This window comes from Pseudorca crassidens, chromosome 3 (genome assembly GCF_039906515.1).
Source record: "Pseudorca crassidens isolate mPseCra1 chromosome 3, mPseCra1.hap1, whole genome shotgun sequence".
Classification (NCBI taxonomy): domain Eukaryota; kingdom Metazoa; phylum Chordata; class Mammalia; order Artiodactyla; family Delphinidae; genus Pseudorca; species Pseudorca crassidens.
Genome location: NC_090298.1, coordinates 34389688 through 34502107, shown reverse-complemented (window position 1 = coordinate 34502107; position 112420 = coordinate 34389688). Strand labels below are relative to the sequence as shown.

At 38.1% G+C, this 112420-nt stretch overlaps 1 protein-coding gene across 2 annotated transcripts; it reads left to right on the top strand.

The window, feature by feature from the left end:
- The first annotated feature begins 18681 nt into the window (after window positions 1–18681).
- Window positions 18682–111355, top strand: C6 (complement C6). 2 transcript variants are annotated; one of them, XM_067730598.1, is made up of 18 exons: window positions 18682–18811; window positions 25215–25377; window positions 26848–27004; window positions 28286–28430; window positions 32871–33012; window positions 37713–37851; window positions 42533–42733; window positions 56465–56705; window positions 61522–61644; window positions 71254–71420; window positions 73827–74052; window positions 74958–75129; window positions 75469–75580; window positions 78726–78858; window positions 79760–79948; window positions 84661–84751; window positions 93726–93967; window positions 110631–111355. In XM_067730598.1, exons 2-18 carry the CDS (start codon window positions 25235–25237, stop codon window positions 110804–110806), a joined length of 2799 nt encoding a protein of 932 aa, XP_067586699.1. In that variant the 5' UTR covers window positions 18682–18811; window positions 25215–25234; the 3' UTR covers window positions 110807–111355. The 2 variants fall into 2 exon arrangements, with proteins under 2 accessions (XP_067586699.1, XP_067586698.1); XM_067730597.1 differs by lacking the exon at window positions 18682–18811 and adding an exon at window positions 19135–19270.
- The last annotated feature ends 1065 nt before the right edge of the window (window positions 111356–112420 follow it).

Genomic DNA, 112420 nt, shown 5'->3' with positions numbered 1-112420 from the left:
AATGGATGAATGGACAAATACAACATGGTGTATATATATAATGGAATATTATTTAGCCATGAGAAAGAAGGAAATCCCATCATTTGCACACATGGATGACCCTTGAAGGAAGGCATTATGCAAACGAAATAAGCCAGACAAAGAAAGACAGATACTATACAGTATCTTTTATATGTGGACTGTTTAAAAAAAAAAGTCAAACTCTTAGAAACAGAGAGTAGAAAAGTGGTTGCTAGGAGCTGGGGGTGTGGGGGAAATTAGGGAGAGGTCAGTAAAAGGGTACAAACTTTCAGCTGTAAGATGAATAAGGCCTGAGGATGTGGTCTAAAACATGGTGACTATAGTTGATAACACTGTATTATATGATTATAATTGAAATTTGCTAAGAGGGTAGAACTTAAATGTTCTTACCAAAAAAGAAAAAAAGAAATATATGAGGTGGTGGATTTGTTAATTAGCTAGATGGTGAGAATCCTTTTTTTTTTAAGGTCAGTGCTGACCATTCACAGAAATAGCGAAGCCAATGCAATGGTCTTTGGATTCTTTTTTTTTTTTTTAACTGAAGTATAGTTGATTTACAATATTGTGCTACTTTCAGGTGTACAGCAAAGTGATTCAGCTATATATATTTTTTCAGATTCTTTTCCATTATAGGTTATTATAAGATAGTGAATACAGTTCCCTGTGTCATGTAAATAGTAAATCCTTGTTGCTTATCTATTTTATGTGTATTAGTTTCTTTCTGTTAACCCCATATTTCTAATTTATCCTTTCCCCTTTGATAACTATGCGTTTATTTTCTATGTCTGTGAGTCTGTTTCTGTTTTGTATATAGATTCATGTATATTACTTTTTAGATTCCACATATAAGTGATATCATGTAATATTTGTCTTTCTCTGACTTACTTCACTTAGTATGATATTCTCTAGGTCTACCCATGTTGCTGCAAGTGTCAATATTTTATTCTTTTTTATGGCTGAGTAATATTCCATCATATATATATATCTCACATTTTCTTAAACCAATCATCTGTTGATGGCCACTTGGGTTACTTCCATGCCTTGGCTACTGTAAATGGGGCTGCTATGAACACTGGGGTTCATGTATGGTGGGAATCCTTTTACAATGTGTGTTTATATCATCAAATCCCCACAATATACACTTAAAATATCTTACAGTTTTGTCAATTATATCTCAATAAAGCTGGAGAAAAAAAAAAAGAGGGCTGTCACAGTGAAGCTTTCAACACCTTTTCTAGCTTGAAGAAACACCCATTTTTATCTGTCTCCCTCCATTTTACTTACTAAACCCTTATTCATCTAATACGTCTTAGCTCAAATTCATCCTCCATCCTTCCCTGGCCTCCATATCTAAATTCTGTACCATTTATACTTTCTCATAGCACACTATCATTTTTATGGTACTTTTCATATTTAATTGCATACTTTTAAAGTTATTACTTTAGAAAATTATATACTTTAAGTTGTTAAATACTTTGTGTGTGTGTGTCTATTTTTTTTTTTTAATATCAGTTTTGCCTAGTATACTATAAGTAAGCACATGAGAGCAATGTCTGTTTTAGTTACAATCATATTCAGGAGTGAACCCATTCCCTAACATGTAGGTGGCACTCCAGGAATATTTCCAAAATGAACCTGGAAACAGGCTTTCTGAAATACTTCCAGATTGAGGATGGGTTTGGAAATAATTTGACTTCATTATCAACCCTCTTAAAATCAAATTTTGATAGACTGGCAAGAAAAAGTGGCCTTTTATTGAGTCATAGAAAGAATAAACACAGCTAAATGATCAGTTTCACTTTCTCAAGTGTTTAAGAAACTTCTTTGTCTTTGTATCACATAGTATCCCATGTCAAAAGAAGTTGAGTTTTTTTGTCACTGTAAGACTGTCTTTTGTCATTATCTATTAAAAAAAAATACAAGTATTCATCAGAGTTCAGTTATTTTAAAAAGTGACCTCCTGTAGTGCAAACCCTGACAGTTGTGGGGGGTTTTTTGTTCATTTTTCTTCCTTTTTTGTAATGCAGGTGCCTGACTGAAGCTTTGATTGCCAAGGCATCCACCGCAAAAGTGGTGGACTTCAAAGACAGCTATCTTGAATAAACACATTGCCAGTCACATGACTAGATAAAGAGGCAGGTCACCTTCCCCACTGAGCTGCCTTTGTTTTGGGCCACTGTTTTTCCCTCCCCAAACTTTAAATTCCCGCTCTTATGTTTTAAATTTACCAATAAAGAGTGAGCCTATGTTTTAAATTCACCAATAAAGAGTGAGCCGGGGAAACCTTAGGCCCCTACCCTTGACCCCAATAAAAGAAGAACCCCAGGCGCTTGATCCCTCACACTTGCACTCTCTCTACCCGAGACCTCACTGTGTGGCTCCAGGTGTGGTGCTGTGAGATTTCCAGTTTCTGTAAGTAATAAACCTTTATTTTTTCAAAGTTTCCTGATGGTTATTGCTGAAGGGCATCTTGCAGTCATAATAAGATCAACAAGGTTGGTCCAGCCACAACATTGGTAACTGGACTCGGACACACAATAGCTCCCTAAGCACTTCAATTCATTCCATTTCTTTCATTTTCCTCTCTACCTTGGCCACAGACCTAGAGATATGTAGAAGGGCAATAAGGAACTGCCGTCTTGCACTGCTGGGGTAAAACACTGTGTGTGTCCTGTTAATGGCCTTGTTAGACTTCCAAGCACTTGATTAAAACAACTTCTCCCTTAAAGATCTTGAAGAAAATTGATATTTATTTGTGTGATCCAAATCGCAAAGAGAGGATGTGCTCTGTCTCTCATTGCCTTTTATCTTAGGTTGTTGTTAAAAATTGGAAATGTTTATACATGCCCCAGCACAATATTTCTTCCTTTGCCTCGCAGCCTCAAACTTAGACAAATGATCCCAGTGATCTCTTACCTGGACTTATTTCTTTCTTTGTTCCATGCTTCAGCTATTGCCCTATGCCCAGAGGATCACATCGATGATATCATTAGCTTTTCAGTAATTTTCCACAGCGTCAGTGTTCAGAATAAAAATATTCCCTCAAAGCGCTTTGTCAGAACTATCTCAAGGACCTCACGTCTTTCTTCATTATTATTGCCTTAATCATTAGCTACTCACAACCCTGAAGATAAACAGTGTTCAATACAGCCCACTCAGCTCTCTCAACAGCCATACCCGAATTTTGGATGGCCTTTCTTTCTTAGCCTCTTCCCTTCCATCTTGTAGGTTGAGCCTAGATGGCTCTACCTGAAGGAAGCTATCCAATTTCTAGCTTCCTCTTTCCACGCTACCCTAGGAAATAGAGTAAATCATTTTTAGTAAATATTTAACGGATTTATTAATTTCTACAATGCTGGTGGTTGTAGAAAGCAGGCAATATGCACCATTGACTTAATTGTGGACAGGGTTCAGGGTTGACATCAACTGGGATACATGGCTTGGATGAATTGGACAGGGTTCATTCTGATTGTGCAGTGTACATCATATAGTTGTTCAAATATCTTTTTTGAAATTGCTGGAAATTGCAATTGTTTGAAAATCACAAAATTTATCTTAGTTAAGGATCACTTGTTTGTAAGTAACAAAAGTATGTTCAAAGTATCATAAGCAAAAAAATATATAATTTATTGAAAGGAAGAGGAGTGCTTTATGGAATTCAAGGGAAGGAAGTGCTGAGCCTCGTGACAGACAACATTTACACTCCCTGGGCACACTTTTTCAAGTTCCCACTTCATTCTTCTTACTCTGCATCACTGCAGAAGGACATTCTTGCTTCTATTTGCATATGATTTAAGTAAGCTTCCCATTATATCTAACGAGAGTTTCTGAGTCTCAATCCCCAGGCTTGGTACGTGAAATCCAATTGACTCATGCCCAATCATAGCCCATCAGCCGTGTCTAAGAGGCAGAATTATGAGACCTGCAGCCAACTCAGCAGGCCCCAGAAAATTTGACATTCTGAGATAAGAATGGACAGATTTTCTCCAAGTAAGCATAGGAGAAGGAGAAAATAGTGGCAGAGAGAATGACCTGCATTTTTTGAAGTTACAATATTTTAATAAATATTAAATAAATACTTCTAAAAAGCTATATAATTTGCATATATATTTTGTTTTTTTCCTCTATCCTCTGCATAATAGATTGCAAATTTCATGAAGGCAGGGTATTTTTTTCTGATTTGTTCACTGTTCAAGTGCCTAGAATAATGCCTTGCAGTAAATTTTTGCTGAATGAGTGAATAAAAGGCTTTAGATAATAATAATGGTGGTAATTATAGTGTATATGACTTAAAGACAAGAGAAAAAGTGAATGCATATGCAAGGGGGATTATGAGTTCTCTGATTACAGGCTTCTTATAATCTTCCGTACTCCTCATATTCCTTTTTTTCTAACCAACTATCATTTTCTTTCAACTAAAGTTCTTGAAAGAATTAACCAAACTTATTTATCTTTTTAAGTCTCAACATAATGTCTGGTGTATAACAGGTGCCCACTATTTATGGATTGACTGGAATAAGCGGATAGATAATATTACTCTTATGGCACTTTGAAAAGTATCTTGCAAGACATAAAATGCTACTCAAATATTAGATTGTTATTTTCATCATAGTGGAGCTTTAGGAAAATGCTGTAGGTTGAATGTTTCGGTCCCCACAACATTCATATGTTGAAACCTAATCCCCAATGTGATGGTATTTGTAGGTGGAGCCTTTGGGAGGGGATTAGGTCACAAGAATAGAGCCCTCACGAATGGGATTAGTGCCTTTATGAGAGATCTCAGAGAGCTCTCTTGCCCTTTCTACTATGTGAGGTTATAGAGAGAAGATGGCGACCTATGAACCAGGAAGTGGGCTCTCATCAGACACTCAGTCTGCCAGCGCCTTGATTTTGGACTTCCCTCCAGGATTGTGAGGAATAAATTTCGGTTGTTGATAAGTCACCCAGCCCATGTATTTTTTTGTTTCAGCAGCCCAAACCGAATAAGACAGAAAATTATCTTGGTAACAGTGGTGAAGATGCATGGGGCAACTAGAGGTCAAGAAGAAAACTAGGAAGCTGACCCAAAAGCTTAGGCAAGACCTGCTTGATCTCAATCAGCTTTTTTTGTTGCCCTTTTCCAGAAGGCCCTGCATTGAAATCTAATCCAGGTTTCTCTATAATCCTAGAAGGGGCAAAAGCTTGCAGAGGTTTGAGTTGTTTTATCTTAAAATACATATCTATTACATAGATAACTGTATGTTAAACCAGTTTTTTAAAAATTCTTTTTCATATTCTTTTCCATTATGGTTTATTACAGGATATAGTATATAGCTCCGTGGGCTATGCAAGAGGACCTTGTTTTTTATCTATTCTACACATAAAAGTTTGTATCTGCTAATCCCAGACTCCCAATCCAACCCTCCCCCACCCCTTGGCAACAACAAGTCTGTTAAACCAGTTTTAGATTAGGAGCCTAACTAACATTTTTTTTTTTTTTTTACATTCCAAAGAATCACCAAAAGTTTTATTCAATTTAATATCATCATTATGCATCACTCAATAATTCAGCATGTAAATAAAAACAATTCTTGGAGCACTTTGCTGCAGGAAAGATTGTTGCTTCTTAGGCCAAAAGAGTGAGAACATACATGGTGAATTTTAGTTAAGGGCATGTATCTAAAGGCATAATGTAAAATTCAACAATTTTCTTGCAAACTCATTGTGTATAGACAACTTAACTCAATTAACAATTAACTTCTATGTTAATCAATTACAAAGATGAATATTATTCAGGTCCCATCATTAAGGAGCTTTGAATATATTGTATGGAGTAAGAGAGGCTAGGAGATAACATACAAATAATCATAATACCTGGCAATATCTGATGAGTTTCATATAAGAGGTTACAAAAAAGGATGAAGGAATCGTATAGCATCTGATCTTAAGGGCAAAAACGTCTATAAAATGTAGAAACATTTAAGAAGGAAACATATTTGGAATGGCCTTAGAAGAACGATGCACAATACACTAATATTTCAGAATTTGGAATTGAGGGAAAAAAGTTTCAAGAAAGAAATACAATGGTAGGAGAAACTGTATCCCATTTTGAAGGAAGAGCAAGTTATCCAATATAGCTGGATGATGGAGAATACGAATGAAAGGAGAGAAAATAAGTCTACAGAGGTAATGTAGGATCAAATTGCTCAGAGTTTTAAAAATTAGGTATTAGAACAGTCTTTTGAAAAGAGCAACATTGAGGTTTTGAGTCGTGTTGTGACACTGGGAGGTGAGCTATAGAATGACTAACCTGACAGAGAGTAGTTCAGAAGGAAATAGAGGAAGAGTCCTAAGGCTCAGAGACCAATTAAGCCACTGATGTTATCTTCAAGGTATGAGTTTATTGTTGCTCGAGGTGGAGCTGTAGCTGTAGACATGGTGAAGAGGTGGAAAAGATGGGAAATGCATAGACAAGAGACACTTCAGAGGTAAGAGTTACAGAAGTTAGCATCTAGTAGAATAGACGAAGCGGGGGAGAGAGAATGTCAATGTCACCATTGTGATAGGATGTTCTATTTGGATACTATTAGTGAACGAATATTAGAATACAGAGATTGATGGACAAGAACCAATCAACACAAAGTTGATAGGTAATGACATGGAAGCAGATAAAATGCCTTATGAAAGAAAAGAGGCTGAGGATATAGTTCCATGTGGGAGAATCATAAAGAGAGGAAAGAGAGAAATTTCCTGAGAAAAAGATGTATTGTACCATGTCCAGGAGCCAATAGAGGATTCAGAAGTGGTCATTCAGTTTGGCAATTAGGGGGTTACTGATGGTCATTGAGAGAATAGTTCTTTAGGCTGGTTGTATTTATAACCCAGATGGCAAGTAGTGAAATTAATAAGGAGTAGCTGATAAGAAATTAGATGCAGTTAATTTAGACTATTCTAATAATTTTAGTAGCAAAGGAAAAGAGAAAAAGATCGTGGCAGCCTGAGGTCCAAAGCAAACTTCTATTTTCTCCACTTGAGACTTTTGATCTATGATTCTCCGAGTGAAATAATTTAATTTGCAATTTTCACTTTATCGATGCACACATTGACTGACAAAGTACACCCTAAAGGACTTGTGAAATAGATGGGATCATTGGTCTTGGCTCTAATGAGAAATTATAGAATTTTTGCTATAATGAAAAGTTGGCATGTGACTATTTAGCATATGTAAAAGCCTTCAGAGAATCAGCAGCTTCCACTGATCGTAATCTTACGTTTGGGGTTATTTTCATGGCTGAAAATACCATTTGGATGTGAATCTGTCATCATTAGGACAGGCATAAATATTTTTAACAGAATACATATTCTCATTCTGGAAAAATGATAATTGCTCCATTTTAACTTTCCACGTCCTGGCTCCTCCTCCTGTGGGTCCTTCCCACATTCTTCTCTTCCTTTACAATTAAAGCCTTTTCTACCGATCAGTCTACCTTTAAGCTCACTAGCAAATTTCTACATTATGAAAATACGGATCATCTTGTACGAAAAGGTATTCCATGTCACCAGCCAACATTGCTTAAACAGCTCTGGAAAACTTCATAGTATGCTTTGTTTCTCAGCAACATGCATCCAAATATTGTTTAGAGAGCACTCATATTCTCACCCAGAGGCAGACCTGAACACAACTGGACACAAGCATTCAGTTCCTAGCTCTGGAACAGTCATCCATTGATCAGACCCAAGTAAGACTACTGCTTCCCAAAGCCAACTGGATATTGTGGTTGTATTGATCAGACCAGAAATCTCTCCCTTTTGGGCTGTAGGGTTCACTTTTTCTGTAAAGGGCCAGATAGTAAATATGTTTGGCTTTGCATGCTATATAGTCTCTGTTGGAACGACTCAACCCTTCTGCTGAAGTGCAAAAGCAGCCATAGACAATGACTAATTCTGTGACTTTATTCCAATAAAACTTTATTTACAAAACAGGCATCAGGCTAGATTAGCCTCACTGACTGTAGTTTGCCAATCCCTACTCTAGAAAAGGATCCTGAGTGGGATGTGTCATTTAACCATCCATGGGGACCCAAGATGGAGAATCCAAATACATCATTTGGATGTATTTGGATGCTAGATTCTCCTTTGATGCCAGGTCAGTTCTGGGTCACAGACATTTGCACTCCCTCTCAAGAAGTCCTCTATACGGCCTTCAGCTGTTTCCACCTGTGTTTTTCCTGTGCCATGACACACACCTTTTCACTTCTCTGTCTTTCTCATAGCCCAGGTTAATTAACAACCCTATTTAGCCTCATCCTATTGGCTCCTGACTCTTGCCTCTCCAGGGTCTGACTTTTAGCATTTTCCCTTAACTCCAAACACCCTGACCTGAGGGAAAATGTATTTAAATTTTAAAGAACCAACTGGAAGAAGTACACACATTTAAAGGATATATTTTCTTGCTCAGTCCTAAAATATTTTCTCTCATCTTTATTGTCTCAGATACTCATGGGTGCAATTGCTACACCAGCCCCAAGTGTCTTCAGCACAGGTCTGCAGCATACCACTCTTCCTTCCTAGCTTAAATTTTCAGTATTTAAAGTCTCAGTACAGTATAGGAGAAAGAAAACAGACCTGTATTCTCGGTCTGACTCGCTTTGGTCTTGGGTAAGTTACTACCATGCATGTTAAAGCATGTTATCTTGGAGTACTGGCTCCTTGCTGTGCTTCTACGAATCTTTATACCCACTGAAATAATCACTCCCCGCCACTTGGTGAAAGTTTAATTTTTCTGAAGAATATTTGTTTTAGCCATTTTTCATATTAAGGATATAATTAGTATTTTTAAAGAAATTTTCTACTATTTTGAAAAAAAGTTTGAAAAACATTTAATTTACAAATAAGGAAACAGTTACAATGAAGTAAAGTGACTTGTTGAAAGTCACCTAGCTGGTTATTGCAGAATCAAGAGTAAAATATGTCTCCACATTCTCAATCCCTAGTTTTCTTTTTTCCTTTTTTTTCTATTGCACTATTTTGTCTCACTTCACCTTAGCATAATTACCCATATTAGCAACTCTCAAGCTATACTGTGAACCTTTCATAGAATCATAATTGTCATTAGATGTAAAGAGCACATTTGACCATTGCTATTTTAAGTCTTTCCAGACTAAATATTTTATTTGGTTTTGCTGGGATACAGAAATAATTTTTTCTGTAATAAAGTTGTATCTAGTAATCTTATTAAATTCATTTGTTAATTCTAATATGTATCTGTAACTCTTTTTGGATTTTCTATGTACACAATCATTCTGTCTGTAAGTAATACCATTTTCTTTACTTTCTTTTCAGGATAATACCTTTTTTTCCCTTCCTTCTTGCACTGGATAAGATCTCCAGTACAGTATTGAATAAAAGTGGTGATAGGGGCTTCCCTGGTGGGGCAGTGGTTGAGAGTCCTCCAGCCGATGCAGGGGACACAAGTTCATGCCCCGGTCCAGGAAGATCCCACATGCCGCGGAGCGGCTAGGCCCGTGAGCCTTGGCCGCTGAGCCTGCGCGTCCGGAGCCTGTGCTCCAAAGTAGTGATAACGGGCATCTCTGTTCTGCCCTTAGGAAGAAAAGGTTCAATATTTTTCCACTAACTATGATATTAACTACAAGTGTTTTGGGTTTTGTTTCATTTACTTTATTCTACCTCATACCATTTATAAAATTACAGTGTAACTATAGAGAACTAAAGAGGATTTCTGAAACATAAAACTATAGGATTAACTGAAGAAAATTTAGGACTATATCTGTGACTTTAGATTTCTTAAACAAAATGATTTCTTAAGCGAAAGAAAAACTATCCAAAGCAAAAATTATTAGGGAAAAATAGACAAATTAAATTACATTAAAGTTAAGATTCTCTCATCAATCAAAGATACCACAGATAAAACTAACACATAGGTGACAGACTGAGAGAAGAGAGATCTGTAAAATCCAAATCTTACAAGACACTAATATCTAGAATGTATGGGGCACACCTGAAAATCAGGCAACAAAAGTATAAAGGAGCACAATAGGAAAATAATCAGAGAATATGAATTGTTAATTCACAGATAGCCAGAATGTCTGGTGAGCAATGGTTTACTGAAGTTCACTACTGATCAGAGACATGCTACTTAAACCATCCTGAGATACCACTTTACGTGCATCAGAGGTAATATCAGTAGGTTGGCTAACAAAACATGCTAGCAAGAAGTCCACATAGGCTGCTGGTAAGTGTGTAAACGTGTATAGTTTTTCTGAAGTGCAACCTGGAAGTCTTCAGGAATTTTCTCACAGGTTCACAAGGAAAGAGCAAATTGTGTTTATAACTGCAGAGAGTTGAAGCCAACAAAAATACCTGCTAAAAGAGTGGATAAATAAAATGTAGTTGATACAATGAATGTCTGTGTTCCAGTAGATTTACACTGAATAAGGCTCAGAAGCATAATGTTGAATGAAGGAAGTAAAAAACCAAATAAAACTTTTAGCAAAATACCATTTGTGTAAATTACAAAAATACACATGGAAAATAATCTTTGTATTTTTACGATATAAACACATATATATAAATAATCATATGTAACGACATACATGAAATACACTAACACATAACTAATCCGGGAAAAGAAATGAAACAAGATCATGGGGGAAATCAGTGAAATAAAGTAAAAGATCTGGGCTTCCCTGGTGGCGCGGTGGTTGAGAATCCACCTGCCGATGCAGGGGACACGGGTTTGTGCCCTGGTTCGGGAAGATCCCACATGCCACGGAGCGGCTGGGCCCGTGAGCCATGGCCGCTGAGCCTGCGCGTCCGGAGCCTGTGCTCCGCAACGGGAGAGGCCACAGCGGTGAGAGGCCCGCGTACAGAAAAAAAAAAAAAAGGTAAAAGATCTTGCACAGACCAATGACGATATGGTTCTATACACTGTGGAATGTGATAAATTCTGTGCAGTTAAATCTTTTTAAAAATATATGCTGTCAGACTTCCAGGAAGATGGCGAAAGAGTACGACGCGGAGATCACCTTCCTCCCCACAGATACACCAGAAATACATCTACACGTGGAACAACTCCTACAGAACACCTACTGAACGCTGGCAGAAGACCTCAGACCTCCCAAAAGGCAAGAAACCCCCCACGTACCTGGGTAGGGCAAAAGAAAAAATAAACAGAGACAAATGGATAGGGACGGGACCTGCACCACTGGGAGGGAGCTGTGAAGGAGGAAAGGTTACCACACACTAGGAAGCGGAGGCGGAAAGCTTCGAAGCCACGGAGGAGAAAAGCTTCGGAGCCGCGGAGGAGAGCGCAGCAACAGGGGTGCGGAGGGCAAAGCGGTAAGATTCCCGCACAGAGGATTGGCGCCGACCAGCACTCACCAGCCTGAGAGGCTTGTCTGCTCACCCGCTAGGGCGGGCGGGGCTGGGAACTGAGGCTCGGGCTTCGGTTGGAGCGCCGGGAAAGGACTGGGGTTGGTGGCGTGAACACAGCCTGCAGGGGGTTAGTGCGCCACGGTTACCCGGGAGGGAGTCCGGAGAAAAGTCTGGACCTGTCGAAGAGCAAGAGACTTTTTCTTACCTCTTTGTTTCCCGGTGCGCGAGGAGAGGGGATTGAGAGCGCCGCTTAAAGGAGCTCCAGAGACGGGCACAAGCCACGGCTAAAAGCACGGACCCCAGAGACGGGGATGAGACGCTAAGGCTGCTGCTGCCGCCACCAAGAAGCCTGTGTGCGAGCACAGGTCACTATCCACACCCCATTCCGGGGAGCCTGTGCAGCCCGCTACTGCCAGGGTCCCGGGATTCAGGGACAACTCCCCCCGAGAACGCACGGCGCGCCTCAGGCTGGTGCAACGTCACGCTGTCCTCTGCCGCCGCAGGCTCGCCCCGCACTACGTGCTGAGCCAGAGCTCCCAAATCAGCGGCTCCTTTAACCCGCGAAGAACAGACGCCCTCAGGCGACTTACACACAGAGGCGGGGCCAAATCCAAAGCTGAGCCCCTGGGAGCTGTGAGAACAAAGAAGAGAAAGGGATATCTCTCCCAGCAGCCTCAGAAGCAGCGGAGTAAAGCTCCACAATCAACTTGATGTACCCTGCACCTGTGGAATACATGAATAGACAATCAATCATCCCAAATTAAGGAGGTGGACTTTGAGAGCAAGATTTATGATTTTTTCCCCTTTTCCTCTTTTTGTGAGTGTGTATGTGTATGCTTTTGTCTGAGATTTTCTCTGTGTAGCTTTGCTTCCACCATTTGTCCTACGGTCCTATCCGTCCATTTTGGGGAGGGGGTTGTTTTCTTTTTATTATTTTTTTCTTTTTTCTCTTAATAATTATTTTTTTATTTTAATAACTTTATTATATTTTACCTTACTTTATTTTATTTTACTCTATCTCCTTTCTTTTTTTCCTTCCTTCCCTCCTTCCTTCCTTCCTCCCTCCCTACTAATTCTTTCTTTCTACTTTTTCTCCCTTTATTCTGAGCTGTGTAGATGAAAGGCTCTTGGTGCTGCAGCCAGGAGTCAGTACTATGCCTCTGAGGTGGGAGAGCCAACTTAAGGACACTGGTCCACAAGAGACCTCCCAGCTCCACATAATATCAAACGGTGAAAATCTCCCAGAGATCTCCATCTCAACACCAGCGCCCAGCTTCACTCAACGACCAGCAAGCTACAGTGCTGGACACCCTATGCCAAACAACTAGCAAGACAGGAACGCAACCCCGCCCATTAGCAGAGAGGCTGCCTAAAATCACAATAAGTCCACAGACACCCCAAAACACACCACCAGACATGGACCTGCTCAAGAGAAAGACGAGATCCAGCCTCATCCACCAGAACACAGGCACTAGTCGCCTCCACCAGGAAGCCTACACAACCCACTGAACCAACCTTAGCCACTGGGGACAGACACCAAAAACAACGGGAACTACGAACCTGCAGCCTGCAAAACGGATACCCCAAACACAGTAAGATAAGCAAAATGAGAAGACAGAAAAACACAGAACAGATGAAGGAGCAAGACAAAAACCCACCAGACCTAACAAATGAAGAGGAAATAGGCAGTCTACCTGAAAGAGAATTCAGAATAATGACAGTAAATATGATCCAAAATCTTGGAAATAGAATAGACAAAATTCAAGAAACGTTTAACAAGGACCTAGAAGAACTAAAGATGAAAAAAACAATGATGAACCACACAATAAATGAAATGAAAAATACTCTAGATGGGATCAATAGCAGAATAACTGAGGCAGAAGAACGGATAAGTGACCTGGAAGATAAAATAGTGGAAATAACTACTGCAGAACAGAATAAAGAAAAAAGAATGAAAAGACCTGAGGACAGTCTCAGAGACCTCTGGGACAACATTAAGTGCACCCACATTTGAATTATAGGAGTTTCAGAAGAAGAAGATAAAAAGAAAGGGACTGAGAAAATATATGAAGAGAGTATAGTTGAAAACTTCCCTAATATGGGAAAGGAAATAGTTAATCAAGTCCAGGAGCACAGAGAGTCCCATACAGGATTAATCCAAGGAGAAATATGCCAAGACACATATTAATCAAACTGTCAAAAATTAAATACAAAGAAAACATATTAAAAGCAGCAAGGGGAAAACAACAAATAACACACAAGGGAATCCCCATAAGGTTAACAGCTGATCTTTCAGCAGAAACTCTGCAAGCCAGAAGGGACTGGCAGGACATATTTAAAGTGATGAAGGAGAAAAACCTGCAATCAAGATTACTCTACCCAGCAAGAATCTCATTCAGATTTGATGGAGTAATTAAAACCTTTACAGACAAGCAAAAGCTGAGAGAGTTCAGCACCACCAAACCAGCTTTACAACAAATGCTAAAGGAACTTCTCTAGGCAAGAAAGACAAGAGAAGGAAAAGCCCTACAATAACAAACCTAAAACAATTTAGAAAATGGGAATAGGAACATACATATCGATAATTACCTTAAAAGTAAATGGACTAAATGCTCCCACCAAAAGACACAGATTGGCTGAATGGATACAAAACAAGACCCATATATTTGCCATCTACAAGAGACCCACTTCAGACCTAGACACACATACAGACTGAAAGTAAGGGGATGGAAAAACATATTTCATGCAAATGGAAACCAAAAGAAAGTTGGAGTAGCAATTCTCATATCAGACAAAATAGACTTTAAAATAAAGACTATTAGAAGAGACAAAGAAGGACACTACATAATGATCAAGGGATCGATCCAAGAAGAAGATATAACAATTGTAAATATTTATGCACCCAACATAGGAGCACCTCAATACATAAGGCAAATACTAACAGCCATAAAAGGGGAAATCGACAGTAACATGTTCATAGTAGGGGACTTTAACACCCCACTTTCACCAATGGACAGATCATCCAAAATGAAAATAAATAAGGAAACACAAGCTTTAAATGATACATTAAACAAGATGGATTTAACTGATATTTATAGGACATTCCATCCAAAAACAACAGAATACACATTTTTCTCAAGTGCTCATGGAACATTATCCAGGATAGATCATATCTTGGGTCACAAATCAAGCCTTGGTAAATTTAAGAAAATTGAAATTCTATCAAGTATCTTTTCTGACCACAATGGTATGAGACTAGATATCACTTACAGGAAAAGATCTGTAAAAAATACAAACACATGGAGGGTAAAGAATACACTACTTAATAACGAAGTGATCACTGAAGAAATCAAAGAGGAAACCAAAAAATACCTAGAAACAAATGACAATGGAGACACGATGACCCAAAATCTATGGGATGCAGCAAAAGCAGTTCTAAGAGGGAAGTTTATAGCAATACAATCCTACCTTAAAAAACAGGAAACATCTCGAATAAACAACCTAACATGGCACCTAAAGGAATTAGAGAAAAAAGAACAAAAAAAACCCAAAGTTAGTAGAAGGAAAGAAATCATAAAGATCAGATTAGAAATAAATGAAAAAGAAATGAAGGAAATGATAGCAAAGAGCAATAAAATTAAAAGCTGGTTCTTTGAGAAGATAATCAAAATTGATAAACTATTAGCCAGACTCATCAAGAAAAAAGGAGAAGACTCAAATCAATAGAATTAGAAATGAAAGAGAAGTAACAACTGACACTGCAGAAATAAAAAAGATCATGAGAGATTACTACAAGCAACTCTATGCCAATAAAATGGACAACCTGGAAGAAATTCTTAGAAATGGACAACCTGCTAAGACTGAATCAGGAGGAAATACAAAATATGAACAGACCAATCACAAGCACTGAAATTGAAACTGTGATTAAAAATCTTCCAACAAACAAAAGCCCAGGACCAGATGGCTTCACAGGTGAATTCTATCAAACATTTAGAGAAGAGCTAACACCTATCCTTCTCAAACTCTTCCAAAATATAGCAGAGAGAGGAACAGTCCTAAACTCATTCTACGAGGCCACTATCACCCTGATACCAAAACCAGACAAGGATGTCACAAAGAAATAAAACTGCAGGCCAATATCACTGATGAAAATAGGTGCAAAAATCCTCAACAAAATACTAGCAAACAGATTCCAACAGCACATTAAAAGGATCATACACCATGATCAAGTGGGGTTTATTCCAGGAATGCAAGGATTCTTCAATATACGCAAATCAATCAACATGATATACCATATTAACAAATTGAAGGAGAAAAACCATGTGATCATCTCAATAGATGCAGAGAAAGCTTTCGACAAAATTCAACACCCATTTATGATAAAAATCTTGCAGAAAGTAGGCATAGAGGGAACTTTCCTCAACATAATAAAGGCCATGTATGACAAACCCACAGCCAACATTTTCCTCAATGGTGAAAAACTGAAACCATTTCCACTAAGATCAGGAACAAGACAAGGTTGCCCACTCTCACCACTCTTATTCAACATAGTTTTGGAAGTTTTAGCCACAGCAATCAGAGAAGAAAAGGAAATAAAAGGAATCCAAATCGGAAAAGAAGAAGTAAAGCTGTCACTGTTTGCAGATGACATGATACTATACATAGAGAATCCTAAAGATTCTACCAGAAAACTACTAGAGCTAATCAATGAATTTGGTAAAGTAGCAGGATACAAAATTAATGCACAGAAATCTCTTGCATTCCTATACACTAATGATGAAAAGTCTGAAAGTGAAATCAAGAAAACGCTCCCATTTACCATTGCAACAAAAAGAATAAAATATCTAGGAATAACCCTACCTAAGGAGACAAACGACCTGTATGCAGAAAATTATAAGACACTGATGAAAGAAATTAAAGATGATACAAATAGATGGAGAGATATACCATGTTCTTGGATTGGAAGAATCAATACTGTGAAAATGACTCTACTACGCAAAGCAATCTACAGATTCAATGCAATCCCTATCAAACTACCACTGGCATTTTTCACAGAACTAGAACAAAAAATTTCACAATTTGTATGGAAACACAAAAGACCCTGAAGAGCCAAAGCAATCTTGAGAACAAAAGACGGAGCTAGAGGAATCAGGCTCCCTGACTTCAGACTATACTACAAAGCTACAGTAATCAAGACAGTATGGTACTGGCACAAAAACAGAAAGATAGATCAATAGAACAGGATAGAAAGCCCAGAGATAAACCCACACACATATGGTCACCTTATCTTTGATAAAGGAGGCAGGAATATACAGTGGAGAAAGGACAGCCTCTTCAATAAGTGGTGCTGGGAAAACTGGACAGGTACATGTAAAAGTATGAGATTAGATCACTCCCTAACACCGTACACAAAAATAAGCTCAAAATGGATTAAAGACCTAAATGTAAGGACAGACACTATCAAACTGTTAGAGGAAAACATAGGCAGAACACTCTAGGACATAAATCGCAGCAAGATCCTTTTTGACCCACCTCCTAGAGAAATGGAAATAAAAACAAAAATAAACAAATGGGACCTAATGAAACTTCAAAGCTTTTGCACAGCAAAGGAAACCATAAACAAGACCAAAAGACAACCCTCAGAATGGGAGAAAATATTTGCAAATGAAGGAACTGACAAAGGATTAATCTCCAAAATTTATAATCAGCTCATGCAGCTCAATAACAAAAAAACAAACAACCGAATCCAAAAATGGGCAGAAGACCTAAACAGACACTTCTCCAAAGAAGATATACAGACTGCCAACAAACACATGAAAGAATGCTCAACATCATTAATCATTAGAGAAATGCAAATCAAAACTACAATGAGATATCATCTCACATCAGTCAGAATGGCCATCATGAAAATATCTAGAAACAACAAATGCTGGAGAGGGTGTGGAGAAAAGGGAACCCTCTTGCACTGTTGGTGGGAATGTAAATTGATACAGTCACTATGGAGAACAGTATGGAGGTTCCTTAAAAAACTACAAATAGAACTACCATATGACCCAGCAATCCCACTACTGGGCACATACCCTGAGAAAACCATAATTCAAAAAGAGTCATGTACCAAAATATTCTTTGCAGCTCTATTTATAATAGCCCAGAGATGGAAACAACCTAGGTGTCCATCATCGGATGAATGGATAAAGAAGATGTGGCACATATATACAATGGAATATTACTCAGCCATAAAAAGAAACGACATTGAGCTCTTTGTAATGAGGTGGATAGACCTAGAGTCTGTCATACAGAGTGAAGTAAGTCAGAAAGAGAAAGACAAATACCGTATGCTAACCCATATATATGGAATTTAAGAAAAAAAAGTCATGAAGACCCTAGGGGTAAGACAGGAATAAAGACACAGACCTACTAGAGAATGGACTTGAGGATATGGGGAGGGGGAAGGGTATGCTGTGACAAAGCGAGAGAGAGGCATGGACATATATACACTACCAAACGTAAGGTAGATAGCTAGTGGGAAGCAGCCGCATAGCACAGGTGCTTTGTGCTTTGTGACTGCCTGGAGTGGTGGGATAGGGAGGGTGGGAGGGAGGGAGATTCAAGAGGGAAGAGATATGGGGGCAAATGTACATGTATAACTGATTCACTTTGTTATAAAGCAGAAACTAACACACCATTGTAAAGCAATTATACTCCAATAAAGATGTAAATATATATATGCTGTCACAAAATTATACATCGTTTTATATATATATATATATATATATATATATATATATATATATATATATATATACACACACACACACACATTCCTTTGAATGTGTATACTTACACAGAGAGACACATACATATTATATGACTGGAAGTATTTACTCCAAATATCAATAGTGGTTTTGTTTGTTTATAAAAAATGATTTTACTTTTCCTCTTCATACTTTTCCACATGTTCTAAATCTTTCTCAATAAATATTATATAATTAGAAAAAAATCTATATTTTTTAAATTAAATGGACAAATTCCTAAAGGGGGAAGGCAATTTTAAACAATTTATTCTAAAAGTTTTTGGAAATGAAGTCAGAAACTTTTCAGTAGCAATACCCATTACAATATTACTTGAATGGGAAAATCATTGAAAAATCAGGACCCTGTGCAATATCTCACTCTGAAGAGTTGCAGGGTTACTGCTGATTTAAGTGATCATTTGCAAAGTCCAGAGTTTCTAGGGAATGTTTATTTTAACAGCACTCTAGGTGTTGTTAGATCTCTGGGACATGACCTTGTGTTAGTTAGCAATGGGGAAAAAAGACTTGTTTGGATTGTCTTATAAACCCTTTTCACTGTGAGTACCTATTGTTTCCTTAGCCATTGCAGATTAGTTCCCTGGATACCACAAACTCTGTTTAAGGTGAGTGACATAATGATCTCCTTTGTATTCTTAATATTTCAAAATCGTATATAATGTTTCTAACAAACTTACCCTTTCATGCATGAAAAAACATAAGAGCTTACAGCCATTTGTCTTTCTTTTAATATAAGATATAATGATTTTGCTTAATTCTCACAAGAACCAAAATATTTATATTTCTTAAAGAAGTGTCCTTCCAGAGAGCTGCCTTGGTGAAATCAAGTTTTTCTATGAGCTAATCTACAGTTAAAAGTAAAACAAACATACCGTTTAGCCAAAGACTAGTCATGTGCCAGAACGCCCCAGCCTGCCCTAGCAGTGGTAAATATAATTTCTTGAGCTTCCAGGGCATGTGTGGAAGGAAAAAATAAGAAATAAGAGATTCAAGATATTTACAAGAAGATGGAAAGGAAGAACCTGCAGTTGGGGGCAAACTAGAGCATCCTCTGAACCTGTCGGGTAAGATGTGCTGAACTGCCTTAGGGACAAATCATTCATGGAAGTCAAGGACGTGGGAAGGTGACAGGTCAGAATAAAATGGATTTCATCCTGTGCTAGAATTCCCCAAGTGCTCACAAAAGCCATCTTCAATGGTTCAATGGGATCACTAATTTTTAGAGTTCAAGAGGGGATGACAATTATGAGAAAACTGCAGACTGCTGCTCTTCTACTATGTTACTGCAGTGGAAGATTTTTCATAACTATCTTCCTCTATTCACTGAACGTTCTTTTTGTTCCATGTTTATAAGAAAATTGTATGGTAATGGGTATAATGCCTGCATGAAATTTTGGATATCTCCAAAATGCCTAGAGATGTTGAAAATTAATAAATAAGGAAGCATTTGATACTAGATGCTGGGCTATGCTAATAAAAAAATAAGAGAAATAATTCTCTTTATTTGAATGAAAATTATCATTTTAACATAAAACAATTTTTCCTTATAACAATAAAATGTTATAAAAAGAGAACCAATTAGCTCTTTTATTAGCATCTCCTCAAATAAGAAGCTTTGGCATTACCATCTTCATTTTAGCATTTTCCAAATTGTCTCAGAATACTATAGCCAAAGAAGAGATCAGAATATTTTACATGAGTTCTGTTCTTGCAGTTTTTGATTATAATTGGAATAAAATCCACCTATATTTTTCAAGCTTTTGGAAGTTAAAACAGATAGCATTTGCTGAGAATTGAGAACTGGTAATCTCTTGTAATTCAACTTCTACCTATTGTTTACATGCTGATTCCAAAAAATACTTTAAGAATTTGTTTTCTCTACAATTGAATTATTCTGGAAAATATCTATCTGTTCAAAATTTAATAAGAAAAACAAACAACAACAAAAACCCCTCTTTTACGTTTCCTTGCTGAAGCAGTTTCTATATGAGAAGATCCCAATTTGGGGGTGGGGGGATGGGGTGGTGGTCTGTCTAGTGATTAACAGGGAAACTTCACATTGTTTAGGAGCCTAAGCTCCCAAGGGCCCTGAAGAGAGTTGAAAACCAATCTCAACTTGGGTCTGATGTATAGGGTATAGGACTCATACTATGTATTTGGTCTGATCACAGCCTAATTTCTGGACACTCTTGTCCCAAAGTCTATGGTTCTGTGCTGCTGAAGAAAACCAGAAAATGTGAGTTACATACCAGTGAAATAAAATTGGCAGGCAAGTGCAGTGGTCTTTAAAGGAGCCTCTCTTTTTTATGATTGAAATAGCTTAGGGCCGTAGCAGCTTATCTTATGAGTTGGATAAAAAAGCTTGGATAAAAATCATGGGGAGCATCTTCAGTTTCTCTCTACCCTCCCCAGACAATGATAATGAATTCTGTTTCTTTTTATCTCACTCAATGGATACTCAAATGTGTGTCAATTCCATTTTAAATTGAAGGGTATATTCAGCCATATGTCAGGGGATTTAGTTGCTTTTATTCTAGCAGTTTTCTCTGAGCTTGTAAGACAGTTTAAAAATGCTTACTGACTTACATACTAAGTGAAGTAAGTCAGAAAGAGAAAGACAAATACCCTATGATATCACTTATATGTGGAATCTAAAATATGATACAAATGAACTAATTTACAAAACAAAAACAAACTTACAGACATAGAAAACAAACTTATGGTTACCCAAGGGGAAAAAGGGTAGGTGAGGGATAAATTAGGAAATTGGGATTAGCAGATACAAACTACTATATATAAAGTAGATAAACAACAAGGTCATACTGTATAGCCCAGGCAACTATACTCAATATCCTGTAATAAACCATAATGGAAAAGAATCTGAAAAAGAGTAAATATATATATATATATTTTTTTTCAGTTTATGTATAACTGAATCACTTTGCTGTATGCCAGAAACTAACACAACACTGTAGTTCAACTATACTTCAATTAAAAATTTAAAAAAATTTTAAATGCTTACTGATTTATTATGAAGAAATGCTCTAACTTCTGAGCATATTGGAGAAAAAAATTTTTTTATGGGGAAACAATTCTTATATCTGATCTCAAACTCTTGGCTTGAATGAAGATTTATAAAATGAGGAGACTCATTTTTTTAACTGAAGTATCCTTTCATCCAAATAAAAAAACATAAAGTAAACATATTAAAATATAATTTTAACTCATCCTCTGAGACTTTTGAGGGAGCCATATTTCAGTAGGGCAATTTGGCAAAATCTATCAACATTTAAAAATTTACATCATTTGACTGAGTCATTCTACTGCTAGGAATATTTGTTGGTCCCATGGATATACTACAAAAGTATGCTAAAATATAAAGATGTTTATTGCATTATGTATGTATACTAAGAGTCTACAGTTAGAATAATGGTTAAGTTCAGTATAATACATCTATACAGTATAAAACTATGCAGTCATTAAAAATAATGAAGTAGGGCTTCCCTGGTGGCGCAGTGGTTGAGAGTCCGCCTGCCGATGTAGGGGACACGGGTTCATGCCCCGGTCCGGGAAGATCCCACATGCCGCAGAGCAAGCTGGACCTGCGCGTCCGGAGCCTGTGCTCCGCAACAGGAGAGGCCACAACAGTGAGAGGCCTGCGTATCACAAAAAATAATAATAATAATAATAATAATGAAGTAGATAGGACTTCCCTGGTGGCACAGTGGTTAAGAATATGCCTGCCAGAGCTTCCCTGGTGGCGCAGTGGTTGAGAATCTGCCTGCTAATGCAGGGGACATGGGTTCGAGCCCTGGTCGGGGAGGATCCCACATGCCGTGGAGCAACTAGGCCCGTGAGCCACAACTACTGAGCCTGCGTGTCTGGAGCCTATGCTCCGCAACAAGAGAGGCCGCGATAGTGAGAGGCCCATGCACCGCGATGAAGAGTGGCCCCCGCTTGCCACAACTAGAGAAAGCCCTTGCACAGAAACGAAGACCAAACACAGCAAAAATAAATTAATTAATAAACTCCTATCCCCAACATCTAAAAAAAAAAGAATCCGCCTGCCAATGCACGGTACACGGGTTCAATCCCTGGTCCAGGAAGATTCCCACATGCCACGGAGCAACTAAACCCCTGCACCACAACTACTGAGCCTGTGCTCTAGAGCCTGTGAGCCACCACTACTGAGCCCGTGTGCCACAACTACTGAGCGCACACACCGCAACTACTGAAGCCCGTGCACTCTAGGGCTCACCGGCAGCAACTATTGAAGCCCGCATGCCTAGAGCCCGTGCTCTGCAACAAGAGAAGCCACCGCAATGGGAAGACCATGCACTGAAACAAAGAGTAGCCCCTGTTCACCGCAACTAGAGAAAGCCCAAGTGCAGCAACAAAGACCCAATGCAGCCAAATAAATAAATAAAATTTTTAAAAAAAGAATGCTAGGGGGCTTCCCTGGTGGCGCAGTGGTTGAGAGTCCGCCTGCCGATGCAGGGGACACGGGTTCGTGCCCCGGTCCGGGAAGATTCCACATGCCGCGGAGCGGCTGGGCCCATGAGCCATGGCCGCTGAGCCTGCGCGTCCGGAGCCTGTGCTATGCAACGGGAGAGGCCACAACAGTGAGAGGCCCGCGTACCGCAAAAAAAAAAAAAAAAAAAAAAAAGAGAATGCTAAGGGAAAAAATTGAAGTAGATATACATCTATTAATATGGAAATATCTTTACAGTATACTGTGAAGTGAAAAACAAAGTACAGAGTAATATACATCATACTTCTTTTTTGTATATATATTTAAAGAACATGCATACATGTATATGTGTAAGGGAATGTGTGGAAGAATTTTCCCTCCATTTTCTACCTATAAAAAGAGAAAAGTGATTATGTGTAGGAAGAGGTTCTGGCTATAGGTAGAAGAGATCTCAGGTGTTACATTTTTCTTTCTGTTCTTTTTAAACTTTTCAAATGCAGGCATATATTATATGTATTTTTTAAATGTTAGCAGAATTTTTCTGGTTATATAATAAATCATCTTAATTTTCTTCTTCATGCATTTCTATATATTTTAGAACACAATAAATATTATCAAATAAATAAGAGGCAGACTAACTTAATATATTATGGTGTTCTAAAAATAAATTTGAATCTCAAGAGATCTAGTTTTTTATTTCAATCAACTATTACAACAAACTAGAAATAAACCAGTTATGCTACAAACTATCACTCTTGCTGAAACAATGGGTGACAACTGAACAGACAAATTCATTTCTAGTCTATGAAATATACTTAATCTGGCAGAAATTTTGAGAATAATATTACAGAAGTGGCTGTAATTATGGACTTAAATTACATTATTCAGATTTCATCAAAACCTGTTTCTAAACCGTTTCCTAGACTCAATTCTACAACATTTATTCTTTGCGTGGTATGCTTGCTCTCATTCTTCTAAATGCTGAAATGAAAAAACAGACAAAAAAGATCAACTGTCATGGTGTTCATATTTTAGTGAAGAAGGAGAAAGGAAAGAGGAGATATTTATTTAAATTACATAGTACTTTATATATTAGGAAGGTATGAATGACAGAGAAAAATAAAGCAGTGAAGGAGGATAGGAAACACTGGTGGGAAATTGTAATTTCAAAAAAGATGGTCAGGGATCTGATTTTATTTGTAAGCTGAAAAGTAACTAAAGCCGTATTTCTAAATCATGTTAAACATGAATAGTCTTATTTAACATCAAAACATATTTTCAATTTTCACAAGATTCTTGCTGTAATTTGAGGAGCCCATTATTTTGAAAAATTCATGACCGATAGCTACAATTAACTTTGAAACACTCAAGTGTTACTACTCTTTTGAAAAACTAATATTTATTGAGTGATGATTCTATACCAAGGATTGTTCTAAGCACTTTACATGAATTTTCTTCTTACTGAATCCTAACAAAAGTCTTATGAAGAAGGTAAAAGTATTATCCCTATTTTATGGATAATAAAACTGAGACACAGAGAAATTAGGTGAATGGCGTTCTATTAATATTTCTTTAAATGGAAGTTACTATACTAATTACAGCATCATTTTCTGTACATATTTAACCATGTTGTGTGTTTTGTTAGAGATACAAAAATCAAAATGGCAATATTGGGAGGGCAGATAACGGTTTTGCAATTTCCATCCAATAACACACAGATCCTCAAGGCTCCACAGCACATGAGGAACCACTGGTCCAAGTTTTCTCTGGCATTCAGCCACATCTGAATAAACCCTCTTGTGTTCTGGGTAGTGGAGTTCCAAGCATCTAGATGCTCCAGGAACACTAGTTAGCGTTATTAGAAATTCAATGAAGGAATGCATCTCATCCAAGAATGAGGAGTCTTGGGCTGTTACTTGTCATGTAGTCTCAACCTTACCGTTCCTGCTTAAGCCTCCGTCTCATCATCCATAAAATGAGGGAGTTTAATCTGAAGGTTTCAAAGATCCGTTCCAGCTCTAACTTCTATGACTCTAAAACTAGAGATAGTTGGACAGTGAACTCTCTTTAACAAGCTTCCAAGGTGCCAGAAAAGTAAATAGAGCTTCAAAAAGAAGGGTTCCAAAGTCCTTCCCCAGGCCCAGAAAAGTATGAAAAACAGAAAGGTAGTACTAGGTAGTACTTGAGGGCACTGTCCACACACAATAAGCAGTTATTTTGAAAAGTATAAGACTACATAAAAATTTCCATTTAGGAATGAAATGAGATACAAATATATACTACATAGTTTGTCTTGTAGCCTATCACTGACAGTTCAGAGAAACTTACTAGTACTGGGGTTTGTAACTATGGGAATGTCCAACCTAAAAATCTTTAGAAATAACATTTATACTCATAAGCATGTGAATTTACAGGTGTTACTTTGCCTTAAGGAAGGCAAGATGTTTTCTAAGATCATATTTGAGGTTGTAACTGAGAATGACCTATAAAGTTTTACCTCACAGATGTTTGGTATGTTTTATATCATTTCTTTTCAGGGTCTGGAGGCTCTCCAGGCATGGCCAGACACTCCATCTTATATTTCATCCTGCTGAGTGCTCTGATTGACAAGGGCCAAGCCTGTTTCTGTGATCATTACCCATGGACTCAGTGGTCCAGCTGCTCAAAAACCTGTAATTCTGGAACCCAGACCAGACAGAGGTGGGTGTGGACTTTGTAGCTTTTCTTTGTACCCTGTAAAACCTCAAGGACAGGGTTAGCAAAATCAAAAGTGCCACACTAAGTGATGGGGAAAAAATATATCTAAAAGTATAACTTTTACAGACTATAATCCAATTTTTTTTTAATTCTGAAAAGAATTCATGAATTTGGATGGAATTTGAGGTCTTTTCCACATAAGGTTGAAATGGAGTCTACTTTTGTTCTCCACGAAAATTGAGGTGTTTCAAAGAAATTTAATTAAGAATCTGTGCAATATTTTCAGTTGACTAACTTACTTAGAATCACTACTCAGGCTTTTTTTCAATCAGCACATAACTCTGCTTGCCTACAGTTAAAGAGTTAATTATAGAGAATTTTCTACTCATTCAACTGAGTCTAACAGGACCTCAATTGATCAGCACTGCTACCTATTAGCTTGATTGTTGTCATGGACCAGTAGGCAAGAAACTGTGTTTACTTGATAACATTTAATAATTCAGCCTTTTCATCAATTCAGACTACTCATCCCCCACAGTTTCTTTAAATCTGTTAGATATTTCTAGTCCATGAAGATGCACACATGACTTGGAGGAGAAAGGCATATATTTAATGTGTTTTAACTGTTATAGCACTTTTTTGAGATCTATGTTAGAAAACTATTTTTACATATGTAGTGTGAGTGTCATTAAATCACCAACTGACTGCCCCAATAAACCATCCACGAAGGATGTAAGAACAGATTTGTTTATAATACTTCTCTACTCAAGAGTCCCTCAGTAGCTCTCTACTGCCTACCAAATAAAGTACAATATATTCCATCCCTCTCAATTATGCACTTCTCAGGTCCGTCCCACAAGTCCCTTCACGGACGTGTCATACTCTCCACCTCTAATCTTTGCACATGATCTTCCTTCTGAATGCCCTTCCCTTTCTTGCCTGGGAAATTCACATGAATTTTTCAAAATGTATCTCTCATGTCACTTTCTCCCTTACTCTTTGGGCCCACGGCACTCTGGCTCTATCACAATCATTGTATTTATCACCCTGTGTTGTCATCTTTTAAGCAATTTGCAGAAACTTTCTTCTTCCTTTTCTTTCCCTTTCAGTCCCTTCCAGGAATTCAGTCAGGGCCAGCTTCATGGACGTGTGACCTGTGCAGTCACACAGGACCGCACACTGAGAAGGGCTCTGTGCTTGGCTTAATGCTCTGCAGTCATTTTCTTGAAATTCTTAATAAGCTTTGAACGTGAGGCACCCCCCGTTTCCATTTTGCACAGGGCCCAACAAATTATGGACCCAGTGCTGAGTTCCAGTAAGTGGTAAGAATTGCACATATGCCACACTGCCTGATTTTCCATGAAAACCTTCTTTCCTTGTATTCACTGTAATTGAGTCAATGATCTTTTTCTTATGGAGCTGGAGCCACAATGAATACACTCATTCTAAGCAGCTTTTTCCTCACTGTTACAGATACATCGTTGTGAATCAGTACTATCTGGAAAACTTTTGCGACCAGCTTTGCACCAAGCAGGAGACCAGAGAATGTAACTGGCAAACTTGTCCTATCAATTGCCTCCTGGGAGATTATGGACCGTGGTCAGACTGTGACCCTTGTGTTGAAAAACAGGTAGGTGATATGTGGGTGTATTCAGGAAGTCGGAATCACAGTAAAATTCTCGAATTCCCTGACAGACTCAACAGTCATAGAAATGCTGAATTTCTTCAATATTTGAAAATGAACTGTCCCAGCTTCCACTGAAGGAAAATTCCATTTAGCAACATGTTGTGGGGGGGAAGGAGGATTCATTTTGCATGGTTTATTGTCATGTGAACACCAAAAACAATGTTCTACCCCCCAGAATTGGTATTGCACTCGGCCAGCTCTGAATTCCACTGCCTGTGCCCTCTGAGAGCTCACAAAGCAAAAACAAGTGCTAAAAAATGGGGATTTCAGTCCAAGGTTTAAAATCAGACAGAAATGAGGGGCATTAATTAAAATGACTCCTTGCCTTTCCTCTAACATCCCTCTCCCCATGGGAAAGTCCCTCTATTTGTTTATTGTTCCCAGCTGCAATATTTACCCATCTCAAGCTCATTCCTGTAAGGACACTGGCCCATGTGAACCCCAGTCAGGTCAGGGGCTAAGCATTCAGACATTAGGGAAGTAGACAGAACTCATTATTGGAGCACCCGCTCTCTGAGAGAAATTGTTCTATGCCCTTTACATACATCACCTTATTCAAACTTCACATCACATTGTTTTTCTACCCATTTTATAGATGAGGAAGTGACAGCTCATTAGGGGTTAAGTAATTTGCCCAAGAATACACCACTAATGAATAGAAGACTACATTTCGAACTTGGATTTTTCTGACTTCAAAGTCAGTACTTTTTAATCCTGTCCTATTTCTTTCCCTCTCTGACTCTTTGTTTTACTACTGCCTGTTTAAAATCTTCTAAAGTGTGGAGAATGTGTCAGCCCTGGTTTCCATGGTGACTTCCTCATGCAAAAGAGCCCCCAAATCCTTTCACATTTATCACGTCACACTATCTTTGAGGAATAAAAGAGCTACTGTTATTACCTGGAAGATTTATTGCACTCAGGACACGCTCAGTAAATATGTGTGCATTTGATTTCTATTCAATTTAGAATCATATGATTTCAGAGTTAGAAATCTTAAGAAATCTTTTGTCCCAGTTCCTCATTTTACAGGTTGGAAAAGTGAGACCCAAAAAGTATTGACTTCCCTAAGGACACACAATAATAGAACTGGAAAAAGTCATTATTTAATTCAGCAAACGCCACTATAGGAAAAATCACTACTGTGATTGAGAAGCCCAGTTTTCTTAGATAGTTTTTGGCTTTGACCCAGCCTCAGTTACTCACCTTTCTCTCCTTTTCTTTCAGTTTAAAGTTAGGTCCATCTTGCGCCCCAGTCAGTTTGGAGGACAACCATGTACTGAGCCCCTCATGACCTTTCAACCATGCATCCCTTCTAAGCTCTGCAAAATTGAAGAGGTTGACTGCAAGAATAAGTTCCGCTGTGACAGTGGTAATGTACTTTTGGAAAATGTTCAGTCTTCATTAAAAATGACTAAATAAATTTATTCCAATTGACTCCCAGTGAAAGTCATGATAGAGAAGTCCCACCATATTTTAAGCCTGTGGGGACAGGGGTGTTATGCTACCAATTACATGCTATTCATGTGTAAAATTACAGCTTTCAAGCTATAATCATCTTGACCACTTATTTGATTCATTTGCTCATCAAGTACGACTCCCAGGTTCCTACACTGTGATACAGCAGTAAGAAGAGAATGAGGAGAAGGAAACGGAGGAAGAGGCAGATACTTTTAAAAATTGGCTAGGGCTTCCCTGGTGGCGCAGTGGTTGAGAGTCCGCCTGCAGATGCAGGGGACACGGGTTCGTGCCCCGGTCCGGGAGGATCCCACATGCCGCGGAGCGGCTGGGACCGTGAGCCATGGCCGCTGAGCCTGCGCGTCCGGAGCCTGTGCTCTGCGACGGGAGAGGCCGCAACAGCGAGAGGCCCGCGTGCCGCAAAAAAAAAAAAAAAATTGGTTATTAAGAAGCACAAATCTAGAATAAGCAATTGAAAAGGGGTGACAGAGTTTTAAAATTTTAATATAGTTTATTAAGATAAGAATATTAAAGCTAAGATAGTATGTCAATGGGATGACTAGAGATGATGTGACAAATTTTCTGGTGTGGTCCATTGAATGACTCCAAAGGTAATTGTCAGAAGAGGAGGTTGAAAATGATTTAAATGGTGGCAACCATTTCAAACTTCAAACTTTTTAAACTTCAAGTACAATTCTCATTCAGAAAATTGTAAATTTTTAAATTTAAGTATCATTAGATTATAATCAAATTTTGAATATACCACTTAATCTATGTATTCTCTTGCTAATTAATGGCTCTCCAAAGCTCAACAATTTGAACAGTCTAGATGAGATTTCTACACACTTTTTCAGGAAAGGTCCAGATGCCAAATATTTTAGGCTTTGCTGGCCATACAGTCTATGCAGCAGCTGTTCAACTCTGGCATCTTAGCATCAAAGCTGCCATAGACAGTAGATAAACAATTGAGCATGGCTGTGTTCCAACAGAATTTTATTTACAAGAGCAAGTGGCAGGTCAGTTTTCATCCATGGGCCATAGTTCACTGATTTCTTATATAAATAGTCACTTTAAAGTTAAAATTAGAGTTCAGATGAATAAAATCCCATCATTTCTGTGTACTCTGAGATACACTGAAAAGTATTTAGAACTAAATAGCAGATTTCAAATTCCTATAGAAAACTGACCCCAGACCTGGGTCTAATGTTTCTCTCTTCTTACTCCTTGCTTGCTGCCTTCAGCTTTGCCAATCTTTTCTGAATGTCAGGCAGGAATGCTGGTGTCAAGGTTTTCCCTCTGTACCTCATCCCCCAAACCTGAGATGTGAGGGTGGGACATGGGTCGGGAGATAGACATTATGCCTACAAAAATAAGGTCATGTCACATATTGACAAAAGAGGGAACATAAGAAAAATCTTGATGGCAATGGCTCAGGGGAATGCAGACCTTAACATTAGAACCAGAATATTAAGATAAAAATTTAGAACTGAAGCACAACTATTTGAACCATGAAGGGTAGTTTTTAGAACAGATTACCGGGAAGAACTCTTTTATTCAATAGATGATAAATCTATGAGATTTATTACAAAAGAGCTTTGTTTAGGCCAGAAATATCCACAAGGTTGAGAAGGCTTTAGATACATCCATGAGCTAACAATTCATAATGAGGGAGTTCAGGAAAGTTAGTGGTATAGGCACAGCTGGTCTCTAGTTCATCAGCAATATGTCCATAACTAGTGATAGAAACTGAACTGTTGAAATACATCTGTAATGGTGGGTAAGCAGCTGCTACCCTGAGGTCTCTTAGTGACCTCTGCCCTACTGTCCAGATCCCTTGACCAAGAATCTCTAGATCTTCCTAGGATCCAACCACTAACCAGCTAATCCCTGGCACAAATATGGTTGGAATCCATTCTGACTGAGTTGTACCATGGCCTATTGGTTGTTAAATATTCCACTGAAGATGATATACCACTGTGCTCTCCTAGAAACATCCACTAATGCCACTCTGAAAGGGAATACAGTGTTGAATGGACCATTATTTGTCTGACTCAGGATATTCAGAATGATGTTTGGCTCAATTAACAACACCATCAAAAAATGTCTATCTTTCCTTTCCTCTCTCATGATTGCATCTTCAGAGTCCCCCAAGACTGAATATATTACTTTAATGTGTACATGGATCTTTGAGAAGTACCCATGAGGATAATCCCCATGCACTATGCCAACTCCTCTCTCAAAGTTGTAACTTTAAGCATAAAGATGAGAATTTGCAACTAGTTATAAAAATAATATACCATTGTAGTAACACAAATCAGTTCAAGTAAATAGGAAAATCATGTACCATTCAAATGACTATATAGTTCCAGGTGTAAGTATATATATGCATGTGCTGGCTAAAGCATGCTGACTTCTACAAATCCTGTACTATCCAAATTTCCCTTCATTTTTCCCATTCCTTCTTTGGTATAGGATATATTTATGGCTTACAATCTCTCTCCCCTTGTGCTTCCTATTCCATTGTGTTTCCAAGGTCTGGAATCATTCTCAGCTCTGTCCCATCACAGACCTATATCACTCCTGCCACTCATTCCTAAACATCACTGAAGAGAATTCCTCTTGCTTTCATCCCTACCCTTGCTAATAAATCCTCTCTAATATCCCTGGAAGTACCAAATGAATAATTGAATTCCTAACATATCTGGTACCCTGCTCACAAACCTAGGTTAATGAGAACTGTACCTTACATGTGTACCCCTATCTCCACCTGATAAAATGGGATACTTTTTAATGTAACTGTATCAAAAATTAGCTTTTGTTCAAATTTGTGAGTGCTAGGTTCAAAACTTTTAAAAACTGTCATATTTGTCCTTTCTTTTTCTTTAGGAAAATCATCTCTATTGCATACTAAATTACCCATTCTGCTCTGCCCTAAGAAAAGCAAACAGAAAAACTAGAGATATGCTGTTTTAAAAACAGAGCGTCTTTCAGGTTATATCTTGGGAATGACAGGAATTCAATTCCCTCTGTATTTTCAGTCTTGTATGTTTATGATGCTCAGAACTATAATAATGGTCTCGATACAAGATTTTGAATAATCAAAGGAGGACTTAATTACTTTCATTACATTCTACCTTCTTACTGAATGTTATTAACCAAAAAACTAAGTACTTTCTGGGGAACTCCCTATTAGTACAAAAATTTAATTCAATAGAATACCCAATTTCCCCAAGCATTTCAGTTAGTCCAAATAGTCATGCATAGCTGTAGTGAGATGTTGATCACAATTTAAAATAGGTAACCAGATAATCCTGAGTAAAACATTTAATCATTGTCGTGAGACCTGTACGTAATGGTACAGATGCCAGCATCCCTGACTATAGGCAAGAGGCTGAGGGGCAGGAGGCGGGCTATCTGTCATTGTACATAAACCATTTCAAGTTCAGTAATATACAGGCACATACTGATTCCTAGGATCCTTATGAAATTCATCAAGTTTAAAAAGGAAGGGAATTGTCTGGGTACATGGAGTTGGTACTATTATCTAAATTCACTCAAACTGCTACCTAATACCGTAGTACCTAGGCATTTAATTTGTCCAAATAAAATAATTAGATATAGTAAATTATATGCAGTGAAACAATTATTAACAGTAATCATAAACAGTGAATATCTACATTAAAATATGTAATAATTATGTATAGTAAAATACACTGATAGTAAGTGTGCAATTTGATTTTGACAAATATATACACCCATGAAAACAATCCCCAATCAAGGTACAGAAAATCTCCATAAACCCAAAAAGTTCCTGCTTTCCTCTTTCCAGTTAATCTCCCTCCTTGTTGTTGAACATCAGATAAAGGATTCAAACGGCATGACTCTTCTGTGTCGGGCTTATTTCACCCAACATAAAATTTCAGACATTCAGCCACGTTGTTATGTGTACCAGTAGACGTGTGTGTGTGAAATTATAGTTTTTTTGGAAAAAACAGTGACCTTGAGTCTGTTATCCTGAATCAAAAAAAATTCTGAGCCTATTGTTAATTTTCTCCTACAGAAGATGATTTCTGCAGCAAGCTCACTGTAATGGTAATGGGATTCTAGAATTATTTCCCTTATTTAAGACAATGAGCTCAACAGTGACTAAATAATTATATCCTGACTCTTGTAATCCTAAAAAATAAGGGAAAACATCAGTTTGTCATTCCATTTCCATATTTCCTAATTTTTTATCAAAAATAATGAAAACTTGCCTTCAACCTTCCCTTGAAATTTAAAGTACTCATGTTTCAAATCAGCAAATACTTTCTTAAATGATCATTTGTTGTCAATGTTGCTGTTTCTTGACTAGGTCGCTGCATTGCGAGCAAGTTGGAATGCAATGGAGAAAATGATTGTGGAGACAATTCAGATGAAAGGGATTGTGGGAGAAAAAAATCAGTATGCTCACGGCAGTATAATCCCATCCCTAGTGTACAGCTGATGGGCACTGGGTATGTATCATCTTTTTATCATTTGGGAAGTAGGACCATCTCAGAACTAATGAGTTGGAAGCAACAATGAAGCAATGAGACCCACCATTGTCTACATTCCTCATGAATGTCTTACTCCTCTCACCAGCCCTGTCCCGGACACTAGGCTACCACGCTCAAGCAGCTCACGCAGGCCATAATCCTCATTCCTAAGGAATAAAAGAATTTAGCATTTTCATATTTAGTTCGTAGCGGACAATGCTGTGAGTACTTCATAAACATAGTTTGTTTTAATTCTTATATAGCCTTCTGACAGCTCTGGAGGGGATCGGGGGAAACTGGTGGGAGGGCAGCCAAGCTGGGAGGTACCAGGGTGGATTCCCGGGACTATATCTTGAAAGGGTGAGGACCCACTCAGAAATGTGCAGTCTCCACATCTGTATGTTGGAAGACTACAAACTGATTTGAGGTTAGGTCCAAAAATTTCCTAATTAGAGTTGATTTCAATGAGAGTGCTTCAACAGCATCTTCTTATCAATGTGCAGAAATCGTTTCCTTCTTCTCCATTCCCTGGAAGAAAACCTCAGCCAAAAACGCCTACTGACAATGGAGAAAAAGGGTATCAAAAAGTACGCCTGTGAGTGTACTGAAAGTGAAAACAGTAAAGAAGCAAAACCATTCTTCAAGCATGAGAGGGAAGCCCTGAGCCAATAGTGGAGATAGAGCCAGAAGGAAAGGAGTCAGGCAAACACAGAAAAAATAGGGTGATCAAAAAACAATGATGTGAAAAAGTAGGGGAGTAAGAGGAGATGTGAACATGGCGAGGGCATCCAAAACTTCCTCTTACATGGACTATGTGATGTATGGGTAGGTCAGTACAGTTTAAAGGCAGAAGGTCAGACCTGCATTACCATCTGGTTCTACTTGCCCAACTTACAAACCAGGAAAAGGAGCCTCAGAGAGATTAACTAACCTGTCCAAGTTTAACAACTAGTAAATGGAGGAACAGGATTCAAACCCAGCCTCCAAGACCTGGGTTATTTCTACCATTTCATTCTGATTTGGGACAATATCCACCTTAGAGATGAGAACGTAATGGAAGAAACCTCGGTGGGCCACGCAACCCTCCTCCTGATCTTTAAATAATGCTCAGAAATTCTAATGTTCCTCTTTTAGGTCATGAGGACATTGGAGGTTTGGCAAGGGATTCTAAATTCATTAGACTGAGACAGTGTCTGAGAAAACTTGAGGAAATACAAGAAAAATTGAAAACAAGAGCTAAGCCTTAGTTGGAAGCATAAGAAAACCCAGTAATCTCTTGTACTCTCCTTTTCTCATGGTAAAGAATTCTTTCAATTTTTGCCCAGAAAGCAAATAGTTTACTACAAACTTTTATTGCTTTGTAGTGGGGTTTTTTTTGTCTTTACTTGTATGGCCAGACTTGCATAAAATGAAACCTTGAGGCACCAAAGACAAACAACAGAAATTGCAAATACAACCTCATTTGATTAGAATAAAAACTAGAAACTATTGAAACAAACTCAAGGACAGCAGTACAATGGAACAGCCATTAGTCTGGAAATAAGGGGAGCCGTGTTCTAGACCTACTTCTGTATTAATTCACTAGATCATGACCAAGTAACTGAATATCTCTGGGCTGTAGTTCCCTCATCTGTATGTTGGATGACTACAAACTGATTTGAGGTTCTGTCCTAAGAACTCCTCATTAGAGTTGATTTCATCGAGAATGTTTCAACAGCATCTTATCAGGGTACAGAAATGGTTTCCTTTTTTCCTTTCTTTGGAAGAAGAACTCAGCCAGAAACTCCCACTGATCATCACATTTTCTAATGTTCTGATTGATTAGGGATGACATTACAAACTCACCTCTTGTTCAGTTGGTCGAGACTCTCGAGTTACAGCTGGGGAGGGCCACATGCTCTGTGTACTTTGGCAGAAGGACCGTGTGGGCCCCTGCCAACCAGAGCTGTTGTCCCAAGAGTTCTCAGAAATGAGCAAAACCTACTGGCTCAGGGACAGCCAGTCTTCTCCTCGCCTCCCCAGGGACTGAGAGCTTTGAGAGCTGCTTACTGGAATCTCTCTAACCTGCTGGCCTTAGAATCTCTGCCTCCCTCCAACACATTTCTACCCAAAATAAGAAGTTTCCGGGGTAGCTAACCCTCTTTTTAAATGGCATCTCTCCAAGAAGGAATTTAATAAGACATACCAACATTGCTACTTTGTCAACATCAGTCACAAGGTCTGAAATCTGAAGCAAGAATCAGGCGATAGTAGTATGCTGTTTGCTTTTTCTCAGGCTCATCCAAAGTACAAACGCGTACACAAACACACACACACACACACGTATAATACATGAACACACATGCATATTTATGTATCTGTATATATGAAAATTTTAACTAAATTCAAAAAGTTACAAAATATAACATTAAAGCCAAATTAGATAAAGCACTTTAGAAACCTAAAATATTAAAAGCCACAATGTAGTTGAAACACCAAAATATTTAAAGTCAACTTAAATGCCACAGAGGGGAGGAGAAAGAATAGAGCTCAAAATAGCTGCATAGTTGGCTTCACTCCTAAAAGTTTCCTCAGACGCACTCTGACAGAGTCACCTCCACAGAAATCCTACCTTCAGGCTCTCTGCCAGCAGCTGCTACCTTCATAGATTCCTCATGACCTGGGAACCGTTCTTCTCAAGCCCTTTCTTGTTTGTGACAAATTTATAGTACATGGTATAAGGCAGTTAAAGGTAAACAATTCTTTTTTCCTCATTGATCCCTCTTAATTCAGAAAATGAAAGAGTCTTAAATACATGTGTTTGTCATGCAAATTTAAGTACTTTGGAAAGTTCTTTCCAGACCAGCTCCTCTTATTTCCTCTCTCAAATACCCATTGGTACAAATTCAATAAGGGTGAGAATTTGACTAAGAGATACAAGTTACAGAACCCACAGGCATCACTCTTTTTTTAAAAAACAGCTTTACTGAGATCTGATTCACATATGGGTCCTCCTGCTGTGTACCTCATTTATTCTCACACGACTGCCACACTCACAACACTTCTGATGCCAGATGTGGGGTAGGTTTCCCCCAACCAAGCAATTCTCTGTGTCACCAGCCAGGAGCCCTACAGTTTAACTGAATTTTGACCCAATCTACTTGGAGATAGTGTCAGATCCCATAGGTTAGGGGCTCAGTCCTGGAAAACTGCCCCTGCCCCCTGCAATGTCAGATGCCAATTGCAAGTTCAGGTTCTCACCTGTGCCTCTGACACATCGAAGATTTCCAAGAACTCATCCTTGGGTTTGATTAATTTGCAAAAGCTGCTCACAGAAATCAGTAAAATAACTTACTTATATTTACCAGTTTACTATAAAAGGATATGATAAAGGATACAGATGAACATCCTACTGGGAGAGATGGGTAGGGCAAGGATGTGGGAAGGGGAAGGAGCTTCCATGCCCTTGTTAGGTACCACTCCCCCACACCTCCATATGCTCACCAAGCCAGAAGCTCTCTGAACCCCATACTTTGGGTATTTTTATGGCGGCTTCATTACATACGTGTGATAGATCATTACTCCTATTTCTAGCCTCTTTCCCCTCTTTGGAGAATGGAGGGTAGGGCAAAAAATTCCAAGCCTTGAATCATGGCATGATCTTTCTGGTGACCAGCCCCCACCCAGGAGCCCACCAAGAGTCACCTCATTGGAACAAAAGACACTGCTGTCACACAAGAAATTCCAAGGGATTTAGGAGCTCTGTGTCAAAAACTGGGGTCAAAGAACAAATACTAGAAGAAAAGATGCTGTTAGTGTTCTCATCATTCAGGAAATTGCAAGGGTTTTGAGAGCTCTGGTCCAGGAAATGGGGGGCAGAGACCAGTATATATATTTTCTATTATCTCATCTTATGTAATCCAGCATTATCAAATTTTTGACACAAAACTTTTTTTTTCACAGAATACATATTAATATCTATAAGAACTTGGAAAACAATTAGCATTCTGAAAAAGTTTTCATCTACCACAAAACAATTTCTTAAATACTTGATTTGTACTAAGCTAATTAATATCTCTATGCTTCAATTTCCTCATTTGTAAAATAGGTATAATAATTATATCTATATCACATGGTTATCATAAATATTAAGTAAATATAATAATATTAAATACAGATCAAACAGTACTAGACTTATAGTAAATATTATGTAAGCATTTGTTAAACAAATTTTAAATATCATTAGTTATTAATAAAAACAAACTAATATGATTACAATTCTATTAAAATATTGCTATTAATATTTCATTATTAGCTCTCTATAAGAATTCTTTTACTGTATCATACTGAAGGAAGTGAACCCAGATTGGCATTATGTAATAATTTATTTCATAATCTACTTCCAAAGTTTGTACTGGTTCTGTAACTCATGAAATAATCATAAACTCAAATTTTATGTCATGATGAAAGCCTAGAACAATTAAATAAATGGAATAGGGAGAACCTAACAGAGCCAGAGGGGCTGAGTTTGGCTTCCAGCCCTTTTTGGATACCTCACCATAAACTACAAAAAAATGGGCTTTCCTTCAAGCCATTTGTCATGAGTCAAAAACATCTAAGAGAATAATTTCTTTCATATACAGTAAATTTTAAAGATTGCTCTACATCTATTGAATTCTTAAAAATTACTTTGTTTATAGGTTTCATTTTCTGGCAGGAGAAGCCAGAGGAGAAGTCCTCGATAACTCTTTCACTGGAGGAATATGTAAAACTGTCAAAAGCAGTAGAGCAAGTAATCCATACCGTTTCCCTGCCAATCTGGAAAATGTCAACTTCGAGGTACGACAGCTTATCATGGGGCACTCCAAGTGCCAATGGTGATTATAAGCTAAATTTCCAATGAAAAATGAGTCATGAAGGAAGGGACAGAATAAAAAGGTAATGAATATTTTTCATCACCTTTTATGTGTTGGTGTTTAATCCTTCCACAACCCAGTAAGGTCAGTGTTATTATCATCAATTTACAGATGGAAAATAAGGAAACTAATTTGTTCAAAGTTAAACAGCTAGTAAGTAGTGGATTAGAGATTTAAGCACAACTTTTCCAAATTCCAGAGTTCATGCTTTCTCCCGTGAACAAATAGCTGTAACATGTCCCCACTCAGATAAATGACTTGGTTTATTCAGAATTTTCTTCTACCATAGTTAGTTCTCTCGGATAACCAAAAATTTAGACATAAAAGAGGGCCTGGCTTCCAAAAAAAAATTAAGATGAATTTAAGTGTAATAGGGGTACTTCTGCCTACCTTCCACCCCATTTTATTAGTTGGTTTGGTTTTCTGTTTGTTTTCCTGAGAGGTAACAAGCAGCATACTATATATTCTCAGAATCTAGCCCAGTGCCTTACACATGATAAGTACTCCATACTTGCTGAACTAAACAATTTGTTTCTTTTAATTTATAAGAGAAACAGGAAAGACATGACTTTAATGGCTACATCCATGCATACAAATTTGACATACTAGAGAGAATTTCAGAAAATCTAATGATTTCTGAGACCACTTTACAGATAGTATGTGTTCAGCAAAATTCATTCAATCTCTTCTAAAAAATTAAAAAAAATTTTTATATTCATATAAATACAGGCATTTGACAAACTCAATTTAAAAACCATCTAATATATGTTAATGGGTGTGGGGAAATGTCCTTGGGGTCCAACTGCCAAATTCAAACACCTTTGGGGAGACTTACCCTGAGAAGTCCCATCCCTGCCTGGAGGTAGATGCGACAAGAGTAACACGTGACTCTGACCTGGTGAAGAGAATACTCACTATCTCCCCACAGATCCAGAAGATGCTAACCCCAGAGGGTCCACCACTACCAAGGGAGGTAGAAAAGGTTTTGCTGGTATGCTGAATAGGAACTCAAAAGAGACCTTTTTCCAAAGAAAAAATAACATCAAAGTCTGTCAATGATGGAAGATGTATTCTATTCTTAACGATGTATTGAGTAGGCTTTGTAGACAGAGCTAAAACCCAGACATTTACATATAATATCATTATGTTGGAGGATGCTTTCTAATTCCTAAACAATCAATCCATAAGCTTACTTTCAAAATACAATAATTTCCAAAGAAACATACTGCCTATATTCTCTGCAAGCATCCCTTTTATACAGTTTTACAAGTGACAAATGTTAATTAAGCTCAGCACAAGAGAGCAAACACGGGCTTAGATAACACTTTACACTTATATGATTCTATGTCCTTGAGGTTACTTACATCTATTGTATCTTAAAAATACTATATAATAATTTGCAGGACAAAACACTTAACCATCAAAGCCAACTGTCAGTCCTTGCTAAACGTTATAAACCATTAGTTGTCCCACCAAAAAATTACTAATAATTTGCTACTGTGCCTCTCTTCCCAAGTTTGAATTCAGGGGCATCATGTAGGTAGCTTGAAATCAGCTATAGTAGGAATATTTATGGCACAAGAAAAGGCAAACGCTGTAGTAAATCACAGATTTTTTTTTTCCCTCTCAGAGAATTGGTTGTTAAACATTTACCAGCAGAATGTTGGATCCACCCATATAATTTAGTAACCCAAGCGTGTATGGCAAGTTATATCAGGAAATACAGCCTGAAAAATCCTCATTCAGAAGAAAGTAGATTCATTTTGTTATCCGTGTAGTTCTGAAACTTGTCCAACCTTAAGAAGCTGCCTGAGCTGATCTTTAACTATACGTCATTGAATTTTAGATAATATTCAATTGCTGAGGAAGGTCATGGTGATATTTCTTCAAACAAAGATTTGGAAAAGAACAGACCCAAGGTCACAGCTATTGGTTTACTTTCCACTGATCTCTTTATTACTTTGTTCATACCGTTAACAGGCAGCTGTGCAAATCTAAGCTATTCCTTATTGAAAACAGTAGAGGAAGAGAAATTCAGCAGGCATCTGACTTCCTTTCTTCTACAGTATCGGACCTTATTGAGACAGATGAAATCATGGGCTGGCTGGCACACAAAGATTAGAGGGGGCTCCTGAAAGGAAGGCAATTGGACAGGAAGTCAGAATGGAAGACCATAGGAAGAATTCTGCCCCTCAGGGATCTTCCAAACGCTAAATGCAGAGCTAAATACCATAAGATCCCTGCACCAGTCCCCAGAGTTGTATCAGTGTCTCAGGAATCCTCCTCTCATTTCTTTGGAGCTGCTGCTCGCTACTGGGTGTACACTGAAGCACTTGCTGTCACCAGCAAACTACAGAGTGCAGTTACCACTAGACTTTTGATTCTTACCAATATACTGACCTACCTAGACAAGGTCTCTTGCTATATCCCAAAGCCTCAAGCCTTCATAGATCTGCAATGCCCCCAAAGCCTCCCTAAATCCCTTGTGAAATTCACAACTTCAGGTTCTGTCTCTAACCCTCACACCACAGAAAGTAGATGTCACCCTGTCCCCTCCATTCCCCAAGTCTCTCTTAACTCTCTTCTGCCCCTCCCTACAAACCCAGCTCCTTTCTTCAAACACAAAAGTGAAAGTGTCAACACATATCGAGCCCCAGGAGGTCATCAGCCCACAAGATCCACAGGTAGTCAGGAGGGCTAAGAATAAGATATAAAATGAGGATTAAACCTTTTCCCCAGAGTTTGCTTAACATCTCTTCCTGGGAAAAGCTAGGAAGATGGAGCTAATCAGAGCCCACCAGCTGCTCCTTACACCTCAGGAAAAGAGCTCATCTTCCTCCTTTCAAATGTTGTCTTGGCTTTCCATATTCCCATTCATGAAACAGCATTCCCATTCATTCACTCATTCTCTCTCTCTCTCTCTCTCCCTCCCACACACACACACATACACATTTACTTGGTCAAAAACTTCTGTTGACTTACCTCCTAAATATCTGTCAAATCCACCACTTTCTCTCTACCCAACCAACCATTCCCCTATACCTGGCCATTCTCCTGAATCACTTGGCTGATTGCAACAGTTTTTTAAACTGCTCTCCTTGCCTCTACTTTAGTTATCTGTAGTTAACATGATCTTTGCAAAACAAATGTGATGACAACATTCTCAACTTTTCAGTCACTCAAATAATATTTTTAAAGAACTTATCAGATGCAAAATCTTGCATTTAGACGTCAATTCAAATGCTTTAGCAGGGCATACAAGGCCAGGCCCCAGTTTCCCAGTTCAATCTAATTTTCCAGCACTGCTCATCTATAAAACTGCCTTCCCACCAAGCCAATATAGGTGGTTAGATTTTCTCTGAGCTTCTGCCCAGGATACCCAATGCCCCTACCTTACGAGCAAATATTGTTTTCTTTAGGCTGACACATCTTTTCTTGTGTGAGAGTTAATTTATAAAATAAAATATTTGTAGTCTGAATTATTTTAGGCAAATGGTAAAGAGATGTCAGCAACTACATTTAAATATGGTTAACAGATGAGCCTCATTTGTGGACATTTTAAATGCTAACTAGCAGGCCCTGCAATGTCTCAAAGGAACACTGAACTTTTGACTGTATTTTACTGTTGAGCAAGATTCTCTTACAGCTGGGTTATTTCTTCCCTTGACTAATTGTGCAAGCTATTTCATTGTGACATGTGGTTTGCCTCACAGTGCATTTTAATATTGAATATTTTAAAACAAGGGATTTTTCCATTGCACACCAGACAAGCATTTTTTTAATTGGAATATAGTTGATTTATAATGTTGTGTTAGTTTCAGATGTACAGACAAGCATTTTTAACATAAAGAAGTACTCTTCAATCAATTTACTTTGCAACTTTAAAAAATTTGTCCATTGTTCTCCTCTTACCAGCATAATCATAACAAAGATTTACCTTGGACTTGGCAAATACCTGCTCCACTCATAATTCAAGTCCCCCTGGCTTTTTTTTTTCTTCTTCCCAGACCCAGTCAGGTGAAAACTGATAACCACCCACCAGGCAGAACCAATGGATTATTTGATTATTTGTCCTCTGTCTTGCAGACTTGGCCAGTGGAGTGCTAATGCCCAACATATGAATGAGACTAAAGGGTTGGTGATGGAGCCAGAGCAGGGTAGGACAGGATCTGCCCTCCCCTTTTCTAGGCCTCACTTTTCTGAAAGATACCTTCCATTAGCTTGCAAATGGCATCAAATTCACAGGCAGATTAAAAATAACTCTCTATTCCTGTCACCTCACTAAATCTCAGTTATGGAGTCATTTCCTTGACAGAGGTTTCCCTGGTATTGCCTCTCTGAGTTTTATAGTTATTTGTGGCACTCCCCTTGGCAACACAACACTACCCACATTGAATTAAGTGTCTGTGATTATCTTTCTTCCTCACTAAACTTTGACTCCCTGAAGACAGGGACTAATACTATACCTCGTTCTCTAGCAAGATGGGTCTTCAACAAACCATTTACTGAATGCATAAATGAATGAATGATCATTGCATTAAGTGTTCACAAGTAACTCCAATATTTCCTAAATTATGTCTTACTTCACATGGATTTTTCTCCAGGTACAAACTGAAGAAGATGATCTGGAAACAGATTTCTATGAGGATTTAATTTCTCTTGATGATAATAAAGATCAACAAAGTTTAGCTATGGGCCAAGAGGAGAGCTCTTTTCATGTACCAATTTTTTATTCCTCAAAGAGAAAGCGAAGCAGCACCCATAATTCTGCCTTCAAACAAGCCATTCAAGCCTCCTACAAAAAGGTAAAGAAATGGTTCCTGATCTTTTTATTCTTTCCTGAAAATTAACACCAATTCCAGCAATCATTCAAGGAGAAGGAGAGAGTTTTTAATATCAAATGAATAGGATTTCTAACACAGATTTAAATAGACTTACTTTTTTGTAAGTGAATAGACCCACTTCAAAAGTTATAGAGATAATATGTATAATAATGCTTCTTTTTTGCATGCATTTGGCTGTGTTTATGGTTATGTTCTCTTTAACATTTTTCTCATTATTTTAGGTGTATTTCTTATAAATCACATGCCACAAAATGTTCCTTTTTAAGTGTGATCTGACAGTCTAGGGTCTTTGCTAGAGAAATTCAGCCAACTTATATTTAGTATATTCCCTGAAATATTTGATCATATTTCTTCCATCTTTAATTTTTTGTACTCAACTTTATTGCTGGGTTCCTATTTCTTTACTTTTGTGTTGTCTGGTCACATTTCTGTTTACTCCTTTTTGTCCTTTTGGTTATTTTGGAAGTTCTACTAAACTTTTAAATTCTGCTGGTAGTTACCTTTCTCTAGTTAACAAGCATAATTAAACATATGTTTTGCTTTTATCCCTTGAAGTAATATCTGTAGCCTCCCAAAGGATGTTTTATTGACCTATTCCCCACATCCCATTCCAAAGATCTCCTTGAAAACATATTTGCTTGTCTTTTTCCCAACACTATAATAACAGGGCTCCAAAACCTCAGTTTTATTGAGGTAGTTCAAAATCTTTGTATTTCAAGTTATTCCTAGGATTCCTAGGGATTGTTTTGTATTCATTTATATATTATATATGTTCATTTGTAATTTATTCTGGTTCTTGTCTTCCCAATGAACAATTCCTCACATAACACTTATAAATTCCAAGTTCAGAATCTGTATTTTATATTTGCATTATATTTTATATATGTGTGTATATGCATGTGTGTGTATATATATATATATATATATATATATATATGTATATGTATATATCCATCCCATATACTCATTACTGTTTCCTCTTCTTTCATCTTCCCTTTCTTGAGATCCTGTTCTCAATCAATAGCCATATTTTTAGTATTTTCTTCAGGTAGGATACATGCAAAGTATACACCCTAAATCCTTATGTATCTACAAATGCCTACCTTTTCACTGAGCAATAAAGATAAAGAACATCATGGCTGGATGAAGGAATCTTGGAACATTGTCTTCTTTTCTTGATAGTTGGTGGATGTTATTCCACTATCTTCTAATTTCTATTGTTACATAGGAAAAATTACATGTAAGTTGATCTTTCTTTTGTTTTCTCTCTGGAAATTTACAATATTTTTGTACTCTAAGTATTGGACTTTTTCCACTAATCTTGCCAGAAACTAATGGAACTCTTTCAATATATAAAAATGCATCTTCATCCATTAATTTTTCCTCATCTGTTCCTATTTCTTTTATTATTTGCTTATAAAATCTCCTAGATATGTATTCCAACTCTTAAGTGATTTAGGGGATAGACATTTTCTATTAGACATTTTGAGACATTTACAAGTGTCTTTTAAAATGGTATCTGTTCCTCATTACAACCACCACTCTAAGTAGGATTTGTTCTTTTGAAAGAGACGAATGGGGAGACCAAGCCCTGAATCATAGAACCTGAGGGGAGAGGTGAAAAGAATAGACAGAGGTACCAACACCAGAACCAATGGCACCAACACTGGAGGGAACCATTTTATGGCTCCTCCTGTTTTTACCGTAGTGCCCCTCATATTTTTTATTTATTAATCCATACATTTATGTAAATATAAGAACTTATAGCACTACACAGATAATCTTTCCAAGCATTTCATTTATCTTCAAAAGAACCCTAAAAGGTAATAGTGAATTTTTTTTGCTTTATTTTTATAATTGAAGTATAGTTGATTTACAATATTGTGTTAGTTTCCGGTATACAGCAAAGTGATTCAGTTTTTTATATATATATATATATATATATATATACATACACATACACACACACATAGATATACACATGTATATATTCTTTTTTGGATTCTTTTCCATTATAGGTTACTACAACATATTGAATATAGTTCCTTGTGCTGTATGGTAGGACCTTGTTGATTGTCTATTTTATATATAGTAGTGTGTATCTCTTAATCACAAACTCCTAATTTATCCCTCCCCCTACCTTTCCCCTTTGGCAACCATAAGTTTGTTTTCGAAGTCTGTGAATCTGTTTCTGTTTTGTAAATAAGTTCATTTGTACTGTTGTTTTTTTTTAGATTCCACATATAAGCAACATCATATGATATTTGGCTTTTTCTGACTTACTTCTGTCTGACATACTTCACTTGGTATGATAATTTCTAGGTCCATCCATGTTTCTGGATAATAATTTTTTGATGTACTGTAGAGTCCAGTTGTGTCACTGGTGAAGTCAACTTGATACCAGTGTTCTTTGAATGGGAGACTGATCACTGTTTTGCTGAAATCCAAATGTACCACATCCATAGCAGAGGTTCAACCTCCAAGTGGAGGAATGCAGGACTTAGTTCCTGGCCTCTTCTCTCTAGCTGTCTCAGGCCTTGGAGTTCCTGGCCTCTTCTCTCTAGCTGTCTCAGGCCCTTGGAGATACCAACCAGACTCACAGCTTCAAATACTACCTATATGTTGATGAAGCTAATATTTATGTTTCCAGCACTGTCAGTTGAACTCTATTCCAACTGCTTCTTCAACATTTCAACTTGGATTTTAATAAGCAACTCAAAGACAGCATGTCCAAAACTGGGCTCTTGACTTTTCTTCCTGCTGTAACTTGTCCTTTTCCCAGTCTTCTCCATCTTGGGAAAGGCAATTCTAACTGTGCAAGTGGCTATGAGTAAAGACCTTGAGGACATGATTGATTCCTTTCTTTTCTTCACATCCCTATATACAATCGATCAGCAAATCCTACTGGCTCTGCCTTAAAAATACATCCAAATTCAGACCATGTTCTATCACCTCCACAGCTACCATCCATGGCTCAAGACACTATGGCCTGGATAATACCAATAGATATCCAAGGGGTCTTCTTCCTTCCTCTTTAACTGTCTTTCAGTCTATTTTCAACAGAGCAGCCAGAGTGATACTGACTGGATACTGGCTATAAATCATACCATTCCACTGCTCAAACCCTTGAAGATTAAAAGCTTAAGTCTGTCCACTGACCTACAAGACCCCTCATTATTTTTCTGCCTTCATCCCCCATTATTCTCCCCTGTCCTCATTCAATTCAGCTCATAATGCCTCCTCACTGTTCCTCAAACACAGGCTGGCCACACTCTTACCCCAGGACCTTTGCACAAGCTGTTCCATCTACAAGCTTTCCCCCAAGATTTCTGCTTGCCTTCCTTTCATTTTTTTTTTTTTTTGAACTGGAGTATAGTTGGTTTATGCTGCTGTGTCAGTTTCTGCTGTACAGCAAAGTGAATCAGCCATATGTATACATATATCCCCTCTTTTTTGGATTTCCTTCCCATTTAGGTCACACAGAGCACCAAATAGAGTTTCCTATGCTATACAGTAGGTTCCCATTAGTTATCTATTTTATGCATGGTAGTGTATATATGTCAATTCCAATCTGCCAATTCATCTCACCCCCCGTTTCCCCCTTGGTATCCATACCTTTGTTCTCTACATCTCTGTCTCTATTACTGCTTTGCAAATAAGATCATCATTACCATTTTTCTAGATTCCACAAATATGCATTAATATACCATATTTGTTTTCTCTTTCTGACTTACTTCATTCTGTATGACAGTCTCTGGGTCCATCCACATGGCTGGATGTAATATTTTATGGCTGAGTAATATTCCATTGTATATATGTACCATATCTTCTTTATCCATTGCTCTGTTGATGGACATTTAGGTTGCTTCCATGACCTGGCTATTGTAAATAGTGATGCAATGAACATTGGGGTGGATGTGTATTTTTAAATTATGGTTTTCTCTGGGTATATGCCCAGTAGTGGGATTGCTGTATCATATGGTAGTTCTATGTTTAGTTGTTTAAGGAACCATACTGTTCTCCACGGTGGCTATATCAATTTACATTCCCACCAACAGTGTAAGAGGGCTCCCTTTTCTCCACACCCTCTCCAACATTTGCTGTTTGTACGTATTTTTGATGATGGCCATCCTGACTGGCATGAGGTGATACCTCATTGTAGCTTTGATTTTCATTTCTCTAATGATTAGTGATGCTGAGCAACTTATCATGTATCTCTTGGCCATCTGTATGTCTTCTTTGGAGAAATGTCTATTTAGGTCTTCTGGCCATTTTTTGATTGGATTGTTTGTTTTTTTTGATATTGAGGTACATGAGCTTTTTCTATACATTGGAGATTAATCCCTTGTCAGTTGCTTCATTTGCAAATATTGTCTCCCATTCTGAGGGGTGTCTTTTCATCTTGCTTATGGTTTCCTTTGCTGTGCAAAAGATTTTAACTTTCATTAGGTCTCATTAGTTTATGTTTGTTTTTCATTTTCATTACTCTAGGAGGTGGTTCACAAAAGATCTTGCTGTGATTTACGTCAAAAAGTGCTCTATTTTTCATCTAAGAGTTTTACAGTGTCTGGCCTTACATTTAGGTCTTTAATCCATTTTGAGTTTATTTTTGTGTATGGTGTTGCATTCTTTTACATGTAGCTGTCCAGTTTTCCCAGCACCTCTTATTGAAGAGACTGTCTTTTCTCCATTGTATAGTCTTGCCTTGTTTTTCATAGATTGGGTGACCATAAGTGGTGGGTTCCACGGATATATATTTCTGTTTTTGTGCCAGTGCCATACTGTCTTGATTACAGTAGCTTTTTAGTATAGTCTGAAATCAGGGAGTCTTATTCCTCCAGCTCCATTTTTCTTTCTCAAGCTTGCTTTGGCTATTCAGGGTTTTTTGTGTTTCCAAACAAATAGTAAAATTTTTTGTTCTACTTCTGTGAAAAATGCCATTGGTAATTTGATAGGGATTGCACTGAACCTGTAGATTGCTTTGGGTAGTATAGTCATTTTCACAGTATTGATTCTTCCAATCCAAGAACATGGTATACCTCTCTATCTGTTTGTGTCATCTTTAATTTCTTTCATCAGTGTCTTATAGTTTTCTGCATACAGGTCTTTTGCCTCCTTAGGTAGGCTTATTCCTAGATATATTATTCTTTTTGTTGCAATGGTAAATGGGAGTGTTTCCTTAATTTCTTTTTCTGATCTTTCATTGTTAGTGTATAGGAATGCAAGGGATTACTGTGTATTAATTTTGTATCCTGCAACTTTACTAAATTCATTGATTAGCTCTAGTAGTTTTCTGGTGGCATCTTTAGCATTCTCTATGTATAGTATCATGTCATCTGCAAATGGTGACAGTTTTACTTCTTCTTTTCCAATTTGGATTCCTTTTATTTCTTTTTCTTCTCTGATTGCTGTGGCTAAAACTTCCAAAACTATGTTGAATAATAGTGGTAAGAGTGGACACCCTTGTTTGTTTCTGATCTTAGTGGAAATGGTTTCAGATTTTCACCATTGAGAACGATGTTTGCTGTGGGTTTGTTGTATATGGCCTTTATTATGTTGAGGTAGTTTCCCTCTATGCTCACTTTCTGGAGAGTTTTTATCATAAATGGGAGTTGAATTTTGTCAAAAGCTTTTTCTGCATTTATTGTGATGATCATATGGTTTTCATCCTTCAATTTGTTAATATGGTGTATCACATTGATTGATTTGCATATATTGAATCCTTGCATCCCTGGGATAAACCCCACTTGATCATGTTGTATGATCCTTTTAATGTGTTGTTGTATTCTGTTTGCTAGTATTTTGTTGAGGACTTTTGCTTCTATGTTCATCAGTGATATTGGCCTGTAATTTTCTTTTTTGTGATATCTTTGTCTGGTTTTGGTATCAGGGTGACGGCAGCCTTATAGAATGAGCTGAGGCGTGTTCCTCCCTCTGTGATTTTTTGGAAGAGTTTGAGAAGGATAGGTGTTAGCTCTTCTCTAAAAGTTTCATAGAATTTGCCTGTGAAGCCATCTGGTCCTGGACTTTTATTTGTTGGAAGATTTAACCACAGTTTCAATTTCATTACTTGTGATTGGTCTATTCATCTTTTCTATTTCTTCCTGGTTCAGTCTTGGAATGCTGTACTTTTCTAAGAATTTGTCCAATTTTTCCAGGTCGTCCATTTTATTGGCATATAGTTGCTTGTAGTAGTTTCTTATGATCCTTTGTATTTCTGCAGTGTCAGTTGTAACTTCTCCTTTTTCATTCCTAATTTTATGGATTTGAGTCCTCTCCCTTTTTTTCTTGATGAGTCTGGCTAAAGATTCAATTTTGTTTGTCTTCTCAATGAAGCAGCTTTTAGTTTTATTGATCTTTGCTATTGTTTCTTCATTTCTATTTCATTTATTTCTGCTCTGATCTTTATGATTTCTTTCCTTATACTAACTTTAGGGGTCTTTGTTGTTGTTGTTGTTCTTCTTCTTCTTTCCTTAGTTGCTTTAGGTGTAAGGTTAGGTTGTTTATTTGAGATATTTCTTGTTTCTTGAGGTAGGATTGTATTGCTATAAACTTCCCTCTTAGAGCTTCTCTTGCTGCATCCCATAGGTTTTGGATCATCTAGGTATTTTTTGATTTGCTCTTTGATTTCTTCAGTGATCTTTTGGTTAATTAGTAACGTATTGTTTAGCCTCCATGTGTTTGTGTGTTTTACAGTTTTTTCTGTAATTTATTTTAATTTCATAGTGTTGTGGTTGGAAAAGATGTTTGCTATGATTGCAATTTTCTTACACTTATTGAGGCTTCATTTGTGACCAACGATATGATGTATCCCGGAGAATGTTCCATGTTCACTTGAGAAGAAAGTGTATACTTTTGTTTTTGGATGGAATGTCCTGTAAATTTAAATTAAGTCCATCTGGGCTAATGTGTCATTTAAAGCTTGTGTTTCCTTATTAATTTTCTGTCTGGATGATCTGTCCATTGTTGCAAGTGGGGTGTTAAAGTCCCCTACTATAATAGTGTTACTGTCAATTTCCCCTTTTATGGCTGTTAACATTTGCCTTATGTATTGAGGTGCTCCTAAGTTAGGTGCATAAATATTTACAACTGTTATACCTTCTTCTTGTATTGATCCCTTGATCATTATGTAGTGTCCTTCCTTGTCTCTTGTAACATTCTTTATTTTAATGTCCATTTTATCTAATATGAGTATGGCTACTCCAGGTTTCTTTTGATTTCCATTTGCATGGAATATCTTTTTCCATCCCCTCACTTTCAGTCTATATGTGCCCCTAGGTCTGAAGTGGGTCTCTTGTAGACAGCATATATATGGGTCTTGTTTTTATATCCATTCAGCCAGTCTATGTCTTTTGGTTGGAGCACTTAATCCATTTACATTTAAGGTAATTATCAATATGTTTGTTCCTATTACCATTTTCTTAATTGTTTTGGGTTTGTTTTTGTGGGTCTTTTTCTTCTCTTGTGTTTTCCACAAGAGAAGTTCCACAAGAGAAGTTCCTTTAACATTTACTGTAAAGCTGGTTTGGTGGTGCTGAATTCTCATAGCTTTTGCTTGCCTGTAAAGCTTTTGATTTCTCTGTCAAATCTGAATGAGATCCTTGCTAGGTAGAGTAATCTTGATTGTAAGTTTTTCCTTTTCATCACTTTAAATATATCCTGCCATTCACTTCTGGCTTGCAGAGCTTCTGCTGAAAAATCTGCTGATAACCTTCTGGAGATTCTCTTGTATGTTATTTGTTGCTTTTCCCTTGCTGCTCTTAATATTTTTTCTTTGTATTTAATTTTTGTTTATTTGATTAATATGTGTCTAGGCGTTTTTCTTCTTGGGTTTATCTTGTATGGGACTTTCTTCACTTCCTGGACCTGGGTGACTATTTCCTCTCCCATATTACATAAGTTTTCAACTATAATGTCTTCAAATATTTTCTCAGACCCTTATCTTTCTCTTCTTCTGGAACCCCTATAATTCAAATGTTGGTGCATTTAATGTTGTCCCAGAGATCTCTGAGACTCTCCTCATTTCTTTTCATTCTTTTTTCTTTATTCTGCTCTGCAGCAGTGAATTTCACCATTCTGTCTTCCAGCTCACTTACCCATCTTCTGCCTCAGTTATTCTGCTACTGATTACTCTAATGTATTTTTCATTTCTGTTATTGTGTTCTTCATCACTGATTGTTCTTTAGTTCTTCTAGGTCCTTGTTAAACATTTCTTGTATCTTCTCAATCCATGCCTCCATTCTATTTCTGAGATCTTGGATCATATTTACTATCATTACTCTGAATTCTTTTTTAGGTAGATTGCCTATTTCCTCTTCATTTATTTGGTCTTGTGAGTTTTTACCTTGCTCCTTCGTCTGCAACATATTTCAATGTCATTTTGTTTTGTCTAACGTACTGTGTTTGTGGTCTCCTTTCAGCAGGCTACAGTGTTGTAGTTCCTCTTGCTTCTGTTGTCTGCTCCCTGGTGGATGAAGTTGGTCCAAGTGCTTGTGTAGGCTTCCTGGTGGGAGGGACTGGTGCCTGTGCTTTTGGTGAGTGGAGCTTAGTCTTTTCCTTCTGATAGACTGGACCACATCAGTTGGTGTGTTTTGGTGTTTCTGTGAGCTTAGTACTTTTGGCAGCCTGTCCACTGATAGGTGGGGTTGTGTTCCTGTCTTGCTGGTTGTTTGGTGTGAGGTGTCCAGCACTGGAGTCTGCATGCAGTTTGGCAGAGCTGGGTCTTGGTGTCAAGATGGTTATCTCCAGGAGAGCACACACCGATTAATATTTCCTGGTACTAGGAATTCTCTGGTGGTCCAGCATCCTGGACTTGGCACTCCCACCCTGGATGCCTAGGCCTGATCCCTGGCAGGAAACCAAGAGCCCACAAGCTGCACAGTGTGTCCAGAGAAAAAAGGAAAAAAAAGGAAAAGAAAGCAAACAGATAAACAAAACCCAATACAAATGACAAAAACAAACAACACAAAAAAAGGAAAAAAGAAAACAGACAAAACTCAAAACAAATGGTAAAAACAAACAAATAAAAAAAGACAAAGAAAACAAAAAAACAGGAGAACAAACAAAAGAGCTCAAAAATGAAAACCATCAAAGACTAATTTAACAAAAACAAAAAATAAAAACTAAACAAAAAAAGAAAGCAAACTAAATAAAAGGCAAAGAAACTATAAAACAAACACACAAAATGACCAAAAAAGAATAAAAACAGAAAAATAAACACAAAACAACAAAAACGTAAAGTAAAAATAGAAAAAATTTTTTTAATATAAAACATAATAAAAACAACAAAAACTGAACAAAATGAAACAAACAAAAAAGAATAATAGTGATAAGAATATTTTCCTGGGGACTCTGCTGTCAGTGTCCTTGCTCCCACAGTGAGCCACAGCCCAAATCCACCGCCCCAGGAGGCCCTCCAATACCTCTATGTAGGTCTCGACCCTCTGTGGACTCTGTAGAGGCAGCTCAGACTCCAACCTGGCCCGGCTTCCATGTGTACTTGCCCCCAAAGTCCACTGCTTTTAAAGCTAGACAGGTCTCTGTTGTGGGAACACTCACTGTCTATTCAGGTATTCCACAGATGCGGGATTTACCAAGCTGATAATGGGGGTTTAATGCATGGCTTGTACAGCTGCGTGGAGTGACTTCCTCCTCCTTAGTTACACCACCGCTGAGGCTCAGCTTTGGCTTTGGCCCCACCTCTGCATGTGTGCCCCCCTCCAGCATCTGTTCCCTGCCAAGGCAAGAGGGAGCAAAAGCCACACTTGATTGGAGCACACTTATTCTATCAGGCCAGGGAGAGGTATGGCAGCCACAACTGGGGTGTGTGTGAAGTGTCTGTGCCAGCAGAGACCAACAGGCAGTTGCAACAGACTGGGATGCACTCACTCTGGTGGGAGTCCTTCCCAGTGCCGCAGAGGCAGGGGCTGGCATGTGGGGGCAGTGGCGGCCCTGCCCCTTGAACACCACTCAAAGATGGCACTTTGTTTCCTAGGCAGACCACACTTCCTCTAGGGGCGTTCCTGGCCTCAGAGCCCCTCACTCCTGTCCCCTGTTGTATCCGTGCAGCCAACAGTGGTCCTTTCCCCAGATATGCTCTCTTAACCCCACACTTTAGCACTCAGCCCCTGCCAGCACTGGCAGATTCCCATCTCAGGCAGGGGCACCCAGGGCTGATTCCCAAGGAGGCTTTGGCATGGGCAACGCTCAGGAACCTGGAGCCTATGCAGGGAGAGGAGGCCTTGGATTGAGGGGCAGGTGAGCCTGCTCAGATGGGTGCTCCTCCCAGTGCCCATGGAGGCCAAAACAGTTGGGTGGGGAAGGAGGTTACAATGGTGGCCCCACCCCTTGTGTGCCACTCAACAATGATGTCTTGCTTCCATGGTGTCTCAGGCTTCTGCAAATTTTTCTGGTTGTGGATCTCCTTACTCCTGTCCCTTTCACAGCCAACAGCTGTCCCCTCCCTGGGTCCATGCTCCAAACCCCACTTTCCAGCACCCAGCCCCCCTCTGCACCAGGAGACACACGACTCAGGCTGGGATGTGCAGAGCTGTGTTGTAGACCATGCGCAGAGCTCTTACTTTGTCCTGCCTTCCACAGACGGTCTGCTGCATTCCCCGTTGATCTTCTGAAGGTCCCTTTCTGTCCCAGCTGATTTCCCCACCATGAGGGGGTTTTACTGAGTGCAGGAACCTCTCCTCACCTTTGGCTTCCTACCAGGGGTACTGGTCCCTTTTTTGATTCCTCTTTTCTTTTGTCTTACCCAGTCGTGAGGGGATTTTTCTTGTCCTTTTAGGTGTCCGAAGTCTTCCACTAATGTTCAGCAGGTGCTCTGTGAGAATTCTTCCATTTGTAGATGTATTCTTTTTTTTTTTTAATTGGGATATAGTTGCTTTACAATGTTGTGTTAGTTTCTGCTGTACAATAAAGTGAATCAACTATATGTATACATATATCCCCTCCCTCTTGATGTACTTGTGAGGAGAGATGAATTTAGCATCCTCCTATTCTGCCATCTTGACTCCTCCCCCTCAGTAGTAGATGTTTTTAACACCATTTTGCAGATGAGTAAATTGAAGTCCATATATTTATTTTTAATTCAACAGAATTCATCAAATACCTACCATGTGTCAGGCACTACACTAAAGTCCAAGAAGTCAAGTCACTCCCATGATCTTACTATGAGTAAATGCCAGAGTTGGGAATTAAAATCAATTGTCTAATTTTTGCCCACTATCACATCTACCACATTATATCTCAAGCTACTTGCTTATTCATTCATTCCTTTATTCATCATTTCACCAAACTCTGGAAAGAGTATAGTTCTGGTGATATGAGCATGTTGAAAAAGAATAAAATAAATTCCTTTTATAACACAGATTGTTAGTTCACTTTTGAATGGACTCTGGATCATATTATTCCCCTCACAATTACCAAATTATATTCTTAAGACAAGGTAGTGTCAGAATTACCAGGAGGTAAAAAGACACCTCCCCAGACCCTTCTTTTAATTTATTGATTCAGCGTGTCTGGGATTGGGCGTGTGAGTCTGGCTTTTTTTCAATAAGTCCCCCAGCTTGCTCTGAAGCAAATCTATTATTTATAAATATATACCAGCCTCAAAATTAAGGTTTGCTTCACAGAATTTGTTTATAAATGTTTCAAACATGCTAGAGAACACTTGTAAGACCCTTATCTGTAGGTAAACAGCTGTTATTTTATCTCTAATAGTCTGAGCCAAAGTGGAAACATTTCAGGCTATTCACAGTATCAGGGTCGAACATATGAAACTGCTGATATTCAACCATTTTTGACTTACAAGATTGTCAACTTTGTGTGGTTCAACCCAACATCTTTGATTAGATCTGAGCAGAATAAGGATATCTCAGGTTAAGTAGAAAATGCTACTGCAACCTCTCTTAATCTTCAAATAGATAAAATAACATCCCACAAACTTGAAAATCAATCCAAGCCCTTAAGTGGAGTTTAATGCTTTATTTATCTTGTCACTAAAAGATCTGACTAAACATTTGTTGGGCAGATAGTCTGTTTCAAGTCAAAATATCAGTTATCTCAGCAAGATTCAGTGCTTTTTTGAATTTTTTTACAAAATTGAACCAAAAAAAGATGGTTAAAATAAAGCAAGCTCTCACAGAATGTTGAAATAGACCACACATGGTTAATAACATACTGTCACATAATTTTTTAGTCCAGAATAGCCAGTTCTAGCCACCAGGCACTGACAAGTGGGGCACCAAGGAGGTGCTTGTGCTAAGTTGAGTTACCAAAATTTCACTTGTATTTTCCACAATTTCATTTTTTAAAGCAACCTGGAAATTTTTAACAACCCATTTCAATGCACATATCCAAACAGGCACGTTTCAGTTATTCAGGAAATTAAGTGTGCTTCTTTCTAAAAGCACAATGTCCCTCTACTTTTCCAAAGCCACACCTCTATGACAAAATTCAAGTATTAAACTTAGAATTAATGGACTCTTAAAATGTAAGCTCCATAAAGACCTGAATTTTTTCTTCCTTGTTCACATCTATGTCCACTGCATATGAGATAGCTGAGAGATAAATGTATTGAAGGTAAGCAGATAGGAAAGAGTAAGGAAAGGGACAGAAGGAGGGAGGAAGAGAGAGGAAAAGAGAGAGAGAGGTAGATGAATATTGACTCTTCCTCAAGCCTTGTGAGGTTTTTCTTCTTTTGTGTTAATAGTCATTTTGTTCCACAATTATAGCACACAGAAAGATAGCTGTTTAATAATTTACAGCTATAATAATTTAATTAATAAATTTAACAATTTAACTAATAAAGACCTTTGGCTAAAATATGCCCCTCTCTCTTTTTATTAAACTTTACAATTTGCTAAAATTGAGAAATCAGTTACAGTATATAAATTTTTTTTAAAAGAACCGTATACATGGATACACACATAAAACAGTGGCTATGGAGAAGGACAGTATAATGAAATGAAATTTGGGGCATAATACCAATCACCTAATCCTAAATTAATTTGACATAACAAAAGACAATTAAAGAAAAAAGAACCTCCAAACAAATATTTCTGTTTACGGATAGAGGAGAGAGAATACAAATAATTTTGTTTAATTTTACTCCTTACATAATTTTAAGTCATAACATTTTGGAGTTGAAAGGGGTGTGAAATGTCACAGATGAAGGCTGTGCAGCAGGTGACATTTCCCAGACAACTGAGGCCCAGAGAACTGACATGCTTTTCCTGAGTCTATGACAAAGTTATGACTTGAATCTCACTGGGTAACTTCCAGTTGAAAATTTACACAATCTTTGTTCAATTATTTGCATTAGCTAGGCTTTCTAAATAATAACGTGGTAGGGGTGCACCCACAATTGACCATCAAGAAAGAAAGATTTACTTTTTGATACTTGATCTCTTTTTGGTAGAGAGCACATGCCTCAGGCACACAGTTTACATGATTGAGGTCATCTTAATCTGTTTACCATTTTGAACATCTGAGGAAGAGGTACTGGAAAAAAATAAAATGAAAATTATCATTTTGTCTGTGGGAACATGCAATGGAGAGTTAACAACTGTTGTAATGCTGTGGTTAGAATGAAGCTGATGGTAAACATTTAATGCTTGATCCCTCAAGCTTTCATTACCTTTAATAATCTTTTTTTTTAATCCTTTCTCCTCTTCCATTTAGGATTCCAGTTTTATTAGGATCCATAAAGTGATAAAAGTCTTAAATTTCACAATGAAAACTAAAGATCTGCAGCTTTCTGATGTCTTTTTGAAAGCACTTAACCATCTGCCTCTAGAATACAACTCTGCTTTATACAGCCGGATATTTGATGACTTCGGGACTCACTATTTCACCTCTGGCTCCCTGGGAGGCGTGTATGATCTCCTGTATCAGTTTAGCAAGGAAGAACTAAAGAACTCAGGTTCGCTTTCTTCAACCTTCATTTTTAACTGATAAGATAGTGTGCAATACATTTTTCTCTTTCTCTATCCTTTTAGTTCTTCTTTATTGACTTTATTTCGACCCTGCTTTATTTCCAAAATGATATGAAGAAAAACCAAAAAGTACATACTCAAGGAAATAAAATAGAAATAGAAAATTCAGACAAATAGAAGAAGGAAAAATAAATAGGCTTCACCTCTTTGGGCATCAGATTTGACCCAGAATTTCCTGACATTAAGAATATCATAAGCTGCTTAGTAGTGGTAAACTAAAGAGAGATGCATGCCATCACCTCAAGGAAAACAAAATTTTTCTTGGAACTAAACTCTAAAAGATAATTTACTTATAGTAATTTTATAGGAGATAATAATTTTATAAAACTGTAATTACAGCAAATCCACTGGCAGTCTTTTTTCTTTCTTTCTTTCTTTTCTTTTTTTTTTCTTGGCCAAGCAGCTTTTGGAATCTTAGTTCCCTGACTAGGGATTGAACCCAGGCCCTCAATAGTGAAAGCGCAAAGTCCTAGGGAGAGGCCACAACAATGAGAGGCCCGCGTACCGCAAAAAAAAAAATTAAAAAAATTAAAAATAAATCTTGCTTTCTTATTATCCTAGATTGCCAATATTAATTACTATTACTTAAGTACCTTTGTATAAATTTTTCAGGCTCCTGTGTGAAATTTTTCAGGCTCCTGTGTGAAATGACACAGCATCCTTGTGATGCTTCTATCTTGAGAACATGGTTAGGAAATTGTATAATAACCAGAACCCAACTGACAGATTCCCCTAAATAAATCAGAATTCTTGATCATTTAACTTTTTTTTTTTTTTTGCAGTACGCGGGCCTCTCACTGTTGTGGCCTCTCGCGTTGCGGAGCACAGGCTCCGGACGTGCAGGCTCAGCGGCCATGGCTCACAGGCCCAGCCGCTCTGCGGCATGTGGGATCTTCCCGGACCAGGGCACGAACCCGTGTCCCCTGCATCGGCAGGCAGACTCTCAACCACTGTGCCACCAGGGAAGCCCTGATCATTTAACTTTTATACAAAAGAAATTAAGAATTTATTTTAAAAAACACCAAGCCAACTCTGAGGTCAATAGAGTTTCAATCCTTCTGTTCTTATATCTCATTATGACAAATGGTAATGTTTAATGGGGCTTCCCTGAGTCCTTCTAAACTTTAATTGATCAGATGTCCATCATGATCTGCTTTTTAAGAAAGGAGATGGGATAAATGTCTTTGAGAAAGATTTTCAGTAAGAAGGTCTTCAAAATTTTTTGCCTGACAGAGTTACTGAAATCCAAGACTTATGCTGTGATGGGCTTTCCACACTGCCTGCCTCTTATGTTTCCTTACAGTTATCCTTTCCACTGGAGCAATGTTTGCTTGATGAATTTAATCAACATTTATGATGAGTAAAAATCGTTTGGGGAAGTCTCTGGCCCTTGACTTGGCTTCATCTCACCCTTGGGATAAAATTATTCTGGTCACTGCTGCTGTAGCCAAGAATAATTTCTCACTTGATAAGCTATACTCATCATGCATTCACAGCAAAGCCTCTAAAGGCTTAGAGTTCAGGTCAGTTAAAGAACTATGTGAATCTTTAATCAACCATCCAGCATTTTAATAGTTGAAGCCCCATAACAAAAATGAAGAGTGATAAGCTATACTTCCTGAAATATTCTCACCTTCCATCTTTTTCTTTTTAAATAAAAATAGAGACTTCAGACACAGAGCCACACATAATAAGAGAAAGAAAGGGAGTTTGAGATATGATATAAAACTGGAAATATATAACCATACACACCTATGTGTACACACACACACACACACTATATATACATAGTATTTATAGTATGTGTATATATATTTAATATATTAAGATATATATCCTTATATTCAATATTTTTATATGTAATATATATTCTTATAGTCATTAAATATGTGCATTTCCATGTATATATATACTTCTCTGAGTCACAATAATAATATTGGAGCTCAATTTTAATTGTGGTTAAGATGAAGCTCACTCAGACAGAAACAAATCTCAATAAAATGGAATTCTCCGGTGGGTGTGCTTACCTGTTTTTGCCCACTCTTCAGATGAATACATATTCTGGCCTCCTCCCTTTTCCCTCTTTTAGTCCTTCTCCCCTTACTTCTCAATAATGTAGAGTTAGAGTTTAGGCTTAGTTTTTATTTGCTCTATTCAATAAGAATTATTTGCTTTATTCAATAAGAATTATATCCCTTGTCATTATTTTTTTAAATGACTTGAATACTTCATAGTACTTTCTCTAGTGCAAGAAGAATAAAACAAAATTAAATTGCTTTTTATTTGCATCCCTTGATTTATTCCTCTACTGCACAGTGTCCCATAGTCAATTTAAAATCTTGCATAAAAGTTGGAATTGCTTCAGCGTGCAAGGTAAAAAGAATTTCAGGAATACAGAGACAACATTAAACAATTAAAATATCATGTTATACAAGATGGTAATTTTAAAGTCCTTTGACTGGGAAGTCATTTTCTGCTCTGAATTAGAGGAGAAAAACTATACACCCCACTATTTATCAGTATGACTCTTTTTTTTTTTTGGTACGCGGGCCTCTCACCATTGTGGCCTTTCCCGCTGCAGAGCACAGGCTCCGGACGCGCAGGCTAAGCGGCCATGGCTCACAGGCCCAGCCGCTCCGTGGCATGTGGGATCTTCCCGAACCAGGGCACGAACCCGTGTCCCCTGCATCAGCAGGCGGACTCTCAACCACTGCGCCACCAGGGAAGCCCCTATCAGTATGACATTTTTGATTGACACTGTTGACCTTTGCCCAGTCAGAGTAGCTGAGGACATTTCTGAAATACTCATCTCTGTGTCACATCAGAGGGACACTCAGGCTTGAGAGGGCAAGTGCTTTAGCATCAAGAAACTCCTGTGTCAGTGTGGATATGGGTCAGGCACAAGCTATAGGACATCTTGTGAAGAAGAAAAGGCCGGCACAGAAATTCACTGATAAAGCCTTGATATTTTGATCACTGCATGACCAACACGATGACTCATAAGAGAGATTAATCATTCAAATCTTTAAGCATTCTCCTATAACCCTCAGCAAATGTAATTAACTTTACAGTTAATTATGTTATAATTAGTGAATTGGTCACATACAATTTAATTTTCACTTATAAATCATAGAAACCTAATGAAAGGATAAGAGTTGTGCACCACAGACGTATTAACTTCCTCACGTGCCCTAAACATTTGCCTGACCCACTTATAAGAACAATACTACCAGAAGAAAAATGAGTTGTGTTTATTCAGTCTGACCAAAACAGCCATCAAACCAAGAATTCTTTACTCCAACCTGTAATACATCTCTTTGAATGGGTCAAACTATTGAAAGAACGGTGAAGTAGGAAGCCCCATCCCCATCTACTCAGCCTCATTCCTCGTTGATCTGCGCCCTCAGGTTTAAATTTCAGCATCATACTCACATGACACATCCAGCTCTGAAAACATTCTTCCCTGCCTCTTGTAACCTGCAACCCTAAGAATCAGTATCTGATAAACTACTTTGCTTTAAGTTGCTTAAGAGCTCACGTAACAGCTCTATCTCTCATGAGCTTGTATTTTTCAAGGCAATTTTTAACTAAACATCAAAAAAACTGGATTCTAGTTTAGGTGTTTTGGGTACCAGGTCAGGTGACTTGGGGAAAAAAAAAAAAAAGGAAACATTTATTCTTCTCAATTACCCCAGATAAGCAGTACAACTTAGCCTCCAAACAGCCAGACCTGTTTCTCTGTGCTCTGTCCCACTCAATCCCTGACATCCCCATCGGTTTTGAAGTCATTAAGAATAATGGCTAGCATTGGGGTGGAAAAGACTGATTCAGATACCAAAATCTTTAACAAATGATGCTTTGAAGTTTGTTAAAAGATAAGAACAATGAAGACCAAAGGAATTAGAATTGGATGTCCTGAGCTTCAGAGCAACAAGACTTTTAGAAGAGTTATAAAACTGTGGAGTGTCATCCTATGAAAGCAGCACTGGGAAACTAGGAAGATATCAAGCCCAGCTCCAACTCCTAAAGAGGCTGGGAATGAGGCAGCATCAACCTCCCTTGGAGACAACGGTGGAAATATATCAAGTATAGGCTTGAATTAAGATGAGGAGAAAGAGTGAACAGTCATCGAGGACATAAAAGAAGAGTTCATGAGTCAGGAAGTCAGAATTTCTGATAGTAAAATGAAAGGGTTTTGGAGGTAGAAGTGGAGTGAGCAGCTAAGTCAGGGAGAGGAAGCATAGCCAAGTATGAGAATGAGCGTTCCGGGAAGGAGAGGTGACCAATGAGATCTACATTTTAGGTGGTGAACAGGGGAAGAAGTGATATGGACTCAGTTCTCACAGAATCAGCTGTGGTCCCAAAAGAAGGCCTGTCAGCGGGGCACCAAACAGAGCATGTGTTTATCTCTTGACTTGTGGGGCTATACAAGGTCAGTGGCCAGCAGGACAGAAAAGCTTAGAGATTTATTGTGTGTAGGCAACATGGAGACGCCAACATGATCCCCATGGGGGAGACGGCAGGGACTCATATATACCTCTTCTCTTCAGCACGTCCCAGGGCCTGTGAAGGACTGCCTCTGTAGTAAAAGCCATTAATCATTTGAGCTCACGGGAACTGGAGGAGTTGTGTGCTGATATGGAGTATCTGTAGCTCCCCCAAGTGCCCAGAGCCTCATGTTCCTCTTCCCTGAATTCTCCATGGTACATTCTCAGGGTTTTTTGCTTGTATTCCATTTCCTAGGTCTAACGAAGGCAGAAGCCCAAAACTGCATCCGGGTTGAAACAAAGAAACGCTTCCTTTTTTTTACGAAAACAAAAGTGGAAGACCGGTGCACCACTAACAAGCTGTCAGAGAAATATGGAGGTAACAATGCTTTCTCTTAGCAGCTTACCCAGTGCGTCCTGACTGGCCATAATTTAAGTACCATATTGCACATGATTGTGACTACACTATTTTTCACTTTTCATTAGTTTCATTTGTTTGCCTCAGAGCCCTATGTGTGGTGGGGGAAGGGAGCAAATCAAATATTAGTACTACTTAAAAGGGGACATGGTTAAGATTTTCTTTATCTCCTATTCAGTTTGTTTAACTGAATGCACATTTATTGATTCTTCCTATCGGCCAAACTCAGTATTAAGCATTGTAAAGTACAGATGGGCATGAACTAGGTCTTCCAGTCAAGGAACTTACAAAGTAAGGATACATATAGACAACCATTAAAAATACAGAAGATGTAGTACATATATACAATGGAATACTACTCAGCCATAAAAAAGAATGAAATAATGCCATTTGCATCAATGTGGATGGACCTAGACATTATTATACTAAGTGAAGTAAGTCAAAGACAAATACCATATGATATCACTTCTATGTGGAATCTAAAATATGATACAAGTGAACTTATTATAAAACAGAAACAGACTCATAGACATATTATAGAAAACAAATTTATGGTTATCAAATGAGAAGGGGGGTAGAGATAAATTAGGAGTTTTGGATTAGAAGATACAAACTACTATATATAAAATAGATAAGCAAGGTCTTATTCTATAGCACAGGGAACTATACTCAGTATCTTGTAATAAACCATAAAGGAAAAGAATATGAAAAAGAATTATATATGTGTGTGTGTATATATATCCATATATATGAAAAATTGAATCACTCTGCTGTACACCAGAGACTAACAAAACATTGTAAATCAACTATACTTCAATTTAAAAAAAGAAGACAAATAAGTTGTAAGAGAAGTACATTAAAAAAAGCTCAGGCAACAAAGCCAGAAACCTGAGTGCTCTCTTTGATTTCTCCCTCCCTCTTTCTAGCCTCTACATCCAATAAGTAGTCATTCCTCCTCCTTAATATTTCTCCCAGTTCTCCCCAGCTCTTCATTTCCATAGACATGCCTTCCATTCATCATTTCCAACCTGGATTACCACAGAGGCCTCCCAACTCATTCCCTTGCCTCTGGTCTTGCCTTCTTCCAATCTATTCTACACATTTTCTGTTAAAGGAATATTCTCCAAGGCAAATCTTACCATGAAACACCCATGCCTTAAACTTGTCATGGTTTCACACAGCCTTGAAGATAGGTTCCTGCCTCTCTCCCTGCCTAGCTAAACTTTATGCAGTCTCTTAAATAAGTCATGCTCTCTTCTGTGCCTTGCCATTATAAATAGCTCCTTCCTCTGTGTAAAATTTTCTTATTTCCTTATTCTTCCTGACTGATTGCTACTTCTGCTCAGAACAAAGGAAATCAGAACCACAAAAACTCCCAAAATATGAAATTTATATGGTCATGGGAGGACAGCCAAGGAACAGATAATAATATCATATTTACTATAATAATAAATAGGTAGTTTTAAATATCAGAGCCTATCAATGGTCTACATGTGGATGCCCATGTTGAGCATAAGCAAAATGAGAGCTGACATGACAACTACACATTTGTATTATACCCCCCAAAAAAGAACAGTATGCAAACAATCAACCTAGTAATATAAACCAAACAATGTACAGATTCTATACCAGTTTGTCTTGCGATAGAATAATTTAATAAGAATGTGAATTCAGTAAATCAAAAGCTCAGAGATGAAAACATTAAATATAAGAATTAATTGAAAAGGAGGATTTCAAAGCTAAGATACAAAGACAGCAAATATTGAAAAGTATTGCCATTATAGTTATAAATAGACACTGCAACTTCAAAATATAATTGTCTGAAGATAAAATTAATAAAGAAAAATCTAAAGTAATTCATAATGAATACAGAGAAAAAATCCAGATGTTAACCATTATTAAAGAATATCTAATGGAAATGGAATGACAAATGTAATTCTATAGATGGGAATTAGTGTTCCTGAAATAGAGAGCCCAAGAAATGAAACAGAAAAACTATTTTTAAAAATATATATAAATAAATATACATATATATATATATATATATATATATATATAGCCCCTGAAATAAAGGAAGAAATTTGTCTTCATTATTTGTATCAGAAATATTGTTCAAATATACAATTTCAAGACAAATTCTAGTTAATTAACTAAATACAAAGATTTTTAAAATGAATTCAAGTATCCTAGCTGAAAGAACAAGTTCCCTACAGAATAACAAGAAAATCTGGCTGGCGTCAGACTTCTTGACAAAATGCAAAGCTACAAGATGATAGAGGAATGTCCACAAATTTCTAAAAGAGAAAAGAAAATGTGTTCATATGTAGAGGTAACAGAAAGATGTCTCAAAACATGAGAGAATTCTGGTAATATTCATTCTTGAATACTTACTGAAAAAAAACTACTCGACTATAAAATCCATCCAACATAGAGATGAGAAAATGTCAAATATGAATTCTAGTTTTCAGCTTGTAGGGACACTGCAAAATCAGAGACTATTGCAATAGTCTCCAAATTGGTTAATCAACTATCAATCCTGCCCAGCTGACACACTGCTAATATTCCTGAATTGTATCAACTCCCCAACCCAAGTTTTTAGTGCCTGGCTTATAGCAGATTCTCAACTAATGCTTATTAATCACACTGACAATTTGCCTAAAAACAGAGACACATTTATGTTGTTTTCTAAAAGCAAAGCACACTTAAGAACATAGATTTGGATGGACTGGTTCAAGATGGCAGAGTAGAAGGATGTGTGCTCACTCCCTCTTGCGAGAGCACAGGAATCAAAACTAACTGTGAAAAATCATTGACAGGAAGACACTGGAACTCACCAAAAAAGATACCCCACATCCAAACTCAAAGGAGAAGCCACAATGAAACAGTAAGAGGGGCGCAATCACAATACAATCAAATCCCATAACTGCTAGGTGGGTGACTCACAAACTGGAGAACAATTATACCACAGAAGTCCACCCACTAGAGTGAAGGTTCTGAGCCCCATGTCAGGCTTCCCAACCTGGGGGTCTGGCAACAGGAGGAGGAATTTCCAGAGAATCAGACTTTGAAGGCTAGTGGGATTTGATTGCAGCACTTCAACAGGACTAGGAGAAACAGAGACTCCACTCTTGGAAGACACACACAAAGTAGTGTGCACATCAGGACCCAGGGGGAAGGAGAAGTGACCCCACAGGAGACTGAACCAGACCTACTTGCTAGTCTTGGAGGGTCTCCCGCAGAGGTGGGGGGCAGCTATGGCTCACCATGGGGACAAGGACACAGGCGGTGGAAGTTCTGGGAAGCACTCCTTGGTGGGAGTCCTCCCAGATTAGCCCCACCAAAGAGCCTCTAGGCTCCAGTGCTTGGTTGCCTCAGGCCAAGCAACCGACAGGGAGGGAACTCAGCTCCACCCATCAGCAGACAAGCGGATTAAAGTTTTACTGAGCTATGCCCACCAGATCAACACCCAGCTCTACCCACCACCAGTCCCTCCCATCAGGCAGCTTGCACAAGCCTCTTAGATAGCCTCATTCAACAGAAGACAGACAGCAGAAGCAAGAAGAACAACAATCCTGCAGCCTGTGGAACAAAAACTACATGGACACAAAGATAGACAAAATGAAAGGGCAGGGGCTTCCCTGGTGGCACAGTGATTAAGAATCCACCTGCCATGATATACTTAAAGTGATGAAAGGAAAAAACCTACAACCAAGTTTACTCTACCCGGCAAGGATCTCATTCAGATTCGATGGAGAAATCAAAAGCTTTACAGACAAGCAAAAGCTAAGAGAATTCAGCAACACCAAACCAGCTCTACAACAAATGCTAAAGGAATTTCTCTAAGTGGGAAACACAGAGAAGAAAAGGACCTACAAAAACAAACCCCCAAAAAATAAGAAAATGGTAATAGGAGCATATATATCAATAATTACCTTAAACGTGAATGGATTAAATGCTCCAACCAAAAGACACAGGCTTGCTAAATGGATACAAAAACAAGACCCATATGTATGCTGTCTACAGGAGACCCACTTCAGACCTAGGGACACATACAGACTGAAAGTGAGGGGATGGAAAAAGATATTCCATGCAAACAGAAATCAGAAGAAAGCTGGAGTAGCAATACTCATATCAGACAAAATAGACTTTATAATAAAGAATGTTACAAGAAGTAAGGAAGGACACTATGTAATGATCAAGGGATCAATCTAGGAAGACGATATAACAATTATAAATAAATATGCACCCAACATAGGAGCACCTCAATACATAAGGTAACTGCTAACAGCTATAAAAGAGGAAACCAACAGTAACACAATAACAGTGGAGAACTTTAACACCTCACTTACACCAATGGACAGATCATCCAAACAGAAAATTAATAAGGAAACACAAGCTTTAAATGACACAATAGACCAGGTAGATTTAATTGATATTTATAGGACATTCCACCCCAAAACAGCAGATTATATTTTCTTTTCAAGTGCACATGGAACATTCTCCAGGATAGATCACATCTTGGGTCACAAATCAAGCCTCAGTAAATTTAAGAAAATTGAAATCATATCAAGCATCTTTTCTGACCACAACACTATGAGATTAGACATCAATTACAGAGAGAAAAGCATAAAAAACACAAACACACAGAGACTAAACAGTATGCTACTAAATAACCAAGAGATCACTGAAGAAATCAAAGAGGAAATAAAAAAATACCTAGAGACAAATGTCAATGAAAACAGGATGATCCAAAACCTATGGGATGCAGCAAAAGCAGTTCTAAGAGGGAAGTTTATAGCTATACAGGTCTACCTCAAGAAACAAGAAAAATCTCAAATAAACAACCTAACGTTACACCAAAAAGAACCAGAGAAAGAAAAACAAACAAAACCCAAAGTTAGCAGAAGGAAAGAAATCATATAGATCAGAGCAGAAATAAATGAAATAGAAACAAAGAAAACAATACCAAAGATCAATAAAACTAAAAGCTGGTTCTTTGAAAGGATAAACTAAATTGATAAACCTTTAGCCAGACTCATCAAGAAAAAGAGGGAGAGTACTCAAATCAATAAAATTAGAAATGAAAAAGGAGAAGTTACAATGGACATGGCAGAAATACAAAGCATCCTAAGAGACTACTACAAGCAACTCTATGACAATAAAGAGGACAGCCTGGAAGAAATGGACAAACTCTTAGAAAAGTATAACTTTCCAAGACTGAACCAGGAAGAAATAGAAAATATGAACAGACTAATCACAAAGAATGAAATTGAAACTGTGATTAAAAACCTTGCAACAAAAAAAGTCCAGGACCAGATGGCTTCACAGGTGAATTCTATCAAATATTTAGAGAAGAGCTAATACCCATCCTTCTCAAACGCTTCCAAACAATTGCAGAGGAAGGAACACTCCCAAACTCACTCTACGAGGCCACCATCACCCTGAGACCAAAACCAGACAAAGATACTACAAAAAAAGAAAATTACAGACCACTGATGAATATAGATGCAAAAATCCTCAGCAAAATACTAGCAAACAGAATCTAACAATACATTAAAAGGATCATAGACCATGATCAAATGGAATTTATCCCAGGGATGCATGGATTCTTCAATATATGCAAATCAATCAATGTGATACACCATGTTAACAAATTGAAGGATAAAAACCATATGATCATCTCAGTAGACGCAGAAAAAAACTTTTGACAAAATTCAACACCCATTTATGATAGAAACTCTCCAGAAGCTGGGCATAGAGGGAAACTACCTCAACATAATAAAGGCCATATATGACAAACACACAGCAAACATCATTCTCAAGGGTGAAAAACTGAAAGCATTTCCTCTAAGATCAGGAACAAGACAAGGATGTCCACTCTTGCCACTATTATTCAACATAGGTTTGGAAGTCCTAGCCACGGCAATCAGAGAAAAAAAAGAAATAAAAGTAATACAAATTGGAAAAGAAGTAAAACTGTCACTGTTTGCAGATGACATCATACTATACATACATAGATAATCCAAATGATGCCACTAGAAAACTACTAGAGCTAATCAATGAATTTGTTAAAGTTGCAGGACACAAAATTAATGCACAGAAATCTCTTGCATTCCTATACATTAACAATGAAAGATCAGAAAGAGAAATTAAGGAAACAATCCCATTCACCATTGCAACAAAAATAATAAAAAACCTAGGAATAAACCCACTTAAGGAGACAAAAGGCCTGTACTCAGACAACTATAAGACACTGATGAAAGAAATCAAAGACGAGACATGTCCTTAGATTGGAAGAATCAATATTGTAAAAATGACTATACTACCCAAAGCAATCTACAGATTCAATGCAATCCCTATCAAATTACCAATGGCATTTTTTACAGAACTAGAACAAAAAAATCTTAAAATTTGTATGAAAACACAAAAAACCCCAAATAGCCACAGCAATCTTGAGGGGGAAAAATGGAGCTGGAGGGATCAGACTCCCTGACTTCAGACTATACTACAAAACTACAGTAATCAAGACAGTATGGTACTGGCACAAAAACAGAAATATAGATCAATGGAACAGGATAGAAAGCCCAGAGATAAACCCCCACACCTTTGGTCAACTAACCTGTGACAAAGGAGGCAAGGATATACAATGGAGAAAAGACAGCCTCTTCAATAATTGGTGCTGAGAAAACTGGACAGCTACATGTAAAAGAATGAAATTAGAACACTCCCTAACAACATACACAAAAGTAAACTCAAAATGGATTAGAGACCTAAATGTAAGATCGGAAAGTATAAAACTCTTAGAGGAAATCATAGGAAGAACACTCTTTGACATAAATCACAGCAAGATCTTTTGTGACCCACCTCCTAGAGTAATGGAAATAAAAACAAAAATAAACAAATGGAACCTAATGAAACTTAAAAGCTTTGGCAAAGCAAAGGAAACTACAAACAAGATGAAAAGACAACCCTCATAATAGGAGAAAATATTTGCAAACGAATCAACAGACAAAGGATTAATCTCCAAAATATATAAACAGCTCATGCAGCTCAATATTAAAAAAAAAAAACAATTAAAAAATGGGTAGAAGACCTAAATAGACATTTCTCCAAAGAAGACATACAGTTGGCCAAGAGGCACATGAAAAGATGCTCAACATCACAAATTAGTAGAGAAATGCAAATCAAAACTACAAAAAGGTATCACCTCACACCGGTTAGAATGGGCATTGTCAGCAAATGTACAAACAAATGCTGGAGAGGGTGTGGAGAAAAGGGAACACTTTTGCACTGTTGGTGGGAATGTAAATGGATACAGCCACTATGGAGAACAGTATGGAGGTTCCTTAAAAAGCTGAAAATAGGATTACCATATGACCCAGCAATCCCACTACTGGGAATATACCCAGAGAAAACCCTAATTCAAAAATACACGTGCACCCCAGTGTTCACTGCAGCACTGGTTACAATAGCCAGGTCACGGAAGCAACCTAAATGCCCATCGACAGACGAATGGATAAAGAAGATGTGGTACATATATACAATGGAATATTACTCAGCCATAAAAAGGAACAAAATTGGGGCTTTTGCAGAGATGTGAATGGACCTAGAGACTGTCATAGAGAGTGAAGTAAGTCAGAAAGAGAAAAACAAATATCGTATATTAACGCATATATGTGGAATCTAGACAAATGGTACAGATGAACCAGTTTGTAAGGCAGAAATAGAGACACAGATGTAGAGAACATACATATGGACACCAAGGGGGGAAAGCGCTGGGTGGGGGGGATGAATTGGGAGATTAGGATTGACATATATACACTAATATGTATAAAATAGGTAACTAATAAAAACCTGCTGTATAAGAGAAATAAAAATTTTTAAAAGAGCTGTGATTTGTCTATTTCTAACCCTGAGCTACTTTGATTAAATCATTTGACTCCAAACTTTTATAATCTGTAATGGTACCATTAAATTTTTTTGAGGATATATCCCTAATATATGTATACTTACTAACAAATGTTTATGAATATATTATTTCTAAAAATACATTATGGACAAAAATATATACAAGTGTGCAAACAGAAACTATCAAGAGATAATCTATATGAAATAAACAGATTTTTTCCTTGTCTTGCTCATATCATAATGATAATACTTCATAAAATTCCTTAAAATTTTTGATATGTTTTGAGAGTGGCTTGCTGTCAAACTCATGTTGTGATTGATGAGAAGCTTGTGGAAGAAATAGAAGTGTCTGCTCTTCCTTCTATTAGTTGTTTTCCTTATGTTTGCACTGTTGGTATCATCTTCAGTCTGCATTTTCTTTCTGGAATCCTTTTAAGCAATTTATTCACTTGTAAGCGTTCTGTTCAAAGTAGCTAATAGAATAGTAAATAGACTTAACTAGTTCTTTCTTCAGGGTCCCATTCTTAGCATATATAGCTCTTACCAGTGTCAATCCATTTATGACATATATCAATCTGCATATCAGAGTCACTGTCAATAGGTATATGATATATTGGCAAATAATAATTTCTCCCTTATTTTATTTGAAAATTAAATGCAAAAAAACTCTAAAAATTTCTTCTTATACCCCTCTTAAGCAGCTCACTTTGAAAAGGAACATACTTTTTTCATAGAGAGAGTATTTCACCCATTGTTCTAATCATCCTAGACTCTGTTACTGTAGAATTTCTAAACAGTTGGGGGCATAGCTGATCCTTACTGACACTCCAGAACAGACACCAGATTAATGCCATTAACTATTACCCATATCACTAGCCTCTTTCCCATTTGATTTTATTTCTCACTATAATTTCTTATTACTCAGTTCCTACCCATATTAAAGACACCATTAGTTAAGAGGAATAGTTTTGAAAATTTATATGAAAGATCTGTGCTGTATAGAGTAAACGCCAGTACCTCTAAAGCAACATTGTGCCAACTTTTAACTTGAGATTTAATTTTTTTTTTTTTTTGGTTAATTGTACTTTTACTCCTGTCTTTAAGCTTAAAGGTATTCTATCAACATTTTTCTGTAATTGTAGTCAGTTATGGCATGGCAGTCAACTGATTGGGTACCAGAAACCATGTGGTTTACGTTATTCCGGGGGCCCAAGACATATGCCCATATAAGTCAAAAGTGGGAGGCTTGGCATCAAAAAGCAGGAGACAGAGTCCTCAGGCCTTGGGCTACATCTGCATCCCAGCCGCCCTCCGCCCCCTTAGTATCCATGTGTTCCAGGCCAAATTACTTCTGGCTTCAATGTCCATGTTTGTAACACCTACTGTTCCGGGTTGTTAAGAGAATTACATAAATAATGAGTGCAGAGTGCCTGGCATACATGTGTTGCTTAATAAATGGTAGCTGTTGGCACTATTATTATCATTTCTATTATTAAACTCCCTATAGGGACAAGAGACGTGTTCTCTTGCTTTTCACTTAGTTTACTTAATTAAGCTACATGACTCTGCCATCTGCTTCTTTCTCCTGTGCAAATAGGCTTTACTTTCAAGTTTGAATTTGCAATAAAATTAAACGAGTAATTTTCTTGAAATACCTTGCAGGTTCATTTATTCAGGGATCAGAGAAATCCATATCCCTGGTTCAAGGCGGGAGGAGTGAGTATGCAGCAGCTTTGGCATGGGAGAAAGGGAGTTCTGGTCCAGAAGAGAAGACATTTTCTGAGTGGTTAGAATCAGTGAAGGAAAATCCTACTGTGATTGACTTTAAGGTAAGATTGAAAAGCATTATGGGTAAGAGCTAAGGCAGTTCTCTGGCAGCCCAAACTGTACATCACACAATTCCTTTTCCATTTTCTTCTCAGATGATAAAAGAAATGTCTTTCTTTAGTGTGTATGCACAACATACCTTTTTAAAAAACATTAAATTAAACATCTCTTGTTTATGCTGTTCAAACAAGCATTCTGTAGTACAGCATTTAGAATTCCCAGCACACATTAAATACCAGAAGAGGGAGTATAGTGCATGAAAATGCCTAAACTTACCTGGAGTAGTGTTCTACTCCCCATGTATGGGGAGTAGAATGCCTAAACTTACCTGGAGTAGTGTTCTACTCCCCATGTATGTAATAAATTTGATTTCTGTACTTTTCTTGCAATTCTTTATTTGATGAGCCCTGCTAAATCTTCATTTATAGCTCTGTGGGGTAAATGGGATTTTAGACCCATTTGATTTTCTGTTTCTATCACCATTGATTAAATTTACCAGTCTTATATTTGTTGTAATTACATTAAAGGGTGATTTTTATTAGGTATGAAATACTTTGTCCACAAATCAGTCATATGCCACTTTGAGCCAGTTTTGCCTAAAACATAAGCACATTTTAAAAAGCTCCTTAAGGAGCTATTCTGCTCATTTCATTTAAATGAAAATAAAGGAGTTCAATCATCATGAAGGCAGAATGATTTACATGTAGCATGAAGATACTTGGAGCTCTACAGGTTACGGTAGGAAAATGAGGTCCAGCTGCCCATCTGGGCACTTGTGAGTCATACACTTCACTAGAGAGTCATTCCTCTGAGGTTTTAAAATGTTCATTAAAATGAGCCCTGGAAGACTGAAACAGACATTTCTCCAAAGAAGATACACAGATTGCCAACAAACACATGAAAGGATGCTCAACATCTCTAATCATTAGAGAAATGCAAATCAAAACTACAATGAGGTATCACCTCACACCAGTTAGAATGGGCATCATAAGAAAATCTACAAACAACTAATGCTGGGGAGGGTGTGGAGAAAAGGGAACCCTCTTGCACTGTTGGTGGGAATGTAATTGATACAGACACTATGGAGGCTCCTTAAAAAACTAAAAATAGAACTACCATATGACCCAGCAATCCCACTACTGGGCATATACCCCGAGAAAACCATAATTCAAAGAGTCATGTACCACAATGTTCATTGCAGCTCTATTTACAATAGCCAGACGTGGAAGCAACCCAAGGGTCCATCAACAGATGAATGGATAAAGAAGATGTGACACACATATACAATGGACTATTACTCAGCCATAAAAAGAAACGAAATTGAGTTTGTAGTGAGGTGGATGGACCTAGGGTCTGTCGTACAGAGTGAAGTAACTCAGAAAGAGAAAAACAAATACCATATGCTAACACATATATATGGAATTTAAAAAAAAATGGTTCTGAAGAACCTAGGGGCAGGACAGGAATAAAGACACAGACGAAGAGAATGGACTTGAGGACACGGGGAGGGGGAAGGGTAAGCTGGGACGAAGTGAGAGTGGCATGGACATATATACACTACCAAATTTAAAATAGATAGCTAGTGGGAAGCAGCCACATAGCACAGGGAGATCAGCTCAGTGCTTTATGACCACCTAGAAGGGTGGGATAGGGGATATGGGGATGTATGTATACATATAGCTGATTCACTTTGTTATAAAGCAGAAACTAACACACCATCGTAAAGCAATTATACTCCAATAAAGATGTTAAAAAAAAATGAACCCCGATTTTGTGTTAGCTCCATATTTGTTACTGTAATTCTTCTATTGATCCTACCAGCAAGTTCATTTCTCTATTTTGTCTCTCCACATTTTCTCATCTGGTTCCATCAAAAGCCAGTAGTAGTGTCCCTGGAAAAACAGAGAACACTGAAAGCCTCTCTTCGCCCTTTCCAGATTTTTCTCCTTGAGTCAAACTTGATGAGCCTTCAGCAAAGCATTCCTGAGCTGCCTAACTCTTGGTCACTTTTCTCAGTACTTTGATGCATGCATTTGATGCTTAATAAACAAGTCGATGTAAATCCAAGTAAGCGACACCTCACGTGAGGCTTCCTCCATAGTAGAATTCTGGGGAAAGGAAGCTCCAGATACTTTATACCTGCCATGTTTTAGGGACAACAGAAGCCAGCTAACCTTGCAGATAGCTGCTCTACCCACTGTAGAAGGGAAAGAAGCTCCCCCACCCTCATGGGAAGGGCTTTTCTCCACTAGTCCAATTGACAGATATACCATATTCTACAACAATCCCTTTGAAGTGTGGGATTTTCCATACCTTGCCTCTCATTCTATGGGAATTGGGCGATGATGGCAACATATGCCAAAGAGATGTGCCTCTGACTGGACCTCCTCTCTCCCATCTGCTCTTAGCTTGCTCCCATTACAGACCTGGTAAGAAATATCCCCTGTGCGGTGACAAGACGGAACAACCTCATGAGAGCTTATCGAGAATATGCAGCCAAGTTTGACCCCTGCCAATGTGCTCAATGCCCTAATAACGGCCACCCCACGCTCTCAGGGACTGAATGTCTGTGCGTGTGCCAGAGCGGCACCTACGGTGAGAACTGTGAGAGGCGCTCTCCGGATTACAAATCTAGTAAGTGTCAGTAACTTGCTATAAGGTAGGAAGCTTTCCCGTCCCAAAGGTATTGTAGGTTGGTCAATGAAAACAACAAAACAAAACAAAACTTCTCTGCATAAGAGAACTGCATAAGCAATTTCCACCTTACGCAAACTCACAAGGAAAACAGGCCTGGAGAAAGTTAGACTCAAAGGTCAAACAGTCCTGGTGTGAATCTCAGCTGTAACCTACCAGCTATGTGACCTTGGGAAAGTCACCTAACCTCTCTATGCCTCAGTCTGTTCATCCATAAAATGGGGATAATGCCACTATATACCCCAAAATTATATATGTGTATATATATATATAAAATATACAGCACAATGCCTATAACATAAAATAGATAAAATAATAAAACACACTATAAAGTAAAATATGTGATGCTCTTGTTAACCTCTTGTGCATTATAATGTAGAATGAGGGTGGCTTGTAATAAGGGATAAATTAAGACACAACCAAAGTTTTCACACAGGACCAAGCAATGTTCATACCTCTAACCCTCCTTAGAAAGAGGATATGTCATGGGAGTAAGAATATAGTCTATTACCTTTAAAAATGTAATTTTATATATATTCTATTTGGAAGAAGTTCACATGTATACATATATTTATGTATATATGTATGTGTGAGATATGTTGCTGATAGTTGAAAATGATTCATAGTTGTTGCCATTTTATTCAGGCTGTGGGAACAGGAAAGGGAAATCAGGTGATATGTCAGGCCCTTTGCACAGATAATTCCTTTTAATCCTCACAATAATCCTATGATATTCCACAAAGGCTCCCACAGCTAAACTGTGAGGAAGCCAAGTTGACCTGGCTTCAAAGCCCCAATTCTCCCAGAGGCACCATGATCGGTGGATGGGTCTTCCTGTGTTCCAGATGCTGTAGACGGGAACTGGGGCTGCTGGTCTTCCTGGAGCACGTGTGATGCTACTTACAAGAGATCGAGAACCCGAGAATGCAACAACCCTGCCCCCCAGCAAGGAGGGAAAAGCTGTGAGGGGGAGAGGCGGCAAGTGGAGCACTGCACATTTTCCATAATGCAGAACGAGTAAGGATGGATACGGGGAGAGAGCAGGGCATCTCCCCCAACACCGCTACTAAACTAGACAGTTAAGATATTTATTTTCTTACTGCTAGGTAAAGAAATGATTAGAATTTTACCTATTCCAACGCAACATATCAGTGAGGTGTTAGATCAGCTGCTACCCCTTTTTCTCTCTGTTTTCTCTCTTTTTTAAATGTATTATATACATATATATACACACATATATAATGTGTATATACGCATGCATATATGTGTATACACAAACATGTAAATGTGTATATACATATATATATATACACACAAATTTATTGTATTATACACACATTTATTTTTCCCTTTTAGTGGACAACCATGCATCAGTGATGATGAGGAAGTGAAAGAAATAGACCTCCCTGAATTAGAATCAGATTCAGGGTGTCCTCAACCAGTCCCTCCAGAAAATGCATTTATCCGGGTAAGCATCCTGACCTTTACTTTAGGTTTGGAATCCAAAAAAATAGAACTTAGGAAACATGCACTTTCTTTTATTTAGAGTTATTTTTTTCTTAGTTTAATACCTGTTGACTTAAAAAGTAAAAAAGGAATATTTAGAAAGTCTCCATCACTTTTCCCTGTGAATTCCCTGGAGGTGTCCTCATACCTGGTTGCTAGACCAAACTAACACACACACTTTTGTGTGCCTTGGCACTACTAACTCGTGTGGTGGTACATTTATGTGAGTGGAGAATGGTTTGGATGACTTCTGTAGGAATCTGCAACTAAGATCTGACTGTTTATTTCTGAATCTGAGCAAAGTAACCCCCTATGTAAGGCACGTTATCAGAGAAACAAACTAGTCTTGACTGTAACATAGGAGGTGTTGAGTCTGTAATGGCTTCTTAGGTTAAAAACCTATAGAACTCTTAAGCAGTCAGTACAGTTTTAATACCTTTTAATTTTATCATTTTTCATTAAACCACTATATGTTTCTATGATTAAAAACAACTAAATACTTTTTGTTAGACAGTTCTGTGGCTTTAGATATAAACTTTCAGGAGATAGATAATATTTAAAATTGATCACAGGAGGCATGGGCCCTAATCAATTTTACCTTTTTTTAAAAAAAGTTTACCTTTCTTAAACCCAGTAAGGCCTTTAATCTGTTTCCAACTGTATCATATTTATGATCAAAAATCAATACCCTCGATTCTCCAGGGCCAGCAAATAAATATCCATGGAGCTTAGTCTGGGCTAATGTATCTTCCCTGTTCATTCATCTTCTGTTCATGTATAAGGTACCAGGCCTAAAGTTGTGAGGGGGAGGAAATATTGGAGGGGGAGTAATGTCGATTAGTCTTTACTCTAGAACCAGAGATTCTCACACTCCAGATGCACTAGAGGCTAATCTTGAGCAGGGCCCAGAAACTTCCATAACTAACAAGATTCCTGGTAATACCGATGCTGCTAGTTCAGAAGTCACACTTTGGAAACGAATCCTTTAGAATAGGAGTTAACAAATTATGGCCCACAGACCAAATCTGACCTGCCCTCTGTATTCTTTTCTTTTCTTTTTTTAATGAAATTTATTGGAACACAACCACATTCCTTTGTTTACATAATGACCATAGCTGTTTTGTGCAACTGTGACACAAGGTGACAGACACTGCCTGACCTGCAATTGATGATCAAGGCCCTTTATAGAAGTTTTCCAGTCCCTGCCCTACAACAGTATCCTCAGAATTACATTTTATCAGATCCAGATACCTAAATAATTTTTAATCTGTTTGTGCCAGCTGCTTAAATAAAGTATTAAAATGATTGACATTCTAATTTTAAAAACACACAAAAGGTTTAAACAGTGATTCATTCTTCTAATGACTCTACAAAATTAGATTATATGTTTCCATTTTCATGAATAGGTTCACTCCTTGTTTTAATTTGTTCTTTATTTAAGGCCTAATTCCTACCTGATGATAGTTTTTGCACAAAAGTAATACAATTTTAACTTTTCCTAATGAGTACCTTCTAGATTCCTAGTAGCAAAATGCTCCTTATATGGAGTCAAACAGAGGCAGGTATGCCTCATTTCAGGCTAGAGCAATCATGTCATTGCACGTGAAGATATCTTTTCAGTGACCAAGACACAGGTCCTACCCCCATTGGCAAGTGACAGTGACTAAGGGTTCTTGTTTAGTCGGTCTAGCAGATATGTCGGACAAAGCTTGATGGTTGCAACATACACTTATACGTTATAGCTTCATAAAAGAAATGGAAGCAGAAGTTTATGACAATAATTTATTTCAGGATGAATGTGCAGTCTTTGAATAAAACATCTAGATCATTAATACTACTCATCATGCCATTTCCCTTGGAAACACAGCCATTCCCATAATAACCAAAGATGGAATGCTCTTTTTTGTATTCAGGAAATTAATCATCTTCTAGGAGAAAAGTTGAATCACATGGCCAAGTAATAACAAATGTTGACGATTGAGCTTTCACCTCCCTCAAAATTCCCAACTTCGATTCTCAGAGAATAATTTCCTAGTCAATTCTCTGTACTTGTCTCCCACTAGGTAAGGAAAGAGTTTCATTACTGTTACATTACTGTCTTCCTAAGAAGGAGAGTGTTTTGCATTTTTTCAGCAAAGAGTTATTAAGCCCCGTGTAAAGGTTTGTGAGGGGAGACCTGGTAATAGAAGTGCCACTCAAGTGTATGGGTGGGGATGATAAATGTGATAAACATAAATTAGAGCTTTGGACAAGTTTCCCCCCAAAACTGAAAGGATGGTACACCGGATGAAGCTGGGGAAATGAAAGAGATTCTCCACAGAGGAAGTTCTATTTGAGTTGGGTCTTGAGAGAACGGAAGAGAGAAGATGTCGAGGATAGAGGGAACAGCCAGGTAAAGACAGGGAGGCATGAAAGAGAGTATTATGTGCAAAGAATAGCAGATGGCTTTGTTTTGCTAGATGATAGGTTCTATTGGAAGAAATGGCAAGAGGTGAGGATGGGAAAGTGGGTTAAATCTCATATTCCAAGCTAAGAATATAAAACCCATCTTATCTTTAAAATCTTTTAGTGAACCCCAAATGCCAGGAGTTGTACTTTAATTACACATTAACTGGGAAAGTATATGATGATAAATAGGTTATTAGGAACACTTTCAAATGATTTGTAGTCAGTGTGTTACCATAGCATCTGCATATATTTGCTGCGTATGCAGGATACATTTTTTATTCCATTTATAGCCACTACAGGATTCATATATAGTTTTCTTTTTCTTGCAATAGTAAGCCATCTCATATACAGAGGGGAGCAAGTTATTAATTAAAATAAGTATATATATTCTAATCAATTGAAGCAGCAATATGGAAGATGGATTAGAAGAGGGACCGATTAGATAGTTGTCCTGGTAAGAGATAATACATGCTGTAAGCAAAGACAATGATGATGGCAAAAGAAAGGAGAGAATTTTGAGACATATTTAGAAGTAGAAATTGAGCAGACTCCGAGTAGATACAAGAGTGAAGGAACAGAAAGAATCCAGGAGGACCCCGAGGTGTTTGAAGGTATTATTCATAACATTAGTAATGTGCTGATTTCTGTTTTAATTCTAGAATGAAAGGAAACTGTACTCCGTTGGGGAAGAAGTTGAAATCATATGCCTTACTGGTTTCAAACCTGTTGGATACCAGTACTTCAGCTGCTTACCAGACAGAACCTGGAGGCGAGGAGATGTGGAATGCCAACGTGAGAACTGGGCAGGCCTTCCACATGACTCTGCTAGAGAATGGATGTGCCCCAAATAGAGCAAAGTCACACCCTTAGATTAGTACACTTTACTATTTTTTTAGTAACTCTAGTGAAAAGGTTTAGTAAGGCAGAAAGTAGGATTCATCTGCTCAAATTAGATTTCAAACTATCTTCATATTTTAGTTTTCCTGCCCCTGAGTATTAGCAGGACTGTGAGGCATGTGTTTAAGAAGAAATCTGGGAAGTCTGCTAACTGCATCTAACCACAGGCATCTGCCTTGCCCAATGTACAAAGAGATGCGAAATAATGAGTCCCAGGAAGCTGATACTTACACTCTTTGTGTATCAGAGATGGGATTTTTTTTGTGAAATGCAATTTTCTCCTTGGAGCACATCCACATCCTTTGCTCAAAGAGAGAGGAGGAGTTTGCAGGCTCCCCACATACCCATGCTTCAGGAAAGTCAAAATGCGATTAAACAAGGCTCAGATGGGGACTCCAAAGAGTTATTCTGGAATATCATGACAAAGAGTTGAGACCAGTGTCAATTAGAACATCCTGTCTCTGTGTCACCCACAATGTGGTGACTTGCTTTTGGGAAAACTCACTGGGGAGAAGAATGGAAAAGATTATTTCTTGAAAAGCTCCCAATGATATAATGAAAGGAGTATCTGAAGGCAGTTCCTTAGCAAGTTCTTCAGTTAATGGAACTAAAGACAGTTTCCCAGTTTCTAAACTGGGACCCTCAACCCCCAGTCTTTCTCATCAAAAGGCAGCATTAAAGCTGAACCAATGCGGTAAATCATATTAAAATCACTTCTTGGATTGCACAAAATCTGCCTGTATCCACTGAGTATTCTGCTCCACCAAATACATCTGAAATATTTCTCTCTCTGCAGGGACAGAGTGCCTCAAGCCAGTGGTGCAGGAAGTACTGACACTGTCACCATTTCAGACATTATATAAAATTGGTGAATCCATTGAGCTAACCTGCCCCAGAGGCTTTGTTGTTGCTGGGCCATCAAGGTACACATGCAGTGGGGATTCCTGGACACCTCCCATTTCAAGCTCACTCACCTGTGAAAAAGGTGAGTAGCTGCTCAGGATACTGGGGTCTGCTAAGTTGGTGTCCTTTGTGGTTGGTCGTGTAGCATCTACAGAGGAGCTGTTTCTTAAGAAGATTCACTGGCGGGCTGGGTTGTATTTCACCCCGTGTCGATGATGAGGTCAGGCAGCACATAAGTAGCTATTGGTCAAGTGGATATCTTCAAATATTAGACAGTGAGGTCAGTTTTCTTTTCCAATTTAATACTTCACGATTTTGAGGGAGTGCAAGTGCTCTCATATGAAAAAATCAGAATTGATGGTTAACTGAAAATTTAGTTCAAGTGGAGAGCCATAGAAAAGTAGTCCACACTACTTTTTAATTAAACATTTTAACTTAGAACATAGAAATACACAAATATTCACCAATTTTCTGACATAGGACCAACCTCTTAGTTCCTAAAGGGTCTCCTGATTTGATTTCAAGATTTTTCTCAAATAAAACAAATACATAATTCATCATCTATGTTATCCCATATCAGTTTCTCTAAAACAATGGGTTTTTTAACTCCAAGTGGGGCACTTCTTTAAGAAACACCTCTGCTTAAGTCCCATCCCCTGGTTCTGATGTCATTGAGCTGGGAGGGCCCAATATTTTGTGTTTGTATAAAAATCTCTCCGAGTTAATCCAGATACAGACAAAGTTGAGAATTATCTCTCTTTTGAAGAGAGGTGAAAGCTTAAAGGCAACTTTTGCAGCAAACTTGACTACAAAATGCTTTTATTTTTCCTTTATCTTTTATAGTAGTCTTATCCACATTAATTCAAAGGAAAATTTTTGCAAACCACTTTCAATTATTTAGCATTTTCAACTTAGTTTTTATAAAAATAACTTTTTTTCCTCCTTTATCAGTTGATATGTTTAATCAACTTACACAATTACAATAGTAACTGGCATAAATAGACTTGGAAACAAACAAAACTGACTCTTGGTAAGTCTATAGCTGGACTGGTAGGGGCAGAAGTGTGAAGCTGTGGAATAGAGGAGCCTATAAAACTTGCAGTTCAGTGTTGGACAGGCAGCTGGCATGGAGCAGCTGAAAACCCTGGTTAGTCTGGCCTGTTGGTTACTTGGAGGACAGTTAAGGGAGCTTCTACTAATTCATATATTCCAAATTTCTCAACATGCTTTTTCAAATAATGTCTCATTTTTAATCAGAGAATTCCTGATGATCTCTCTGAGCTCAGACATGATTAAGCCTATTTTGTCAAGGAAAAACCAAAGGCACAGAGAGGCTAAATTAGACCCAAAGTCAGACAGTTTGGGTCAAACAAGAACTGTGCAGCAGCTCTGATAATTCCTCAAGCTCTCTGCCATCTTGCCTTCTTTATCCTCTTCTGGGCTTTTACCATGTGTGAAGGAAAAGGGGAAACTTAACCTATTATAAAAACCTTAAAACTATTGATAAAGAGACCACATGGAAATTTGTGAGAACTTCAGGTCAGTATTGTAGCTTGGTTTCACTCGACTCCTGATCATATATGTCAGAGGTATGAATGCATTTGGGGACCACAGGGTTTAGAGAGTTAAGATCCTCTGGGCATCTTAGGTAGCATCCTCCTCTTTATAAAAATAACAGCATATGTACACACACACACACACACACACACACACACACACATGCAAATGCACACACGTCTCCGTGTTTGGAAAAGAAATTAAAATTATAATCCAAACTGAGAGACAACAAAATGTTCTACATCAAGATAAAGGAAAGAAATATCCCATCTCATATACTTTCTCTCAACAACGTTGGCAGGAAGATCAATGAAGGGAGTCACAGAAAAAGAAAGAAAATCATCAATAAAACTGAGCACGCTTTCCTGTCAATGCGGGAGGAGCTGTGTGATAAAGAGACTTCAGGTCATTTGTTGGCCAGGAAGACTTTTAATTCTTTCAATGTGAAAAAGAATTTTGCTTCCTGAAGAAATGAGATGCTGCACACCTCCACTGTTAGTTTTTTCCCTTCCTCTAAGAAATCAACACCTCCAGAAGACCCCCTCGCCCTCAGCACTTAAAAATCGCAATGTTCTCATTTCCGTGTTACTCAAAAACTGTGCAGAGCAGGCAGCATGGGCAGCTGAAGGCCAGTTTGGACTTCCACCTGACGCTTAGTGAGGGAGCAAAGAGTCCTTGCAGGTGAGTCAAATCGGTAGGGAGGGAACAATGCTCTGTGTGCTTGAGAGTTGATGCTCTTTGGAAACAATGTATAGCTTAGGGTCCCTCCTTGACCTAAGCGTGGATTTATTTACAAAAGCCAAAGGCCACACAGAAACCAAAGAAAAACGAGCCCATGTCAATGGAAATCTTAGTATCTGAGATTTTACCATCAGCTATAGGTCTCCATGTTCATGAAAATTCTGAGCCAAATTTCGCCAGATGGAATGAGGGTCCTAACAGAGAGTAATAATAGGGAATGGAAATGCATAGCAGCAAAGAAGAAAACCTACCAATTTTCTAAATCTTTATTTTTGCCTCTAACATAAACTTCCTTCCCTACCAAACCTCTTGCCTGATATACCTGCCTACAGCCCTCCTTTGACAATTACTTGCTTACAGAGGCCACTGTGGTTCTGTGGATGCCTGATTAGTCAGATCCAGTCCAGGGACTAGACTGTGTTTCATCCAGGAGGCTCAGGATGTCAGCTCCAGGTTTAATTCAACCAGTCTAAAGCTTCTGTGGATGAGCCTGAACAAAAGCAAAGATAACCAAGATTTCCACTTCCATATAATATATCCAAGTGTTCTTCCTTCTATTTTAATCTCCCTTCCTCTCATACACACTATTCAATTGCTCATCTTAGGTCAAGCATCATTTCCTTATAGATCTTCCTTATATTTCTCAGTTGGATTTTTTTTGGTGATATGATCTCCTGGAACTTTATTTTTTCAAAACACCTATCTCTGCCTTTAATTATAAACCCATCACTATGATTGTTTGATTAATGTCTGTTTTCCCACTATTAGGGGACTACTGCTGTTTTCATTCCATTTTTTTCCACACAACATCCTAATATCTAGAATATCATAGGGATAAATAGCCACATTTGGGAGTTGCATTCCTTCATTGATTATTCTTATAAGAAAAATCTGACTTTCAAGCCATTATCCCCCCAAATCCATTCACACCATTGTCGTCACTGACATCCATATTGCCAAACAGAATAGACAGTATTTTGGTCCTCATCTGCCTTGCCCTCTCAGCAGCATTCAACAGTGTTGACCTTTTTCTGCACATTCGTTCTTTCCCTGGCTTCCAAGACACAGCGCTGTCTGGTTTAGCTTCTACCTCTCTGGCTGCTGCCCTCTATTTTTGGCAGGCTCCTGCCTTTGCATGGACTTTAAATGTAGTTCCTCAAGGCTCAGATCTGTCCCTTCACCTCATGCTACACTCTCCTGCTGGGGAATCTCACCCATACCCATAGCATCAATGATTCCCCCATAGGCTAATAACAAATTTAAATCTTTATCACAGACTTCTCCACTGAGTTTTAGACTTGAATATTCAAATTCCTATGTGTCTGTTTTGTTTGGCTGTCTTAAAGAGACTATAAATTCAACATATGCAGAGAGGAATTCTTGAGTCATCACCATAGCTTCCCTACAACTAACATCTTCTAGTATTTTCTATTTCAGTTAAGGCACCAATATCTATTCTCTCATGCAAACTATAAACCTAAGAATTATACTTGGCAGTTCTCATAACTTACCCACAATATGCAATATCATCCATTTTATGTGCTTAAAATGTCTCAAGTTCATCCACTTCTCTCCATTTCCACCTCTAGCACTTTGGTCAAAATTCCCATTCTCTTTCACCCAAACTACTATAATAACCTCATAAATTGTCTATTCTCTTGACCACCATGCCTCTCCAAATTCATTCTCCACAGAGAAACCAAAGTTAACTTCTTTTCCAAATCCAGACGTGATTTTGTCACACCACCCCCTGCTAAAACCTATCAAAGACTTGCCACTGCTTATAAAATAAGAGAAAAATCCTTTGAAAGCCCTTTATGACCCTACACAGTCTGCCACACAGCCATCTCTCTGGCTGTACGTTTTCCATGCCCTTGTTTCCCTGGCTTTCTTACAGTTCCAAGAAAGTCACACATTACCTCTCTTTTGACCATGTTTATGCCTGCTATTGCCTTTGCTTCAAACACACTCCCTTTTCTCTTCCCATTTTACTGTTCATAACCTTCCTGGCTACATCAATTTTCTTGATTATATGCTTTCTCTTCAATAGCACTAATAACAGCAGCAATTCTATGTGTACAGTGTGTTTTTCTGATTAATGTCTGTCTGCTCCACAAGACTAGAAGCTCTGAGAGCATGGGATCTGGGTCAAATTTTTCTCAACCCACTATCCCCAGAACCTATGGCGGTGCTGGGAAATCATAGTCGCTCAATAAATGTTTGAATAACAAATGAGCAAAAATTTCACCAATTCCATTTTCTTTAGTTCTCTGAACTTAGCAGCAGTTCTAGGTTGGAAAACGACAGCTCCTAGAGCTAGAAAGGACCTTTCAGATGGACTATTTCATGACAACATATTTGGAAAAGCCAAAATGAATGCTCTAACTCCAAAAGATAAATGAGAACTTTTCACCACTGCCTTTTCTCCTAAATTCAAACTTATCACTTGAAATCCATGGTGTGCATTGTTCTTATCTTCATTTTCTTTTGATTCAGATACCTTGGAACTCTTAAAAGGCAGTTGTCAACCAGGACAAAAACAGTTGGGATCTGAATGCATTTGCATGTCTCCAGAAGAAGACTGTGGGTAAGAGATACTCTATGGACTCTGTTTAGAAATGGAAAACCAGTCTAGTGTAACCAACTTAATGGAGGAGCTAGGCTTCTTGAACCATGAACACAAAGCATATTAATTCTTCACATAACCAATACTCCCTATGCTCTGTTGAATTCTTCCTTCCCCACTTGGTAGCAAGCTTTCTTAATTGCCTCTCACCCTTGTCCACTAAGTTTGCATGGCTTTTGTTACTAAAACAGTCTCATTCTGCGGGCACGAGCTGCAACTATCAGTGCGGACACCAGAGATGGGCATGAAGCGCTAAGGCTGCTGCTGCACCCACCAAGAATCCTATGTGCAAGCACAGGTCACTATGCACATCTCCTGTCCTGGGAGCCTGTGCAGCCCGCCACTGCCAGGGTCCCATGATCGAGGGACAACTTCCCCGAGAGAATACAAGGTGTGCCTCAGACTGGTGCAACATCATGCCAGCCTCTGCCACCACAGGCTCGCCCCTCATCTGTACCCCCCCGTCGCCCCAGCCTGAGTGAGCCAGAGCACCATAATCAGCCACTCGTTTAACTCCATCCTGTCTGGGTGAAGAACAGATGCCAGAAGGCAACATACATGAAGAGGTGGGGCCAAATCCAAAGCTGAACCCCAGGAGCTGTGCAAACAAACGAGAGAAAGGGAAATTTCTCCCAGCAGCCTAAGGAGCAGCGGATTAAATCTCCACAATCAACTTGATGTACCTGCATCTATGGAATACCTGAATAGACAAGGAATCATCCCAAAATTGAGGAGGTGGACTTTGGGAACAACCGTACACTTGGGGATTGCTGTATGTGACTGACTAGTTTCTGCTTTTTATGTTTATCTTAGTATAATTTTTAGTGCTTGTTATCATTGGTGGATTTGTTTATTGGTTTGGTTGCTCCCTTTTTTTATTACTTTTTAAATTTTATTAATATTTTTATTTTAAAAACATTTTTATTTTATTTTATTTTTTTCTTTGTTTCCTTTTTTTCTCCCTTTTCTTCTGAGCCATGTGGCTGACAGGGTCTTGCTGCTCCAGCCGGGGGTAAGGCCTGAGCCTCAGACGTGGGAGAACTGAGTTCAGGACATTGAACCACCAGACACCTCCCGGCACCATGTAATATCAATAGGCGAGAGTTCTCCCAGAGATCTCCGCCTCAGTCCTAAGACCCAGCTCCACCCAACGGCCAGCAAGCTCCAGTGCTGGACACCTCATGCCGAACAACTAGCAAGACAGGAACACAACCCCACCCATTAGCAGAGAGGCTGCCTAAAATCATACTAAGTTCATAGACACCCTAAAACACACTGCTGGAAGCAGCCCTGCCCACCAGAAAGACAAGATCCAGCCTCATCCACCAGAACACAGGCACCAGTCCCCTCCATCAGGAAGCCTACACAACCCACTGAACCAACCTCACCCACTGGTGGCAGATATCAAAAAGAACGGGAACTACAAACCTGCAGCCTGGGAAAAAGAGACCCCAAACACAGTAAGTTAAACAAAATGAGAAGACAGAGAAATATGCAGCAGATGAAGTAGCAAGGTAAAAACCCAGCAGACCAAACAAATGAAGAGGACATAGACAGTATACCTGAAAAAGAATTCAGAGTAATAATAGTAAAGATGATCCAAAATCTTGGAAATATAATGGAGAAAATACAAAACATTTAACAAGGATCTAGAAAAATTAAAGAGCAAACAAGCAATGATGAACAACACAATAAATGAAATTAAAAATACTATAGAAGGAATCAATAGCAGAATAACTGAGGTAGAAGAATGGATAAGTGACCTGGAAGATAAAATAGTGGAAATAACTACCACAGAGCAGAATAAAGAAAAAAAGAATGAAAAGAACTGAAGACAGTCTCAGGGACCTCTGGGACAACATTAAATGCACCAGCATTTGAATTATATGTGTCCCAGAAAAAGAAGAGAAAAAGAAAGGGTCTGAGAAAACATTTGAAGGGATTATAGTTGAAAACTTCCCTAACATGGCAAAGGAAATAAAGTCCAGGAAGCACAGAGAGTCCCATACAGAATAAATCCAAGGAGAAACATGCCAAGACACATATTAACAAACTATCGAAAATTAAATACAAAGAAAAAATAATAAAAGCAGTAAGGGAAAAGCAACAAATAACATACAAGGTATCCCCATAAGGTTAAGAGCTAAATTTTCAGCAGAAATTCTGCAAGCCAGAAGTGGCAGGACATTTTTAAGGGATAAAAGGGAAAAACCTACAACCAAGATTGCTCTACCGAGCAAGGATCTCATTCAGATTGGATGGAGAAATTAAAACCTTTACAGACAAGCAAAAGCTAAGATAATTCAGCACCACCAAATCACCTTTACAACAAATGCTAAAGGAACTTCTCTGGGCAGGAGACACAAGAAAAGGAAAAGACCTACAATAACAAACTCCAAACAGTTAGGAAAATGATAATAGGAACATATATATTGATAACTACCTTAAATGTAAATGGATTAAATGATCCAAACAAAAGACATAGACTGGCTGAATGGATAAAAAACAAGACCCATATATATGCGGTCTACAAGAGACCCACTTCACCCCTCAGGACACATACAGACAAAGTGAGGGGATGGAAAGAGATATTACATGCAAATGGAAATCAAAAGAAAGCTGGAGTACCAATTCTCATATTAGACAAAATAGACTTTAAAATGAAGACTATTACAAGAGACAAAGAAGGACACTACATAATGATCAAGGGATCACTCCAAGAAGAAGATATAACAATTGTAAATATTCATGCACTCAACAGAGGAACACCTCAATACATAAGGCAAATGCTAACAGCCATAAAAGGGGAAATAGACAGTAACACAATCATAGTAGGGGATTTTAACATCCCACTTTCACCAATGGACAGATGATCCAAAATGAAAATAAATAAGGAAAAACAAGATTTAAATGACACATTAAACAAAATGGACTTAATTTATATTTATAGGATATTCTTTCCAAACACAATAGAATACACTTTCTTCTCAAGTGCTCATGGAATATTTTCCAGGATAGACCATACCTTGGGTCACAAAACAAGCCTTGGTAAATTTAAGAAATTGAAAACATATCAAGTATCTTTTCCGACCACAATGTTATGAGACTAGATATCAATTACAGGAAAAAAAAATCTGTAAAAAATACAAACACATGGAGGCTAAACAATACACTACTAAATAATCAAGAGATCACTGAAGAAATCAAAGAGGAAATCAAAAAATACTTAGAAACAAATGACGATGAAAACATGATGATCCAAAACCTACAGGATGCAGCAAAAGCAGTTCTAAGAGGGAAGTTTATAGCAATACAAGCCTACCTCAAGAAACAAGAAACAACTCAAATAAACAACATAACCTTACACCAAAAGCAATTACAGAAAGAAGAACAAAAAAAACAGTTAGCAGAAGGAAAGAAATCATAAAGAATACATCAGAAATAAATGAAATAGACATGAAGGAAACAATAACAAAGATCAATAAAACTAAAAGCTGGTTATTTGAGAAGATAAACAAAAGTGATAAACCATTAGCCAGACTCATCAAGGAAAAAAGGGAGAAAACTCAAGTCAAAAGAATTAGAAATGAAAAAGGAGAGATAACAACTGACACTGCAGAAATACAAAGGATCATGAGAGATTATGACAAGCAGCTATATGCCAATAAAATGGACAACCTGGAAGAAATGGACAAATTCTTAGGAAAGCACAACATCCCAAAACTGAACAAGGAAGAAATAGAAAATATAAACAGACCAATCACAGGCACTGAAACTGAAACTGTGATTAAAAATCTTCCAACAAACAAAAGTCCAGGACCAGATGGCTTCACAGGCAAATTCTATCAAACATTTACAGAAGAGCTAACACTTATCCTTCTCAAACTGGTCCAAAATATAGCAGAGGGACGAACACTCCCAAACTCACTCTACGAGGCCACTATCACCCTGATACCAAAACCAGACAAAGATGTCACAAAATAAGAAAACTACAGGCCAATATCACTGATGAACATACATGCAAAAATCCTCAATGTAATACTAGCAAACAGAATACAGTAGCACATTAAAAGGATCATACCCCATGATCAAGTGGGGTTTATCCCAGGAATGCAAGGATTCTTCAATATACGCAAATCAGTCAATGTGATACACCATATTAACAAAATGAAAGATAAAACAACACGATAATCTCAATAGATGCAGGAAAAGCTTTTGACAAAATTCAACACCCATTTATGACAAAAAAAAAAAAAAAACCCTCCAGAAAGTAGGCATAGAGGGAACTTACCTCAACATAATAAAGGTCATATATGACAAATCCATAGCCAATATCATTCTCAATCATGAAAAACTGAAACCATTTCCTCTAAGATCAGGAACAAGTCAAGTTTGCCCACTCTCACCACTATTATTCAAAATAGTTTTGGAAGTTTTAGCCACAGCAATCAGAGAAGAAAAAGAAATAAAAGGAATCCAAATCGGAAAAGAAGAAGCAAAACTGTCACTATTTGCAGATGAAATGATACTATACTTACAGAATCCTAAAGATGCTACTAGAAAATGACTAGAGCTAATCAATGAATTTGGTAAAGTAGCAGGATACTACTTTAATGCACAGAAATCTTTTGCATTCCTATACACTAATGATGAAAAATCTGAAAGAGAAATTAAGGAAACACTCCCATTTACCATTGCAACAAAAAGAATAAAATACATAGGAATAAACCTACCTAAGGAGACAAAACACCTGTATGCAGAAAACTATAAGACACTGATGAAAGAAATTAAAGATGATACAAACAGATGGAGAGATTTACCATGTTCCTGGATTGGAAGAATCAACATTGTGAAAATAACTCTACTACCCAAAGCAATCTACAGATTCAATGCAATCACTATCAAACCACCAACGGCATTTTTCACAGAACAAGAATAAAAAATTTCACAATTTGTATGAAAACACAAAAGACCTTGAATAGACAAAGCAAACTTGAGAAAGAAAAATGGAGCTGGAGGAATCAGACTCCCTGACTTCAGATTATACTACAAAGTTACAGTAATCAATACAGTATAGTACTGGCACAAAAACAGAAATATAGATCAATGGAACAGGATAGAAAGCCCAGAGATAAACCCACGCACATATGGTCACCTTATCTTTGGTAAAGGAGGCAAGAATATACAGTGGAGAAAAGACAGCCTCTTCAATAAGCAGTGCTGGGAAAATTGGACAGCTACATGTAAAAGAATGAAATTAGAACACTCCCTAACACCATACACAAAAATAAACTCAAAATGGATTAAAGACCTAAATGTAAGGCCAGACACTGTAAAACTCTTGGAGGAAAACATAGGCAGAACACCCTATGACATAAATCACAGCAAGATCCTTTTTGACCCACCTCCTAGAGAAATGGAAATAAAAACAAAAGTAAACAAATGGGTCCTAATGAAACTTCAAAGCTTTTGCACAGCAAAGGAAACTATAAACAAGATGAAAAGACAACCGTCAGAATGCGAGAAAATATTTGCAAATGAAGCAGCTGACAAAGGATTAATCTCCAGAATTTACAAGGAGCTCAAAAAAACAAACAACCTAATCCAAAAATGGGCAGAAGACCTAAATAGACATTTCTCCAAAGAAGATATACAGATTGCCAACAAGCACATGAAAGGATGCTCAACATCACTGATCATCAGAGAAATGAAAATCAAAACTACAATGAGGCCTTACCTCACACGGGTCAGAATGGTCATCATCAAGAAATTTACAAACAATAAATCCTGGAGAGGGTGTGGAGAAAAGGGAGCCCTCTTGCACTGTTGGTGGGAATATAAATTGATACAGCCTCTATGGAGAACAGTATAGAGGGTCCTAAAACACTAAAATAGAACTACCATATGACCCAGCTATCCCACTACTGAGCATATACCCTGAGAAAACCATAATTCAAAAAGAGTCATGTACCACAATGTTCATTGCAGCTCTCTTTACAATAGCCAGGAAAAGGAAGCAACCTAAGTTTCCATCAACAGATGAATGGATAAAGAAGATGTGGCACATATATACCATGGAATATTACTCAGTCATAAAAAGAAATGAAATTGAGTTTTTTGTAGTGAGGTGGATGGACCTAGAGGCTGTCATACAGAGTGAAGTAAGTCAGAAAGTGAAAGATACCGCATGCTGACACATATATATGGAATAAAAAAAAAAAAGGTTCTAAAGAATCTAGGGACAGAACAGGAATAAAGACGCAGACGTAGAGAATGTAATTGAGGACACAGGGAGGGGGAAGGGTAAGCTGGGACGAAGTGAGAGAGAGGCATGGACATATATACACTACCAAATGTAAAACAGATAGCTAGTGGGAAGCAGCTGCATAGCCCAGGGAGATCAGCTCTGTGCTCTGTGACCATCTAGAAGGGTGGGATAGGGAGGGTGCGAGGGAGAGGCACGAGAGGGGGTATGGGGGTATACGTATACGTATAGCTGATTCACCCTGTTATACGGCAGAAACTAACACAACATTGTAACGCCATTATATTCCAATAAAGATGTTTTAAAAAAAAATAGTCTCATTCTGATGTTAAAGACTCATTCCTGTCCAGTTTAAAATCAAACTCATGTATATCAAAGGCTTTCTCTTCCCCCTAAATATAGGGCAAGTTTGTGCCTCCAAAAGCTTGGAGTAGAGAAAGAGGTGTGAGCATGGACTTCACACACACACACACACACACACACACACACACACACACATCCCTTTGTGAGATTAGTCTTTCATGTGGTGGCAGAGAGCTTGATGAAAAATGATATATCCTTATATGGCTGCCACGACTCTCTGCTGTTATAACTGCCTTTTTTTACATGAACTAACCCTGGCATGTCAAGGGTGCTTATTAATTTAAGGGATGCTTTCAGGGGAATTTAATCCGAAATAACATTAGCTTAAGGTAAAGTTTTGTTTCTCTATCCCACAAAATAAATGCGGGGGAAGGCAGTCTAGGGATGGTCTGGTGATTCTCTCATTTCAGATAGGACTGCTTCTCCTTCCTGCTTTCTGTTCTGCCATTCATTTTTTTAAAATCTAATATTCATAATTTATTTTTTATTGAAGTACAACTGATACTTTACTTATTTATTTATTTTTATCAAAGTACAGTTTTCTTTTCTGACATTCTTAAATTTATTTCATGATCCAAGACTTCCCTGCTGGAGTACAAAGGAAGGAAGACCAGAAATGGACACAGTCTCTCTTTTTAAGGAGAGTTCCTGGGAAAATTATCATGGCGTCCATCTCATTACTCTTCTCTTATTCACGTGGCCCGGTGGACCTGCAAGGGAGGCTATGAAATGCAGTTCTTTGGCTAGAAGCAAAAGCGTTTTTGAATAAAATTAGAGTTACATGACTGAGGGAGAGAATGAATAACGGAGTAGGAAGCCAACAGACTGTGCCCAGCTGTGATATTTCACTTTTTTTTACTTTGAAATATATATTTTAAACAATGCAGACTGTTCTAAGGCAATTTTCATCTTTAAAACTGTGTGTCCATAATTGTTACTTTTAAATTTTTCTTCTATTTCTTTGCACCAACTTTTTTTTTTCACTTTTAACACTGATTCGCTCCCACATTCCTCTGAGCTACAAGTGAACAAACACTTGTAGGGACACATTAATTTGTTTGTTTATTTATTTATGAGAACACTACAGGGTCTTTTTCTGTAACATTCCACTGAAAGAATTCAACCCAAGGATGGCTCTATCTACCCTCCTCAGTATTAACCACAAGTGGTCCACTTTGTATGAGTTCCTTGCAGCTGGGGTCCCCTCACCCAGCAAATGGCCTTTTAAGGGAGTACTTAAAATGTTCCCATTGTCCATTTAACCCAGAGGAAACTTCTATCTTTATCTTTGCAATACCCAACCATGAGAATACAGACTGTCCTCTGGAACTGTCTGAATTTCAGCTCAGTCTTACCTCTCTAGCCCCTTTCTATACTCCTCAGTCCTCTTTTATATGGCATTGAGGATGTTTCTGAGAGTGACTGACCCCACAGCTTAAGTTCTCAGAAAGTGGCCTTTTGTTCTCAGCTATGGGCTTCAGTTTCTGGAAACAATTTTACATACTGGTGCACTGATTGTTAACTCTAAAGTTGACATTAGAGAAGAAACTCATATTTGGAGTAATCAAGGCGTTCTTGTCCTCTCAGCAAGAGAAGGACTATGGCTAACCTTTTGTTAGCAGGACCCATCCATTTACTTAGATTTAGCAAGTTACCCAGGGATTAATTGACTTAAAAGCTCATGTTCTTAACCACAATACAAACACACTTACAAAGCTATATAATTATATATATATATATATAAAATTATATATATATAAAATTATATATAAGACTCTTGTATTACAATTAATAAGTGTTAAAAAAGTGTTCAGAGGAGGTACAGGCTACCATCGGCTAGGTCGATCAGGATTAGCTTCAAAATGTAGCCAGGAATTGATCTGGATGCAGATAGGCAGAGAGGAGAGACAATACGACATTGATTGAGTAGGGCTTGGCATGGTAGCAAAGGAACAATAATCTTATTAGTTTAGAAAATTGTCAAATTTTCAGATGATAAAGAGGGATTAAGGAGGATGGAAAAATGATTCTAGAAAGAAAAGTTGATTGGGTCAAAATATGGAAGATTTTGATCATCAGAATTTAATAATTCAGACTTTAATTTGAAGGCAATTGGGAGTAGTACCATGCTTAAAGTGAAATTTTAGAAAGAGGAATCCCAATGCATGCCAGATAAAATGAGAGCCTGAAAGGAGAGAAATTGGGGGAAAGAATAGCTGGGTGGTAAGTTAACATATGAGTTGGCTGCACGCCATCTCTTCTTTTCTAGTCTTCATATATAAATGCTTGCTTTCCTCTCTTGGACAGCCTTTATTCAGAAGATATCTGTGTGCTTGATACTCGCTCCAGTCATCACTTTACTTCAACCGCTTGTAAGTTTTTGGCCGAGAACTGTTTAAACAATCAGCAACTCCATTTTCTACATATTGGTTCATGCCAAGACGGTCCACAGCTAGAATGGGGTCTTGAAAGGACAAAACTTTCATCCAGTAGCACAAAGAAAGAATCCTGTGGCTATGACACCTGCTACGACTGGGAAAAATGTTCAGGTAAGCTCCAGCAGTGACCCATACTGGAAAAGCTCTCACTTAACCTTCATCTCAACTAGTATATCTTACTTGCATTTATACATTCTTTCTTTAAAATAACTTTCCTTAATCAAAAATGATTCTTTTCATTGTAAAAAAAATTTATGAATTGATTGAAATAGAAGGGAAAAGTAGAACCCAGCCCATCCACAATTTTGGTGTAAATCTCTCCAATCTTTTTCTGCACATACATAATCAGTCCCACCCTTAGACCCCAGTAAGAAGAACACCCATCCTGATCTATGCTTTAGGTACTCTTCTTCCCCATCCCCAGCTTTGGAGGGCCTTTATCAAAATTGTCTAAGTTTCCTCTGGCAGTTGGAACCAGCTGGGGCCAGCACAGGTACAGTGCCCTGAGCCTAGACATGGATACCAATTACCAGAAGCATCTGCCTCAAATTTTTTGAAGTCCTCTTGCAGTGCCTGGAATCACCCCAGGTTGGCAGGGTTATATAGGCAGGATGTCTTGAGCCCACACATAGACCCTCATGGGCCAAGGCCCTGTTTCTTCCTTGTGGGACATTCTCCTACCCTCTTCTGCTTTTCTCCCCCACCAGGCATGGGGTCAACCAGATGTTCCAAGGAGCTCTGGGACTCCACCTGTAGAGTCATCCCTCACTCACAGCTAGACCTCATTCCCAGAGAGAAGCCTGGTGAGCCACTGGCCAGCAAGGTAGTCTTTCTCCAAATTGCTTGAGATCAGACAGCTAGGATGGTGCTGACACTAATTTGAAGTGACTTTAATCATTTATATAAAGAGGCACCCCATTAAAAAAATGTCCCTGGGGCCTCACACACCTCAGAGGTGGCATTGATTATATTACAAATTTTTTAAAAAATAGGATCATCTACTACATCTTATTTTATATATTGCTGTTTTTCACTAAATATATCATGAAACTATTTCCATGTCATAATATGTTATTCTGCCACACAATTTTCTTTTTTAAATTTAATTTTAATTATTTTTTTATACAGCAGGTTCTTATTAGCAATCCATTTCATACATATTAGTGTATATAAGTCAATCCCAATCTCCAAATTCATCACACCACCACCCCCAACACCGCTTTCCCCCCTTGGTGTCCATATGTTTGTTCTCTACATCTGTGTCTCAATTTCTGCCCTGCAAACCGGTTCATCTGTACCATTTTTCTAGGTTCCACATATATGCGTTAATATACGACATTTGTTTTTCTCTTTCTGACTTACTTCACTCTGTATGACAGTCTCTAGATTCATCCACATCTCTACAAATGACACAATTTCGTTCCTTTTTATGGCTGAGTAATATTCCATTGTATATATGTACCACTTGTCTTTATTGATTCATCTGTCAATGGGCATTTAGGTTGCTTCTATGACCTGGCTCTTGTAAATAGTGCTGCAATGAACATTGGGGTGCATGTGTCTTTTTGAATTATGGTTTTCTCTGGGTATATGCCCAGTAATGGGATTGCTGGGTCATGTGGTAATTCTGTTTTTAGTTTTTTAAGGAACCTCCATACTGTTCTCCATAGTGGCTGTATCAATTTACATTCCCACCAACAATGCAAGAGGGTTCCCTTTTCTCCACACCTTCTCCAGCATTTCTTGTTTGTAGATTTTCTGATGATGGTGTGAGGTGTGAGGTGACACCTCATTGTAGTTTTGATTTGCATTTCTCTACTAATTAGTGATGCTGAGCAGCTTTTCATGTGCTTCTTGGCCATCTGTATGTCTTCTTTGGAGAAATGTCTATTTAGGTCTTCTGCCCATTTTTGGATTGGGTTGTTTGTTGTTTGAATATTGAGCTGCATGAGCAGTTTATATATTTTAGAGATTAATCCTTTGTCCATTGATTCGATGGCAAATATTTTCTCCCATTCTGAGGGTTGTCTTTTCATCTTGTTTGTAGTTTGCTTTGCAAAAGCCTTTAAGTTTCATTACGTCCCATTTGCTTATTTTTGTTTTTATTTCCATTACTCTAGGAGGTGGATCAAAAAAGATCGTGCTGTGATTTATGTCAAAGAGTGCTCTGCCTATGTTTTCCTCTAAGAGTTTTATACTGTCCGGTCTTACATACAGGTCTCTAATCCATTTAGTGTTTATTTTTGTGTATGGTGTTAGGGAGTGTTCTAATTTCATTCTTTTACATGTAGCTCTCCAGTCTTCCCAGCACAATTTATTGAAGAGGCTGTCTTTTCTGCATTGTATATCCCTTCCTCTTTTTCATAGATTAGTTGACCATAGGTGAGTGGGTTTATCTCTGGGCTTTCTATCCTGTTCCATTTATCTATATTTCTGTTTTTGTGCCAGTAGCATATTGGCTTGGTTACTTTAGCTTTGTAGTATAGTCTGAAGTCAGGGAGTCTGATTCCTCCAGCTCCATTTGTTTCCCTCAAGACTGCTTTGGTTATTTGGGGTCTTTTTTGTCTCCATACAAATTTTAAGATTTTTTGTTCTAGTTCTGTAAAAAATGCCATTGGTAATTTGATAGGGATTGCATTGAATCTGTAGATTGCTTTGGGTAGTATAGTCATTTTCATAATATTGATTATTCCAATCCAAGAACATGGTATATCTCTCCATCTGTTTGTATCATCTTTAATTTCTTTCATCAGTGTCTTATAGTTTTCTGCATACAGGTGTTTTGTCTCCCTAGGTAGGTTTATTCCTAGGTATTTTATTCTTTTTGTTGCAATGGTAAATGGGAGTGTTTCCTTAATTTCTCTTTCAGATTTTTCATCATTAGTGTATAGGAATGCAAGAGATTTCTGTGCATTAATTTTGTATCCCGCTACTTTACCAAATGCATTGATTAGCTCTAGTAGTTTTCTGGTAGCATCTTTATGATTCTCTATGAATAGTATCATGTCATCGCCAAACAGTGATAGTTTTATGTCTTTTTTCCAATTTGGATTCATTATATTTCTTTTTATTCTCTGACTGCCGTGGATAGGACTTCCAAAACTATGTTGAATAATAGTGGCAACAGTGGACATCCTTGTCTTGTTCCTGATTTCAGATGAAATGCTTTCAGTTTTTCACCATTGAGAATAACGTTTGTTGTGGGTTTTATTGTATATAGCCTTTAATATGTTGAGGTAGGTTCCCTCTATGCCCACTTTCTGGAGAGTTTTATCATAAATCGGTGTTGAATTTTGTCAAAAGCTTTTCCTGCATCTATTGAGATGATCATATGGTTTTTATTCTTCAATTTGTTAATATGGTGTATCACATTGATTGATTTGCATATATTGAAGAATCCTTACACCCCTGGGATAAATCCCACTTGATCATGGTGTATGATCCTTTTAATGTGTTGTTGTATTCTGTTTGCTAGTATTTTGTTGAGGATTTTTGCATCTATATTCATCAGTTATATTGGTCTGTAATTTTCTTTTTTTCTAGTATACTTGTCTGGTTCTGGTATCAGGGTGATGGTGGCCTCATAGAATGAGTTTGGGAGTGTTCCTTCCTCTGCAACTTTTTGAAAGAGTTTGAGAAGGATGGTGTTAGCTCTTCTCTAAATGGTTGATAGAATTCACCTGTGAAGCCATCTGGTCCTGGACTTTTGTTTGTTGGAAGATTTTTAATCAGAGTTTCAATTTCAGTGCTTGTGATTGGTCTGTTCATATTTTCTATTTCTTCCTGGTTAAGTCTTCGAAAGTATACCTTTCTAAGAATTTGTCCATTTCTGCCAGGTTGTCCATTTTATTGGCATGGAGTTGCTTATAGTAGTCTCTTAGGATGCTTTGTATTTCTGCGGTGTCTGTTAAGACTTCTTTTTCATTTTCTAATTTTATCGATTTCAGTCCTCTCCCTCTTATTCTTGATGACTCTGGCTAATGGTTTATCAATTTTGTTTATCTTCTCAAAGAACCAGCTTTTAGTTTTATTGATCTTTGCTATTGTTTTCTTTGTTTCTATTTCATTTATTTCTGCTCTGGTCTTTATGACTTCTTTCCTTCTGCTAACTTTGGTTTTGTTTGTTCTTCTTTCTCTAGGTATTTTAGGTGTAACGTTAGATTTTTTATTTGGGATTTTCTTGTTTCTTGAGGTAGGCTTGTATAGCTATAAACTTCCCTCTTAGAACTGCTTTTGCTGCATCCCGTAGGTTTTGGATCGTCGTATTTTCATTGTCATTTGCCTCTAGGTATTTTTTGATTTCTTCAGTGAACTCTTGGTTATTTAGTAATGTATTGCTTAGACTCCATGTGTTTGTGGTTTTTACGTTCTGTTCTCTGTAATTGATTTCTAATCTCATAGCGTTGTGGTCAGAAAAGATGCCTGATATGATTTCATTTTTCTTAAATTTACTGAGGCTTGATTTGTGACCAAAGATGTGATTTATCCTGGAGAATGTTCCATGTGCACTTGAGAAGAAAGTGTAATCTGCTGTTTTTGTATGGAATTTCTTCTAAATGTCAATTAAATCTACCTGGTCTGTTGTATCATTTAAAGCCCTTGCTTTCTTACTAATTTTCTGTTTGGATGATCTGTCCATTGGTGTAAGTGAGGTGTTAAAGTCCCCCACTATTATTGTGTTACTGTCGATTTCCTCTTTTACAGCTGTTAGCAGTTGCCATATGTATTGAGGTTCTCCTGTGTTGGGTGCATGTATAATTGTTATATCTTCTTCTTGAATTGATCCCTTGATAATTATGTAGTGTCCTTCCTTGTCTCTTGTAACATTCTTTATTTTAAAGTCTATTTTATCTGATAGGAGTAGCACTACTCCAGCTTTCTTTTGATATCCATTTGCATGGAATATCTTTTTCCATCCCCTCAGTTTCAGTCTCTATGTATCCCTAGGTCTGAAGTGGGTCGTTGTAGACAGCACATATATGGGTCTTGTGTTTGTATCCATTCAGTGAGCCTCTGTCTTTTGGTTGGAGCATTTAATCCATTCACGTTTAAGGTAATTATCAATACATATGTTGCTATTACCATTTTCTTAATTGTTTTGGGTTTGCTTTTGTAGGTCCTTTTCTTCTCTTTTGTTTCCCACTTAGAGAAGTTCCTTTAGCCTTTGTTCTAGAGCTGGTTTTGTGGTGCTGATTTCCCTTAGCTTTTGCTTGTCTGTAAAGCTTTTGATTTCTCCATCGAATCCTAATGGGATCCTTGCCGCGTAGAGTAATCTTGGTTGTAGGTTCTTCCCTTTCATCACTGTAAATATGTCATGCCACTCCCTTCTGGCTTGTAGAGTTTCTGCTGAGAAATCAGCTCTTAACCTTATGGGAGTTACCTTCTATGTTATTTGTCATTTTTCCCTTGCTGCTTTCAATAATTATTCTTTGTCTTTAAGTTTTGCCAGTTTGATTAGTATGTGTCTCAGTATGTTTCTCCTTGGGTTTATCCTGTATGGGACTCACTGCACTTCCTGGACTTGGGTGGCTATTTCCTTTCCCATGTTAGGGAAGTTTTCAACTATAATCTCTTCAAATATTTTCTCGGGTCCTTTCTCTCTCTCTTCTCCTTCTGAGACCCTATGATGTGAATGTTGTTGTGTTTAATGTTGTCCCAGAGGTCTCTTAGGCTGTCTTCATTTCTTTTCATTCTTTTTTTTTATTCTGCTCCACAACTGTGAATTCCACCTTTCTGTCTTCCAGGTCACTTATCCGTTCTTCTGCCTCAGTTATTCTGCTATTCTGATTCCTTCTAGTGTAGTTTTCATTTCAGTTATTGTATTCTTCATCTCTGTTTGTTTGTTCTTTAATTCTTCTAGGTCTTTGTTAAATATTTCTTGCATCTTCCCGTTCTTTGCCTCCATTCTTTTTTGGAGGTCCTGGATCATCTTCACTAACATTATTCTGAATTCTTTTTCTGGAAAGTTGCCTATCTCCACTTCATTTAGTTGTTTTTCTGGGGTGTTATCTTATTCCTTCATCTGGTACATAGCCTTTTCATCTTGTCTATCTTTCTGTGAATGTGGTTTTTGTTCCACAAGCTGCAGGATTGTAGTTCTTCTTGCTTCTGCTGTCTTCCGTCTGGTGGATGAGGCCATCTAAGAGGCTTGTGCAAGTTTCCTGATGGGAGGGACTGGTGGTGGGTAGAGCTGGCTGTTGGTCTGGTGGGCAGAGCTCAGTAAAGCTTTAATTCGCTTGTCTGCTGATGGGTGGGGCTGGATTCCCTCTGTGTTGGTTGTTTGGCCTGAGGCAACTCAACACTGGAGCCTACTTGGGCTCTTTGTTGGTGCCAATGGCGGACTCTGGTAGGGGTCATGCCAAGGAGTATTTCCCTGAATTTCTGCTGCCAGTGTCCTGTCCTTATGGTGAGACACAGCCACCCCCCACCTCTGCAGGAGACCCTCCAACACTAGCAGGTAGATCTGCTTCAGTTTCCTAAGGAGTCACTGCTCCTTCCCCTGGGTCCCGATGTGCACACTACTTTGTGTGTGCCCTCCAAGAGTGGAGTCTCTGTTTCCCCCAGTCCTGTCAAAGTCCTGAAATCAAATCCTGCTAGCCTTCAAAGTCTGATTCTCTAGGAATTTCTCCTCCTTTCCTAGGTTAGGAAGACTGACGTGGGGCTCAGAACCTTCACTCCAGTGGGTTGATTTCTGTGGTATAAGTATTCTCCAGTTTGTGAGTCACCCACCCTGCAGTTATGGGATTTGATTTTATTGTGATTGCGCCCCTCCTACCATCTCACTGTGGCTTCTCCTTTTGTCTTTGGATGTGGGGTATCTTTTTTGGTTGCAGTGTCTTCCTGTTGAAGATTGTTCAGCAGTTAGTTGTGATTCCAGTGCTCTCACAAGAGGGAGTGAGAGCACGTCCTTCTACTTCGCCACCTTGAACAAACCTGTGACTGGCCTCTTTCCACATAATGTTCAATGTCTGCAAAAGCCTATATGGACATTCTGTGATTTACTTAATCAATCTCCTGTTAGTCCTTCAGATTTTTCCCAAGATTTTGCTATTATAAGCAGTGTTGTAATAGACAAATCTATCACAGATAGATCTATACTCTAAGACCATTTCTTTAGGCTATACCTTAGAAAATGGAATTTCTAGATAAATATTATTTTAAAATATAAAGTCTTTCTTGGTACAATGTATCAACTTGCTTTCTAGAAACGTTTTTATCATATTAAATTCATATTGACCATGTGTCATAAAGACTGCTTTCCATACCCTCACCAAAACTTGGAACTGTTACCCCTTTATAGCTCTGCCTATTTGATACTTAAGAGGTAGCATTACCTTTCCATTTTCTGTAAGTGTATTGCCTATAGGCATTTCATTTGTAATTGCTTAAAAACAGAAACTTCACAGCAGTACATCTGTCTAAGATGAAATTGGAACCTGAAATAGTACAATTAAGCTTCATATAATACATAAATATGGGTTGAAGATTAGGATTTAACAGAACTCAAATAAGCAGCTAGATTTCCCTTATGGCACACCTTCAAAAACTCATCTGAAATCAAGGCATAAATTAAGCAACGGAAAATTATTGAATTGCTAACATCCAACTTTTGCCAAAACCACGTTACTTTTCAAAAACAAAGACAAAAACCTTATTATTACCCTTAGCTTCTCTTTCACTTTTCAAACCAATATTCTTCAACTCAGTCCTTGAAAAGGGGAGAGACCTTATAACCCACATCTAGGTTCTTCCTGATCCACTTAAAACTGATTATCAAGACCCAGCTCCCTTGACGGGTGGTGGGATTGAATCCATGACAGAGGATCACCATGGGTGGCACAGTCAGCAGGCCATCTGATGGTGGCAACTCAGCAGGTCAGTGTCTGGGGGTTCTGACCTTCAACCATATCGAAACAAGGCAATTTCATGTAAGAGACTGCAAACTAGGGCCAGACATGTACAGTGCCCAACTCTAATCATTATTAAATCATCACGTATGTAAACATTACTACTCATTTTTTTGCTGCCTGACCCACACCATTATCCAACTGACATCTCTCTCAGAGAAAATAATTTGCAGTAGACAAGAGCTGAAAATACTATGCAACTATGTATTTATTTAAATAGTGTATTTAAAATATAACTTTTTCTCTAAAAATTATAATGTACAAACATTATTGTCAAATATACATACAGAAAATAAAAGGGATTTGGACAGCAGGGAGGATAAATGGTTCCTGTCTGTACCACAATAGGTAGTACAGGTATTTGGGGATGTGTTTAGTGTTAGCATCTGTTTTCCTTAATTATCATGGAGAAAGAACTTCATGGAACTCTTCTACTGCAAAGAGTTTCTTTTTTTTTTTTCCTTTTCCCACAAATAATTCTTTCCAAGCCTGTCTAACAATAGGTGGCTTATGATTTAGTCAAAATCTACCTTTACCATTAGCCCTTTGCAGGACGTATATCTAAATACCACAATTCCTAGGAGTCTAAGTTTGTCTTTAAAAAAGAACATAAAGAGAGAAACACCCAGCTCTACCCACCGCCAGTCCCTCCCATCAGGAAATTTGCACAAGCCTCTTAGATAGCCTCATCCACCAGAGGGCAGGCAGCAGAAGCAAGAAGAACTACAATCCTACAGCCTGTGAAACAAAAACCACATTCGCAGAAAGATAAGATGAAAAGGCAGAGGGCTATGTACCAGATGAAGGAAGAAAATAAAACCCCAGAAAAACAACTAAATGAAGTGGAGATACACAACCTTCCAGAAAAAGAATTCAGAATAATGATAGTGAAGATGATCCGGGACCTCGAAAAAACAATGGAGGCAAAGATCAAGAAGATGCAAGAAATGATTAACAAAGGCCTAGAAGAATTAAAGAACAAACAAACAGAGATGAACAATACCATAACTGAAATGAAAAATACACTAGAAGGAATCAATAGCAGAATAACTGAGGCAGAAGAAGATAAGTGACCTGAAAGACAGAATGGTGGAATTCACTGCTGTAGAACAGAATAAAGAAAAAAGAATGAAAAGAAATGAAGACAGCCTAAGAGACCTCTGGGACAACATTAAACACAACAACATTCACATCATAGGGTCTCAGAAGGAGAAGAGAGAGAGAAAGGACCCGAGAAAATATTTGAAGAGATTATAGTTGAAAACTTCCCTAACATGGGAAAGGAAATAGCCACCCAAGTCCAGGAAGTGCAGTGAGTCCCACACAGGATAAACCCAAGGGGAAACACACCGAGACACATACTCATCAAACTGGCAAAACTTAAAGACAAAGAAAAATTATTGAAAGCAGCAAGGGAAAAATGACAAATAACATAGAAGGTAACTCCCATAAGGTTAAGAGCTGATTTCTCAGCAGAAACTCTACAAGCCAGAAGGGAGTGGCATGACATATTTAAAGTGATGAAAGGGAAGAACCTACAACCAAGATTACTCTACGCGGCAAGGATCCCATTAGGATTCGATGGAGAAATCAAAAGCTTTACAGACAAGCAAAAGCTAAGGGAAATCAGCACCACAAAACCAGCTCTAGAACAAAGGCTAAAGGAACTTCTCTAAGTGGGAAACAAAAGAGAAGAAAAGGAACTACAAAAGCAAACCCAAAACAATTAAGAAAATGGTCATAGGTACATACATATCAATAATTACCTTAAACGTGAATGGATTAAATGCTCCAACCAAAAGACACAGGCTTGCGGAATGGATGCAAAAAGAAGACCCATATATATGCTGTCTACAACAGACCCACTTCAGACCTAGGGACACATACAGACTGAAACTGAGGGGATGGAAAAAGATATTCCATGCAAATGGATATCAAAAAAAAAGCTGGAGTAGCACTACTCCTATCGGATAAAATAGACTATAAAATAAAGAATGTTACAAGAGACATGGTAGAGCACTACATAATGATCAAGGGATCAATTCAAGAAGAAGATATAACAATTATATATGCAACCAACACAGGAGCATCTCAATACATAAGGCAACTGCTAACAGCTGTAAAAGAGGAAATCGACAGTAACACATAATAGTTAGGGATTTTAACACCTCATTTTCACCAGTGGACAGATCATCCTAAATGAAAATAAAAAAGGAAACAGAAGCTTTAAATGACACAATAGACCAGATAGATTTAATTGATATTTATAGGACATTCCATCCAAAAACAGCAGATTACACTTTCTTCTCAAGTGCGCACGGAACGTTCTCCAGGATAGATGACATCTTGGGTCACAAATCAAGCCTCAGTAAATTTAAGAAAACTGAAATCATATCAGGCATCTTTTCTGACCCCGACGCTATGAGATTAGAAATTAATTTCAGGGGAAAAAACGTAAAAAAGACAAACACATGGAGAAGTTACCTAATAAACAAGAGATCACTGAAGAAATCAAAGAGGAAATCAAAAACTACCTAGAGGCAAATGACAATGAAAACACGATGATCCAAAACCTATGGGATGCAGCAAAAGCAGTTCTAAGAGGGAAGTTTATAGCTATATAAGCCTACCTCAAGAAACAAGAAAAATCTCAAATAAAAAATCTAACCTTACACCTAAAGGAACAAGAGAAGGAAGAACAAACAAAACCCAAAGTTAGCAGAAGGAAAGAAATCATAAACACCAGAGCAGAAATAAATGAAATAGAAACAAAGAAAACAATAGCAAAGATCAATAAAACTAAAAGCTGGTTCTTTGAGAAGATAAACAAAATTGATAAACCATTAGCCAGACTCATCAAGATAAAGAGGGAGAGGACTCAAATCAGTAAAATTAGAAATGACAAAGGAGAGTTACAAAAGACACCACAGAAATACAAAGCATCCTAAGAGACTACTATAAGCAACTCCATGCCAATAAAATGGACAACCTGGAAGAAATGGAAAAATTCTTAGAAAGCAATAAACTTCGAAGACTTAACCAGGAAGAAATAGAAAATATGAACAGACCAATCACAAGTAATGAAATTGAAACTGTGATTAAAAATCTTCCAACAAACAAAAGTCCAGGACCAGATGGCTTCACAGGTGAATTCTATCAAATATTTAGAGAAGAGGTAACACCCATCCTTCTCAAACTCTTCCAAAAAATTGAGGAGGAAGGAACACTCCCAAACTCATTCTATGAGGCCACCATCACCCTGATACCAAAACCAGACAAAGATACTACAAAAAAAGAAAATTACAGACCAATGTCACTGATGAATATAGATGCAAAAATCCTCAACAAAATACTAGCAAACAGAATACAACAACACATTAAAAGGATCATACACCATGATCAAGTAGGATGTATTGCAGGGATGCAAGGATTCTTCAATATACGCAAATCAATCAATGTGATACACCATATTAACAAACTGAAGAATAAAAACCATATGATCATCTCAATAGATGCAGAAAAAGCTTTTGACAAAATTCAACACCGGTTTATGATAAAAACTCTCCAGAAAGTGGGCATAGAGGGAACCTACCTCAACATAATAAAGGCCATATACGACAAACCCACAGCAAACATCATTCTCAATGGTAAAAAACTGAAAGCATTTCCTCCAAGATCAGGAATAAGACAAGGATGTCCACTCTCACCACTATTATTCAACATATGTTTGGAAGTCCTAGCCTCGTCAGAGAAGAAAAAGAAATAAAAGGAATACAAATTGGAAAAGAAGAAGTAAAACTGTCACTGTTTGCAGATGACATGATACATAGAGAATGCTAAAGATGCCACCAGAAAACTACTAGAGCTAATCAATGAATTTGGTAAAGTAGCAGGATACAAAATTAATGGACAGAAATCTCTTGCATTCCTATACACTAATGATGAAAAATCTTAGAGAGAAATTAAGAAAACACTCCCATTTACCACTGCAACAAAAAGAATAAAATACCTAGGAATAAACCTAGCTAAGGAGACAAAAGACCTGTATGCAGAAAACTATAAGACACTGATGAAAGAAGTTAACAATGATACTAACAGATGGAGAGATATACCATGTTCTTGGATTGGAAGAATCAATATTGTGAAAATGAATCTACTACCCAAAGCAATCTATACATTCAGTTCAATCCCTATCAAATTACCAATGGCACTTTTTACGGAACTAGAACAAAAAATCCTAAAATTTGTATGGACACACAAAAGACCCCGAATAACCAAAGCAATCTTGAGAACAAAAAACGGAGCTGGAGGAATCAGACTCACTGACTTCAGACTATACTACAAAGCTACAGAAATCAAGACAATATGGTACTGGCACAAAAACAGAAATATAGATCAATGGAAAAGGATAGAAAGCCCAGAGGTAAACCCATGCACCTATGGTCAACTAATCTATGACAAAGGACGCAAGGATATACAGTGGAGAAAAGAAAGTCTCTTCCATAAGTGGTGCTGGGAAAACTGGATGGCTACATGTAAAAGAATGAAATTAGAACACTCCCTAACACCATACACAAAAATAAACTCACAATGGATTAGAGGCCTAAATGCAAGACCGAACACTATAAAACTCTTAAAGGAAAACATATGAAGAACACTCTTTGACATAAATCAAAGCAAGATCTTTTTTAATCCACCTTCTAGAGTGATGGAAATAGAAACAAAAATAAACAAATGGGACCTAATGAAACTTAAAAGCTTTTGCACAGCAAAGAAACCATAAACAAGACACAAGGACAATCCTCAGAATGGGAGAAAATATTTGCAAACGAATCAACGGACAAAGGATTAGTCTCCAAAATACATAAACAGCTCATGCAGCTCAATATTAAAAAAAACAAACAACCCAATCAAAAAATGGGCAGAAGACCTAAATAGACAGTTCTCCAAAGAAGACATACAGATGGTCAAGAAGCACATGAAAAGCTGCTCAACATCACTAATTATTAGAGAAATGCAAATCAAAACTACAAAGAGGTATCACCTCACACCAGTTAGAATGGGCTTCATCAGAAAATCTACAAACAACAAATGCTGGAGAGGGTGTGGAGAAAAGGGAACCCTCTTGCACTGTTGGTGGGAATGTAAATTGATACATCCACTATGGAGAACAGTATGGAGGTTCCTTAAAAAACTAAAAATAGAATTACCATATGACCCTGCAATCTCACTACTGGGCATATACCCAGAGAAAACCATAATTCAAAAAGATACATGCACCCCAATGTTCATTGCAGCACTGTTTACAATAGCCCTGTCATGGAAACAACCTAAATGCCCATCGACAGACGAATGGATAAAGAAGATGTGGTACATATATACAATGGAATATTACACAGCCATAAAAAGGAAAGAAACTGGGTCATTTGTTGAGACATGGATGGATCTAGAGATTGTCATACAGAGTGAAGTAAGTCAGAACGAGAAAAACAAATATCGTATATTAACGCATATATGTGGAACCTAGAAAAATGGTACAGATGAACCAGTTTGCAGGGCAGAAATTGAGACTCAGATGTAGAGAACAAATGTATGGACACCAAGGGTGGAAAGCCGCGGGGGGGTGGGGGTGTGATGTGATGAGTTGGGTGATTGGGATTGACATGTATACACTGATGTGTATAAAACTGATGACTAATAAGAACCTACTATATAAAAAAAAAATAGGGCTTCCCTGGTGGCACAGTGGTTGAGAGTCTGCCTGCCGATGCAGGGGACACGGGTTCGTGCCCCGGTCCGGGAAGATCCCACATGCCGTGAAGGAGCTAGGCCCGTGAGCCATGGCCGCTGAGCCTGCGCGTCCGGAGCCTGTGCTCCGCAATGGGAGAGGCCCCAACAGTGAGAGGCCCGCATACCGCAAAAAAAAAAAAAAAAAAAGATAAAACCTATTTATTAGGTTTATAGACATGTGTGCAATTAAAAAAAAAAAAAACTACTGTTACCTTCAGAAAAAAAAATAAAAGAACATAAAAAGTTTGAATACTTACCAATACTGGTCAAGTTAGCAGAATGTCTTGGGGTAATCATACTAAAACATGAACATTTCTTAATGAGAGATTTAAGTCATTTAAAATATCCTTTGGGACTTCCCTGGTGGCACATTGGTTGAGAGTCCGCCTGCCGATGCAGGGGACACGGGTTCGTGCCCCGGTCCGGGAAGATCCCACATGCCATGGAGCAGCTAGGCCCGTGAGCCATGGCCGCTGAGCCTGCACGTCCGGAGCCTGTGCTCTGCAACGGGAGAGGCCACAACAGTGAGAGGCCCGTGTACCGCAAAATAAATAAATGTATAAATAAATAAAATATCCTTTGATCCTACACACAGTTAGAAAACTGAAAGCCTTTTTTCCCCTAAAGATATGGTCTGCCTGTGCCAGCCTTCTTAGTTGGTGAGCAAAAGTCAGTGTCACAGAGATTTCTGTTCCTGTAGCACTACAGAACAGAGTCAATGTACAAACCACAGCATTTATAAAGAGAGGAAACTAAAAATGTATTTTATACCCAACCCACTCATGGCAAATTGGGATATTACTAATTTGGGTTGAACTGAATGTCACCGTGACTAAATTGTGTTCTTGATTACATTTTGTACTACTTTGTTACTCTTTTCCTTCTCTATCAAGAATGAAATGATAAAAAGTTTAAAATGGAACTCCAAAGTGACATGAAGTTCACTTTGCAAAACTTAGAACACAGAAGCCTCCCCAAGGAGCCTACTTTTATAGCTATGAAATGTTTTATCTAAATTTCAAAAATATCCAGGATCAACCAACAGGAGGGGAAAATGTATTCAGTAAACATCCATTTAGTATCCAATACGCCCAAGTCACTGTACATAGTAAGGTGAGAGGTGTAACGATAAAGGAGCTTTGTACCCTCAAATTGTTCAGTTTGGGGAGTTAATTTTCACAGCTTTTCAAATGATTACATGAATAACTTTAATATAAGACAGTATGTGACAAGAGCGGTAAGAGAGGTAAATACCTTCTGGCCAGGAAGGGTTTCATAAGGATGGAAACATGAGTTAGTGGAGGTGACAGGAAGGGACTTTTCATGCTAATAATCTGAAAATCATCTTGCTAAGAGTATTTAAGCTATAACCATACTACAAGAGTGGTGACCATGGCCTTTCCACAAGCCTGGGGAACTGACAACCTCTCTAGAGGTAGAACAGTCTCCTGTCCTTCACACCAAACCCTATAGTTTCCAACAACAAACAAGACTCTCCCCAACTAGAATTTCTCTAGCTGGTTGGCAAAGGTGTAAAAGGGAAATTCACGCCTGTTCATGAACTATTTCCTACTGAGGACAGGAAGCTTATACGCTTAATGATCATCTCCCCATTCCTTTTCCCTATTTTCTCCTATCAGTTGAGACATGTGGGAAAGAACTGATACCTGCCCCAAAGAGACTAGAGCCTGATTCTCAGGCTGACTCAGATATTTTGGCAACATAAATTATCACAGATCCACCAAATACATTTCTTTTTGAATACTTATACCTGCACCCTCAAATTCAGAATTGAAATCAACTGATGAAGCAGAATTAATTGAGCACCTTGTTAACAACTGAATGGGATAAACAGATGGAAGAACCACAGTTACTGCTCTCTAACAAAGCACTTATAACTGTCTTGGGAGAAAGACATATGAAAAGCTAACTAACAAGAAAGTATAAAAACATCAGAGGTAGTGCTGACAAATTTACACCATTAAAGTTTATTTAAAGGAAACATCAGTCGGGGTATGTGCCTATAAAATGCTTCATGAAAGAGGTGAGGCTTGTAGACATCAGACATGTGGGGAACTGGAAAGAGCACATCAGTCCGGCAAAGGAAGGGGCTAGTGTGGGCAAAGGACACAACCTGGAACACCTTCGGGGTCTTGCTTGGGAAAGAGAGAGGGAGTCACTCTACCTGGGACGGAGAAAGCAGAAAAGATAATGTTGTGAAGGGATGTTGAGACCATCTGTGGAGGACCTTGAACTTTGACTAAAACATGTGTATGTATAAATGAGCCTATATCCATTTACTTAAAACTGGTTTAATATGCTTGGCTTTGGTAACTTTACCCCTAAATGATCATTTTAAAACTCTTTCATGAACACAAGATTTATATGAATTATGAAGGGTTGGGGTGGTTTTGAAACCAGGCCTTATAAAAGTATCACCCAATTTAACTGCTTATTAAAAATCCAGATCCCTCGTCATAACCCAGGAATATTCTAGAAAGAAATTTAAAATGTGACACAGAGTTATGTTAAAAGAGTTCAGGCTTGCGAGTCATTCATGATTTAAAATATGCCTCTACCACTTACTAATTGTGGGACCATAGGCATATCACTTAGCTTCTCTGAGCTGAGTTTCTTCATCTGTAGAATTAGTATAATGCCATATAGTTCATATGTTTATTGTGAGAATTAAATGAAATAAATCACACAAAGCACTTGGCCTAGTGTGTGGTTTCATGGTGCAGGCTCAATAAATGATACCTTATATAACTGTTCCCAGGTGGTGCCCATGAGAAAAGAACATGAAGGACAGACTGAAGACATTGTGTAAATGGATTGATTGGATGTGGGCAGTGAGAGGGAGGTGTCAGAGGTAGCCCAGCTCTTGCACCTTACTGACTTACCAGTGCCCTCTCCTCTCTTATACCCAGATCACTCCATTCAGCCACAGTTGGGTCACTGCCTTTGTTCCAGCATTCTCACTCATTGCCACCAAAGTGCTCACTGCTCTGGGGACAAGTTAGGTAAATTCAAACCTTAAAGCACTGTGGTGAGTCACACTGTCTCTCTCATTGCAGCTGCCACCTCCAAGTGTGTCTGCCTATTGCCCTCCCAGTGCTTCAAGAGTGGAGACCAGCTCTTCTGCGTCAAAATGGGATCATCAATGAGCCAGAGAACAGTGAACATCTGTGAAGTAGGAGCTGTCAGGTGTGCCAACAGGAAAGTGGAAATACTGCATCCTGGCAGGTGTTAGACCTAACACAGTTACTGATAAACAGATTTACTGCCCCAAAATAATCCCTACAAAAGGACACTCTTGAACCAACAGCAGACTGTCATACCCAGGAGTTACCAACATAAATCCTTTTGTGTTCATTTCACATTATTGTTCTCCCTGCCTCCCGTGTCTTCTCCCCTGTCCAGTTCCCATCCATGATGCTCTGTAGCATACCCCTAGGTAATAACGTCCACATCAATCTAATAAATTCTTCTGTTCATGTTGCACTAAAATGATGGGACTTCTGAGGACCTTATGAAGCCTGTGGTATTAAGCATCCTGACAAGTAGAAATCAGAACAAAAACTGTAATTTTCTTCAATGAATCAATAAGCATAGAAATCTACAACAACTTGTATAACACATTCTTGAAAACCAACCTTCATGCATTCACTCAACAAATAATTGTGAATGTCTACAATGTTCCCAGTACTGTTCAAGGTGCTGGGGAATCAGCAGTGACTAAAACATACAAAAGCCCTTGCCTTCATAAAGCTCACATTCATGTGGAGGAGGACATACAGAACATAAAATAAGCAAATAAAATATATGGTATGTTTGATGGTGATAATTGCTATGGAGAAGATAATGCAAGGAAAGGTGAGTCCCATCCTTAATCCTCGTCTTACACGAGGAAATATTCTATAGTTAATAAGCATCACAGTAAGGATGATTGGACTCAAGTGGAAGTTGCCTTGCTTGAAGTAGTTAATAAACTTCTGGAGTTTTCTCCTTAGGAGACTCTCTTTGCCTCAGCTAAAGTGCATCAGAAAGCTTTTAAGCTAAAGTGTGTGATGGATGGAAAATCATAAGAGAACTTCAAAGGAATAATTTTTAAGGTAAGGCATATCTTTCGTATTAGGCCATACCAAGTAGACACCCACTTCTTAGAGTATCATTTTGAATTGAGGAAGAGAAACATCTTTGGAACAGCAGTTCTCAAACACGAGTGCACATTGGAATCGCTTGGAGCACTTGCTAATATAGATGCCTGCGACCTAGCCCCAGTTTCTGGTTCAGCAGTTCTGGGGTGGGGCCTGAGAATCTGTATTTCTAACAACTTTCCTCGTGGGACTGCTCATGATGATCAGGGGTGTCGCATTGTGAGAACACTTAGCCTAGAAATGGAGTCATCAAACAGCTAATACAACTACTGAAATAATGATCTCAAAACTTTAGCCAGCCAAGCTCCAAGCAGGTGAGTGGAAGCAGATTCCCTTCCTCTAAAACTCACTGGGATGCCCAGCTAATGGAAGGGGTCTATGAGTCACAGCCACCTGGCAGCACCCTCTTTAGACCTTATACTTTAAATCTTACTCCTCCATCTCATTAATCATAAGATCTTGGCAAAAATATAAAACATCTTGGAATATCAAAGGCTAAGTATGAGGAAGGGAAAAACCAAGAAAGAGAAAACACATTTTCCTGGTGTAACGGCAATTGAGTGGGAATTGATCTTTGCCCAGGAGTCAGTGACGCATCTTTTCCCCAGTCATGCCACCCTACACCCCTCTCACTACAAAAATGGTGCAGGCCACTCTTGTAAGCTTCGTGCCTTCAGCACTCCCAAGACGCCAAAGTGAGGGCAAAG

Coding starts and splice junctions, on each gene's coding strand:
- C6 (XM_067730598.1), top strand. CDS start 25,235: ATGGCCAGACACTCCATCTTATATTTCATCCTGCTGAGTGCTCTGATT. Junction 71,421..73,826: donor CTACTGTGATTGACTTTAAG/GTAAGATTGAAA, acceptor ATCTGCTCTTAG/CTTGCTCCCATTACAGACCT. Junction 84,752..93,725: donor TCTCCAGAAGAAGACTGTGG/GTAAGAGATACT, acceptor TCTCTTGGACAG/CCTTTATTCAGAAGATATCT.